The 140,403-nt window shown below is 36.6% G+C and overlaps 7 protein-coding genes and 2 pseudogenes across 13 annotated transcripts in view; 2 read left to right on the top strand and 7 right to left on the bottom strand.

Moving 5' to 3' along the window:
- Nucleotides 1-16,352: 16,352 nt before the first annotated feature.
- On the bottom strand, nucleotides 16,353-17,785 carry LOC149000072 (glycerophosphodiester phosphodiesterase GDPD2-like; annotated as a pseudogene). Its single transcript, XR_016170826.1, has 2 exons — nucleotides 17,330-17,785; nucleotides 16,353-17,222 (listed from the first exon to the last, which is right to left on the bottom strand). The product of XR_016170826.1 is annotated as a glycerophosphodiester phosphodiesterase GDPD2-like (transcript).
- A 14,429-nt stretch (nucleotides 17,786-32,214) lies between these two features.
- On the bottom strand, nucleotides 32,215-33,527 carry LOC149000071 (glycerophosphodiester phosphodiesterase GDPD2-like; annotated as a pseudogene).
- Nucleotides 33,528-37,905: 4,378 nt separating this feature from the next.
- On the bottom strand, nucleotides 37,906-50,292 carry LOC149000070 (Acyl-CoA N-acyltransferases (NAT) superfamily protein). Of its 2 annotated transcripts, none has more exons than XM_089139796.1 (4): nucleotides 50,213-50,292; nucleotides 49,946-50,115; nucleotides 44,464-44,586; nucleotides 37,906-38,294 (listed from the first exon to the last, which is right to left on the bottom strand). In XM_089139796.1, the coding sequence occupies exons 2-4, from the start codon at nucleotides 50,097-50,099 to the stop codon at nucleotides 38,077-38,079; spliced, it is 495 nt and encodes a 164-aa protein (XP_088995922.1). In that variant the 5' UTR covers nucleotides 50,100-50,115; nucleotides 50,213-50,292; the 3' UTR covers nucleotides 37,906-38,076. The 2 variants fall into 2 exon arrangements, with proteins under 2 accessions (XP_088995922.1, XP_088995923.1); XM_089139797.1 differs by having other exon boundaries at nucleotides 49,946-50,139; nucleotides 50,213-50,260.
- Nucleotides 50,293-54,598: 4,306 nt separating this feature from the next.
- On the top strand, nucleotides 54,599-66,569 carry LOC149000069 (mediator of RNA polymerase II transcription subunit 9-like). 3 transcript variants are annotated; one of them, XM_089139706.1, is made up of 7 exons: nucleotides 54,599-54,982; nucleotides 57,390-57,663; nucleotides 58,054-58,113; nucleotides 58,224-58,304; nucleotides 58,541-58,599; nucleotides 58,742-58,822; nucleotides 64,372-66,569. In XM_089139706.1, the coding sequence occupies exons 2-6, from the start codon at nucleotides 57,445-57,447 to the stop codon at nucleotides 58,797-58,799; spliced, it is 477 nt and encodes a 158-aa protein (XP_088995832.1). In that variant the 5' UTR covers nucleotides 54,599-54,982; nucleotides 57,390-57,444; the 3' UTR covers nucleotides 58,800-58,822; nucleotides 64,372-66,569. The 3 variants fall into 3 exon arrangements, with proteins under 3 accessions (XP_088995832.1, XP_088995834.1, XP_088995831.1); XM_089139708.1 differs by lacking the exon at nucleotides 64,372-66,569 and having other exon boundaries at nucleotides 57,394-57,663; nucleotides 58,742-61,660; XM_089139705.1 differs by lacking the exon at nucleotides 64,372-66,569 and having other exon boundaries at nucleotides 54,600-54,982; nucleotides 58,742-61,660.
- Nucleotides 66,570-67,340: 771 nt separating this feature from the next.
- On the bottom strand, nucleotides 67,341-70,283 carry LOC149000068 (F-box protein CPR1-like). Its single transcript, XM_089139118.1, has 2 exons — nucleotides 68,690-70,283; nucleotides 67,341-67,859 (listed from the first exon to the last, which is right to left on the bottom strand). The coding sequence occupies exons 1-2, from the start codon at nucleotides 69,917-69,919 to the stop codon at nucleotides 67,341-67,343; spliced, it is 1,749 nt and encodes a 582-aa protein (XP_088995244.1). The 5' UTR covers nucleotides 69,920-70,283.
- A 1,290-nt stretch (nucleotides 70,284-71,573) lies between these two features.
- LOC149000067 (potassium transporter 5-like) lies at nucleotides 71,574-74,966 on the bottom strand. The gene is made up of 7 exons (XM_089140844.1): nucleotides 74,529-74,966; nucleotides 74,110-74,335; nucleotides 73,737-73,988; nucleotides 73,296-73,607; nucleotides 73,034-73,201; nucleotides 72,683-72,937; nucleotides 71,574-72,587 (listed from the first exon to the last, which is right to left on the bottom strand). The coding sequence occupies exons 1-7, from the start codon at nucleotides 74,673-74,675 to the stop codon at nucleotides 71,689-71,691; spliced, it is 2,259 nt and encodes a 752-aa protein (XP_088996970.1). The 5' UTR covers nucleotides 74,676-74,966; the 3' UTR covers nucleotides 71,574-71,688.
- A 5,798-nt stretch (nucleotides 74,967-80,764) lies between these two features.
- On the top strand, nucleotides 80,765-82,721 carry LOC149000066 (pseudo histidine-containing phosphotransfer protein 5-like). Its single transcript, XM_089139117.1, has 5 exons — nucleotides 80,765-80,824; nucleotides 80,901-81,031; nucleotides 81,115-81,183; nucleotides 82,486-82,558; nucleotides 82,674-82,721. Exons 1-5 carry the CDS (start codon nucleotides 80,765-80,767, stop codon nucleotides 82,719-82,721), a joined length of 381 nt encoding a protein of 126 aa, XP_088995243.1.
- Nucleotides 82,722-87,509: 4,788 nt separating this feature from the next.
- On the bottom strand, nucleotides 87,510-137,093 carry MET18 (ARM repeat superfamily protein). 3 transcript variants are annotated; one of them, XM_089139432.1, is made up of 21 exons: nucleotides 136,815-137,093; nucleotides 136,565-136,627; nucleotides 136,428-136,482; nucleotides 133,301-133,398; nucleotides 131,818-131,976; nucleotides 131,665-131,724; nucleotides 130,588-130,776; nucleotides 127,382-127,435; nucleotides 126,392-126,478; nucleotides 125,261-125,951; nucleotides 118,152-118,528; nucleotides 117,361-117,434; nucleotides 109,100-109,205; nucleotides 108,045-108,925; nucleotides 101,149-101,224; nucleotides 100,920-101,031; nucleotides 97,034-97,110; nucleotides 91,220-91,300; nucleotides 90,874-90,953; nucleotides 90,665-90,778; nucleotides 87,511-87,946 (listed from the first exon to the last, which is right to left on the bottom strand). In XM_089139432.1, exons 1-20 carry the CDS (start codon nucleotides 136,884-136,886, stop codon nucleotides 90,745-90,747), a joined length of 3,426 nt encoding a protein of 1,141 aa, XP_088995558.1. In that variant the 5' UTR covers nucleotides 136,887-137,093; the 3' UTR covers nucleotides 87,511-87,946; nucleotides 90,665-90,744. The 3 variants fall into 3 exon arrangements, with proteins under 3 accessions (XP_088995560.1, XP_088995558.1, XP_088995559.1); XM_089139433.1 differs by having other exon boundaries at nucleotides 118,158-118,528; XM_089139434.1 differs by lacking the exons at nucleotides 136,428-136,482; nucleotides 136,565-136,627; nucleotides 136,815-137,093 and having other exon boundaries at nucleotides 87,510-87,946; nucleotides 131,818-131,972; nucleotides 133,301-133,379.
- A 2,108-nt stretch (nucleotides 137,094-139,201) lies between these two features.
- Nucleotides 139,202-140,403, bottom strand: part of LOC149000064 (ABC transporter B family member 15-like) — a 6,594-nt gene continuing 5,392 nt past the window's right edge. The window contains 1 exon segment of the mRNA XM_089140754.1: nucleotides 139,202-140,403. This exon segment is cut by the window's right edge and continues 386 nt beyond it. Coding sequence (XP_088996880.1) covers nucleotides 139,413-140,403 — 991 coding nt within the window. The 3' untranslated portion in view covers nucleotides 139,202-139,412.

Below are 140,403 nucleotides of genomic sequence, written 5' to 3'. Positions count from 1 at the left end.
TGTACGCTTGAATGTTTTGAGGAGGGACATATTACAGGTCTTAAATGCCATATAGTGCGTGAAAATGGAAGTAGCAAGTGTTGTTGCACTTAATAAGAAGTATCAATCAAGGACCCAAATAAATGTTACCCTATATTACATGAAGAAAAAAAAAAGATAAAACAATAAAAAACTCTTCTAATTGCTTGCTTATACCTCTCTTAAACCTTTAGTTATGCCAGTCTATGCTTCATTATAGAGCAGGTCTTTTGTACTTGTTTTCAAACTAAATCTTCCAGCACTCAGAAACAGGTGAATGGTTTGATCCACGGGAAAATTACGTGATTAGTTGCTTTTAGGTTTCCCCTTATAAAAATAGCCACTCAATGTTTCACTTTATAAAATTAGCCAAAACTGAGTTTCAATTTACAAAACTAGCCAAAATAATGATTTTTCACCTTTTTGGACATTTTTTATCCCTAAAACTGATCACATCAAGGAGGAAAATCACTATTTTGTCCAAAAGGGTGAAGTCATTATTTTTTCATACCCTTTGGACATTTTCACCCCTATGCCGGTATGGTAAATTTTAGGGGTAAAAATGTCCAAAGAGGTAAAAAAGCACTATTTCGGCTAGTTTAGTAAATGCAAACTCAATTTTATCTAATTTTGTAACGTGAAATATTGGGTGGCTATTTTTGTAAGGGGAAACCTAAAAGCAACTAATCACGTAATTTTCCTGTGGATCAAACCATTCACCTATTTTGAGTGCTGGAAGATTTAGTTTGAAAACAAGTACAAAAGACCTACTCTATAATGAAGCATAGACTGACATTAACTAAATGTTTAAGAGAGGTATAAGCAAGCAATTAGAAGAGTTCTTTATTGTTTTATCTTTTTTTTTTCTTCATGTAATATAGGGTAACATTTATTTGGGTCCTTGATTGATACTTCTTAATAAGTGCAACAACACTTGCTACTTCCATTTTCACGCACTATATGGCATTTAAGACCTGTAATACGTCCCTCCTCAAAACATTCAAGCGTACATCCTTCTAAGTCCGATCGACAGCTCCAGCAATTTGGTCCCAGTTTCTCACCAATTTCACTTACTTCCTTCACTTCAGTAGCTGCACAGAAAAAATTAAAAGGGATTAGTCTTGTTTCTTCTCTTCACTAATGTATGGATTTGTGTGTGTGTAAGAAACTCACCAATAGATTCAACAAATAAGATAAAAGAGAGGAAGAAACTCACCAATAGATTCAGCAAGAAGATAAAAGAGAGGACAAAGAGAAAGGCAAAGTGAGGCCTAAGTGAAGCCATTTCTGTCAAAAACTTTTGCTAATAATAGTTTCTGTATTTCAGATTTAATAAGAAACTATTAAATAAAGACTATCCATCTACTTTTGCTTGTGCAAGATGTCTGTTCTTGCACCTTTTCTAGCATAATTGATGTGTTGCCTGATTATGGATTAGAAAACCTTGTGGTTAGAAGATTTTAGGTTTGATAAAATTCCATACATGGAACCCATATGCTTCCCATGGTAATCCAAGATTCTAGTGGGTAAGCTTAACTTATTTACAAAAGTAGCTCGAATTCAGGTTAACCCAAATGTGCCTTATGAAGGGCTTGATGGCACTATATTATTGATGTGTAAAGCTTTTCATTTGTTACATAAGCATTTTTTGGTTTTCTCACTGGTTATGATCAAAACCCCTCTGTTGTCTATGTATGCTGTTTTGGTGTATTGGCCAAAGAGCTATATTTCAGTTGTTCTATAGAACCAAAAGCAAACTCATACCTACCTCTTTCAAGGTATGGTATTATTTATACATACTTCTTTCAAGATCTTCTAAGGTATATTTTGTTGAAAGCAATGATTTAATAAAATCACATTCCACTACTCAGGAAACCAACCATGTCTAATGTCTTGCACCTCCACTATTTGCTATGTTGTATGGAAATCTTGTACCAGCTGTTAGAACCAGAAGACCAGAGGCACAGTATAGACAGACCAATTACAGAATCAAGGAGAGATAAATATATAATGTACTCTTTATGTCAAAATCACTTACCCAAATGTAGTATTATGAGCGAAAGGAAAACAGCACGAACTTTCACAGGGTGAGTTGAGGTGTACAAACCGTACTTTTCCTTAAGGTATTTGAACGCCCCCCCCCCTTTATGCTGCTGGGTTTGACCTTGACGTTTTTACCTCCAAGATACAACAACTCCTAGATCCGAAGGCAGCACTCCAACAGAATCTACTTGCAAAGGAGATCCGAAGGTAATACACAGCACCGAATGAAGAAAACAAAAAATGGAATTTTCTAACACTAGATTTTCGAATTTCTGTTTTTCACCAAAAACAAAATGGATTCTTGTTCAGAGCTTAACATCTATTTACTGACTCGTATGGACACCTTCAGAGGGCTGCATATGTACGTAAGGTCACCTGCAGAGAGTTGTGACTGTATGATCAGTCACCTCCCTACTGCAAAACCCATCATAGACAACTTAATATTATTTATATAATATTATAGTGCCCCATGGCTTGGTTAGACTAGGGTCTACGGACCACTACCGCAACCACGCCCGACTTGGTCCAGCTCGTTGCATGCGCGTGATCCACACATAGCTCTCTACCAGCATACACCCCACTTGGAGCTATATATGATTATATAATCATATAATCATTAGCTCCATCCGATGTGGGACTAAACACATATGGTAATCTAAATCACCTAATATACATCCAAAAGAGTCCTATAGAAACAAGAGTCCTAAAACAAAACTAGGGAGATAGAGTTTTAATGATTTTGAAACTTATCTAAATAGTATATTATATTATATTATATTTTTTTTAAAACAAAATCCAACACCAGCTCCAAAGATTGATGACCTTCTTTGATATAATGTTGTGGCAATCTAAATGCACTATTTTCTAAGACTTGTTATAGTAGGAGAGGGCTGGGCCCTAACTTGTTAGGGATTGCAGAAATGAAGCCCCCGCTATATGGTACGACCCTAATTGATGGATCGACCTATTCACCCATTTCTGAGTGCTAAAAGATTTGGCTCGAAAACAAGTATAAAAATATTGGACCATAGTGTAGCATAGACTAACACAGCTAGAAGTTCAAAAAAGGTAAATAAGCAAGTCATTATAAGAGTCTTTTCTATATATATATATATATATATATATATCTTCTTTTTCTTTTTCTTTTTGTAGCCGGCAAGTTTATATTAGTTGGGGGATGGGTGCAAACCCAAGACCTCCTGATGAGAGTTTGGGCTTCTAACCACTCAACTAACCCTTTTTTTCGCTAAAAGGATCATTATATTAAGCGAAGAAGAAATATTAAAAATACATCAATTAATACTGTATAAAGAACCAACCTCCCTTACCCGCAACAACTGTTGCCCCCAATACACCCTTCCTCATTGGTTTCTGCTCAAATTAGAAAACCACTAACTTATAAAACGAAATCTAGGACGTCTAGAGGCATCCACATCAAGTTCATTAAGGATTGAAGCTGACCAAGGAATGTTAATATCAGAAGTTCCTGTCCTAGCTACCAAATTTGCCAAAAAATCTGCCACTGTATTAGTTTCACGATAGCAATGTGAAATCTTCCAATCTATAGTCAACAAATATTCTTATAACTCTCTCCACATATGAAAGATATACCAAGGTTTTTTTTTTCTGTTGTATTAAAGTCACCATAACTTTTGAATCACTTTCTACCCAAAGCTTTTTAATTTGTAAATGCCTTGCCCAACATAATCCGTGAATGAAAGTTTCCAATTCAGCCTCAAAGTTGGTTTTAACATCTAAAAAAATATTGAAATTGAAAACCACCGCAGCAACTTCATTTCGAAATACTCCTCCACCGCCAGACCTTCCTGGATTGCCTAAAGAAGACCCATCAATATTTAGTTTAACCCAACCTATAGCAGGAGGACACCAAAAAATTTCTTGTGGAGGAGCAACACTAAAAACAGAGAAGTGAAGGCCCAGTCTTCTTGCATCCGAAAAAATGGTAGGAGTTACTTTTCTTCCATCCATTTTAAAGCCAAACTGTACTAAGTCTAAAAAAATTAAACTCACCACCTCATCAGTCCTGAAATTTAAATTTTCAAACCGGATTTGATTGCGGACCATCCAAAGTATAAAAGCAAACAACATCCATTAATCCAAGCAGTCTGTAAAGGAGACTGTGAAGCCTAGTGTTTCCAAGCCTTGAACGACTCTACAATCGAATCTTTTACTGTCCAACTATAACCAAACTTTGCTGCAAAAGCTTCTCCACATCCACGTGAAAATTTGCAGTGAAGAAAGAGATGTCCTATGTCCGCTGAAGCTTTACCACATAGATTACAACGAGAGGCCAGCATAATCCCTTTCCGAGTCAACAAGGCATCAACAGGTAGCCTATCATGAAAAAGTCTCCAACAGAAAACTTGTTGTCTAAGCTGCAAAGAAATCTTCCAAATACTTTTAGCCCATTCCGACGATAGAGATCCCATACCGATCGAAAACTAAACTCTCCCCCCACCGAACCTTGCCAATGACAAACATCAACAAAACCAGCATAAGGAACATGATATAACATAATAAGAGAGATTACCTCTTGAAATTTGGCATTGTCCACTGACGGAAATCTCCACTCCCCTTGCTGTAAACAATCTGCAACAGTCAATTTCAAATGACCCTCTAAATCTAGAGGAACACCAACATAGTCTGCAATGGTAAAATTCCCCAACCATCTGTCAAACCAGAAATTTATATTCTGACCATCTCCAACTGACCACCGTTCATTAGCTTGAACAAAACCCCAAACCTTCCTTAATCCCAACATCAAAGATGACTGCTACCCATAAATCTTTAAATTTCCCCTTTTGTCCACCATCTTCCCCTTTTAAAAAGAGCAAAACTAGAGTGTTTATGTTTAATTATCCAAGCCAACTTGCATAAGGAAGCAAAATTGACATCTCTTAATCTCCGAATACCCAAACCACCCTCACATTTTGGAGTACATACTTTTGCCCAAGACACTATAACCTTCTTCACAGCCTCTATACTCCCTGTCCAAATTGTCACATCCTCCCAGCCGGTACCCTATCTGACATACCCAAGAGTGTGATCCACAGCCCGAAGATCAGGTATCGAGTAATCAACCTCCCACATAAACAATAACATAATCATGAACAAGAATAATAAAAGTGCCGAAGATAAACCATAGATCCAAATAAGGAAAGAATGAATCATATATAAATCAGAGTACTAGATATAATCAGAGTGTCTAAATCAGATAGGTAAAGTGATGCGAAATCCCACTCTACAACCAGCGAAAAAGTAGTTCTAAAAGAGAATAAACAAGATAGAATCTAATCCCAATAGCAGGTACAATAGGTAACTAAATTGTTCTCAACTTTATAGACAACATCCCTATAAGTATAAATCTCATAAACAGCACAAGGACGCTTCCACTCTATGGTCGGACTAAGCATCGTACGGAGCATAACCACTCGTGGGATCTTCAGTGTAATTGTTGTAACCGCAATCACCTTCCTGGAGATATGCCTCTTCTCCTTGCGCTTCTTCATATGGGCCGTCATGATATTCAGAACCTGTAGAATAGTCTAACAAACATTGTACAATAAAGGAATGAGTTTCAAAGAAACTCAGTAAGGCAATTAAATCCATAATAACATAAATGGCAGGATTACAAAACAAACATAGATGCAATATGGTATGAGACAAACTATGAATGTATGAATCTAACTCTATATATGCTGGTCTCTATTGGCAGACATGCTTTAAGTCATAGCACCGTACTTCTTTAGGAAAGTCTCAATCACTCATCATCAGTTGGTAATGGGTCCGGCATCCCTTGGGACATTCCATGGCTGGGGGTATAGGTCACCACTCTCTCACATAACCATTGGTCTAAGTACCGGCGCATGTCAAGGTAAAGCCTAGCCAAATGCAAGTCTTCTACTTAGTTACATCAAGTCAGATCCAGATACGTTCATTCCTCGTCCCTGACGATCCTTTCCGGTATCCTTCACACTAGAGTCCCCATAGTCCCTGACTACGGACTCATCAACCCTACTGGTCATCCACATATGGTAAACGGGAAGCTCTCACGTCCTCTCACGGGTTGGTTACCGGTCTTGAGCGCCCGTGAGCCCAAGTCTATCCATATGCAACCCTCCAATAAATGGCCCCCACAATGTGATTCCTATCCTCTCACGGGTTGGTTACCGATCTTGAGCGCCCATGAATCCCCATTGCTACCACGGGTCGTTCGGTCTCAATACCCCTCCGATTAGGGTCTGACATAACGGGACATCCTAGCCAAACACTACTAGACAGTCCTAGATATGTCATCCAACAGTTTAGGAAGGTGTCCAGAGGGCATCTCCGGAAACATCCCATAATATTCCCGTAGTTGTCCAAGGACAGAAGTGTCAAAAGGACACCTCTCCTTTCCAAACCATACTTAAACATACACAAGCATCAATTCATAACATCACATATATGGTAACTTCATATATGGAAAGAAATCAATAATTACAATCACTTTGTATATAACTGGTAAGTAAATCATACATGAGTCAATTCAATATAAATAAGTAATGCTACTGATATCAAGACAGTACCACAGTAGTATAACATTATAAGAATCTAATTAAAGAAATAACTTAACAAGATTCAAATATAGAAACTAGGATATGCAATTTATGTTGTTAAAGAAGTAACCATCCTTACCTTTTATAACTTGCAAAGGAATCCTAAGAAATCAAGTAAGATCTTGACAAACTTGAGAAGAAGGTCCTAAACAAGTGTATACAACATATTAGGAAAGATCCCTAACAGAAAAGATACCAAAACATCCAAAACAGACCAATTATGGAGTTGCTGTACTCATTGGTCGAGTGGATTGGTCGACTGGTCCAGTCGACCAATCAGTCCACCATTGCAGACAGTAGCCTATAAAATCAGAGTTTTGAGATATAAAATCCGAATTTGGTGGTTCAAAAGGGTATTAATCAAGGGGTAAACTACATTAGTAGTATCCTAACATATAGGGGATCTCAAAACACTAATCAAATCAAGTCATCAAGATACAAATTAGGAAACAAAAAGTTACCATAATTAGATCAATCATGGTTCTTGAAGAATTCAAGATAGAAATCAAAGGCAAGAACAATAGGAGAATGAATCATTGATTCAGGTAAAGGTATCATGAAAAGCATACTTAGATCTTCAAGAAAATAGACCTAAGAGCATAAATCTAAATAAGGAAACAAAACCTACCATATATGTAATTATCATGATTCATGAAGAAAACATGGTATGGTAGAAGAGAAACAACTAGAGATTGATAGATCATGGATCATGAAAAGAAAACACAGCAATTGACTACTAACATGATCAATATAGTAGATCTAAGGAGATCAGAATTCAAATCAAAAGATAAACAAAAACTAGATCATGGTTTGATCATGATTCCTTCAAAAGCTTGCAATGATCATGGTTAAGATCATTGCATTAGCCATTAATCCTTAGGAAAATCATGAGAGACAAGTCCAGAGATGTTTGCAACAGAGAATGCAGCATCTCCTCTATTGTCTCAACTCAAAAAGGAAAGAAAAACGGAGATGGAGGAGAAGAAGAGAGTGTAGACATACCTTTGATGCAAAAGGAAGAGTTTTGACGAAGATCCGTCAAGAAAAACACCAAGGATGCAAGGGAGATGACTTGCAGAGGTCTTTGGTTCGTTCCAAAGAGTTTGGAGGCAGAAAATACGAAGTAGACTCGAGATTGGACTTAAATAGAGCAAGCAAGACCTAATTGCCAAAGACAGCACCCATTGGTCGAGTGGATTGGTCGACTGGTCCAGTCGACCAATCAGTCGACCAATGCAGAAAGCAATTCCAAAACAGGGAATTGAAGACCCAGATCAAATCCAATCCTAAAGGGGTTTTGCACACATATCAAGTGACTTACCTAATAGGTAGAAATGCCTTCAAACCATGATAGAGAGCACTCCAAGTCCATCAACTAATCCGATCTTCATCAAGATTCAGTTTCCATAAATAGAACTTCATCATCAACTCTCATGGATTCAAAGCCAGACACCAAGTCCTCCACTGGGATGGCCCAAAGCTGACTTCTTACTTTACTTCGGGTCACTGGACCTACAAATAACAAGGTTTCCGGGTCAAGGTTAAGGCTGGGTTTTACAGAAGTTACGCATCCAAGCCTCTGCTTGAGAAATAATAGAGCTAGGCCACCAGTACACTGAAAAATTATGAATTGGCATGCTAGAAATAACTGAACGTACTAACTCCACTCTACCTGCCAAAGATAACAGCTTTCCACACCACCCTTGTAGCGATTCTTAATCTGTCTAAAACTGACAGCAATCTGACACGAGTAACTCTTCCTTTAAAAATATCTATCCCCAGATATCGAGTAGGAAAGAGAGCAATTGGGATATTTAATATGTCCACAATTTTCTATTTTCAACTAGGAGGGACACGTCTAAGAAAAAGCTTGCTCTTCTCCAAACTAATATGTTGACTCGAAAATTCTTGATACTTCGATAAGAAATCTTTCAAAGCTTTAACATAACATAAAGAAGCATTTGAAAAAATAAAAATATCATCAGCATACATCAGAACGGAAGGAACTTCTACTCCCCAGTGACCTGGCAAAGCTCTCAATCTACCAGCAGCTATCAAAGAATGAATGCCCCTGCATAGTACCTCTTCTACAAGAAGAAAAAGAAGAGGAGGTAAAGGGTCCCCTTGCCAAAGCCCTTTCTCAACTCCAAAGAATCCAACTGGTCCCCCATTCAATAAAACTGAGATTCTAGTAGACTGAAGCATCTCATGAATCCAACCAACCCATCTATTTGAAAATCCGAAAGCCTTCAAGACCAAGAATAAAAACTCCCATGATAGAGTATCATAAGCCTTCATTGGCATATATATAGGCATTATTGATTATCAATTTGTGACAGAAACCCACTAGTTTCAAAAGAAGAGTATGAATCATCTCTCCCAACGGCTTCACAGACACAAATTATGTGGGGGCCCACAAGTAAAAATTAATAAAAATTAAAAAAATAATCCCATCGCCCTAATCCTGTGGGCCCCCTATAATTCGTGGTCAACAGCTGTCGGTAAAACACATAGTGCCCCCCGTCGGGGGAGACGATCCAAAACATCTCCAGAATACAAAAAAAAAAAAAAAAATTCAATTCAATTTCTTCTTAATGAGACTAAAAAATGAATCCTCTTTATCATTCAAATTCGTATAAAGATCTCCAATTTGTTTACCCAAAATTGAAAGAACAAAATGTCCAATTGAAGAATGTAAATAAAACTATTGTGATTTTGAATTATCAATCGTATTAATAAATTTGGCATGATATCTTATTTGGGTGGAATTATTGGTATGATATTTTTTTTGGTTGAATTTTTTGCATGATATCACTACAATATACCTGTAATAAAGTTGGTAATAAGTATATTTTAGGAAGCCAACCACGACCCTTATCAGATATATGAAACCTCATCCTTTTATCTTAGTAGAAATGATTTTTGAGCTCTCTTTGCCAAGAAACTGAATTATTATTGTACCTTTTTCAATCAAAATGTAACCCTTCAGTTGTTTGTGTATGAAGGGCTTGATGGCACTTTTTTTTTTTTTTTTTTTTGTAGCCAGCAAGTTTATATTAGTTGGGGGATGGGTGCAAAACCAAGACCTCCCGATGAGAGTTTGGGCTTTTACGCTCAACTAACCTACCATTGATATATATATATATATATAGGCATTATTGATTATCATTTGTGACAAAAACCCACTAGTTTCAAAGAAGAGTATGAATCATCTCTCCCAATGGCTTCACAGAGACAAATTATGTGGGGTTCACAAGTAAAAAATAATTAAAAAAAAAAAATTTTTAAATCCCATCACCCTGATCCTTGGACCCCCTATAATTCATGGTCAACAGCCGTCAGTTAAACACATAGTGTTCCCCGTCGGGGGAGACAATCCAAAACATCTCCAGTAGTACAGAAAAAAAAGAAAAAAAATTAAATTAAATTTCTTCTTAATGAGACTAAAAATGGATCCTCTTTATCATTCAAATTCGTATAAAGATCTCCAATTTTTTTCACCAAAAATTAAAAGCAAACAAATCTCCAATTGAAGAATGTAAATAAAACTATTGTGATTTTGAATTATCAATCGTACTAATAAATTTGGCATGATATCTTATTTGGGTGGAATTATTGGTATAATAATTTTTTGGGTTGAATTTTTTGCATGATATCACTACAATATACCTGTATAAAATTGGTAATAAATATATTTTAGGAAGCCAACCACGACCTTTATCAAATATATGAAACCTCATCCTTTTATCATAGTAAAAATGATTTTTTATCTCTCTTTGTCAAGAAACTGAATTCTTATTGTATATTTTTCATAGTTGTAAGAATGTATTATTGGCAGTTTTAACATATTTGAACTCTAATAGTAGGCAGTTGTTATATGTTTCTCTTATTTCTCTTGTAAGCAAATGGCAGTTGATCCTAATAATAGTTTTTGTATTTCAGATTTAATAAGAAACTATTAAATAAAGAATATCCATCTACTTTTGCTTGTGCAAGATGTCTGTTCTTGCAAGATGTCTGTTCTTGCACATTATGGATTAGAAAACCTTGTGGTTAGAAGATTTTAGGTTTGAAAAAATTCCATACATGGAACCCATATGCCTCCCATTGTAATCCAAGATTCTATTGGGTATGCTTAACTTATTTACAAAAGTAGCTCGAATTCAGGTTAACCCAAATGTGCCTCATGAAGGGCTTGATGGCACTATATTAATGATGTGTAAAGCTTTTCATTTGTTACATAAGCATTTTTTGGTTTTCTCACCTGGTTATTATCAAAACCCTTCAATTGTTTGTGTATGTTGTTTTGGTATATTGGCCAAAGAACTATATTTCAGTTGTTCTATAGAACCAAAAGCAAACTTATACCAACCTCTTTCAAGGTATGGTATTATTTATACATACTTCTTTCAAAATCTCCTCAGGTATATTTTGTTCAAAGCAATGATTTAATAAATCCACATTCCACTGCTCAGGAAACCAACCATATCTAGTGTCCTGCATCTCCACTATTTGCTATGTTGTGTGGAAATCTTGTACCAGCTCCAAAGTTATCTCCAGCTATCATTGGCATATATATAGGCATTATTGATTATCAATTTGTGACAGAAACCCACTAGTTTCAAAAGAAAAGTATGAATCATCTCTCCCAACGGTTTCACAGACACAAATTATGTGGGGCCCACAAGTAAAAAATAATAAAAATTTTATAAAAAAAAACTCCATCACCCTAATCCTGTGGGCCCCCTATAATTCGTGGTCAACAGCCGTCGGTAAAACACATAGTGCTCCCTGTCAGGGGAGACGATCCAAAACATCTCCAGTAGTACCAAAAAAAAATTCAATTCAATTTCTTCTTAATGAGACTAAAAAATGGGTCCTCTTTATCATTCAAATTTGTATAAAGATCTCCAATTTTGTACAAAAAATTGAAAGAAAAAAATCTCCAATTGAAGAATGTAAATAAAACTATTGTGCTTTTGAATTATCAATCGTATTAATAAATTTGGCATGATATCTTATTTGGGTGGAATTATTGGTATGATATTTTTTTGGTTGAATTTTTAGCATGATATCACTACAATATACCTGTATAAAGTTGGTAATAAGTATATTTTAGGAAGCCAACCACGACCCTTACTAAAAATGAATTTTGAGCTCTCTTTGTCATGAAACTAAATTATTATTGTACATTTTTCAATCAAAATGTTCTTATTCAGATGTTTCTAGCATATTATTGCAAATATTTTTCTTTTTCTAAACCTATTTATTAGAAAGCTGAATTAATTTTTTCCCCTTTTCCAATTAAATTTTCTTATTTAAAATCTTTTTAGATCTCTCAAACGAGAAACTGAATTTTCAACAAAAAGTTCATATTTAGATATTTCTTTTGATGGTAGAGAGAATTATAAGCCTCCATTACAAACCAATAACCTTAACAATGCCTATATATACACAAAGATATGATAGTTCTTTACGAATACAAGAATTTGACAAACAACTTTGCTAGCAAAAGCTTTTGGCAAAAATGGCTTCACTTAGGCCTCACTTTGCCTTTCTCTTTGTCCTCTCTTTTATCTTCTTTGCTGAATCTATTGGTGAGTTTCTTACACACAAACAAATCCATACATTAGTGAAGAGAAGAAACGAGACTAATCCCTTTTAATTTTTTCTGTGCAGCTACTGAAGTGAAGGAAGTAAGTGAAATTGGTGAGAAACTGGGACCAAATTGCTGGAGCTGTAGATCGGACTTAGAAGGATGTACGCTTGAATGTTTTGAAGAGGGACGTATTACAGGTCTTAAATGCCATATAATGCGTGAAAATATAAGTAGCAAGTGTTGTTGCATTTAATAAGAAGTATCAATCAAGGACCCAAATAAATGTTACCCTATATTACATGAAGAAAAAAAAAAGATAAAACAATAAAGAACTCTTCTAATTGCTTGCTTATACCTCTCTTAAACATTTAGTTATGCCAGTCTATGCTTCATTATAGAGCAGGTCTTTTGTACTTGTTTTTAAACTAAATCTTCCAGCACTCAAAACAGGTGAATGGTTTGATCCATGGGAAAATTACGTGATTAGTTGCTTTTAGGATTCCCCTTACAAAAATAGCCACTCAATGTTTCACTTTATAAAATTAGCCAAAACTGAGTTTGCATTTACAAAACTAGCCAAAATATTGATTTTTTACCTTTTTGGACATTTTTTATCCCTAAAACTGATCACCTTGAGGAGGAAAATCACTATTTTGTCCAAAAGGGTAAAGTCATTATTTTTTCATACCCTTTGGACATTTTCACCCCTATGTTGGTATGGTCAATTTTAGGGGTAAAAATGTCCAAAGAGGTGAAAAAGCACTATTTTGGCTAGTTTTGTAAATGCATACTCAATTTTATATAATTTTGTAACATGAAACATTGAGTGGCTATTTTTGTAAGGGGAAACCTAAAAGCAGCTAATCACGTAATTTTCTCTTGATCCGTCAAGTGGAGTTATGACATTTAATGGGGGCTTCATTCCAACACCCCCAACAAGCTAGCCCTAGGTTGCCCTCTAGGATTTTATTTTAATAGGCTATATTAATTCTGCCACATGCATAAACAACTAAAATGAAAATTAACTTTTAGACACTCTGAATCATAGAAAAAAGTTCGAGGGAAACACAAGTTTCGATTAGGTGAAAATGGGAAACTAGGAAATTTCGCGGAAACTTATGACTTTTTTGTGCAAATTTTGACAGATTTTATAGGGTATTTGGGGGGGGGGTCTGCATTTAAACTAATTAGAGTATAAATAACACATTGACTGTATTTTGCTAAAAAAATCAATGTAGGTATGTCATTTAATGTACATAACATCAATGTAAAGTTGTCTGAAAAGTACACTAAAAACTTAACTACTTAAGCACATAACATTTAATATATAATTTCTAACTTCAAAATATCAAACACAAAGTAACTGACAATTAAAGGGAAGTACAACTCATTGCCAAGAGGAGTGCCTCTGTTGATCCATCCTGTGAGTTGAGTAGTACTATGCCTGTAACACCCTCTTCTCCAATCAACGAACATAGACATCCCATGACATTTTATGCCTATGATTGTCAAGGTAATCGACAACTATAACTTTATAAGTCTGGTCATCAATATGATTAAGATAACCAGTCTGAGGGAATACACAATTTAGATAAGGAAGTCTTAATGGAGGGGATATTTGATAAACATGAAAGAAACAAAAAAAATTGAAAATCTGGGAAAACTATGAAACTTGCAAGAAAAAGTCCCGAGTTTCCACAAAATTTTCCAAGTTTCTGTGAAATCTCTCAGGTTTTCACGAAATTTTCCATGTTTCCCACGAAATTTGGGATTTTTTTTTTCTTATGAACCAGCTAGTCTAGCTTGGTTAAACCAGGTTTCGACAAGTTTCAATGAAATTTCAACGGTTTCGATAGAAACTTGGGATTTTTTTCGGTCCCCTAGTTTTTCTTTTCGAGTTCCCAAGATGAAAATTTTCGGTGAACATTTTGCAAATTTCGATGGAATTTTGTTCCATGCTCTAAATGACTTCTTTCAATATCTTCTAAGGTATATTTTGTTGAAAGCAATGATTTAATAAATCCACATTCCATTGCCCAGGAAACCAACCATGTCTAGTGTCCTGCACCTCCACTATTTGCTATGTTGTGTGGAAATCTTGTACCAGCTCCAAAGATTGACCTTCTTTGGTATAATGTTGTGGCAATCTAAATGGACTGTTTTCTGAGACCTATTATAGTAGGAGAGGGCTTGGCCCTTGTGACAAAAATTCACTAGTTTCAAAAGAAGATATGGATCATCTCTCTAGACGGGGAGCACAAGCATTGCAGCCACAAATTATGTGGGCCCACAAGTAAAAAAAATAAATCCCGTCACCCTAATCTTGTGGGCCACCTGTAATTTGTGGTCAACAGCCGTCAGTCTGTGCTCCTCGTCAGAAGAGATGATCTAGACTCTCAAAAGAATGCATGAATATGAACACTTCCAATAGTACACTAATAAGGGGGGGGGGGGGAATTCAATTTCTTCTTAATGAAACTTGAAAATGGATCTCTTTATCTTTCAATTCGTGAAAAGGTCTACAATTTTTTACTAAAAAAAGAAAGAAATCTCTAATTGAAGCATGTAAATAAAACTATTGTGATTTTGAATTATCAATCATATTAATAAATTTGGCATGAAATCTTATTTGGATGGAATTTTTGGCCTGATATCACTACAAAATACCTGTTTAAAGTTGGTAATAAGTATGTTTTAGGAAGCCAAACCACGACCCTTATTAGATATATGAAACCTCATCCTTTTATCATAGTACAAGAGATTATCTTTTAGGACTCTTTATCAAGAAATTGAATTATTATCTTACCTTTTTCAATCAAAATGTTCTTATTTAGGTGTTTCTAGCCTAGTATTGCAAATATTTTTCTTTTTTTAAATCTATTTTTAGAAAAGTGAAATAATTTTTTTCCCTTTTTCAATTAAATGTTCTTATTTATGTGTTTCTACCAATCTACTGCAAATCTTTTTTAATCTCTCAAACAAAGAAACTGAATTTTCAACAAAAAGTTTATATTTAGATATTTCTTTTGATGGTAGAGAGAATTATAAGCCTCCATTACAAACCAATAACCTTAACAATGCCTATATATACACAAAGATATGATATTTCTTTACCAATACAAGAATTTGACAAACAACTTTGCTAGCAAAAGCTTTTGACAGAAATGGCTTCACTTAGGCCTCACTTGGCTTTTCTCTTTGTCCTCTCTTTTATTTTCTTTGCTGAATCTATTGGTGAGTTTCTTACACACACACAAATCCATATATTAGTGAAGAGAAGAAGCAAGACTAATCCCTTTTAATTTTTTCTGTGCAGCTACTGAAGTGAAGGAAGTAAGTGAAATTGGTGGGAAACTGGGACCAAATTGCTGGGGCTGTGCAGGGGACTTAGAAGGATGTACCCTTACATGTTTTGAGGAGGGCCGTAAAACAGGTCTTGAATGCCATATAGTGCGTGAAAATGGAAGTAGCAAGTGTTGTTGCACTTAATAAGAAGTATCAATCAAGGACCCAAATAAATGTTATCCTATATTACATGAAGGAAAAAAAAAGATAAAACAATAAAGAACTCTTCTAATTGCTTGCTTATACCTCTCTTAAACATTTAGTTATGCCAGTCTATGCTTCATTATAGAGCAGGTCTTTTGTACTTGTTTTTAAACTAAATCTTCCAGCAATCAAACCAGGTGAATGGTTTGATCTGGGGGCTTCATTCCAACACCCCCAGTAAGCTAGCCCTAGGTTGCCCTTCAGGATTTTATTTTTGCGAGGGCTTCGTTCAGCCTCATTTGTTCACCTATTGTTTTTGGACATTCTTGATGTGTTGGGTTTTTTTTTTTTTTTTTTTTTTTCTTATATTCTTGGTATGAGTAATCTGGATCCTAAGGTTTCAGCAAAATCATTTTTAATCAAAAATTTGACATTTTGTATTTGCCTTCCCTATAGTATCCAAAAAAAAATACGCCATGCTTTATAATTTCTTTTTTTCAACTTACCCAAATTTGGAGTAGGCATGAGATACATATAATCAATAACTTTAATAAGCAGATCAATTGTCATGCATTTCTTGTATATATGCATTTTAACACATACATAACAGATAGCCCCATACAAGGCACTATACATTGGTCCTTGGAGTGAGAAAGATCAAATAATTATACAAAGATTCTCATTGGGAAGTGTTTTCCTCCTTGAGAAATCCCACTGAGGAGAGGATTTCATGGTCTTAAAGTCAGCTATCTAACTTCAGCAGCAATGAGAGTTCATCAGGCAAGAATTTCTGCATTTGTAGTGTTTTCCTCTGCACATCCCCTTTAGGAAGGTTATCTTCTTTGCTCTTCTTAAGCTGTTCCATGTAAGCAGACACTGAAGCTGAAATCTCAGGAACCATATCTACAATCACCCCATTCACGCCTGCTAGATGTTGCAAGTAAACTGCTTTTGGCACATTGTTCAACTCACCATAAGTTAGGAGTGAAAGATTTGCTTCTCTGATATTGTTTATAGCACTTAGATTCCTTAAGATTGCTTTGACATCTGAAACAATCCCTTGCAACCCACAAGCCAAGCAGAGCTTTAAAGCCTCCTCCAATGAATTCATTCTCATATTAGTATAAATTTCAGACTCTCCATCAGTCAAGAAGAAAACAGGGTAGATGCTCTGCAACGCTCTAATCAACCTTGCTGCATCAGGTTGGAATGTTGAGAAGATAACAGGTCTTTCTTTGACATATTCATAAACCACTTTTAAGATTCTTGAATAGCATGAATGAGTTCTTCATCTTGATAAACAATCTCATCATCAAATTTCAACTCAATGTTGAAACCAGTGAAGGATTCACATTCTGAAATGCCTCTTGCAATGTACATAATGCATCATCTTGTCCAACCTTCCAGCTCAAAATCCTCTGATCTTCAGCCCTTCTTAATAATCTTCTTCCAACCTGAATTTTCAATAATGTCAGTAAGAATCAGATATCAATATCAGTTTCTTAGATGGTTCTTAAGAAAACCAGAAAGCATAATCGAATTAAAAGGTAAGATGAATTACATTTGACGACTCTGGTTGAGGTCCACAGCAGACGAATTCAGCTAAAGTTAGCTCCGTAAGTCTTCTCTCTGAAATCTCACCATTTTCTTGTTCTATAATGATGAAGTTGTCATGGAAGATGACTGGGTAATCATCTTTGGTCACCTGAACATCGAATTCAATGAAATCAACTGCAAATTTTCCAGCATTGTTGAAAGATAGAATTGAATTCTCTTTGATTTGATTCAGCCTTGAATCTGATGACTCTAACACGTTCATTCCGCTCCCTCTCTGGCCAATGACAAGAAACTTTGGCCATTTCAAGGATGCTTTTTTGACATTACAAAACATGCTAGAAGTTTTACCTCCATCAATGATTTTACAAAACATGCGGTGATAAACTGCTACCATAGTGGCTTTCTCTCGCACTCGATTGAGGTAAAGTAGGTGGGAGACATAAACTGCTTTGAGAGCCATTACAGGAAGCAACAAAGTCAAGAAACAGAGAGAGACCAGAGAGAGATTATATTAAATGAAGAATATTCGAATTTTTTTTTTGGATATTCTGATTAATTAATTTTCCGATTTTGCGCAGCACTAAGCTGCCTACGGTCCGATGAATCCTGGTGGTCGAATCTCTACCACCCGTGCTGGTTTTGTTTTTCTTTTTTTACTTTTTGAACCACAAACCAAAAAAAACACTTGAGATTTGACGTCAACCACCCCTCTAGATTTGATATCGACCAACACTAAAGCAAAATCCTTTATTTTTCTCTTTCTAGTATCTAATAAATAAATAAAATGAAAAGCCTTTTTTTTTTTTTCAATTTATATACAAGTAATATAAATATTAGAATAATATATATTTGTAAAACAACATTCAAGGCTATAAAAACATAATAATAATCACACGTCCACCTATCAAAAACACAAGAGCAAATTGCACTAGCACACTGAAATGGAGGCCTTAAACTGCTAGAACCCCATTTTATGTTTAAAAAGCACAGACACCTCAAAATTGAATTTTCATTGGATACGTTAATTCAATTTGTCACTGAAAATCGTTAAATCATTGTTTCTTTATTTATTTTGATATGGATATTTTTTAATTGAAAGTTAATAAATAATGATTTAACAGTTTTCAATGACAAATTTGACTAATCTATTCAATGAAAATTCAATTTTCGGGTGCTTTAAGGCCTCCATTTTAGGGTAAAGGTGCAATTTGCTCAAAATACAATGTAATAGTACAAAATCTTTAAATGTAGAATATTTATATTTCACTCCATGCCTTCATTGTCTCAAAAGCCTTCAGTCTTTGTCTCCCTACTCAAATATTCCTCTTTCATATAGAGCCTCTTTGTCAATCTCAATGTATTATTTGTCGAAATAGCCTAAAGATGTCAACCACCTCCACCTCTTTTTCTCTTTGTCCGAAAAAAAAATTTTGCCTCCATTTGAACCAGCTCTAAACCATCCTTTAGATTCTTCAAGGTTTACTGATGGTTCTTGGGATCATTTTCCAGTGCGTCTATGTGTGACTTGGTGGGAAGTTGGTGTTTGTTGCTAGTAACTCTATTTTTTCCACTTGAAATAGCATGGTTTAAGAATAATTTTATCTTAATTCCTAGTGAATGCTCTTACTTAATTATTGTATGTAGAGTCCAAGTATCTTAATGTTATCTTAATTCAGGTTTTTTGTTTTGTTTTTTGCAGGGAGTTCAAGGTAATCTTTGAATCTTAGTTTTATTGGTCTTCTAAGAAGTGAAGCACAATGTTTAAAAAAGAAATGACAAGAGATATGGGAAGTAAACATAGATCAAAACTTTCAAGTTTTCTGCAATGAAGCTACAGTAATGTTCCAGCATAGTTTCCTAGATTTAGCTCGCTCAAGTAGACAAATCAAGTTTTTTTTTTTTTTTTTTTTTAATAAAAGAAGAAAAAAGATTCATTAAGTTACTTGAAGCACTTACAACTGTTAACTAAAGTTCCATTACAGTCTTCCGTTGGAGTTGATGCTGTTGTAGCTAATTTTTCAAACCAAAATTGAAGCATTGGGGATGGGCAATTATCATACTTAACTGTATGTGTTGTGTTAGCAACATTCATTAACCACCGGCGATGGTAGTCTAATTGTCACAAGCTCACTCCCAAGTGGTTTGGCAAACCTCATGTCCGAGGTTCTAATCTCCTCTGCTCCTCTGTTTCTTGCATTGGACAGTTGTGCTCTTTGGCCTGCGCATGAGTGCTACCAATTTCTGCGGACTATACTAGGCTTTCGGTGGGGCTCTACTGACAAGGCCAATGCTTGAGCTGGTAGTGCACAGGGCTAATGCTTGCATAGGTCGCACTTGATAAAAAGTTTGATCATTGCATAGCTGGGGTGCGCTAGGTCACCGCTACTGCATCTCCTCTTTTAGTTACCAAAAAAAAAAAGCAACATTCATTAACATAGATATTTCACTTAGAGGCCATATCCCTAGTATTGGCTTTGGTAAGAGAGTTGGTAATCCCTGTTGGTTGTTCCTTATCTCTCTTATTTCAAGTCCTTGTTTTGTTGCTTTTTCTATCCCAGCTTGTTATCCAAAAAGTGTTGCCTCCAAGACCTCCACCGTACGCATTATGGATTGTAAATGTCCACCTTCATAGACCAGCCTACCATCCCTAACCATTGGTTAAGTATCCCTACACACATCATCACATTATTATTAGTTCATGGTATATTGGTGCACCAATTGTCTTCAAAATTTGGTGGCAATTCATAACTATTTTGTGTTGGTAGATTAAGGTTTGTGTCATCAACCTTTTGTAGCGTTAAGGCTACAATCCATTGATTTAAACTAGATAAACCTTCATAGGATTAAGTGTTTTTTGTGTGAAAACCCTCCAATTTCTTTCTTGCCAAAAATTGCAGACACATCAAGTTATATCAACAAATTTTGCTAGATGATTGTACGACACTTTCTTTTATTGCCAAAAGAATCTCATCCATTAATCTCAAGGGGAAAGTGTCCAAATCCTACAATTGGTTATTACCCTAACACATAAAGAATAAAGAGAGGAGAGCTAAGAAAAGGAAATGATAATAATAAAGAAGAAAAGAGGCAAAAAAAACCTGATTTTGCTTGGAAGCAGCGCTACTCCCAGCAGTTAAAGGCCCAGATGCATTTTGGAGTCCAGATTGCTCTGGACTACAAAATGCATCTGGACCGTGCGCTGCTCCCAAGAAAAATCCGTCCACATTTGGTTCTATTTTCCTATTTTATTCTTGCTAGTTGTATTCCAATGATGCCTATAATAACGTCTTTGTTTTTGGGCTTCAATATGATTTAATAGAGTACCTAATCCCATAATTGAGCGTGAATATTCAATTTGTTGTAGCAAAGTTCGATCAGTGTGTTCAATCTTTTTCTCTAGTTTATTTGATATGTTTATTGGCCATCTTTAAATGAATGTTGTGGTTTTAACTTGCTAGAACTAATATTAAATAATGTGTGTTAGCAAAATTCTTGTGTAGAATAAGTTAATTAGCAAGTATGATAGAAATATTCGCGTATCTCACATAGCCCTCAATGGAACCAGATATAACGTGACATCCTTAATTTAATTCTCTATAAAATATAGTGGAACTAAAGTAATGTGATGAATGTATAAACAAATCGGAAGAGTCTTGTGCACAACTTTGATATAGGTTCTCTCATTTGTTTTGTTATATAGTTTTGCTAAAGCATTCATAGCCCAAATTCAAGAACGGAGAATTTAAACCCCCATCATATTTACCATTGATTGAGTTTCTACCTATTGTGTGCCTACCATTTTAGAATCTCTTGTGTACTTCTTTGGTCTGTCCTTAATTAGTATATTGATCTTCTGTTAATTTTGTTATAATTAGTACCCCTTTTACATTGAAAATCAAAAATATTTCTTCGTGGTTACAACACCCTCACTCAAATTTTACCACTTAATTGCAATGTGCACTTGTGTAACATTCTAAACACTAGAAAACAAATGTCATCGTCTTACCTATGGTGGGAGCGGAACCTTAGAAGATGTAGTTTGAACTCCAAATCTTTGTACTTGATTTAGAAAATCATCTGGTTTGATGTCTGTGCTAGGTTCAAATGCTTCACCACCCCCCTAGTTTTGGACACCCCAAGGAACAAGTTAATTGTCGTTGCATGGAGTTTAGGCTCTCCGCCATTGCCGTGAAGTCAGCTGACACCCCCCCCCCTACCAACAAGCTGTTTTCATACATTCCTTGCTTTCTTTCAATTTGGGGTTTTCATCCAGAAAAAATGCTTGGCCTTAATGACCAAAACCTACATCAACCCACTCTGAGCTCCTTCAAGCTCAAAACTCTAACCCTAACTAGGAAAAGGGTCGAGTTACAGTTGAGTATTTTACCAAATGCAACATAGCCTAGCTCAATCCCACCCTACTACCTTGAGGGTTATTTTTGGTCAAAAAAAAGAGCAACAATATGATCAAAGTTAGGGTTAAGACAGGGATCAAGTTAAAGCGTGTACCATGGACTGGCCCAGCCAGTGCCATAAAGACAAGATCAAAGTTGGAACCCAACTAGGGCATTTAGGCATAAGCCAAGGTTTTAAGAAACCTAGACCAACCAAACCCTATTGCATCCCTAGTTGAATCTATCTATATGATCAAGACTGACCATATCACCAATTTATGCAGGCAAAACAATGTGCCAATCTAGATATACTTTCTAGGCGTAGCAGTTTAGACTTCTAATAGCTTGTTGAGTTAAAGACAGTCCACAAAGAACCATTTCTCACGCCAATTCCAAGCTACTAAACTTCCAACAGTTTGGACACATGAGAACCCATTTTCAGATCAGAACAACTTTTTGAGCAAGAACAAAATATACAGGAAATATGGCAAGTTATCCAATCCAACACTTGAACCAAAATTTCCATCTCTACAACTTTGTAAGGCATCCCAAATTTCAAACCAATTCTAAGATAAGATTTCGTCTAAGCGAAGGTTTAAACACATGTCATTTCTTTGTTTGAGGTCGATCAATGACCTTAGTAACTACATAACAGTCAGGTGGTGTAATGTTTGTATAGTAGTTTTTGATGGTGTCTGTGATTTCAAACCCAAATTTCTTATAGAAGTTGATGGCATCCTCATTGTTTGTCTGCACATGCAAGTAAATCTCCATAATGTTTTGCTTGGAGCAGAGATCTATAACGTTTTTCAACAGCTTTGTGCCTGCATCAAACCCAAAACCAAAAAATTTAGCTCAACATGCTAGGAAAATAGAGATTCTCCAAGTTATGTTCTACATCTTTCCAGGAACTGATAAGCTCCTATTTTAAGTTAAATTCTTGGTAAGATTTATCTTCTATGAAAAGAAATTATTCAGCAATTCAGAAAGTAGTTGATGTTTTTAATTTAATTTTCTAACGTGGTGAAATTGATCAACATAAACCTGAAAACTGGCTCATAATCATATCAATTGGAAAACTAGTCCATGAAATATAAACAGAAACAGATAGACTGAGATTCAATTATTTGAATGATCATTTGTACGGTCATTGTCCCCAAGTCATGATCATCTCCCCCACCGGTCCAAGTGATCATATAAAGTAAATTAATAATTTTTTAAAATACATCAAGTGGCCTCCCCCTTGTACCCCCCCCCCGCCACTGATCATATCAATCAGATAAAAAAAATTGGGGGGTAACTTTCAATCAGAAAATACCAGTACTGCAATAATCTGAAATATTCACAATGAAGGTCAAGATGCTGCAGATCCAGCCCCTAATTAGAGCCATCGGATTTGCTGCCCAGCACTTAGAACCCAGGTGAAGCCCCTAGGCAGCACTGAAAGTATTTGCACTTCTTTTTTTCAAAGAACAAAAATGCACGTCTGTGTGTGTGCGTGTAATTTCAGGGGCAGTATAGTAATTTGGCCAAACTTTTAATTCAGGCACAGCAAAGTAATTTAGGGTTTTCAATTAAGCATTTTTAATTTCAGTCTTTCCTTACATGTAAAACAGCCACTGTTCAGCTTGCTAAATCATTAGTCTGCTGTTCTATAGTTCAAAGTCAGGATTTCAAGTTCTAATTTCATAGAACTTTTCAGTTGTAAGATAGTAAATACCCCCTCGCCTAACTAGATGGCAGGAGGTACGGTCTAATAGATTCGATATTTCAGCTTTGCTGCGACTCTTGGTTCTTGGTGAAGACAAGTCAGATCATGTCTTGATTGAAGATTCAGCCTACATTTATCCATCCCAGCTGCTCCACAACTTATTACAGTCCCCCCCCCCCCCCCCCCCCCCCCCAAAAAAATCACTGCTTGAGATCAGAACTCAATATGACCCACTTTATTTTTTTTAATTTTAACCCCAGAAACAAGAAACTGCATCTCTGCCAATTTACAGTCAAACTTGGAAATCATATCCCTATATTATTACCTATATTTCCTCCAAGTTTCAAGCTTTCAGCCCATTCTAACATCTCTAACCTGGAAACCGGCAAGGTTTTCATACTCCCAAAAGCCTTACTGACAAGAGCTTAGATCTAGAGCAATTTACCTATCAGAAAACATCACCACACTTTAGGAATCACCTCCCACACCATCACTTACACTCCCTCCAGGTTTCATACCCATCACCACAGAATTTCTAGATCCAAGACTCCCACCCCACATCACTGTGAAACATTTTTGTGACAACGTTTTCTACAGAGATTTCTTGTTCCGTAACTTGCCACACGACCTCTCTAGCCTTCACTATCACAGCAGCCAAATCCTATAGCACACACTCATCGACCTTTTCTGAGAGGCCCCCTATTTCTATTCTAAAGACACCCTAGCCCAAATTCAAATTTTCCATGAATCCCTTTCTTGGAGCCATTTAAGTTGGTTCTCTGAAAAGATCTTGATCAACTGGCTCTCATTCATTTGAGACCACATCACAAGATCATTGAAGAAAAAAACATTCAGTGCAACCCTAAACCTTCCCCCTTTTTTTCTTTTTTTGGGGTGTGTGTATGTGTGTTTGGGGGGGGAGGTGGTTTGGTAAGAGTGCAACCTCACCAGCCCAACGCTACCCACCTCTCCCCCTCCCTCCTCCACTTCCGAAGCAAGCAATTAGAAGAGTTCTTTTATCTTCTTTGCTGAATCTATTGGTGGGTTTCTTACACACACACAAATCCATACATTAGTGAAGAGAAGAAACAAGACTAATCCCTTTTAATTTTTTCTGTGCAGCTACTGAAGTGAAGGAAGTAAGTGAAATTGGTGAGAAACTGGGACCAAATTGCTGGAGCTGTAGATCGGACTTAGAAGGATGTACGCTTGAATGTTTTGAAGAGGGACGTATTACAGGTGTTAAATGCCATATAGTGCGTGAAAATGGAAGTAGCAAGTGTTGTTGCACTTAATAAGAAGTATCAATCAAGGACCCAAATAAATGTTACCCATATTACATGAAGAAAAAAAAAAAAAGATAAAACAATAAAGAACTCTTCTAATTGCTTGCTTATACCTCTCTTAAACATTTAGTTATGCCAGTCTATGCTTCATTATAGAGCAGGTCTTTTGTACTTGTTTTCAAACTAAATCTTCCAGCATTCAAAACAGGTGAATGGTTTGATCCACGGGAAAATTACTTGATTAGTTGCTTTTAGGTTTCCCCTTATAAAAATAGCCACTCAATGTTTCACTTTATAAAATTAGCCAAAACTGAGTTTGCATTTACAAAACTAGCCAAAATATTGATTTTTCACCTTTTTGGACATTTTTTATTCCTAAAACTGATCACATCGAGGAGGAAAATCACTATATTGTCCAAAAGGGTAAAGTCATTATTCTTTCATACCCTTTGGACATTTTCACCCCTATGCCGGTATGATAAATTTTAGGAGTAAAAATGTCCAAAGAGGTGAAAAAGCACTATTTTGGCTAGTTTAGTAAATGCAAACTCAATTTTATCTAATTTTGTAACGTAAAACATTGGGTGGCTATTTTTGTAAGGGGAAACCTAAAAGCAACTAATCACGTAATTTTCCCGTGGATCAAACCATTCACCTGTTTTGAGTGCTAGAAGATTTAGTTTGAAAACAAGTACAAAAGACCTGCTCTATAATGAAGCATAGACTGGCATAACTAAATGTTTAAGAGAGGTATAAGCAAGCAATTAGAAGAGTTCTTTATTGTTTTATCTTTGTTTTTTTCTTCATGTAATATAGGGTAACATTTATTTGGGTCCTTGATTGATACTTCTTATTAAGTGCAACAACACTTGCTACTTCCATTTTCACGCACTATATGGCATTTAAGACCTGTAATACGTCCCTCCTCAAAACATTCAAGCGTACATCCTTCTAAGTCCGATCTACAGCTCCAGCAATTTGGTCCCAGTTTCTCACCAATTTCACTTACTTCCTTCACTTCAGTAGCTGCACAGAAAAAATTAAAAGGGATTAGTCTTGTTTCTTCTCTTCACTAATGTATGGATTTGTGTGTGTGTGTAAGAAACTCACCAATAGATTCAGCAAAGAAGATAAAAGAGAGGACAAAGAGAAAGGCAAAGTGAGGCCTAAGTGAAGCCATTTCTGTCAAAAGCTTTTGCTAATAATAGTTTCTTTATTTCAGATTTAATAAGAAACTATTAAATAAAGAATATCCATCTACTTTTGCTTGTGCAAGATGTCTGTTCTTGCACATTTTCTAGCATAATTGATGTGTTGCCTGATTATGGATTAGAAAACCTTGTGGTTAGAAGATTTTAGGTTTGATAAAATTCCATACATGGAACCCATATGCCTCCCATGGTAATCCAAGATTCTAGTGGGTAAGCTTAACTTATTTACAAAAGTAGCTCGAATTCAGGTTAACCCAAATGTGCTTTATGAAGGGCTTGATGGCACTATATTATTGATGTGTAAAGCTTTTCATTTGTTACATAAGCATTTTTTGGTTTTCTCACTGATTATGATCAAAACCCCTCTGTTGTCTATGTATGTTGTTTTGGTGTATTGGCCAAAGAGCTATATTTCAGTTGTTCTATAAAACCAAAAGCAAACTCATACCTACCTCTTTCAAGGTATGGTATTATTTATACATACTTCTTTCAAGATCTTCTAAGGTATATTTTGTTGAAAGCAATGATTTAATAAAATCAGATTCCACTACTCAAGAAACCAACCATGTCTAGTGTCCTGCACCTCCACTATTTGCTATATTGTGTGGAAATCTTGTACCAGCTCCAAAGATTGATGACCTTCTTTGATATAATGTTGTGGCAATCTAAATGCACTGTTTTCTAAGACTTGTTATAGTAGGAGAGGGTTGGGCCCTCACTTGTTAGGGATTGCAGAAATGAAGCCCCCGCTATATGGTACGACCCTAATCGATGGATCGACCTATTGACCCATTTCTGAGTGCTAAAAGATTTGGTTCCAAAACAAGTATAAAAATATTGGACCATAGTGTAGCATAGACTAACATAGCTAAAAGTTCAAAAAAGGTAAATAAGCAAGCCATTATTAGAGTCTTTTCTATATATATTTAGGCATTACTTTTTTTCTTTTTCTTTTTTGTAGCCTGCAAGTTTATATTAGTTGGAAGATGGATGCAAACCCAAGACCTCCCGATGAGAGTTTGGGCTTTTAACCGCTCAACTAACCTATCATTGGCATATATATAGGCATTATTGATTATCAATTTGTGACAGAAACCCACTAGTTTCAAAAGAAAAGTATGAATCATCTCTCCCAACGGTTTCACAGACACAAATTATGTGGGGCCCACAAGTAAAAAATAATAAAAATTTTATAAAACAAAACTCCATCACCCTAATCCTGTGGGCCCCCTATAATTCGTGGTCAACAGCCGTCGGTAAAACACATAGTGCTCCCTTGTCGGGGAGACGATCCAAAACATCTCCAGGAGTACCAAAAAAAATTCAATTCAATTTCTTCTTAATGAGACTAAAAAATGGGTCCTCTTTATCATTCAAATTCGTATAAAGATCTCCAATTTTGTACAAAAAATTGAAAGAAAAAAAATCTCCAATTGAAGAATGTAAATAAAACTATTGTGATTTTGAATTATCAATCGTATTAATAAATTTGGCATGATATCTTATTTGGGTGGAATTATTGGTATGATATTTTTTTGGTTGAATTTTTTGCATGATATCACTACAATATACCTGTATAAAGTTGGTAATAAGTATATTTTAGGAAGCCAACCACGACCCTTACTAAAAATGATTTTTGAGCTCTCTTTGTCAAGAAACTTAATTATTATTGTACATTTTTCAATCAAAATGTTCTTATTCAGATGTTTCTAGCATATTATTGCAAATATTTTTCTTTTTCTAAACCTATTTATTAGAAAGCTGAATTAATTTTTTCCCCTTTTCCAATTAAATTTTCTTATTTAAAATCTTATTAGATCTCTCAAACGAGAAACTGAATTTTCAACAAAAAGTTCATATTTAGATGTTTCTTTTGATGGTAGAGAGAATTATAAGCCTCCATTACAAACCAATAACCTTAACAATGCCTATATATACACAAAGATATGATAGTTCTTTACGAATACAAGAATTTGACAAACAACTTTGCTAGCAAAAGCTTTTGGCAAAAATGGCTTCACTTAGGCCTCACTTTGCCTTTCTCTTTGTCCTCTCTTTTATCTTCTTTGCTGAATCTATTGGTGAGTTTCTTACACACAAACAAATCCATACATTAGTGAAGAGAAGAAACGAGACTAATCCCTTTTAATTTTTTTCTGTGCAGCTACTAAAGTGAAGGAAGTAAGTGAAATTGGTGAGAAATTGGGACCAAATTGCTGGAGCTGTAGATCGGACTTAGAAGGATGTACGCTTGAATGTTTTGAAGAGGGACGTATTACAGGTCTTAAATGCCATATAGTGCGTGAAAATATAAGTAGCAAGTGTTGTTGCACTTAATAAGAAGTATCAATCAAGGACCCAAATAAATGTTACCCTATATTACATGAAGAAAAAAAAAGATAAAACAATAAAGAACTCTTCTAATTGCTTGCTTATACCTCTCTTAAACATTTAGTTATGCCAGTCTATGCTTCATTATAGAGCAGGTCTTTTGTACTTGTTTTCAAACTAAATCTTCCAAAGACTCAAAACAGGTGAATGGTTTGATCCATGGGAAAATTACGTGATTAGTTGCTTTTAGGATTCCCCTTACAAAAATAGCCACTCAATGTTTCACTTTATAAAATTAGCCAAAACTGAGTTTGCATTTACAAAACTAGCCAAAATATTGATTTTTTACCTTTTTGGACATTTTTTATCCCTAAAACTGATCACATTGAGGAGGAAAATCACTATTTTGTCCAAAAGGGTAAAGTCATTATTTTTTCATACCCTTTGGACATTTTCACCCCTATGCTGGTATGGTCAATTTTAGGGGTAAAAATGTCCAAAGAGGTGAAAAAGCACTATTTTGGCTAGTTTTGTAAATGCATACTCAATTTTATATAATTTTGTAACATGAAACATTGAGTGGCTATTTTTGTAAGGGGAAACCTAAAAGCAGCTAATCACGTAATTTTCTCTTGATCCGTCAAGTGGAGTTATGACATTTAATGGGGGCTTCATTCCAACACCCCCAACAAGCTAGCCCTAGGTTGCCCTCTAGGATTTTATTTTAATAGGCTATATTAATTCTGCCACATGCATAAACAACTAAAATGAAAATTAACTTTTAGACACTCTGAATCATAGAAAAAAGTTCGAGGGAAACTCAAGTTTCGATTAGGTGAAAATGGGAAACTAGGAAATTTCGCGGAAACTTATGACTTTTTTGTGCAAATTTAGACAGATTTTATAGGGTATTTTGGGGGGGGGGGTCTGCATTTAAACTAATTAGAGTATAAAGAACACATTGACTGTATTTTGCTAAAAAAATCAATGTAGGTATGTCATTTAATGTACATAACATCAATGTAAAGTTGTCTGAAAAGTACACTAAAAACTTAACTACTTAAGCACATAACATTTAATGTATAATTTCTAACTTCAAAATATCAAACACAAAGTAACTGACAATTAAAGGGAAGTACAACTCATTGCCAAGAGGAGTGCCTCTGTTGATCCATCCTGTGAGTTGAGTAGTACTATGCCTGTAACACCCTCTTCTCCAATCAACGAACATAGACATCCCATGACATTTTATGCCTATGATTGTCAAGGTAATCGACAACTATAACTTTATAAGTCTGGTCATCAATATGATTAAGATAACCAGTCTGAGGGAATACACAATTTAGATAAGTAAGTCTTAATGGAGGGGATATTTGATAAACATGAAAGAAACAAAAAAATTTGAAAATCTGGGAAAGCTATGAAACTTGCAAGAAAAAGTCCCGAGTTTCCACAAAATTTTCCAAATTTCTGTGAAATCTCTCAGGTTTTCACGAAATTTTCCATGTTTCCCACGAAATTTGGGATTTTTTTTTTTCTTATGAACCAGCTAGTCTAGCTTGGTTAAACCAGGTTTCGACAAGTTTCGATGAAATTTCAACGGTTTCGATAGAAACTTGGGATTTTTTTCGGTCCCCTAGTTTTTCGTTTCGAGTTCCCAAGATGAAAATTTTCGGTGAACATTTTGCAAATTTCGATGGAATTTTGTTCCATGCTCTAAATGACTTCTTTCAATATCTTCTAAGGTATATTTTGTTGAAAGCAATGATTTAATAAATCCACATTCCATTGCCCAGGAAACCAACCATGTCTAGTGTCCTGCACCTCCACTATTTGCTATGTTGTGTGGAAATCTTGTACCAGCTCCAAAGATTGATCTTCTTTGGTATAATGTTGTGGCAATCTAAATGGACTGTTTTCTGAGACCTATTATAGTAGGAGAGGGCTTGGCCCTTGTGACAAAAATTCACTAGTTTCAAAAGAAGATATGGATCATCTCTCTAGATGGGGAGCACAAGCATTGCAGCCACAAATTATGTGGGCCCACAAGTAAAAAAAATAAATCCCGTCACCCTAATCTTGTGGGCCCCCTGTAATTTGTGGTCAACAGCCGTCGGTCTGTGCTCCCCGTCAGAAGAGATGATCTAGACTCTCAAAAGAATGCATGAATATGAACACTTCCAATAGTACACTAATAAGGGGGGGGGAGGGAAATTCAATTTCTTCTTAATGAAACTTGAAAATGGATCTCTTTATCTTTCAATTCGTGAAAAGGTCTACAATTTTTTACTAAAAAAAGAAAAAAATCTCTAATTGAAGCATGTAAATAAAACTATTGTGATTTTGAATTATCAATCATATTAATAAATTTGGCATGAAATCTTATTTGGATGGAATTTTTGGCCTGATATCACTACAAAATACCTGTTTAAAGTTGGTAATAAGTATGTTTTAGGAAGCCAAACCACGACCCTTATTAGATATATGAAACCTCATCCCTTTATCATAGTACAAGAGATTATCTTTTAGGACTCTTTATCAAGAAATTGAATTATTATCTTACCTTTTTCAATCAAAATGTTCTTATTTAGGTGTTTCTAGCATAGTATTGCAAATATTTTTCTTTTTTTAAATATATTTTTAGAAAAGTGAAATAATTTTTTTCCCTTTTTCAATTAAATGTTCTTATTTATGTGTTTCTACCAATCTACTGCAAATCTTTTTTAATCTCTCAAACAAAGAAACTGAATTTTCAACAAAAAGTTTATATTTAGATATTTCTTTTGATGGTAGAGAGAATTATAAGCCTCCATTACAAACCAATAACCTTAACAATGCCTATATATACACAAAGATATGATAGTTCTTTACCAATACAAGAATTTGACAAACAACTTTGCTAGCAAAAGCTTTTGACAGAAATGGCTTCACTTAGGCCTCACTTGGCTTTTCTCTTTGTCCTTTCTTTTATTTTCTTTGCTGAATCTATTGGTGAGTTTCTTACACACACACAAATCCATATATTAGTGAAGAGAAGAAGCAAGACTAATCCCTTTTAATTTTTTCTGTGCAGCTACTGAAGTGAAGGAAGTAAGTGAAATTGGTGGGAAACTGGGACCAAATTGTTGGGGCTGTGCAGGGGACTTAGAAGGATGTACCCTTACATGTTTTGAGGAGGGCCGTAAAACAGGTCTTGAATGCCATATTGTGCGTGAAAATGGAAGTAGCAAGTGTTGTTGCACTTAATAAGAAGTATCAATCAAGGACCCAAATAAATGTTATCCTATATTACATGAAGAAAAAACAAAGATAAAACAATAAAGAACTCTTCTAATTGCTTGCTTATACCTCTCTTAAACATTTAGTTATGCCAGTCTATGCTTCATTATAGAGCAGGTCTTTTGTACTTGTTTTCAAACTAAATCTTCCAGCAATCAAAACAGGTGAATGGTTTGATCTGGGGGCTTCATTCCAACACCCCCAGTAAGCTAGCCCTAGGTTGCCCTTCAAGATTTTATTTTTGCGAGGGCTTCGTTCAGCCTCATTTGTTCACCTATTGTTTTTGGACATTCTTGATGTCTTTGGTTTTTTTTTTTTTTTTTTTTTTTTTCCTTATATTCTTGGTATGAGTAATCTGGATCCTGAGGTTTCAGCAAAATCATTTTTAATCAAAAATTTGACATTTTGTATTTGCCTTCCCTATAGTATCCAAAAAAAAATATGCCATGCTTTATAATTTCTTTTTTTTCAACTTACCCAAATTTGGAGTAGGCATGAGATACATATAATCAATTACTTTAATAAGCAGATCAATTGTCATGCATTTCTTGTATATATGCATTTTAACACATACAGAACAGATAGCCCCATACAAGGCACTATACATTGGTCCTTGAAGTGAGAAAGATCAAATAATTATACAAAGATTATCATTGGGAAGTGTTTTCCTCCTTGAGAAATCCCACTGAGGAGAGGATTTCATGGTCTTAAAGTCAGCTATCTAACTTCAGCAGCAATGAGAGTTCATCAGGCAAGAATTTCTGCATTTGTAGTGTTTTCCTCTGCACATCCCCTTTAGGAAGGTTATCTTCTTTGCTCTTCTTAAGCTGTTCCATGTAAGCAGACACTGAAGCTGAAATCTCAGGAACCATATCTACAATCACCCCATTCACGCCTGCTAGATGTTGCAAGTAAACTGCTTTTGGCACATTGTTCAACTCACCATAAGTTAGGAGTGAAAGATTTGCTTCTCTGATATTGTTTATAGCACTTAGATTCCTTAAGATTGCTTTGACATCTGAAACAATCCCTTGCAACCCACAAGCCAAGCAGAGCTTTAAAGCCTCCTCCAATGAATTCATTCTCATATTAGTATAAATTTCAGACCCTCCATCAGTCAAGAAGAAAACAGGGTAGATGCTCTGCAACGCTCTAATCAACCTTGCTGCATCAGGTTGGAATGTTGAGAAGATAACAGGTCTTTCTTTGACATATTCAAAAACCACTTTTAAGATTACTTGAATAGCATGAATGAGTTCTTCATCTTGATAAACAATCTCATCATCAAATTTCAACTCAATGTTGAAACCAGTGAAGGATTCACATTCTGAAATGCCTCTTGCAATGTACATAATGCATCATCTTGTCCAACCTTCCAGCTCAAAATCCTCTGATCTTCAGCCCTTCTTAATAATCTTCTTCCAACCTGAATTTTCAATAATGTCAGTAAGAATCAGATATCAATATCAGTTTCTTAGATGGTTCTTAAGAAAACCAGAAAGCATAATCGAATTAAAAGGCAAGATGAATTACATTTGACGACTCTGGTTGAGGTCCACAGCAGACGAATTCAGCTAAAGTTAGCTCCGTAAGTCTTCTCTCTGAAATCTCACCATTTTCTTGTTCTGTAATGATGAAGTTGTCTATGGAAGATGACTGGGTAATCATCTTTGGTCACCTGAACATCGAATTCAATGAAATCAACTGCAAATTTTCCCGCATTGTTGAAAGATAGAATTGAATTCTCTTTAATTTGATTCAGCCTTGAATCTGATGACTCTAACACGTTCATTCCGCTCCCTCTGTGGCCAATGACAAGAAACTTTGGCCATTTCAAGGATGCTTTTTTGACATTACAAAACATGCTAGAAGTTTTACCTCCATCAATGATTTTACAAAACATGCGGTGATAAACTGCTACCATAGTGGCTTTCTCTCGCACTCGATTGAGGTAAAGTAGGTGGGAGACATAAACTGCTTTGAGAGCCATTACAGGAAGCAACAAAGTCAAGAAACAGAGAGAGAGCAGAGAGAGATTATATTAAATGAAGAATATTCGATTTTTTTTTTTTTTGGATATTCTAATTAATTAATTTTCGGATTTTGCGCAGCACTAAGCTGCCTACGGTCCGATGAATCCTGGTGGTCGAATCTCTACCACCCGTTCTGGTTTCGTTTTTCTTTTTTTACTTTTTGAACCACAAACCAAAAAAAACACTTGAGATTTGACATCAACTACCCCTCTAGATTTGATATCGACCAACACTAAAGCAAAATCCTTTATTTTTCTCTTTCTAGTATCTAATAAATAAATAAAATGAAAAGCTTTTTTTTTTTTTTCAATTTATATACAAGTACTATAAATATTAGAATAATATATATTTGTAAAACAACCTTCAAGGCTATAAAAACATAATAATAATCACACGTCCACCTATCAAAAACACGAGCAAATTGCACTAGCACACCAAAATGGAGGCCTTAAAGTGCTAGCACACCATTTTATGTTTAAAAAGCACAGACACCTCAAAATTAAATTTTCATTGGATATGTTAATTCAATTTGTCACTGAAAATCGTTAAATCATTGTTTCTTTATTTATTTTGATATGGATATTTTTTAATTGAAAGTTAATAAATAATGATTTAACAGTTTTCAATGACAAATTTGACTAATCTATCCAATGAAAATTCAATTTTGGGGTGCTTTAAGGCCTCCATTTTAGGGTAAAGGTGCAATTTGCTCAAAATACAATGTAATAGTACAAAATCTTTAAATGTAGAATATTTATATTTCACTCCATGCCTTCATTGTCTCAAAAGCCTTCAGTCTTTGTCTCCCTACTCAAATATTCCTCTTTCATATAGAGCCTCTTTGTCAATCTCAATGTATTATTTGTTGAAATAGCCTAAAGATGTCAACCACCTCCACCTCTTTTTCTCTTTGTCCGAAAAAAAAATTTTGCCTCCATTTGAACCAGCTCTAAACCATCCTTTAGATTCTTCAAGGTTTACTGATGGTTCTTGGGATCATTTTCCAGTGCGTCTATGTGTGACTTGGTGGGAAGTTGGTGTTTGTTGCTAGTAACTCTATTTTTTCCACTTGAAATAGCATGGTTTAAGAATAATTTTATCTTAATTCCTAGTGAATGCTCTTACTTAATTATTGTATGTAGAGTCCAAGTATCTTAATGTTATCTTAATTCAGGTTTTTTGTTTTGTTTTTTGCAGGGAGTTCAAGGTAATCTTTGAATCTTAGTTTTATTGGTCTTCTAAGAAGTGAAGCACAATGTTTAAAAAAGAAATGACAAGAGATATGGGAAGTAAACATAGATCAAAACTTTCAAGTTTTCTGCAATGAAGCTACAGTAATGTTCCAGCATAGTTTCCTAGATTTAGCTCGCTCAAGTAGACAAATCAAGTTTTTTTTTTTTTTTTTTTTAATAAAAGAAGAAAAAAGATTCATTAAGTTACTTGAAGCACTTACAACTGTTAACTAAAGTTCCATTACAGTCTTCCGTTGGAGTTGATGCTGTTGTAGCTAATTTTTCAAACCAAAATTGAAGCATTGGGGATGGGCAATTATCATACTTAACTGTTTGTGTTGTCTTAGCAACATTCATTAACCACCGGCGATGGTGGTCTAATCGTCACAAGCTCACTCCCAAGTGGTTTGGCAAACCTCATGTCCGAGGTTCTAATCTCCTCTACTCCTATGTTTCTTGCATTGGACAGTTGTGCTCTTTGGCCTGCGCATGAGTGCTACCAATTTCTGCGGACTATACTAGGCTTTCGGTGGGGCTCTACTGACAAGGCCAATGCTTGAGCTGGTAGTGCACAGGGCTAATGCTTGCATAGGTCGCACTTGATAAAAAGTTTGATCATTGCATAGCTGGGGGGCGCTAGGTCACCGCTACTGCATCCCCTCTTTTAGTTACCAAAAAAAAAAAAGAAAAAAGCAACATTCATTAACATAGATATTTCACTTAGAGGCCATATCCCTAGTATTGGCTTTGGTAAGAGAGTTGGTAATCCCTGTTGGTTGTTCCTTATCTCTCTTATTTCAAGTCCTTGTTTTGTTGCTTTTTCTATCCCAGCTTGTTATCCAAAAAGTGTTGCCTCCAAGACCTCCACCGTACGCATTATGGATTGTAAATGTCCACCTTCATAGACCAGCCTACCATCCCTAACCATTGGTTAAGTATCCCTACACACATCATCACATTATTATTAGTTCATGGTATATTGGTGCACCAATTGTCTTCAAAATTTGGTGGCAATTCATAACTATTTTGTGTTGGTAGATTAAGGTTTGTGTCATCAACCTTTTGTAGCGTTAAGGCTACAATCCATTGATTTAAACTAGATAAACCTTCATAGGATTAAGTGTTTTTTGTGTGAAAACCCTCCAATTTCTTTCTTGCCAAAAATTGCAGACACATCAAGTTATATCAACAAATTTTGCTAGATGATTGTACGACACTTTCTTTTATTGCCAAAAGAATCTCATCCATTAATCTCAAGGGGAAAGTGTCCAAATCCTACAATTGGTTATTACCCTAACACATAAAGAATAAAGAGAGGAGAGCTAAGAAAAGGAAATGATAATAATAAAGAAGAAAAGAGGCAAAAAAAACCTGATTTTGCTTGGAAGCAGCGCTACTCCCAGCAGTTAAAGGCCCAGATGCATTTTGGAGTCCAGATTGCTCTGGACTACAAAATGCATCTGGACCGTGCGCTGCTCCCAAGAAAAATCCGTCCACATTTGGTTCTATTTTCCTATTTTATTCTTGCTAGTTGTATTCCAATGATGCCTATAATAACGTCTTTGTTCTTGGGCTTCAATATGAGTTAATAGAGTACCTAATCCCATAATTGAGCGTGAATATTCAATTTGTTGTAGCAAAGTTCGATCAGTGTGTTCAATCTTTTGCTCTAGTTTATTTGATATGTTTATTGGCCATCTTTAAATGAATGTTGTGGTTTTAACTTGCTAGAACTAATATTAAATAATGTGTGTTAGCAAAATTCTTGTGTAGAATAAGTTAATTAGCAAGTATGATAGAAATATTTGCGTATCTCACATAGCCCTCAATGGAACCAGATATAACGTGACATCCTTAATTTAATTCTCTATAAAATATAGTGGAACTAAAGTAATGTGATGAATGTATAAACAAATCGGAAGAGTCTTGTGCACAACTTTGATATAGGTTCTCTCATTTGTTTTGTTATATAGTTTTGCTAAAGCATTCATAGCCCAAATTCAAGAACGGAGAATTTAAACCCCCATCATATTTACCATTGATTGAGTTTCTACCTATTGTGTGCCTACCATTTTAGAATCTCTTGTGTACTTCTTTGGTCCGTCCTTAATTAGTATATTGATCTTCTGTTAATTTTGTTATAATTAGTACCCCTTTTACATTGAAAATCAAAAATAATTCTTCGTGGTTACAACACCCTCACTCAAATTTTACTACTTAATTGCAATGTGCACTTGTGTAACATTCTAAACACTAGAAAACAAATGTCATCGTCTTACCTATGGTGGGAGCGGAACCTTAGAAGATGTAGTTTGAACTCCAAATCTTTGTACTTGATTTAGAAAATCATCTGGTTTGATGTCTGTGCTAGGTTCAAATGCTTCACCACCCCCTAGTTTTGGACACCCCAAGGAACAAGTTAATTGTCGTTGCATGGAGTTTAGGCTCTCCGCCATTGCCGTGAAGTCAGCTGACACACCCCCCCCCCTACCAACAAGCTGTTCTCATACATTCCTTGCTTTCTTTCAATTTGGGGTTTTCATCCAGAAAAAATGTTTGGCCTTAATGACCAAAACCTACATCAGCCCACTCTGAGCTCCTTCAAGCTCAAAACTCTAACCCTAACTAGGAAAAGGGTCGAGTTACAGTTGAGTATTTTACCAAACGCAACATAGCCTAGCTCAATCCCACCCTACTACCTTGAGGGTTATTTTTGGTCAAAAAAAAGAGCAACAATATGATCAAAGTTAGGGTTAAGACAGGGATCAAGTTAAAGCGTGTACCATGGACTGGCCCAGCCAGTGCCATAAAGACAAGATCAAAGTTAGAACACAACTAGGGCATTTAGGCATAAGCCAAGGTTTTAAGAAACCTAGACCAACCAAACCCTATTGCATCCCTAGTTGAATCTATCTATATGATCAAGACTGACCATATCACCAATTTATGCAGGCAAAACAATGTGCCAATCTAGATATACTTTCTAGGCGTAGCAGTTTAGACTTCTAATAGCTTGTTGAGTTAAAGACAGTCCACAAAGAACCATTTCTCACGCCAATTCCAAGCTACTAAACTTCCAACAGTTTGGACACATGAGAACCCATTTTCAGATCAGAACAACTTTTTGAGCAAGAACAAAATATACAGGAAATATGGCAAGTTATCCAATCCAACACTTGAACCAAAATTTCCATCTCTACAACTTTGTAAGGCATCCCAAATTTCAAACCAATTCTAAGATAAGATTTCGTCTAAGCGAAGGTTTAAACACATGTCATTTCTTTGTTTGAGGTCGATCAATGACCTTAGTAACTACATAACAGTCAGGTGGTGTAATGTTTGTATAGTAGTTTTTGATGGTGTCTGTGATTTCAAACCCAAATTTCTTATAGAAGTTGATGGCATCCTCATTGTTTGTCTGCACATGCAAGTAAATCTCCATAATGTTTTGCTTGGAGCAGAGATCTATAACGTTTTTCAACAGCTTTGTGCCTGCATCAAACCCAAAACCAAATAATTTAGCTCAACATGCTAGGAAAATAGAGATTCTCCAAGTTATGTTCTACATCTTTCCAGGAACTGATAAGCTCCTATTTTAAGTTAAATTCTTGGTAAGATTTATCTTCTATGAAAAGAAATTATTCAGCAATTCAGAAAGTAGTTGATGTTTTTAATTTAATTTTCTAACGTGGTGAAATTGATCAACATAAACCTGAAAACTGGCTCATAATCATATCAATTGGAAAACTAGTCCATGAAATATAAACAGAAACAGATAGACTGAGATTCAATTATTTGAATGATCATTTGTACGGTCATTGTCCCCAAGTCATGATCATCTCCCCCACCGGTCCAAGTGATCATATAAAGTAAATTAATAATTTTTTAAAATACATCTAGTGGCCTCCCCCTTGTAGCCCCCCGGCCACTGATCATATCAATCAGAAAAAAATTTGGGGGGGTAACTTTCAATCAGAAAATACCAGTACTGCAATAATCTGAAATATTCACAACGAAGGTCAAGATGATGCAGATCCAGCCCCTAATTAGAACCATCGGATTTGCTGCCCAGCAATTAGAACCCAGGTGAAGCCCCTAGGCAGCACTGAAAGTATTTGCACTTCTTTTTTTCAAAGAACAAAAATGCACGTCTGTGTGTGTGCGTGTAATTTCAGTGGCAGTATAGTAATTTGGCCAAACTTTTAATTCAGGGACAGCAAAGTAATTTAGGGTTTTCAATTAAGCATTTTTAATTTCAGTCTTTCCTTACATGTAAAACAGCCACTGTTCAGCTTGCTAAATCATTAGTCTGCTGTTCTATAGTTCAAAGTCAGGATTTCAAGTTCTAATTTCATAGAACTTTTCAGTTGTAAGATAGTAAATACCCCCTCACCTAACTAGATCGGAGGAGGTACGGTCTAATAGATTCGATATTTCAGCTTTGCTGCGACTCTTGGTTCTTGGTGAAGACAAGTCAGATCATGTCTTGATTGAAGATTCAGCCTACATTTATCCATCCCAGCTGCTCCACAACTTATTACAGTCCCCCCCCCCCCCCCCCCCCAAAAAATCACTGCTTGAGATCAGAACTCAATATGGCCCACTTTATTTTTTTTTTTAATTTTAACCCCAGAAACAAGAAACTGCATCTCTGCCAATTTACAGTCAAACTTGGAAATCATATCCCTATATTATTACCTATATTTCCTCCAAGTTTCAAGCTTTCAGCCCATTCTAACATCTCTAACCTGGAAACCGGCAAGGTTTTCATACTCCCAAAAGCCTTACTGACAAGAGCTTAGATCTAGAGCAATTTACCTATCAGAAAACATCACCACACTTTAGGAATCACCTCCCACACCATCACTTACACTCCCTCCAGGTTTCATACCCATCACCACAGAATTTCTAGATCCAAGACTCCCACCCCACATCACTGTGAAACATTTTTGTGACAACGTTTTCTACAGAGATTTCTTGTTCCGTAACTTGCCACACGACCTCTCTAGCCTTCACTATCACAGCAGCCAAATCCTATAGCACACACTTATCGACCTTTTCTGAGAGACCCCCTATTTCTATTCTAAAGACATCCTAGCCCAAATTCCAATTTTCCATGAATCCCTTTCTTGGAGCCATTTAAGTTGGTTCTCTGAAAACATCTTGATCAACTGGCTCTCATTCATTTGAGACCACATCACAAGGTCATTGAAGAAAAAAACATTCAGTGCAACCCTAAACCTTCCCCCTTTTTTTCTTTTTTTGGTGTGTGTGTGTATGTGTGTTGGGGGGGGAGGTGGTTTGGTAAGAGTGCAACCTCACCAGCCCAACGCTACCCACCTCTCCCCCTCCCTCCTCCACTTCCCACCCCCCCCCCCAAAAAAAAAAAAAAAAAAAGAGGGCAGGACCCACTGAATTAGCTCTCTTTCTCTCAGATGCCATGCCTAAAACCCTCAATCAGCTTAGGTGGAAAATTTTGTAAATTATCTCCGTGATCTGCAGTTAACCGTGGCAGTCATCTTACCAAAATTAAAAAGCTAAGAAATACCAGTAGCAACCTCAAAATCTCCATGTATAATGAAAAAAGCAGAAGAACCCATCCAATTTTCTCCAGTAACATCTTGATGTCTGCCAAGTCAGCTATGAGCAAGTGTAAGGCACAGCCCATTCATGGAATGCACCCTCTGGACGTTATAGTCCTCGGAGACAAGCTCAATCCATCAAGGATGTACCTCTAGTAGTGTAATCCGAAGATTCCAGATAACTTTTCTGCCAATTTAATAGTCTATTATGCAGTATAAACGGCAGACAGCATTTTAATCTTGGGTTTTGTTTCTCAGCCACGTTTTGTTTTCTATCTGGTAGTTTGTTGGAACAAAAATAAGACTGGCAGATATTATAAAGCAAAAAGTATATATAATAAGCAGTAAGCATGAGATTTATTTAGATAACATAGGACTAAAATATCCTTGTAAAAATAAGTACATCAATATACATACTCAACACCCAGATGGTAAACAGTAAAAGTTGAGTCGCATCAAACAATGCTCTCCTTAAGATTTATTATGCTCCAATTTTACAATCCAGATTGAGCATTCTCATACCTCCAAGATAAAACAACACAACTCTCAAATCACACAGGTTGCAGTTCCAATGTGATTAGAAAGGGAGTCAGATGGATACATTCAATAATTCAGTGGCATAAACTAAGAATATTCCAAAGGACGTTTACAAAACGAAATTGGAGAATGAACAAGAAATCCTCTATGCATATAGGAGAGAAAGACACCACTAAGGCTGTCTCTGAAAATAATGCTCTCAAATATGTCTTTTCCCACAAGGCTTGTCTGTTAGCCAAGCAAACAAGTCTTCGAATAGGCACACCCATTGGCTATTTAGGTGTCTATTAGGAAAAGACTCAAATCTTCAAAACAATCAAGAAAAGGTGACACAGGAAGAAGAAAGAAGAAGAGCAAAATGAATTTTTAAAATACCCACCATTTTTTCTGAGCCTGTATACAACAGTTTTTATCTTTTTCCGATCCCATTTTATGTACAAGAACACACAAATAATACCCTAGGAGTGCGGCATACACTTTTTTTTTTTTATTAACTCCATTTAGGTTACAGAAACAGGACACAAAATCTGAAATGAAACTATGAAGAGTATTTCCTATTCTGAAGTCCAAGGGACAAGCACTCCATAAGTTAGGGAAGATTCACCAATGAGAAATAGATGTTCTTACAGACTCCTCTTCATGAAAACGAGAGTATATTGTGTGCATGAAGAAAATTCCCCCAAGGACAGCTTGGATTTTGTGTTTTCCTACATGGCTGCCCGGAAACATTTTTATAGAAACTGTTGGTACTGTAGATGTATCCAGCCCTACCCAGCCCCCCAATTAGGGCCCATGAGCAAGGGCCCAACTAAGAAGAGCCGAATCCATCCTAGAGGTAGAGTGGACATTCCTACTCCTAGATAGAGTATTAATGGTGACCAAGTCCAATTTAATTCGTTAATTCAGTTTTATTTCTTAATTTAGAGTTTTGGAGGTTGAGTTCTTATTGGTAATTGATTACTAATTCGAGTTACTAGTCGATTAGGATAGAACTCCTAATTTACAGGAAATTTTATCTTAAGGAGTTTGAGTTGGTTTTAGGGTCCAATTATGGTAAGTGTCAATTTGCTTTAAGAGTCAAGATATTTCCTATTAAGAAGTCCTATTTTGGGGTGCCTTAAATTAGGAAAGAGATTTCTTTTTTGGAAGTCTTATTGTGAGTTTGTTTTAAATTAGGAAAGAGTCTTTGAGTTTAGTTGGGTTTGAGTGGCTATAAATAGCCTAAGTCTGTCTTGAAAAGTTACTCTTGATTAATGAATTGATTTGAGTTTGAGGATTTGGCTTTGAGAAAGTCGTGGGATTCCCCTTGAAACCTTGCGGCTGAGATAGAGTGCTCTTATTTCCAATTTTGAGATTCCTTCATCATCTTCAAGTTCCTCTGCAGATTTTCCAGCAAGCTCACCACCCTTCAAGTAAGTCAAGACCACCACCCCAAACCCTAATCCCCTAGCACTCTGTCCGCAGCCTTCATAGGCCCATCCCCTCAACCCCTGACTTCCAAAACCAGCCCAACCTCCATCACAAATCACCCCTCCCACTTTCCCTTCTGCCCTAACAGCCCCAATCCCCTCCCCTTGCAGACAAAGCCCTCCCCCTTTTGCTCTGTCTTGCGGCAGCAGCAGGCTACTCCCTCTCAAAACCCTACCTCCTCAGCCCCTCTTAAACCTATTTCACCCCTCCCTAGGATCGCACCTAACCCCTGAGCATAAGCCCTCATTCAATTGGCCAAGCCAACCCCTACTACCCTAATTTGAAAATTTTTGCACTTCTTCAACCTTAGGAATTGCAGAATTTTTGCAGATTTCAGAATTCAATATTTATTTGAGTTCCAGCAAATAGAGTCCATTCTAGTTGAAGGTTTTATTAGAATTCAGTTTTGAAGAGCTGAACCAGCAACCCTAACCTTCAATCCCTCCAAAGCCAAAACCCTAGTTGAAACTTGAAACTTGAAACACTAGAAACCCCAATTGAGTGCTGGAACTACTTTAGAAGATCCTAAAAATCTAATCTTAAGTTTTGACATTATATCACACTGATTTAGCTTCCAGAATAGCTTAAATACTTATGACTCGTCCCTTTACTGTCCTCTATTGATTATCAGAAATGTTGTTGGTTGTTTTCTCTTAGCAGCATCTAGCAACAGAATGACACAGTAAAAGGTATGAAACGTGAATCAAATTAGGGCAAAAACGGACTGAGATATGTACAGATTCTAAAATGATGGTCAAGCTGCCCCATGATGAAACTTAAGGATCATCATCTTTGTTGAGTTCCAAAACTAAAGATAAAATCCTTGAACCAGAACTTTCAATAATCTGATGTAATATTTATATCCCACAAAATAAATGGGAAGGCCATTTGTCAGCTGCAGGGAATGGCAGACCAGCAATATGTCAACTACTCAATAGGTGAAACACCCTCACATAATGGATTTCTATCTTGCCTGGTTTTATGCTTGAATAAATTTTGACATCTTACTAAGCCCCAAAAAAACCAATCAGCTCTTAAAAAGAATAAATCAAAATTCAAAAAAGTACCAACAAACAAGATCTTTCAGAAAACAAATTCATGTTAGGGAGGACCACACAATAAATTCAGATGGATAGATGGGGCTAATAATGAATATTGAATTCAGTAAAAAATAGAGTAGAAGAATAGATGAAATCCCAGATAAGTCTAATGGACAGATTTAAAACTATTGTCCAAATGCATGTACTAGGATACAGCCACCAGTGCAATCCTCTCCAAAATAGAAATCAGAGTAAAAATAACAGGAACAGTTGGTTCTGAACAAAGCATAAAAGTCAGCAAGAGCAGTTTTCTAAAACTAGTTAATCAATTCAATATTCAGATGCACAGTAAGAACAACTATTAAAAATTTCAGAATGTTTGAACTTATTATGGGTGAATTTTTTTTAATTCTAATCCACATCAAAAGCTCCTACATACAGACTTCCAGATTCGGAATAAAAATGACTTGCAGAGCATGACTTGAATAATGGAAAGGAAGATAGAGGAAAAACAAAGATTTTTTTTTTTAAATTAAAGAATAAAAACAATAAAATCCAGAGCTTGTAGTTTGATTGGATAAAAAATCAATCAATTCCTTGATAGCAGACAAAGGGTTCTTCATGCCTGGAAGCAGATGGAGAGAAAGGATCCATGCAGCCAACCCCAGTTAGTTTGTATAATATGATTTGTCGTTATGGTTGTTTTTGTGTTCCTTTTATTTTCTTCTTTATCTTTATTATTTTGTCTTTGCTAGGACCCATGTAGCCAACCCTATTTAGTTGAGAAAAGGCTGAGGGTTCACAGCTTAAGCCTGTGGGTTAATGTACAACCTAGATGGGGCAAATCCCATATCCATAACCCTCCATGATATCATCTAAAGGAAACACCAAAAAACAAAAGCAACAACTAACATTCATGAACATAAAAACCAAAAAAAAAAAGACACCAAAACATAAAATTTTCCAGCAGATGCTCAAAAGGAAACAGAATTCCCCAAATACAACACAATAGAAGTAAAACTGCATGCTTACCTATCCCCAAACCACGATATGGGGCCAAGACTCCGAGGGTCATTATATAAACACAGACAGCACCAGATTCCTTCTTCTCGAGGCGACATGCTATTGCACCAACACAAATGTCACTGTAGTATGCTGCACAAAAGAGAAACATCTTTGAAGAACTTCAATATTCCATACTGCTTGCACAAAAAAAATATGCAACAGTTTTAAACACTTAATCATAGTTTTCAAGGCAGTAGGAATTCCAAAGCAGTTAAGCTCCTGCAAAAGTGTTGCCTAAGCAGTGTTTAAGCTATATAAATCACATTTAAATATTAATTTTTTTAATATATCAATCATATTTATTAGTAATTGCCTCATAGGTAACAAATTGCAATATAATGGCATACAAAATTGTTGTTGAAGACTTAAACAACAAATTTACAATTCACAACATGCTGACATATAAAACATAATTATAAATACTAGGGGGAAAACGCTGTTAAAGACTAATATCAAAATATGTAACCAGTATATTGTTGTCAATTCCTTGGCTTAAATTGAGTGACTTGAAGTAAAAAATCAATTTAAAAAACAAGGGAAAAAAAAGTGTATTGATTTGGTAAAGGCATATAAAGGTGTTACATAGGAGGCCAAAGTGACACTTTACCAACCAAAGTAGACACTTTTTGGCTTAAAAAAAGGTGTACGCTCGCTTTGCCCTCAATAGAATGCTTTATCACCTAGCCGACACTTTGACAACTATGCATTTAGTCAAGTTATTGTAATCTTCTTTTGTTCCCATGAAAAGAAAAATGTCATTTGAGGTTCTGGGGCAGACTGAAGAAGACAGAAAGGAAGAACTGCCTACAGCTATTCAAGGACTAGCTTTGCCTAAATCCAACTCAAGCCAGATCATACATGTCTTTTTGTTACAGCTAAACAATCCAGGGAACGGAAGGTTAGTCTATTTCCTAATTTCAGGTCCCAATCTTTGGTCTACAGCTGCCTGCTTATGGAGATAATGCATTCCTTGGAATCAGCACAGGCTTCAGTTGTGAAGATCATAAAGCTTACAGTTGCTATATCTTCTAGATTCTTGAAACTAGGAATCTTACCATATCAATGAAGGGGTTTCATCAAGTTAGATTTTTCCTTTTATTTTACTTGATTATAAAAGGTCCAACAGGTGTTCTTCAAATTCCAGCTTCTTAGTTAAGTTATAGTTAATTTATAGTTTAAAGACTTGCTTAAGTTGTCAGAAACTCATTCCTATGCAAGGAAAGCTTTCATTATATTATTCCTCAAGTCACAGATAAGAAACCCAGATTTCTTCCGTAACAATTTGAACACCATATGAAGCTTTGCTTTGCTGTGATGTTCTGTGAGAAGCAGCAAACTACCAGTAAGAATCTGTGCTGACCGGTGGGAAGCTTTGTGAGGCTCGGGTGAGAAACAAGTCGTCTTATCACAGTTCAAAATAGCATAACATAACAGGCTAGAGAATGTTCTCCTGAAGATCCTGAAGACCGAACAGTGCCTGGCCACCTGCAATGCCGTTTCTCCCTAAGTTTTCTATTCCACTTGGCCTGCCATCATCTTCAGCTGATCTTTTGGTATGCTACTTTCAATTCTAAGGTGATGATTTGAACAGGATTGGGTGCTGATCATAGTACAAAATCCCAGCAAGATTTCTCTACTTTTTGCAGGTTTTGATGCTAATGAAATGGAATGTGAGGTGAAATAAGAATCTGCTAACATTCCAGCACCTTTTATATTGTTTTGTGTAAAGGATACCTTTCAGTCCTGATAAATACCACATCTCCCAAGTCAACATTTACAACGAAAAATTCGCTTGTTTCAACCGGTAGGAGGAGAAATTACCTCCTTTGCTTGGATTTTGCCACATCATAGTTTCAAAATGCTGAAATATACTGTTGGTGGGGTTTCCAAATCACTCCTAAGAGATTCATTGCTTCTTTCTAGGAAAGATTTCACCAAATAGAACAGATACAGGAACAACTTTTTCCCGCCCAGTGGATCCTGCACCTAGATAGAGAACCATGCAAAATTACCACCAGCCTCCCATGAACTTAGAAATCCCCCATTCACTAAATTCTCCTGCACACATTTTCAGTGTTCCCTGCACTGCTGCAGGCATTACACAACCGATTAACATTACCGTGTCCAACAACAACAACAACAACAATAAGCCTTTTCCCAACTAAATGGGGTCAGCTACATGGATTCTTGCCCTCCAATCGGTTCTGTTCAAGGCCATGCTAGATACAAGGCCTAAGCTATACATATCCTTTCTCACCACTTCTCCTAAGGTTATCTTAGGTCTACCCCTAGCTCTTCTAGTTCCTTCAATATGGATTATATCACTTCTCCGAACAGGAGCATTTATAGGTCTCCGTTGAACGTGGCCGTGCCACCTCAAACGACTTTCTCTAAGCTTATCACTTATGGGAGCAACTCCCAGACCAACTCTAATATGATCGTTTCTTATCTTATCCATCCTAGTTTTGCCACTCATCCATCTTAGCATCCTCATTTCTGCTACACTGAGTTTATCTATATGATTCTTTTTAACAGCCAACACTCTGCACCGTACATCATAGCTGGTCGGACAACGGTCCTATAAAATTTTCCTTTAAGCTTTAATGGAACACGCCGATCACATAAGACCCCGGATGCACCTCTCCACTTCATCCACCCTATTTTAATTCTTTGGGAAACCTCATCTTCTAAATCACCTCTTTTACTTATGATTGAACCTAGGTACCTAAAACAATCACTCTGAGGAATCTCTTTATCGTCAAGTATCACCACTTCATCATTTGCCCGATCATGACTAAAGTTACAAACTAGATATTATGTCTTCGATCTACTAAGTTTAAAGCCTTTTGATTCCAAAGCTACTCTCCATGATTCTAATTTGGTATTAATCCCCACTTGGGTCTCATCAATCAACACAATATCATCCGCAAAAAGCATACTCCAGGGGACCTCATCTTGAATGTCTTTGGTTAACATTATCGTGTCCATACAATAAAAATGTTAGCTGGTGATATTTTTACTTTCCGGATGTTGGAGGCTGATCTACAACCTCGTGGTGTTCAATTTTCTGTTTATACATTATTTTGTCTTTCTGGTTTATAACAATATATTTTTGTGCAACATCAATGTGAAATACCTAGCATCAATATAAACTGGACAGAATATGTTGGTTAATCACCATGTTCAATCTACAGCCTCACAGCGCCAGAAATTATACTCTGAAGGTAAATGATTTTTACTTTCAAAGTGATATAAAACATTTTAAAAAGTTTGTTTTGGTTTGAAAAATAAAGAAAAATTGAGAAAGTGATTCCAGCATGTTTGCGCACATACAAGGTTCAAGATCCTGTCGAGATCGAAGTTACAAATATAACATAAAAATAAATAAATAAAAACCTCAATTTTTCTTGTACCAAGACAAGACATGCCATGGCCTCACTAGTGCGCTGAGGTGCAAAATGTGGTTACAGTTTTACAATGGCAAATGTCGACCTGACATTCAAACCCTCCTTTTATCTACACTTTAGACCCAGAACATAAAAAAGTGGAGAAGTTATTTGAGATGTCCATTGGAAACAAACTATAAAACTAGAATGCTCTCGAAGGGTTGCAGTAGATATCTGATGGGTTAGAGTAAAAAAATTTAGTAAATTTCCCAATAAAGGATAAATTCTCTTAATCTAAGACAAGTACCAATATACAAATAGTCTCAGCCTATCCTGGTCCAATCCATGAAGGAAGATCCATAGACAAGATCGGGTTCATTGGAGACAAGTTGAGTTAGCTAATGGATTATAGAAGACCGAGAGTCAAAATATCAACATCTGCCTATGCAGTAAAGAAAATTCGATAAGGTAACTCAATTGTCACCAACCCAGAGAATAAGGGAGAACCAAGTAATGGTATTTTTTTGCACCTTCATCCCCTACCACTTCTACTCACATCAACTCCAGCGTTTACACCGCGATCATGAAAACAACACAGTTTAAGGAAGCCAGAATTAGATGCTTTCTCTGATAGCTTTTTCTAAAACCCCAGAATCAACAATCAAACATTAAAAGGGCATCAAATGGAAGTGTTTCAAGATGTCTGTGATAATAGCCCCCTGAATTTAAGTTATAACACTCTTGCTTCAAGAAGAAAAGTGACTGGCTAAGACCCACCCACTTCCTACGTGCAGCAGTTATAAGTTACCACCGCATTCATCCCCAAAAAAAAAAAGTTACCACCACAAACTTGGCAAATTCAATAGGCTGAAAACTTCTCTTGGTCACATTCTAGAATTAGATCAGCAACAATGGTCAGTCAGAATCTTCTCTACATTGTATTTTCTTTTTAAACAGAAACCTACCAAAAATTATCCTTTTTGCATTTAGAATGCTAAATGCTGAGATTTTTTCTTCTTAATGCCCGTAAGCTTGGAAGGTCTTGTCGCATGTACTAAGTCTTTCAGAATACCTTCGTCAATGTTTACGTTAAAAGGTTTGATTCAGCATCTATATACAAGTCAATTTCATCGGAAAGTGACCATGTAACTTTTTTTAAGGATATCTCATATCAACATAACTAAGACAAGCTTCAGAAGCGAGAGATTTCACTTCTTTCTTGGCATAATCCGTGGATCACAATCAGTGAATATTTGGAGGTCCACAATTATCAAGCAAGGTAGCACACCCACACTTTTGTAAGTTTGCATTTAATATTGTAGAGCTTCATAGCCAACGTCTTCCTCTACGGCAGACAGAGAAATTTTGAATCTCCTATGGAATCTGAATCCCTCTGTTCCTTATACAGTATATTGTTAAGGCAACTACTGAGCCCTTCAAGACAACACTTTTTGCATATTACTGTGATAAAGAAAATTCTAATCATTAATTTAAATATGTATGTCTTGCAAAGTTATCCAAACATTCATCCAGAGTATATATGATGAAAAGGCTGATAGGGAAAAACCGCATTGCCATACTAACAGCCACAGAAGAAGAAACAAAACGAAGAGAGTAGGGATTAGTCAATTGGCAATACAAAAACATTTCATACTTATTATAAGCCACAGAGGAAATCATAAAAAATCATAAAAATGTCGTTTCATACAAAGTGTAAAACTAAAATTCACCTGACGAACGATAATGGCTCAAAAACGCACTGAATCTCCCAAACCAAACCCCAAATTTAGAAGTTACAAACATAACCTAAAAATCCCACCAGTCTTTCACCCAAAACAGGACATATTCATCAGAAGAGAAAAAAAATCCAAAAAGGAAAAACCCTCAAGCCTCAAACTATATAATCCAATGCCAATAATCCAACCCATAGACCTACATCATCATCCAGGAATAAAATTATTAACCCCAACATCTAAGTAAAATGGAAACTAATGGAAGGTAAGCAACAACGAAAAGGGAGTAAGAAAGATAAACAATAAAAAAAAAACCCAGAAGAAGCAGACCTAGCTTTGTAAATTCGCCAGAAGCGAGGGCATCAGCGTAATATTTATCGTTATAACGAACAGGGAATAGAGCAACGTTGAGCTTCTTCAGCTGCATCAAGTTCTTGTCTCTGACTGCATCCAATGAGATTTGAACTTCACGACCAGCTCCCATATTACCCCACTCTGATCTGCGTTAAAATGGAAAGAAGATACTGCAGCCGTGAAAACAAAGCAATCAAAATCAAGAACTTCAATTTGATTGGATTTTCTTGCTCAAAGTCTTACATAGAAGTATAGAACTCTTCTTCTTCGGAGAAAGGAACTCAGGCCGGGAAGGCAAAAGGAGAGAGAGAGGGATTGTTAAATTGTTTTATGCCTTTCGTTATTTGGACGGATTAGTCCGCCGCATGACCCACGAGAGGATGGAATTTTAACCTCCTAAGCTTAATGCAACCATTTTTTTATTTTTATTTTTTTTGTCAAAACAAAAAAACAACAATTATATTAAACGAGAGATAATTCCAACCATCTTTGGGAGGGGTAAGTTTGGATTCTTGGATTTGGGATAAAGCAAAAGATGCTAACTTCACTATGAAGTCTGCATATCATCAATGTCTAGCCATGGTTGATACTCAAGGTAATTATGTAGCTTCTTCTTCCTCATCATCAAATATTGGAAACAAATTTGGCAAATTCCTACTCTCTTTAAAATTAAACATTTTATGTGGCGATCCTCATATGAAACTATTGCAATTGGGAGCTCTTTTTTTTGTTTATGGATGTTTCACTTACCTCACATTGTCTTATTTGTGGTCATGGTTTGCAGAATGTATGTCATGCTTTGTTTTTTGTCATCATGCATGCAAAAGAGTGTTGGAGATACCCCCTCTATATTAATACATCTGACTTCCTACAATCTAATTTATATGATTGGATGAAACTTATCAAAGTAGTCTTTCAATAGTTGTGGCAATCTTACTTTGGTGAATCAGATATGAAGTGTCTTAGTTTGGTGTATATGGAATACTAAGAATGTAGCTTTTTTTCGAGGGGTGGATGTTTTTCTAATACATACAATGACTACTTTTACCTATCTATGTGCAGATATATAACTTCACAACATGGAGACCATTGAGTCTCAAAAAGCTTGTGGAGATCTTTATCCAAAACCTAACCATATCATCTCTGAAGAACTTGCTTTCTTTCAAAACTTTGTAAATGATTCTAGAAAAACATTACACAAAAAGGAGGTAGAGGTTGCATCACTTGGGATTATAATGGTGGTTTTGTGGCAACTCAAATCAAGTTTGAACATAGTTTTTAAACATATTTAGTTGAATTTGAAACCATTAGAGATGCATTATTCTAGGCTCTTCTCTAAGAGTTATTGATTTACATATCTGTTTGGATTGTTTACCTATTATCAATGCTCTCCATAGTCTCCAATCATCATTAGATTGGATAAGCCATGGTTTTGTTGTTGTTTTTTTTTTTTTTTTTTTTTTTTTGTGGGGGGGTGGGGGGCGGGGGGTTGGGTGTGAGGGCAGCACAATGATCTAGACTTGACCTCGTGTAGAATCTAAGTCAAGGTTTTCAACTCTGAGAGTGGGATAGGGTTGCAAAATAAGGCCCAAATTTTAGTTGGACTAATGTTAAGACTTCAAGTTAGCCAAATCCTCAAGCGCAACCATGATTTAACTTAATATTTCATTTGGTTGCAAGAGAAATTTAATTAAAGAAATTGACAAATTTTATAATCATTTGTATTTGTATTTATTAATCTATGTGATTGTATAATTAATTCTAAATTGTTTTATATTTGGTCACCAAATTTCACTTTACTTTCCATCGATTTCCAAGTATCAACATTATATGGTTCATTTAACTAGAGAGTGGAGATCGACCATTGGGTCTTACATGTGTGAATGAATTGTAGTCAAAATGAGAAGCTAAAGACCAAAAGTGAGGACTAAACATTCCTAAATCTATAGCTTAATCCCTCATGAGAGGAGAAACCTCACCAACAGGATAGCTCATTAACCCATGAGAGGAAGAAACCGTGATCAAAATTGACCAAAAAGGGGTAAAATGCAATCGAGCAAATACTTGGGAGTGGCGGCGGAAAATTTGTTTTGAAACAAGAGAGTTTTATATATACGAGATGCGGGTATTACATAATGTCGTTTACCCTACATTGGCAAGTGGGATCTTTTGAACTTTAGATCTCTAATAAGTAAGCCTTTCCAACATAACAAAATCAAAGCTTTACTATGCTCTAACCGCCTTTATTTAATAATTTTTTTGACAAAATGGATGCTAATCATCATGATTGGGGCCCATAGGCCCTCTGGGGAGGGGATGGGATGGGATGGGATGGGATGGGGGGGGGGATGTGGAGGGAATGGAGGATCTAACCACAGACCTCCTAGGACTTTAGGCCTCTAACAAGAGGCTGCCTTCCAATGTGCTAGAAGCGCATGCGCCCACACCTTTATTTAATAAGAACACTATAAAACATATTATAAAAATTACCTATTTATTAGGGATACAAGTTCATACCTAAGAACACAGATGAACACAGATGAACACAATCAAAACATATAAAGAGGAATTTAACATTGTTCAGCAAAACCTTATCTATCTCCATTAAAAATAATAAAAATAAAAAAAAAGATTCCACTATTTATAGAAAACCTCACACCACTCTTACACCTATAAAATGATACCATTTGCTTGCCTCTAATCCTTGTTCTTGAGATGGGCAAATCCCTATAGGGATTGATTCGCATAAATTATCCCACAAATACTTTTTATTGGGAAATCTAAAACCTTAATCTCAATATAATTACAATTTTAACCTAACACTATTAATTAATAAAATCTTTATTTCAATTACAAATACAACTCAATTATAATTATATGGACTCATAGAATACAAAACATCCAAACCCAACACTATTTTCAAAAAAATTGCCATCAAATACAAGGTTAAAGTATCAGCTAATATTATTTTTTTTTTTCAAAATTTGTAGCTTTATACTAGGTATCAAATACAAGGTTAAAGTATCAGCTAATAATATTTATTTTTCTCGAAATTTGTAGCTTTATACTAGGTGGGGAGGACTACTACATATACCATCGAGAGTGGCAACCCATGAACTCCTCACTATAGCCTAATAAGTGCTGATCTTTTTTTTTTGAGCAAATTGCATGCCCCAAACATTGCCCCCTGTTTCCAACCCCCATCCTTCCTTGTCTCTGTCCTTTTTTTTTTTTCCTCTCTTCCCTCTTTTTTTTTTTTTCCCTCTTTTCTTTTCCCCTTTTCTTCTTTTTCTCCTTTGTTTCTTTCTTTTCCTCCTTTTTCTTGTTTCTTGTTTCCTTTTTCTCCCTCCCCTCTTCTCTTGCTTTTGGGCCCTCCTTCTCCCTCCGCTCTTCTCTTGCCTTTTTCTTCGTCCTCCTCGTCCTTTCCCCTCCTTTCTCCCGTTTCTCCTTGGGGTTTGCTTCTGGTTCTTTCCGTGGCTCTCTTCTTTTTTGGGTTTTTCTCTTTCTTGTTTGTTTATCCCCCTGGTTGTGTTTGCCTCCCCTTTCCCTTTGGTGTCCCTTGTTGTCTTTGTGGGCTCCCCTCGGTTGTCCTTTGCTTCTCTGTTCTGTTCCCGTCCGGCGTTCGTTCTTCGTGCGCTTCGGTGGTTTCTGCTGCGCCGTTTCTTCGCTTCTGTTCCTCCGTTCGTTGGCCTCCGTGGCTTCTTGGGGTCGGGCTCCTTGGCTTGCGCGTCCCGCTCTTGTCTGCTTTCTTTTCCCCTTGTGGCCGTGTTGGGTCTCCTTTTCTCCTCTTCGTGGTTCTCCCGGTCCTTTTTTTGTTTTCATTTTTGTTGTGTGGTTTCTTGGGGGTTGTCTTTGTTTTACCACCTTCTACTGGCTTTGTGTTTTTCTGTGGGGTGTCGGTGTTTGCCTCCTTTTGGGGTCTTCTTTTTTTGTTTGGCCAAAACGAAAAAGCAACAATTATATTAAATGAAAGAGGGTGCATCATGTGGGAATATAATGGTGGTTTTGTAGCGGCTCAAAGCAGATGTGGTCATAGTACTTTAGCAACTTTAGTTGAACTTGAAGCAATTAGAGATGGCATTATTTTGGGTTCCTCTTTAGGAGCGGTAGATTTGTATATTCATTCAGACTGTTTACCTGTTATTAGTGCTCTCCAGGGTCTCCACTCATCTTTAGATTGGATGTGTCTCAGTTTAGTAGTAGATATTTTGAAGCGTTGTTCTTTCTTTCCTAGGGTTTCTTTTAGTTATATTCCTAGAATTGGAAATGGCTTTGCTGATTTTCTTGTTAAGGATGCTTGCAGGTTATCTTTAGATAGATCTTGGTGAGGTATACCACCTTTGTTTATTGTGGATTCCTCTCGTTGGTGTAGGTTATCGGTTAAGCAATCCTGGGACCAATATTGTTTTGTATAAGCCGATATGTATTGGACTTGTGGATATCCGATGCGATAAAGGCAGATACGTCATTAGATTTTCATGTATCGGCAAGTATTCACGGAGATGATCTGCAATATCGGTATGTCTCTCTCTTTTTTCTTCTTTTCTTTTCCCTTGAAGTTAATTTATTATAGATTCCAATAAAACAATAAGCGCTACGTATCGAACGACAGAACGACCTTCGCCATTTTGTTCTTCTTTAAGAAACATTTATTTATTGATTGATGATGATGCGTCGATACATGTCGATACGTGAAGACCCAGGTTAAAACTTAAAACTTAAAAAACAAGGGTTTCTTTACGGAGGCGGAACTCGATCTCTCTCTTGCTACGAGTTGCAGAGCAGAAGCCTTCTCTTCTTCAGCTGCTGCTTCGGATCCTTCTCTTACAGTAGTAAATGGTAGCCTCCTCCTCCTCTTCTCCCTGTTATTCTTCTTCTTCGCTCCCACTCCCTCGTGCTCTTTCTTCTTCATCCTTCTGCAACGCCAACCACTCGCCCTGCTAGGCTGCCACAGCTATCTCCAGCGTTCAAGGACAAAAGCCTTTTCGGGGTTTTTGTCCCAGAGATCTTCAGGTAAAACTTGAAACAGCAGTCATATATATGTATGCATTATTATTCACTTGGTAAGTAATTTGGATATTGGTCCCTTTTTTTTATTCAGGAAGGAATTCTCGTCTGTAAGAACTTGTTCAGGCTGTAACATTATTTACAGAAATCTGTGGGATCAACCCGAACTCCTGCTTTTAGTGTTTTAATGTGATTCGTTTTTCCTGTTTCAGTCTATCAATTGGTATAGTCGATTTACTGGTTTTTACAAAACCAATGGCATGGGGATGTTTGATTGTAATTAACCAGTAAAGAAACCAACTATGGGCTAAATCAGTGGGACCAATAATTGATGGGTTTATCATGTAGAGGGTGGTGGAGAATACAAATGAGTATATTTGCAGTGACTAGTGACTGTTCTTGATTATCTGGGAAGTGTTTCCACGCATCTTGAATTTAGGCTTCCAAAGAGTAATGTGGTTGCAGAGGCAGAACTTGGGATTGATTATTTAAAACATGGTCTTTTTGCCATCTATCTACTAAAAAATTATCATTTACTCACTACATGTTACAGAAGGGGAAAAAATCTAAAAGATGGCTTATTACTTCTAAAGCTCCTTTGCTGTTATTGAATAAAAAAACACAGCTGAAGTGCTCAGTATTACTTGTCATTGAACTTGAATAAATGTTAGTTCAAAATAAGATCTTTCACGAGTATAATGAATGAATGAAATCTAATCTAAAGAGGTGTCATGTCTTCTTGGTGGTGATGAATTACACATATTTAAGTAATAGGTGCATGATAACTATTTATTAGCTATGTCTGTTTTTTTTGTTTTGTTTTGGTGGGGGGGGGGTTATATTGGGTCATTTCCTTACCTATTTGATCGTTTCCATTCAATTCCACACCCATCAATGCATATCTACATACGATATAACACGAAATGTCTCTTAAAACCACCCAACCCATACATTACCAATATGCAATACTTTAAATCTTGACCAAACGCATACTAAGCAATTCTTTTGTGTACCCAGATGTTCTATTGTCGCACTATGGTATGAAAAGTTTAAAACACATATTATGGTACCTCCAATGGAGCATTTACTTAAAAAGGCATTTTTTCTTTTCTTTTGTTGATAGGGGGGAATTGAGGAAATAGCGGAAAAACAATTGCAACCCTAGCCACTGTCCTTGCAAAAGGAATCCCTGTTTGTTGACTAGTCCATCTCTGGGGATCCAAAAATTGACTTAGCAATTCATATCTTCTCAACATTTTTGATCTATGCGTCTCCTGGTGCTGTGATTGCAAAAAGCAGAGCCGTCAGATCAGTGAAATAGGAATAGGTGTTTCTCCTTTTGATTCTTGTAGGTTGATAGCATTCGTATTGTTTTCACCAATAACCAACAGAGTCACTGTCAATTGGCTCAAACCAGGAATACTGGTGGGTAACTCCAAGATAAGGGCATCTTTGGAAAGTTCTCTTTCTTGCGTTAGGCAACATTCATTACCCAAGAAATGTTGAATATTGTAATTGTAGGAATGTTGCTTTCTAGTCATACTTAATTAAAAAAAGCATCCTTTAACTGAAACCCAGACAAAGTCCAGGTGAATTCCACCAGTTCTGGCCATGAGCCTAGTATTATTGCTGTTTAACTTCTTGAGTTTAGTCCTGGTAATTTACGATTTCCTCCAATACTGATCAATTTGATAGTCATTTTCAGTTAAGTTTCCCCCTTATTTACTCTTATCTTCCACTGGATGCAAATATTTATCAAGCTGTTCTTGTGACTGCAATTTCTGTGGTGTTATTGCCGTTTATATATAGGCTTGTATGATTCCATGTGTGTATATATATATGGGTGGGGGATAGATTATGAGTATCCATTATGCCATTGTGTATTTTTTCTGAGAGTTTGAATTCTCAAAGAATGCAAATTCATTTTGTTTTGTGGTCTTCCCTATTCTTTTGAAATCTTCCCTGTTTTGATAAAATGGTGGTGGCGTTTAGTTTCTCACATCTGTTACATGCTTTTTTTCCTCTTGATTGTTAACGAGAACTGCAAAAAGGGGCAGGTCCTTTAATCCTCCAACATATTTTACATGTTATGACATGAACTTTATTTTGTGGATTTCATGAGTTATATGATGGATGCTATGTAGGTCTCTCTTTGATTACCCGAAAAAAAGGGGCCAGAGAATGCTATTATTTTGTCTATTAGGTTGTGAATATCTGTTCTACAGGTCCCCATTATTGCTTGCAGAGCAGCCATATTAAATTTGTATTAAATACATACATATAGTTGCCGTACACATTTTATTCTACTGGTAATAGTATTATTGCAGTCTAGCTGTTTAGTTCTTGTATGTGTCTGTGCCCATATTATTGCCATTCCTGAACTTGCTAACTAAGACTTCAACCATTGCTGAAGTTAGAGGAAGATCTATTTCTTGATCTTAAGTTTCGGGGACCAAACCAGGGAACTAATGGAACACCCATACTCAGGAGGGAGTTGGATGATGATTCCTAATTCCTCGACTCCAAACCATATAGGAACACCATCAAGTCAGGATCTCTCTCATCTCCACCAACATCATCTTCTTCATCAACAACAACAGCAGCAGCAGCAGCAGCAGCAACAACAACAACAGCAGCAGCAGCGTCATCAACATCAGTCGCTGGCTTCTCATTTCCATCTTTTACATGTATGTTCTTTTCAATTCAACTATACATTCTGATTTCCTATAAAAATTATTAGTACTACTGGATTTATTTTCATGGCTACCCCAACAAGTGACACGACATCATGTTATAGAATCAATCCCGGTCTTATAAAGGTATAGTTCCATTGTGTGTCACTCTAATACCTAGATGTTGTAGTCTATACTAGTATGTCCAATTGTGAAAGTTTCCCTTTCATATGTTTGTTTTACATATTTTTTTTGGGGTCTTATACTCTTATTTATGTTGTGATAGTGTGATACTGATTCCTTGTGGCTTTAGTATATGCAAGTGGTTATTAGTGTGGTTCTACTATACTGAAATTATTTTTATATTACTCAAAACTTTTGGATTTCATTTGTCTCTTCAATAAGTTGGTGGAGAATTTATCAGAAGGAATCGAAAGTGGTACACGTGAACAGCATGCGGATGCGGTTAGCTTCTTCCAGCTCAACACTGTAAATTTGTCTTTAATGTTTATTTTTGTTGTAAACATAGATGTTGGCGCTGTCTACTTATTTTTACTTCTTATTGCCACTAATAGGTGACCGAATTGAGTAGCCAGTTTGAAAAGTGTCAACAGATATTGAACTCTATATCAGGATCAATAAATGCAAAAGCCATGGTATGTAAACAACCATGCTATGTTGCTATTTCTAGTTTTTCATTTGTAAATCTGTAATATCCTGTACAAAATATTAACTGGGCTGTAAATCCCTTCCTGCAGCCGGGGACACCCACAAAAAGAAAAGAAAGAAAACTGGGTGACTCCGGATTTCGCAAAATATGTTACCTTTCATGTTTTTCACATATCTTAGATTCAATTGGAAGTTTATTAATTGTCACTGAGTGGGTCTGTAGACAGTTGAAGGGCAGAAGCGAAAACTGGAGGAAACTGAGCAACTGCTAAACCAAAGAAGGTTTGTAGATACATAGATGTTAAAGCTATGACAGCTGTTACAATTATGATAACTATCAACATGTACAGATATTATGGTTCTGCTATTATAATCATAATAACTGTTATTCAAGTATCTAATAATAGATTATTTTTAATCCCAGGGATCTGATTGCCAAGTACAGAAGCTCTGTTGAACAGCTGATTAAGTTAGATAGATGACTCATACCATTCTGCTGATACTTGTAAGAAGTTTCCTTTTGTACTTAATTATATTATAAGAAAGAAATGCTGGACGGATTTTCTATTGGGGAAGTATGATCTTCTTCAATGATCAATGGTAGTGAATTCGAGTTTCTCAAAGCAATAAATGTATTAATAATGGAACTTGTGGAGACAAAGAAATGTCGGTTTTAGGGAAAATTTATTAAATTTTAAAAGGGAACATCATAGATGGGTTTTTGTTGAATGCCAGTGAAGATGGAAACTATGATAAAGTCTTAAGAAACTCATTGTCTTTGGACCTGTAATTATTGCCATGTGGATTCTTATACCTTTATTTTGAGCAAGAAATGGTGTGTTTGAACTTGTGTTATGTCTCTTAGATTGGAAGATCTTACTCGCAGAATTATGGCTTATAAACTTGATGCAGATAGGATGTTAGTTGTTTATTTATATCTATTCTTTTGTCTTCAGTCTAGTAGGATATTAGTAGTTTATGTCTTAAGTTCTTTATATCTGTCTTTTAATCTTTTGATTAGGGTTATTAGGCTACGTTTGATTCCATGTTAGGTTGGCTTTGAGAGTTAAATTTTTAATTTTAGACCAAATTTAGGAAATGTTACAGTAGGATTGTTTAATATTTAAGTCCTCTTAATTATATAACATAGTTATGATAGTAATTATACTATGTAATTATTGCTATTATTACTGTCAATATTAAGTAGTTGTTACCCATTAATCAGTTGTTAGTTGTGTGTAGGAGTTATTATTGGTCACCACAACTTAATATACAAATGGATATGTGGGTTATAGGGTCGGTTCATTTGTAATTCTTATTTAGGGTAGAAAACTAAGCAATATAATATATGGCAATTAAAATTACTCTATCAAGTGAAAGGTATGTTTATTCCCTAAGCTGGACATCAAGCTTCTTCCGTAATGTCAAAAATCCTGTTTTATCTCCAATTTTGTCTCTCTTCACTTACGAATTATGATTTCTCTTTACCTATTTTTAAGTTGGAATATGTGCACATTTAGCAAGGAAAATTTTCAATGTGCTTGTAACCTAATTCATTGGGAAGATTGAAATGAATTGAAGACAGAGTTAGTTGTGCTCTGTGCATGTGTGTGTGTGTGTGTGGTTGTGTGTTTGTGTGGGCTCTCCCCATGTCTTTTCTTTTCTTTGTTAAGATCGTGTTCTCTTATTTCTTCCCTGTTGTGATTGAGCCAGAAGATCTTGGGGAGATTTTATTCGATCTCTGTCACTCCTATTTCCTTCATATTGTCAGTGTTGTTTACTTACCCATTGGCAACTTGACGGTCTAGTTCTCTGTTCCAAAGCCTTAATGCCCTTGATGACCAACTTGCGAACCAATCCTTCAACTCTGTCACTCCTATTGTCAGAAATTCTATATTGATCTGTTGGTTAATAGTTTGGTTAGGTAGTGGGCATTCTTAAGAGGCCTAGCAATTAGCAAATTAATCTTATTGGTGTTCCTAAGGAGTTTAGTAGCGTAAGATCTTACTGGTATAGCACCCCTACTATGTTGATGGAAGGATGAAGCCATCAACATGTAATAAGCCTCTTTTTTGTTGATCTTTCTATTATTTCACTGAACTCTTCCCCCCTTAGTTTTATTTAATTCTCAAGTCATAATTAGTTTTTTTCTTACCTTTGCCTAAGGTAGGGTGCAACTCTCCCTCCTTCGTGGTTCTCTACCGCTTTATTCACTCACATTCTGTAATCACCTTTCCCATCTTCCTTTATCCTAGTTTGGCATCTGGGGTAATTGATGTGTTGCATGGCTTCTGCATCAAAAGGAGTGATGTGGATTTCTGGTGATATGCAATAGAGATATAAGTGAACCTAAAATCAGGTTACTGGATTTCAGTCTCTCTTGGGTCATAGATATCGATGCATATAGCATAGGAATTGCTCAACAGTGTGAGGGAAAAGAAAAAAAGTAGAAAGTAAATTATCAGCCTCAATGGCCAATGTTATCCGTCATCATTTTATATGGTAGACTAGGAATTGCTCAACAGTGTGAGGGAAAAGAAAAAAAAGTAGAAAGTAAATTATCAGCCTCAATGGCCAATGTTATCCATCATCATTTTATATGGTAGACTATTTAGACTTCGTCTGAATCTATCAACTTCTGATGGTTGATGATACTCGTTGGTACAATGGACATCTCAAACATTACCTGGATGCTTGTTTCTAATAATTAGTTTTGAAAAGAGAATCTGATATGGGTGTGAAATTTGTTTTTGTTCAGACTCCTATAATTCTTGTCACAACTCAATGTCACCTTCTCTTTCTGATATCTACATTTATTTTTAGTTTCATTTGGGATTGAATGGGAGATGGATTCTAGGGGATTTGCTCACCAATCACTTCATTAGATGGAAAATGTGTAGTTCTAATCCAAGGACCCTTGCCACACAAGATATTAGACAAATCATCTAACTGACATCAGCTTCTGTGGTTTTGCAGTGGATACTCTGATACCAGCTATGATGCAGTAAGCAAAGTTGTGAGACAAATGCATAATTATTTATGGAAACGATTTGCCTGCTTTATATGTGAATCACTCTCACCAAATTCTTTAGCTTGAAGTCACTTTTCTTTTGGAACCTGGTTTAAAACTTTAAATTAATAGAACCATGGGGTTTGCACAACCCAGCTTACAAACTAGAATCTTAAAGATCTAAGAATTATGAAATCAGTCCAATATTTTCAGTTTCTACTCCCGTAGAGCTAAGCCTACTGAGAATATTCACAGCATTGATTCTTCAATAAATGTGTAAAAAGTTAAAAATGGAAGGAAATTTCAAAAGGGATTGGAGGTCATGAAGTTTTAGGGTGAAGTTGTAAGCAGGAAGATTTGATGCAAAAATTTCTTGCTGCTACTCTTGACTAAAATTTCCTCTCTTGCATGTGTAAAATTGGATCTGAAAAAGCATTTTAGGGTCTTGTCAAACTTATTCAAATCTGGATTCTGGTTCGGTTTTGTTCCAGTTACCTGTGTTTGAAACTTTGAATACAACAATAACAAACTCAGCCATTCTCTTACTTAAGGGGTTGGCTCCATGGTTTCAAACAGGACAAAATAGGGAATACTGAGGTATATAAGTAAGAAAGGTAGAAGAAGGTAAGGGAAATTTGGTAAAAGAAAAATGGAAATGAAAAATGGAAAAATGAAAGGTGAGCCACAACCCAGCAAGTTAGGAGAATCTCAGCTATTTGGGGTATGCATGGGTCTTTGCCTTCCAATAAACTCTATCGAAGGTCATATTTGGAACATGACCTAGACTATGTATGTCTTTTCTCTCAGCTTCACCAATGGGTCGTTTGAATGGCTGGGCAAAAGGCTTCTGGATGTATATCTCTTCCCAAGAATTCTGTTGATGAGACAGTATCTTGGGGCAAGACTTATCTGGTATAACTTGCCATTATAATCTACAGGGTTGTTCTTTTGATTTTGAATGGAGAATTCCATAATCTTCCCTATTTTTCTTAAACAATTGAATGCACCCTTTATCTTGCTGGGGGTAATTTGTGGCTTCAAGGTGCCATTTTCGGGAAAAGGGGATAAAAAATAAGAAAATGAAAACGATCGTTTCAATTAATTTTTGTTGCATTTAGCATCATATGCTGGGCTTCATTGACCAAAATCATGGAGTATGGAGTATGACACATTGACATTAATTAGGTGATTTTTTTTACTGTATTGAATGGTGAGAATCCTTGGATTAGGACTACAAATGTTCCATTTATTGGAGTTGTTTGGTGAACATAATTTTTATAGAATCTTTGTCCCATTCAGTTTAAAATGAAGCTACAAAAATGGTTAGATTATGTAAGAGAATGGAAGAGTTCTTGACAGAACATTAGGAACCGGGATCAAACAAATTTAAGGATGCCCATGTAGGATCTTTTCATTGAAAGCTAATTACAACAAATGAGCTAGCTTTGGTTATGTTTCTGGTGAATGTGCCATGCACAAAAGTTTACAAATGCTTATTTCCCACTGAGAGGGCATCACTTGATGATTTATGCAGGACATGTCATTACATGTCAATTCATAATGGCTAAATGAGGATTATGTGCAGTACTCTTTTTTACCTTTTTTTTTTGGCTTTTCCCCTTCTTGTTTATATATATCTTTAGGGCCAGAAGTAAGATGTACTAATGTTATCTGGGAGTTATTTCTGCATTCCTCCACCACCCAACCCCCCCAAATTTTTTTTTTTTTGGGGGCTTAGGAAGAGTATATATTGAGATGGAAATAAGCAAAGAATGAAGGCCTGAAAGAACGAGTTCTTCTATGCAATTCCTGGATTATTGTCAAGCTCATCTTCCTTCTTGTTACCTTCTCTCTCGCTCTCTCTCGCTCTTTTCCCTTGGCTTCTTGATATAAGCCAAATTCTAGGGTTTATTTGCTGGAATAATTTCCTAGAATCAAACCACTCCAGGATCATCTTCTTTAAGAATCAGCAGTCTTATGTGGCTGAAAATACCTTCAGTTGATGGCCTTTGGATGGATTTAGGGTTTCTAAGGGTTAGGGTAGATTCTGCCACGCTTAGGGGTTTCGGGTTTAGGTTTTAGGGCCTGTAACCTTTACTGTAATTATAGTTTCAGATCTGAATTTTATAGTTTAGGGTTTTGAAATCTAGGGTTATATAGGAATTAGTGTTTCTAGGGTTTAGGTCAAGATAGGGTTAAGGTTGAGTGCTACTTAGGGTTGATTTAATCTAAGCCTAGAAGTGTTTGTGGTTTGGATGAAGGGTTTAAAAGTTTTAGGAATTTGAAAGTTGGGTTTATTAGCTTACCATCTTATCTCACCTTCCCATTCATTCATCCATCGTTCATTCATCCATGCCACCATCAAACATTTAAAAACTGAAGTTTCTATTTTCAGTCACACTCTATTATCTTAGAGTCCAATCATCACATTGGTCCTAGATTTGCAGCTTGGTATACCCTCATATGGGGTTTCATTTAATCCAAGTAATAGGATCATCAATTGGTTAGTTTGTGCTACAGTCTAGAAGTTTTTATCTTTGAACCAAGTTTCTATTTTAGTAACTAGGTCATACCTCTTAATCCAACCAATGGAATAGTGTTTTACCAGCATCATAGCCTTAATTTAACCAAGGCTGATCATACTTTTGACAGCTGATTTGGCTAGACCTTAAATTGATTAATTCTATTCATATTGCTACTTCATTGTTTGACAGCTGGTCCTTGCTTTAGCTTTTCATTTATCCTTTCCATGACACATTCGCTGATGATTTTGGCATTTTGCTGCCAAAGCTTAATTATGTAATCTTGGTTTGTCTTGAATTATTACACAAACCTGGTTTTCTTCTCTCAACCCAAACTCTTGATGAAACTTGATGTTCTTGAAGAATCCTTTGAAGGTAATATTCTAGGATTTTTTGGGGAGGTTCTCTCTCCTTTCTTTTGTTTTCCTTTACAAATCTCAAAATGACCCCTGTTGACACCAACATTTTCTCTTGCCATTATCTCATTGTTGACAACTTTCTTTTAATTGTTGATGCCTGCAGACATATCTTTACCATTTGAAGCTCTTCATACGGCATCGGAAATGGTCAATTCACTGTTGAGTATGGTCTATTCCTTGTTGAAACTGACAGTGGTGCAAAAAACAGCCATAACTCTCTCGTCTGATTTCCAATTGACTTTATTATTCTTACACATGAAAGATGACTCAAAGAGCTGTGACTTTCATGTTTACTCTTCAACTAAGGTTCAGTGCTGATGAATATGCAGAAACAGTTTCTGAATCACAAGACTCCACGACTCATGATCAAGCCATAACTTCCAAATCTAACATTGGATTGATATGATTCATAAAATGTTAGAAAGCTGACTCAAGAGTACATATTTCATGTTTTGAGCTTCCACAAGTTCTCAATTAAGGACATATCAGAGCTGGGAAGTTGTTGCCATTACACTAAACTTGTAGTCTTCAGCTTTCACCCTTGCAAGTTGTCTTCTTCACTTTTGCCTCTCTTGCTCTTTTACATCTGCACTGTCTTCGTTCTCATGTGGGCTGACCTATGGCCTGTTTTTGCAACACCAATGGCTCTACACTCAATGGCCACAACTGTTTTAGGTATGCCAAACATTCTCAGTCAAGCATCTTGGCAGAGAAAAAAGCTTCCTCTTAACAAGGAAGCTCCCAGAAATTAAGCTCAAGAAGGTGCTGAGATTGTATCTCCTCACCCAACTAGTTGACTCACTCTGTATTTTGGTCCTGATTCAAACTCAATGTGGTCGAGTTGTACTCAGAGGAGAGGTGTGATGTAACAGAGCGATTTTGGCTGGGCCAATGCAACCGGCTCAAAGACCGGATAAAGGCATAACCAACCCAACCTGAATTTTTGGACTGACTAGGATCTGTTTGTGGTTATTTTAGTTATATCTGGATATTCATGGAGATTACCATTTATTTTAGTAGGAATTAGCTAGTATGATGGCAAATAGTAGATTGGGTTGAATTTACATTCTAATTCTGATTACTTGCGATTATATGGTTTGTTTTCCTTTAAAAACAACCATTATGCAGGATTATTTGGACAAGATAATTTGAGTTTGTTTCCTGTGTGTATAGTGCGTGACTGCTGGCTGTGAGTTGCAACAACCCCCCCCCCCCACGTCTTCAGTTCAGTCCTTTATTGAATCGTCTTCTGAGTCTCTTCTTCTGTTTTTCTTTGTTTTACTGCTACTACCTCTTCCCTGCAATTGGCTACATATTTGGGATGGGAAGAAATCACTAGAACTCAACTAAAAATAGACACCTGCTTTCCCTACTTAATTTCTACATTTGCAGTGTTTGTTACTTTTGAGTGACTTGGAAGTTTAAGTGACCTGTTTTCTATTTATTCTCTTCTGTTGCTTACCATGATAACATAATTGAACTTTTAGCCATTTTATTTTTGACTAATAAAAATGGAGTAGGTGCAGGAGCCTCCTCAAAGGATTGGAGTTCACCTTTTTATTTGTGCAGGAGGAGACTAAGAGAACCCAGTTGTAAAAGTGGAGGATCTCACATTCAGAGAACCGCACACGAGTGACTGGGTTTTGCTTCTACTGTCCAGAACATTGAACTCTTTTGTGCTTTGAAAGTATATTATACTTACAGCTAAACAGTGAACATGATACCCCAAATGTAACATCTTATTATTGCTGTTTTTTTTTTTTGAAGACCCAATAATCCTTTGTGGAAGACTGTTATTGCTTCTTAATTAAATCCTAGACCATATTACCTCTTCTTGGTTTCCCACAGTAATTTCCTTGAAAAAATTTCATTTTCCTTTCCCATCCCCACCTGAAAAAAGAAGGGGAAGAATAAAACAGAGGTGTTCCACCCATTATGTCATATCATATCCATGCTTTCTTAGTGATTTATGCAACTATTTGGTTGTTCCTCCATTTATGTGTCTGTTCAAGTGACTGGATTTGGCTAATCCAGTTCTTTACATGTTCATGAACCTGGCACATTTCTGCTTCAACAAATTGATTATGAAGTTTTACATGTACTGGGTGGCTTCGGTGTGCTTTAACTTGACTTGTATTTTCATTGTTGTGGAAGGGTCATTTTTGCATGTGAAAGAGAATTGTACCTCTGCTATCTCATGATCTATGAACTGCTCTGGGCAGTTTTATACTCCCTGCAGGAATTCAAATAAATTTCTTGAGTGCATGCTCAAGACCAACTCCGACATAAACACTGAATCATCTTTAGGACATTCACGAGAAGAGCTTAGGGCCGGTTTGGTTACATGAGTCCGGGCAAACTATAGATTCAAATCTTGGAGTTAAATTATAAAATTAGATGTTTGGTTGTGGAAGAAACTGGATTCATCCTAAAAACTATTGACGCGTTTTGTGAATGTGCATGTAGCTTTTTGAAATCTCTGTTTCCCCCTCCTCTCGTTCCGTTTGTGGGTGAATCTCGATTCTGATCAGATTTTACACCACTGTTTTCTCGTTCTGTCTGGTTGTCTCTGTTCTGTCCCGGCCCTTAATGAATGGTGATTGAATGTTGATCCAAAGGTCAGTCATTTAGATAACTTGAGAACAAAAGACATCCCCATAGCGAAAGAAAAGCGTACCATGTCTCGTGTGGTTCACGGATTGCAACATGTGGTATTTGGTATCTATCGAGCTGTTCTCCGATTGCAAGATGTGGTAGTTTGAATCTCATCATTGCTTGCAATTATCTTTTGTTTTGCTATGTTCTATGTTCTTTAATCACATTAAAGGGTATGTTGTCTTATGAATCATAATTACATAGAATCATGAATAGGTTTAGCAAGAGGAATAATTTGATCAGTTTGAAAAGTTAGGGAGTTTGAAAAATAGAAATCCTGAAATTATCTTTCTCTTCTTCTTCTTTTAAGTATATCTAACTTCGAATTTTCTGGATTTCCATCCAGATAATAACTTTTTAGTAAATAAAATGTAATTACAGGAGAACCCTAAATTATATAAAGAAAAGTAATCGATTTCACCCATGTACAAACCACTTAGGTGGTTTTCTCAAACATAATTCAGTCCGACTCTTCAAAACCTTGGAAACGATTTGGCAGTTCACATGAGTTGACATTCTTCGATCATGTAATACTTCAACCCAACTAAATTCAGAAAGAAGATCGATTATCTTTAAAAGAATCTCTTCAAGTCTAGGAAAAGTTTGCTTTTGCCTAGCATTAATGGCATCAACTAGTTCCTTTGCATTAGAAACTAAAGCAATACAGTGTATGCCTTGCCCATGAGCTAATTGCAATCCACAAAGAATGGCTTTTGCTTCTGCTTCATCAATGCTATCGCTTGCATCTAAAATTTTCCCTTCAATGGCTACAAACTGGCCCTGAAGATTTGTTATATATCCTCCATAAGCATTTGTATCTTGATCGCGAAAATGTGCGAAAACACGGACTATATAGATTGGTGGATTCTTGTTTGCCAGTTGCTGTGGTAATTGGGAGTGAGTACCTCCAATAATTTGTTCAAATCTAAAACGTCTCTGCATCAATTTATAATAAAGCATTAGTAATGATCAACATAGAATCCATATGCAGTACAATATGAGATCCGAAATGGAGGCAAATGCTCTTGGTGCAATGGTAAAGGTTTTTTGTTAACAAGCGGTCACATTTTCTGAGTCTAAAAACAGTTTGTTTATTATGAGAATGGTCAGACTCTGTACATTATAATCCTCCCAAGCTATCATAGTTGCAGGAGCCTTATGCACCAAGTACTCTGTTTATATCCAAGTGTTGCTATCCAAGCATACAAAAGAAGATTTTAGAGGAGGGCGATCTGCCGAAACTGTGGGATGTACAAATGTATCAGTAGGGGAAGGTTCTGCCTTGGAGGAAAGCATCCCATGAGTAGGTGTGGATGAGGCAGAAGGGAGAACGTTGACTTGAGTATCACAAACATGAGTGAGAATCCAACACCCCAGGAACCTAAGAGTTCCTCTGCAATGTTCGTCTTCGGAGGGAGAGTCAGGGCCTAATGAAAGGCGTGGTTGATGGATAACAGGTGAATATTTCTGTGCTACCCCTTGTTGGTCTCGTGGGACGAAGGAGATTAGGTTAGCCAAAAGATAGAAGGCAAGGTAGTGGAAGAAGAGACTGGAGAATCACTTAAAAAAGTTTACTGATTTAAATCTAAAACTATTGTTGTAAAAAATGGCTTTAGAGAATTTTTCTTAGGGTTCAAGTTTGAGATCTTCAAGCTACGATGTAGCGTGATTTAACATTGTTCATTCTTTCCTAAAATATTTCTACTAAGAATGAGTGAAGGAGTCTCTGGGCAACATGTTAAAATAAGTAGTGACAAAGAACATACCTGTAGTACATATCTCAGCGAGCGCGAGCTTGTCATATAAAAGCTGAACATTGCACATCTCTTTTTCTCACACTGAAGTCGTTCAAAACTTTCTGTTTGCTGATGGTAATAGAATATCTTACCAATTGGAGTCTGGATAAGCACCTTACTAATACTCTCTTCATGATTAACTTGTATGTCCCTAGGAATAAGATCACCATATTTCTTTTTACTGGAAGAAACATCCAAGGTGGTAAGATCAATACTATACTCTTTCACCCATTCATAGTTAACTGGAGTCCCATAGTGGTAGCCTTTAAGCATCCATATGTCCATTTTGTTATCATGAACATAAGATATGGAGAGAAACCCTCTAAGTTCCATCAACAGTAGACCCTTGTGGAGACCAATTTTTGATTTTACATTAGGACAATTGCAGGGATATGGAACTAGTTTGAATTTTTCATTCTCCAAGTCTAAAGCCAAGATTGATTGTTTGATATCAGGGTGACGATTGAGATTGATCAACCAATGAAGAGCTCCATCTACATACACTGCTGAGGGATACTGAGCCATCAAATAGACATGAAATGGAGATTTTTCTATATTCCTCCAAGCCCAAGGAGAAGCATAAGAAGAAGGAGAGTCTTCTCTCATCCCTAAGGTGAAAACCCTACATTCTCTAAAAGTTTTACATAGGTAAACTATCTTATACTCGTTGGTAGATTTGACATACCCAAAACCATAAGAACCAGAACCACGATCCATGGAAGAATGATAAAGTGTTATGAATTCGCGTGTACTTGGATTGCAAACATGAACTCCTCTATTGGATTTGAAACATACCAGATCAAAGCGAGTAGGCAACAAAAAACGGCAGGAATTCGCTGGGGTTTTCCTTGATTTTAGAGGGAATTCACTTAGTACATTGCCTTGAATGTCCATGGTGGATTGCAGAAGTCTTGGATGACGAACTTGTAGACTTGGTGATACACCAAAGAGGAGAGGTGTTTTGTGATTGGAATTCCGCGATTGAAGATCAAAGAAATAAGGATCACTGGATATGATATAAAACCATCTTCTGCTAAGGCACCTGTACCTGAGAAGAGACTTCATGGGAAGCCTTGTGAACACCTTCATCAATAATTCTTCCAGCAACACTACAGATAGAAGATCACGATCATCATCAGCACCACCACTACTATTCTTGATCCGACGCCGTATACGGCCGCCGCCGCCAGTATTGTTCATCTTCTCGAACCAATCTAATAATGTTATTTCACAAACCCTAGGTTAATGCAATGAAGAAAAAGCACTCGATCACGGGCTCTTAGAGAGAGATCTTAGAGAATCATGGTTGGTTTCGTATTCCATTCGAAACCCATTAAGCATTATTATGTGTGCTTTGTTCTATCTTTCCCCTGTACTCCTTTCTGAACATGGAATACGGAAAGAGTTCTCCAACTTCTAGGATTCTTCTGGTATTTATGTTCGGGGACTTCCACAGGTGTGAAAAGGGGTCAAAATTTGGGTAGAGAGGTCTTTTTAGGAAAATTTTAAAAAAGAAATGTGGGGGGAAGGGAGTTGCGGTGGAATCGGGATCATCTCCCCGTGGGAAGCACTTTCTTCCCAACCACAAAAATACAGTGGGGCCCACAGGTGTAATTTTGAATTTTATTTTTTTTATTTTTTTCCAAAAAGTGTTTTTCACCTAGAGGCCCACTGTTTTTGTGGTTGGAAGCCGGGGAACACTTTGTGCTCCCCGTTGGGATTGCTGATCCCGACTCGTTGTTGTGTGGTCCACCTTCACTGTGGGCTCCTCCACCTTTGATCTTAGGGGATCTCCAAGTTCTTTGATTGGGTTTGAACAATGTTCAACCTCTTTGAAGTGTCTTAGAGTTCGAATTTCCTCGGGATTAGGGGTGAAGTGTATCAGAGTTGAAATTTCTTGGGACTAGGGTGAAGCCCTGTGTTATAGTTAAATTATATGTATTAGCTATACCTCTAAAGAGTAGTCAAATTACACCTAATCTGGCTCAAGTGAACCTTAGTTCTACACACACACACACAAACACACAAACCCTTTTTGATAGCTACGGCGAGTAGTCAAGTTGCGCCTAAGCTGGCTCGGGTGAACCTCAATTCTAAAAAAAACTACCCTTTGAAAGGTTTTTATCTCAAATTGGTGGAGCATTTGAAACATAATCTTGTTTCAAATGTTGTGGTTTGACTCCAGCAAGGCCCTTTTCTATTTATTTCTTCATAGAAAATGTGAAACATTATGCTCGGAGCAAAGGTGGTGGTTTCCGGCAAGGTGTAGGATTGTAGGAAGAAGATGGGTGAAGGGGAATAAGGTATCCCTTCACTGACCTACGAGTTGAGTATACTTCTTCCACTTGTGCAATTCATAAGCGTGCATTATGTTTTGTTTTATGAGCGAAATTTAACATAGATATGAATGATTTATTGAATGATGACTGCAATATTGATAATATTCTTAAACTATTAAACTAGAAATGAGAAACAATACTTAATGCGAATACTTGGTAACTTTAGAATTGCATGTTTCTTTATTTAAATGATGGGATTACATTGATGATTGCATGAATTTGTGTCAAGCCCTGTTAAGTAATAATTGAAATGAAATAGGTATAGTAATGCAAGGTTGAAACTGAACTTAAAAAGGCAAAAGTAAATGGAGTGAGATGAGATACAAGGATAGTTTAAATTAACATTAGGAGGGAATTTTGGGACAAGTGGGCATTAACTAGACTGTTAATTGTTTGGGCTAAATGTAATTTTGTTTTAGGTTACATATAATTTAAACCACTTAAGGGAACCAACAAGAATTTTTTGTATAGAACTCCATAAATTATCTTCTAAAATTAAAAAATTATAAAAATTATTATCAAACCACTTTTGGTGGATTGTTTGGCCGGAAATTTATCATCATTAGAAATTTATGTTGTACAGTCTTATTTTGAGTGTATATATGGGTAAAACACCAAAACACTAAACCACTAGAGCTCGTAAATCATTCCAACCTTCAAGAGACGCTTGCGAGGAATAGCAAAGGCTACATCTTGTTGCAGTAAGCACCTTTTCAATCCATTGTAAGCATAATCTATAATCAGTTTGGTTGCCAAACTAGATCCCTTGGAAGCCACCACCTCACTCTCAGCAACAATATATGTTATCCCTCCTTTATTGCATTCATTTTCAACTAACTCTACCTCCATATCTGCTTCTTCGGCATCGATCTCATCAATTTCATTAGTATTCCCCATAAATTTCCTCCCACTCAACAAGTTATCTTCTCTAATGAAGTCCTTCAAACCACTCAGCAATTTAATTTCGAATAGTCCTCGTTCCTGCACCACATCTGTGTACCCATATCTCACAGTGCATCGAAAGATATGTAATGAATGAGGATCAACTCGTCGAAACAAGAAACATTCCTCCTTTGGGACCTTACTTATGGGTAATGACTTGATTGAAACAAACACAAGCACACTGTGCAGTGCTCCCACATTTTCACTGTAATGAGTGAAAATTGGGGAAATGCCTTGGACAAGCTCTGAGTAGAATAGGGCAAGACCTGGTGCTCTTTGAATTTGTGGGTTGCTCGCAATCTCCTTGAGCTTCTGCACTGAAACCTTGTTTTCTAACTCGAACATGTACTTCTTGCGGTGCACAGTGTTCCAAACAAACATCACAGACGTGAGGAATGCAGCAAAGGCTAATGGAAGGTACCCCCCTTGATCAAATTTATATAGCACTGAGCTCAAGAATACTAATTCCACAAGGCCAATGGTTGCAGTGTAGAGGATGATCAATGCAAGATTTGTCTTCCATATCAATATCATCACCAGGATAAGAAACATAGATGTGATTGTCATGACGAACAACACCGCGATCCCTGCATTTCGAAGATAAGTAGATATATATTAGATTAACATAAACAAATCTGATGAACAGAATCCACACATTATTAGTTAGATGAAGAATATGTACCAAAAGCATTCCCAATTTGTTGTGTGGTCTTAAACCCTAGTGTTACAGCAACACATGCTATCATGAGTAAGTTGTTGATCTCTGGAACATATACTTGGCCTTCATATTTAGCAGAAGTGTGGACAACAGTCACTCGTGGGAAACACCCAAGTGCAAGAGATTGTTGGGTTATGGAGTAGGAAGCTGAGATCAAGGACTGGCTAGCAATAATGGCTGCCAATATTGCCACCACCAACATTGGCCAGTAAACAGGTTCTGCAACATAGCCATAATGGAAGTAGAATCACTTGAATTACTCTCAGTTAATGATGATTTGAATCTTAAAGAAAAAGAAGAAGCATGAAGAGTTACTTGGAACTGATTTGTAGAAAGCATCATATACATCAAGAGGATTTTTCCTGAGATAAGCAGCTTGGCCTACATAAGCTACCACAATGGAGGGGAAAACAACAGCACAAGTGCTAATTTGGATCGAGCGAATGTTGAAGTGCCCTAGATCCGCGAACAATGCTTCTGATCCTGTTTTGGATTCATCGAAGACAAAGCAAGCAATCATTAAAATTCGGAAACAAAAGGTTAATTTGTTTACAGATTGATCTAGCCATTTGCATACCTGTTAAGCACAGGACGACACCTCCAAGTGAAATCCATGCATCTTTCTTGTTTGTTTGGAAATACTTGACAATATATGCAGGGTTAAGTGCCTTGATTACACTTGGGTCATATACTATGACGTTATAGAAACCAATAACTCCAATAAAGATGAACCAGATTGTTAGAACTGGTGCAAAGGTGAACCCTACTTTGTCTGTTCCAAATCTCTGAAATAGGAACAAGAGGATTAAGATCAACACAGATATCCACATGATGGTGTCATTAGTCATGGAACTCTTAACTTCCCTAATTCCTGCAACTGCTGATAACACTGCTCAAGAGAAACAAGAGAAGAAGAAGAAAAAAAAAAAATGTTGTTATGACAGCAAAGTCTTCCAATTAATATCACATGGTACAAGTAAATTTCCCTTTTTTTTGAATGATGGATGAGTTTTGTTACCTGAAATGCTTGGAGTAAGTATCCCATCCCCAAGAACCATGGATGTTCCAAGCATGGTCATGAACAAGAGAAAGAACTTTGCAGATTTGCTACCTTCAAGAAAGTGCTTAACAGCTGAAGCAAGACGCAACCGCGTACTCTTCGGTAATTCAAGCTGGTAACTGGATATATCCTTATCTTCATCTTGTTGCTTTTGTGTGAAGCCCACATTAGCATAACGACATAAAAGTGAATACAAAGCAAATGTTCCTCCTGGAAATAGAAGGTGCTTGATTCAGTACTTCATGCTTAATTCTTAGTGTATTTATGTATAATGAAGACATTGAAATAAGAACTAATTAAGTGATTGAAGAGAAGGTTTATAATTAATTACCATCACCATTGTCGTTAGCTGATAAAACAATGAAGACATACTTGATCAAAGTGATCAAAGTAAGGGAGTAAATGATCAGAGACAAAACCCCCAAGATGTCATCACTATGAGAAATTCCATTGGGAAAAATACCAGAAAACACATATAATGGTGAGGTACCAATATCACCATAAACGATTCCAATACTCTGAAATGCAAGCTTCAAGGTGGTTCCCCAATCCAAAGCCTGAAATCAGCCAAGGACTTGATCAAATAATGGAACTTTGATAGGAATTGTTTCAGAAGAAGGTAATTTTTTTTCTTCTTTTTTTCTTGATAACAAGCCATCACGCATTCACATAGCTTAAAAAAAAAAAGCCACATCATAAAAGAAATCTGGTAAACATGTCAGAAGAAGGTAATAAACAAAGAACACAAACCTGAAATGATCTATGGTGAAGATACTTTGCTGTGTCCGTTCCATTCTCCTTATCAAAAGAATCGATTCGCATAAGCTTTGTCACTTGTGGTTGCTCCTGGTTTTCATTTGGATATTCAGCTATCTCCACCACTCCTTCCTTTTCCATTGTGTGTTACTTCTATTTGTGAAACAGAAGCGAAAAAAGTAACTTCAGGAGCTGGGTTTGACAAATCTGTTTAGTTTCATTCAGAAGCTGATCTTTAAAGAAGGTAATACTGCAAGAATAATGGCCACTTGATCTCACTGCAACTCTCACAAAAATTTGTTCTTGTCACGAAACTGGAAGTTCCAGGGGCGACTATTCTGACTTTCACACCTCAAACTACGCAACTCTCACCAACTGTTTGGAATTCCCGGTCTCAGTGCATTGTATCTGCGTGTGAAATCTGAATTTGAGTCTGGAATAAATGCACTTGTGATAGTAAACCATGCCACTTGGTATATAATAAGGTGGTGGCTTTTTATTTTTAATTAAACATGGGAATAAGGTGTGTCTCGGGTCAGAATTCACAAGTCAAAGGGATGAAAATCCCTCACCTTGGAGATTGTGGAGCCAAACAAAATCTAACAAGTGCTATCACGTACGATCAAACGAGTCTAGATCACCTTCTCATTAGGGGAGGTGAGAACAATTAATATGTTTGCTTGATTTTTTTTACAGTACAATAGTGGTGAGACTACCCATCTCACCAATGAATGTTAATAAAATAAATCATATATAAGACTCTAGTGGATCCATGTAAACCTATCACTACTATATGGTGAAGAAATGTCAAAAGAACACATTATTCTCACTTGACGGCGAAAAATGTGATCTGAATTCGAAACGAGTCAGCTTAATTTCCATTCATTCAAACAACGTGTACATGCCTCTTTTTGGGTCAACAAAATAGAATAAATCCAACCATTCATATGATCGATGAAATGGGCTGGGTCTTACTATTTTTTTTTCCGTCCAAAGTGGGTCCCACTATCCTACGCTTTTTTTTTTTTTTTTTTTTTGAAATGTGATAAGAAGCATGCATGTATCATACTAATCATACTATACTAATACTAACACTATTATAAAAGTATAAACTCAAGGGATACAGCTACATTTCATTTCCTTCCTGTATTCAATCAATTTGACTTTTGTTATTAGTATTAAATGATGTCTATAATAGTTAATTAAAATTCTTGAAATTATTCGAATCAATTTAATTCTTAAGTTCTCCCCCTCTCATTTTTTCAAAAAAACTATTAATGGCCAAAGGAATATGAAGAGATTTTCTCGAAAACCAATAAATATCAATTGAGGAAAAAGAAACTGCATTAAAAATGTTTGATCAAAATCATGCATCTAACAGTTCCAACCTTAATTATTATTAACAGGTTCACTTATGTTAGGCCATTCAATTTCAGTGGCTAATATATGATGATTGATAAATACTTCAGACATTTGCGTGTGAAACTTTTACTAGTCATAAAAATGTGACAAAACATGATGCATGAACCACACACCAAACTCATGGACCACACAGGAATTAAAAATAGGCCGACCAATCAGAAAGTCACTCAAAAAGTTTTGACTTTGATTGAATTATTTTAAAATAGTTAATAATTGTATCTCAATTCTCGAAATGGTTTTAAATTATGGATCTTGACCTTAGCTAGTGGATATAATCACATACATGCGGAATATCCCCACTAAATTTCAAACCCTAAGATAATTTATCATTTTTATTATTTTCAATTCTTTATTTCAGTTTAATTTTTTATTTTCTTTTTTTATTCCGTTCTTCTCTCTTGTGTGGACAATGTAGAGTAAATTCAATGAATGTAGGTGGAAGGGAATACTTCGCAATTCCAACGCCCGAGTGGTATTGTCATTCCATTGTTTCTTTAGAATCAGGACAAACACCGAAGAGAAGAACTAGGATGGAATGGGCAAACGAGAATTGGATGGCCCCCCTCTACCATATCTTTAGAATAGTCTATTTATACAGAATGGGTATCATGATAATTTTTTTTTTGATAAGTTAGATTTATATTGAAAGAGCAAACCCATATGCAAAGAAGGCATCTCCTAGAACCCTTTTGAGAGGGGTTAGGAGAATGCAGACAAGGACATTCTCTCCAAGTAGGAAAATAAGCCAAATGATTCCCTCCTCTGCCTCCAATGATTCCTCACCTAGAAGTAGGGGTGTCAACGAATCGAATAGTGGTAATACCATATCCGCATCCCATTATATTCGACAGATTCGGATAATATCCTATCGGTTTTTCAGACGAATTGAATCGGATTCTGATGATAATTAGATAATTATTTTCTTAAGTAAATTCTTCTAAATGGCCATGTATACATATTGAATATAGGTTTTCGACTACCTATTGATATCTTTATCATTTTATTTGGGAGGTTAAGTTTGAAATTTAAGAATTTAGCAACTTTGGTAATTATTTTAGTAGAAAGTCTATTAAAATATTCACATCTCAAGTAAAAAAATTATAAAATCAAGAAAAATAAATCAAAATAAGTAACTTAATCGGATAATTTTATAAGACGGATAATAATCGGTAAGAAAGGGGTATACCATATCCACATCCTATTAGTAATCAGACGGATTCGGATACTGCTAAACGGATGCGGATGTGAATTTGGGAGCGGATTTTGATTATCCATTTACACCCCTACCCAAAAGCATCATAAAGCCTTGAAACTGCTCTTCTTTTAGTCATTTACATTCTTAGCCTGGTGTTCATTTCATTTTTAGAGCAATCCCCCAAAGTTGTCTCTGGCATACCTGCCATATTAAAATCTTTTATGCAACGAATCCCTTAGCCTCCCTCCTTTGGTTTTGCACACTTCATCCCATATTAATTTTTTCTTGTACATTCAAGAATCAACAACCCTGACATGAATCAAGATTTCCAGATTATTTGGAAACAATTTTTTACCCCACCAGAAAAAGTTTTATTGAGCCAATATTAGTACTGACATTTTCAAAGCTATAAATTATAATGCTATTAAAATGGAATATAATGCAAGGGGGAGAAGGGTTGCCTACTTATAAAATATGGGAGATGCCTGTACCAAGAAAGATTTTTTAACTCTTGACTTCTAAGCATTAAAAGGGAAATCAAAGAAAACACGAATTGAAACAGTAACAAAAACAAAAACATACACAGATTCAATGTGGTTTTCATTCCCAAACTCATGTAGTTTCTTTACGTATATTAAAAGCTTAATCCATTAAACCTCTCTTTTAATTTCTTTTATCACCATCAATCTATGTATCAAAAGCATAATTTAGTGTTTTAAAAGGACAAATAAAAAAAAAAAAAAAAAAAAAAAACCAACCTTTGCCTGCCCCTATAGATTTTCGAGCAACAACTTGAATCATCCAAACCGAAACCTTGGTTGTTGGAGAGCATCCCAACACAACTTCTGTTAAACATGTTCAAGACATGCCTTAAGAGTAGAAGAAGCCCAATCCTTTGCTGCAGACTAGCTAAGAAGTTCGCCAACAAGTTTACTTCACGATACAATGTGTTATCCTCCAATCTATGCCGATCTAAATAACGCAACAAGCCATGCCACTGGTGAAACTCAAACTAGGGGAGTTTCCGTAAAGAAATTGCTAACACCACAATCATTGAATCCGACTCGAACCTTTAACTTTGAATTACCAATGTCACGAGCCATCCTCACACAAAACCTACAAATTCAGCTTCCTAGCTTAACACCTAAGTAGCATGGGAAAGAGATGATTATCACCCTTCAACTGCTATCTCTAATTAATCCTGCCGCTCCACCATACCCTGTGTTCCTCAAAGAAGATCCATCAAAGTTTAGTTTATACCATACTTCCTGTGGTCTTTTCGATCTAATCTTTACTGCTAATTTAGGTGCCTGATCGCCCTTACATTAAGATCCATACGATAAGCAATTTGCAAGTCAAGTTGCCCAAAACACCATCTGTAACTCTCAAAGCAGCCTTGGAAACACCCAATTAGCTCCACACACCTCGCCTTCGTGCCTTCTAGCATTGCACTCCAACCAAGTTTAAGTAAGGAACCAAAATGAATCCCCTCAGCCATACCCTTGAAAGGGTAGTTGTCCTTGCTTTTCACTGCCTCCACACCCATACCTCTTCAATTGACAGAATGTTCTCCCATGTCATGTTAAAGAGCACATAACTTCCTCCAAACCCCTTTCACAATGTCATACTCTAGAAAAACATGATAGAGAACTTCTTGCACTTTCTCACATAAGTTACACTATGATGCAACACTGGTTCCTTGTCGCTACACTCCAGCGAGCATCCATTGGCAACCTATGTAGCAGCATCCTCTAACCAAACACACTGCCGTAGCAACAATCTCACCCCCAAGCTGCCCTATACCTATAGCAGCTAGCCACCATGTACTTTCTTCGGACCAAATCCCAAGCTGATTTTACAGAGAAGTACTCCCCTCTTGCATCCAACTGCCAATGACACATGTCCTTTGTTGGAAAATTCTGAATTCCAACCATCTTCACCTCTTCAATGACATATTGAAGAGCCTCTCAATCTACCTTAGAACATCCAAGGCTGATCATAAATAAAATCCGCAACCTTAAGCAAGCTTCCCGTAAGAACTCTATTATATAGAATGGTCATTATTATGAATAAACATTAAATTGCTTAACATTGTTATCTGTATAGATAAATGTAGCATGATTGAAAATGGCATTTCTTATTGGGTGTTAGCTCATTCTTCTTTTAATACTTTTTTGTCAGATAGGAGTAGAAAGAACAAAGGCCATGGTATTTTCAATATCGAGGAGGCAAAGAAGTGAAACTTTAGTTCATCTTTTTGATGTCATCTTTTAGTTTAACGATGAAACTTAAATGTTTATATTATTAAGAGGAGGGTTTGGAGGATGGTTTTGTACCCAAATGATGTATGATCTTTTAAGTTCAGTGTCCTTGAAGTGTTAATTTCTTTCAGTCATGCCATCAAAAATTTTTTTTGGTAGAGTCATTCCATCAATTACTTACATTAACTTTAGCTGCTTTCATCATCTCTTGATGTTAAAGTATAGAATGATTGTTTAATTTTGATATGTTTCACATATTGTGTGATGGATAGAGTGTTTTCTTTGTATGGTTCCGAAATGACTCTAATGATGTGGCCTTCACTAGATTCCTAGATTGGGATGTTACATTATATGTCATGCTTTAAATTATCTTCTAGTGTGCTCAAGGACCTTGATTCGATATATAGACAATTGTTTGGTTACAGGGTAAAGGGTCTTTTTCCCCATAATTGCCACCGTTTTCCCATTGATTGGCAAGTCCAGTGAAGCTGTGAAGGAAGCCTTCTGAAAATCTTAACACAAAACAAATGAGTGGTTAAAGAATTTTTTTTTCTTTGTTTTTTTTTTGGGTAGGTGAGTGTTTATAGATTTGCTATTTAAGCCGGCACACTTCCACCTCCATTTTACTTCCAATGAACTTTGATGTTTTTTCCACTTAGGATGAGATCCATCATATTATCTCTGAAGAACTAGCAAAGCCCACAGATTGGTTAAATTGGGTTTAGGCAGATTATTTGGCCAGCTTGCCTCAATATCTGCACCAAACAACGTATTGATCCTAGCTGCCTCTGAAATATTTTGTGACTTGGTTCATGAAGAGAGGTTAGGGGGACTTTTCTTATTCGAATATATTTCTATTCTTTTATTACATATTCTTTGATCTCGGAGAACGAAAAAAATTAAGTATCGCGTATGCTTTATATTCATAAATACATGGTTCTAATGCATAATATTGAAGTCAACAGAAAAATGGACACGATAGAAGATTGAGATGGAGATAATCTTAAGCTAATACCGATTCTTAGAACCATTGTAGAGATTTTCTTCACTAAGTTCTACCCTACCCTACTTGGTGCATAGATTTGAATATTCAAAACTCTTCTAATGACGGTTTTTTTGCATGCATTTATTATTAGCCTTAAAATCTGAAGAACTGCTTTACTTTTTCTTTCCTTCCAAAGCTGGATCAATGCAAGTCAAGCGCCTATAAACAAACCAGCTCTATTTCCACTGGAATTCAAGCTTTTCAGGCCTAAAATAGCTAAGTGGTAAGTGGGTTTTCTTCTGTATTTCCATTGCAATTTTCCTTTTTTCTTCAGTATAAAATCAGTTCTTACGTTTGACCTTCGAGAATGGAGAATAAGCATCTGAGACAACAGGCTACACAAATAAAACGAGATCTCTTCAATCAGGTTCTTCACTGTTCTTTTTTCTCCTTATCTTCAATTGATTGCTTTCTGACACTAAAATAAAATGCCATTGTTGTAGGGTTATGTTGATCTGCGCTTTGTTCATTTGGAGGGATACCATGAGATTGACAAAAAATTTAATTCTGAGGAAGTTATCTCAATGTTTTTCAGAGAATCTCCACGATGGATCGCTTACATGGAACGAGAATTGTAAGTCAGATTATGTTGAGAAAAATAAATTTCACCATTTGGTGGTTTTCTTTGCATTCTATTTACTGTTATCTTCTTTGCAGAGATCGTAATTTCATCGATTTCACAAAGCTGGATTCAACCATGCAACGGATCAAGGGTAGCAGTGAAAGGTAAAAGAATAGATATGGAAAAAAACAATTAATCTGGTAAGGGAAAGATTTTTCTTTTTTCTTTTTCTGGTGTGGCTCCTCTCCTTTGAGGGCAAGAACATCAAAAAGGCATTTCAACGCTGCTTTGCATGCATGGGAGTTATGGAGTTGAGATTTCTGCCTTTCATTAGGGTGGTGCAAAAATAGAAAAAAGTTAAGCCAACAAGTGAAAGATTTTTCGGGGTCCGATCTCTGTAAGTACAGAAACTCAAGGAGTCATTTAGTGGCTACGTGAGGTTGCGAATTCTACTTTCATAAAGAGGGGGTTGGCGTACTCCGCCCCTATGGAAAATTTTTATTCAACTCAAACTAGTTTAGAAGGAAAAGAAATCTGTTCTACCTACAATGATAGAAAAGTACACCGTTATAGGGTCCTAATTCTCTTCCACCTGTTACTTGAATAATGAAGTTGATAATTTTCATTACCCTTCGCCATTTGAACCGCTCAGTCAAGAGAATCGTCGAGTGAAGATAGAATCATATCCATTAATTTTTCATTTTTAGATATCATTATCTTAGCTAGCTCTAAGATTGAATCCTTGATTCAGTTCAGGAATAGATGGATTCCAATTCAGCTCACTTTACTTGGAATAGGTACCCAATGTTCACCTCAATTTCTTGCCTGACTGTTTGAAATAACTTTATGGAAAAATTCACAAAAAATAAAAATAAAAAATAAAAAAAGAAAATCATAATTTGAAGAAAGGTTATAGAGTATGGATCAGTTTATTCTCAAATCTTTAATCTATAGACGTCTGATTCTTTGCATTAGCACCATGAAAGACAGTTTTTTTACCTGTATTGAAGATGTGACTCTTTTTGTTTTAGTTCTCCAAATGGGTAGAAATTAGTTAAGCCAAATTCCAAACATTTATTTCAACAGATTATTTTGTTTTTATGTAGTCTTGCTGCCTTTTACTGGATGCATTACTTAAATAGATATAAAAATGAATTCTTACAGCGTTGGGGCTAAAAGGGTGGAGGACAAAACCATAGCGTTCATGGAGTGCTGCAAAGAAGGAAATAAAGAAGGGTAAAAATTTTGCTCCCCACTCTACTTTTACTATTTTCTTTAGGTAAGGAACAAAAATTGAGATTTACAATTTGTCACACTCCTCAAAAACTCTTTTTGTGCCTTTGTCATTCTTTCAACCAAAAGATTTCTTTTCTTGAGGTGAAGGGTTGGGGTTGGGGTTGGGGTTTGGGGGGGGGGGGGGGGTTCTCTTGCTTTTCTTGATATAATTGTAATCTTGTTTTTTGCAGATGCAAGGAAACTTTGGAACAAGTGAAACAAGAATATGCAATTCTGAAAGAGAAGCTACAGCCTTATTATCATGTATCTAGTTCTTCTCTTTGAAGTTTATAAGTCCTTCATTTCTACTTGTTATAATTCCTTCCTTATAATATAGTGATTAGTCTTCTTATTATATTTTTTCTCTTCTGAATTTCAGCTTTTAAGACAAGCTGGGCCTGTTGAGACAGCTTCTCTCCCCAATTGAGAGGAGAACATCAACTTGAGTTGATAATAAAGAAGAGATCATACAAAATTGGATAAAAGCTCCTAAGCATGGATTGTTTCAGAGAATATCAATTTGTCTGTTAGGTGCTAATCATGAGATTAATACATATTGGTATTGCTAGGATTATGGTTGTGTTGATAAAACCTTTATTTAGATCTTATTTTGATTAATTATCATAGTTAACTTCTTTAGAAGTGTAAGCTTAGGTTTCTACATTTTCATGATAAGGAAGCTTGAGACTGGAATCAAGAATCTTCAACTATAGTTATTACATAAATGTTCAGGTTTTGGTTATTCAAAGCAGTGTCATGCTCTCTAATCATTTGGATAGATGGGTGTGACTGCTTCTGATGATCAATATGTTTTTTAGTGTATTTATTTGGAATGAGATACCAAATTTGCCTTTGGTGGTTCCTTAAGCTAAATAGATTTGGAATAGATCTATTCCCTCCTAACTAAGGTTTCTCTTAGCAATTGCTGAATAATATTTATTCATTTAGGCTCTTGCACTATTGTGAACTTTATTTCTAAAATAGATCTTTCAAACTTAGCTGCTGAGGTAGCTCTGGTATTCTCTTGGTTAGGTTACAGTCATTAATCATTATGGCCACTGATGATAGAGAACCAGTTGCACAAACTAAGTATATATGTACCAAGAGAGGAGAAGACACTCCGCATTGTGAGCCTTCATGGCCTTGGATTAGTTTGTTTCATGATAGTCAGTTGACAAATAGGATTGATAGTATTCCTTGGATTCTTTAGCTAACTTTGCTCATGTTCAAGCTTATAATTCGATTTTCTCTCAGATGATGATTTTTCGGATGAGTTGCAGTTAATTGGTATAATGTCAATCATAAGATCCTATGTGACTTTTAGATAACAAGTTTTCCATGCCATTATATAATAAATGTGAATATGTGAGTTTTCTTAGACATTTCACGACCAATGAAAGCCTAGTATGATAGGTTTGGCGGCTTTTTCGTATAAATGTCGTTAGTTGACATATTTACAACATTTTGGTCAACTATCGTCGAATGTGCGTCAATAACGATATTTCTTAGGAAACACCTTAGCATATTAATATAAGATGACATTTATTACAAACGACACTATGCTAGCATTAAAGTTGCTGTCGTTACCCTATTTTGTTGTAGTGAAAAAAGAAGAAGAACCCTACATAAATTAATGTACAATTTTGTTATAGCCGATCGTGACACGTCACACTTCATCATGGACTATCTAAATGACACCTTTATTAACATATTTAGAACTTGTTCATTTTTGCATCATTACAGGTAATGTTTCAATAAGGGTAAATCTACATTACACGACCAATTTTTTTTATGTACATTAAATGAATATGGGTGGGAGCAACCAAAAGTGCACATTTTCGACATGATAAATCAAATTTAACTTTGCTATTAGTTAACCATAAGAAAATCTTCCTTTTGTGATCAAGTCTATAACCTCAAATTGCACAATTCATTCCTTTTCATTAACATAAAAATGACGTGGGTGTCAAATCTTTCCAGAAATATTATATTAAATAAATTTTGAGTATAAGGTATAGAAGATAGAATTATAAATCTTAACAAGAAATTTATTAGTCAATGTTCCATATGGAGGAACTTAATAATGAGAGGGCTTGCACTTAGCATTATAGGATGATGTATGGAATCTAACTTTCATGGTATGGTAAGGTGGTTATTTTTTATTTCTTGTGTATCTTAAAGTGGATTAATAATGTTAGTTTGCTTTTTAACAAAATATTGTTATTGCATATATATATATATATATATATATATATATATGTTACTAATTTATTAAATCATTTTCAAATGATAAATATTGAGACACATAATCTCTTTTTTTAGGGAACCATGGTATAAATATACCCCCGTGTTCACTTATCCAAAAAATTCCGTATTGATATTACTCTCCGTTCTATCTTCTACCTTCTCTTAGCATAAGTTTCTCTTTAACAATGATGATTATTCAATTATTTTTTATGATTCATTTCATTTTATCAAGTTCTTTAATCTGAACGTTTATTCTTTTTTTTTTTTTGGTAGAAATCAAGTTCTTTACTTTCTTACCTTCTGTTCATAGTTTTAAAATATTTAACAAGCCTAGTATTATTTGGGTCTAAAGCCAATTTTGATCCCAATGCACATCAATTCTTGTTGGTCATATGAACATTTTTATCTTCAATAACACTAGCATCAAGCCATATTTTTACTATTTTAATCTTTGTCACAGCGGTTTTAGTTGATTCGTTACCAATTTATAAATTATGCCTCAGTAATAGACCATAATCTCAAGCTTTCTTAAATCACTTATATTTTATGAAGTCAAAAATATTAGAAATTTTCCAACGTTATTTCCTTTTCTCCAAAGCTAATTGCCTTGTCATCCTCATACAGATGATAATTAACATTTTTCTTCATATAACAATTGATACATAAATTAATTGTTTGAGTAAATACTGAGGCATACAAGGAAATGATAATAGGTATCCCTTACGTGAATGTAACTTAATAATTTAGCTTTCTAGTTTACATTCATTTTAATTTTGATATGTTCATATACTTGAATAGTTTGGAAGAAAACAAACGATCAGCATACATTAGCGTTCAATTTATTCACTTAGAGTTGCAACATGATGGTTACCTAATTTTCTTGTGCAAAATATCTGTATAATAATCTTCTACCTAGTTGATTACTAATAGTCTAATATCAGTAAGAATGAAAAGTTATCAAAATTTGATATTTATATGTTATATTTTTGTTGCAAAGTTGGTAGCCTAATGGAAGGAAGTCCATGCCCCATTACTAAGGTTTGAAGTATGCATTTATTTTTTTTTTTTTTAACGTTTATAAGAAAGAAAGGGTGCTCCTTGATGGTAATCATAACTTTTAGGCCAAACTCTCTTTATGACCAACAACAATTCTACAAGATCCATGAACAATTGACTCGAATGATGATTGGGCGACGACTTATGCTCCCATTAGACTTACCATGCCTCTTGGTTGAAATGTGACAAATGTAAAAACTATGTTTTTATTATTATTTTGATAGACAATAACTAATGATTTTCACCCACTTTATAATTGTGGATAATGAGAGACTAAGGGTCCATCACGGAACACAAAAAGGTACAATCTAGCTCCCATATTTATCTATTCTATTTAATTTGATCAAAATTTTTAATAGGAAATCATCCAATTCACTTCAATTTTTTGTTTTTATCAGAGATTGAAGATTAGATAGGTAGTCACTGTCAAAGTCTGCTTATATGCTACCCAAAAGAAAAAGAAAAAAGAAAGTTCAAGTTAGAAGCGAGGTTACAAAGCTCCCAAATTTAGAAGATAAATGATTTGCATATATCTAACCCTGCTAAACGTGGAAGTTAAATGCACTAGATACAACTTTTTGTTCATCGATAAACAATTAACTTAGTTTGCAATTGCCAAAATGTCTTAGTAAAGAACTTAGGGTTCAATTTCATTAAACAGATTCACTGTTACTTCTTTCCAAATGACTTAAACAAATACAATGCCCGAATCTATTCAGCATCTACAAGAAAACCTTTCAAAATTTTCACTAATATATATTCAATGTCTTTCTATATGTTATATTTCATTTATCTTTTTTCGTTTGTAATAAAATATCACTTTTCAATTATTGGTATTAATATTTTATTTTCAGACTATAAATTTATGAGAATAATGTACCCTTTTTTCCGAGTTATCAACTTATATTTTTGCATCTAAGTTTTTCGTGGGAAAATTTATGTATAACAATCTCAACAAAGGTCTCTCACAGCCACTCCAACCAACAATGGTGTCTATAAAAAGTTGAAATCAATTGTGCTCACCTTGCACCCCTTCACAATACATTTGGGAGGCTTCAGCACGTATAAGGAAAACCTAAGCATGTGTAACGAGCACCTGTGAGGGTAAGGATCTGAGTCCTCTGTGAATATAAATTCCATTGGGACCCTCAAAAGATTACTCAGTTGGCAATTACCAACAACTCTTTAATGAAGAAGTCATGAGTTCTAACTCTATAGTTAAATTATATATAAAAGCTATGTTGAACAAGGTCTAAATCTCACGATTCGACACGATGGTAGTCAGTACATTTTCATATTTGATATGATCAATGTGATACATAGAGATATGTCACTCCATTCGATTGCACTAAAAAACAGTGACCAGTACAATACAATACTTGGTATGAAACAATACAACAACAACAACAACAACAATAAGCCTTTTCCCAACTAAATGGGGTCGGCTACATGGATTCTTGCCCTCCAATCGGTTCTGTTCAAGGCCATGCTAGATACAAGGCCTAAGCTATACATATCCTTTCTCACCACTTCTCCTAAGGTTATCTTAGGTCTACCCCTAGCTCTTCTAGTTCCTTCAATATGGTATGAAACAATACATATCCTAAAATCACCTGACAAATAGATACTCAATATCGATAGTTTAAACCTTGACCTTGAAGATGTACTTGAAATACTAAACTAGCCCAGTTGACCTTCAGATCCAAAAAACAAACCCAAACTTCAACCACTGCATGGTACATGAGGTTGCATCTACTAAAATGTTTCACGTTTGATGCTAAAGCAGGCCTCATGAGCTTTATACGTGCACATGATGCAATGCCATCCTTGGAATTAAATGTTAACACAAGGTTTTCCTGAACATTGAATCCAAAACTTAATTTTTAAGAGTGGTTTTTCCGAAATAATATCACCAGATTCCACTCAAACCTTGCAGTCAGCAAGCATGACTCTGACCCATAATGTTGTCCTAGTTGAATACTAGATCAATGGATCATGCTCCTCTAGAGTTCATCATCAAGTATCACATACATGAAATGACAAATAAGTACTTCAAATTTTCTATTATTCGTATTTCCACTTATACCAAAAGAATTCAGATAAACACTCAACCTGTAATAGGTCAAGCCATCAAAACATAACCATGGAAGAACTGTAAGATGGTAATAAGGGATTTTTTTTTTTTTTACATAAATTTAAATGGACACAGATAAGAAAGAAGATTGCAAATAAAATAAAGTAGATATCTCTACATAGAAAGAATGCAAATTGAAACACCCCCCCTCCTTTTCTTCTGTTAATATCGACATATCTACAGGTCAAAGAAATAGTCTTCGCTTGGATCAGACTCTGCAAAAGAAAGGAAATTCTCTTAAAAGGCTTTTCCTGAATAAAGAAGAAAAACAGAAATGTTAAGACATACAGCCAATGAATGCCCAACTTTTGCTAAACAGAAGGTAGGCCCAGAATTAATATGAAATTCTGAACCATAAATACCAACATGTTAGAGATCTAAGCATTTGGATCATCGAGTCATCATCATTCTCTAAAATGGTCAAGACCCAACTCTTCTAAATTTGCATCAAATCCATTGATAACTCAAGAATAGCTGATCAAACTAAGATCCACCTACCACAAGTTAATGCCCTATATCAGATCATTTTCAACGACATCTTTGTGGCATAAACACTACCTAGAATATGACAATTCATTAGTATCTGAAAGGTCCAGAGCTTACCCAGGGATCTGCCATCTGGCCTTAGTAATTGGTGCCTGGGCAGGTCAAGTTATGCAGATTCATCACCAAATTGGGCTTGTTTGCCTAGGAGAAAGAAAGTTCTATACATAATGGGTGTTTAATCCCAAAGGTGCATGTTCAATACTGAATTAGCTAGTTTGTTTATCTAATTAGTTTATTTTTAGGTTAGGGTTAGTATTAATTGAATGGCTTCTACATGGTTAAATTTTAGTCGCAATCACCAGTGTCCTAGTGCTGCAGGATTAGGATTTTACAAGTCCAGCCATTTTAACTCTGTTTTCTTTGGTATTTCAGTTTGCTAGAGAGTCTAGGTCCTAATTGGTTAAGAGTTGGATTATGCCTAGCCTTTCCAGCATTTGAGTATATGTTGGAGATCTCTGCATACAGGTTGCAATGGTGGGAAGCATTGTGACGAATTTGATTAATCAAAAAAGAACGTATAGAGGTTTAAATTTCATGCTTGATCTAATCGAACCACCTTGCAGTGTAAAGCCCTGATGTTATTTTCTGTATCTCTTTTTATTCCATCATCTCTTCTTAAGCCATAAAATAATTTATTCTCGTATTTCTGCAACCAGAACATTCAATTCTAGACTCTCACATGCAAGGGATTTTTTCAGATCAAGCAAACCAGACAACTATTTCACTAAACTCTAGCCAAATCTTAAGGATCAAGTTTCAGTCAATTCTAACAGCCAACTGGCTGCAGAGTGAAATCTTGGTCTTACCCTTTGCCTTGTTTACAGATTTTATTGCAATTTAGGTTTGCTGATCCTATTAAGCTTGCAGTAAAGGTTACTTTCATGTCTGGACCATATATCTTATATTTGACTTCTGAACAAATTAATCTAGTTTCATGTCTGAAACCTACAACCTACCTGTAAAAGTTTCAGTCAATTCTGACAGCCAACTGGCTGCAGGAGTGAAATCTCTGTCTTACCCTATGCCTAGTACTCTGTTTTAAGATTTTGTTGCAATTTTGGTCTGCTGATCTTATTAAGCTATGGTGTGAAGGATACTTTCATGTCTGAAACCCTACATCCTCTCTTCAATCTCTGAACAAATTAATCTTGTTTTCTGTCTGAACCCCTACAATCTATATGTGACAAAGATGTTTGCAGTTTCAGTTTGCCGATCATGTTGCACTCTAGTTTTAAGTTTTAACCATCTGATTGATTGTAATTCTCAGCATAAATTCTTACTAGCTTACCACACTTGACCACTGTTTTAGGCCCATTCAACCACCTGATTCCCTAATACCAAGATTTCTCCAAATTTGAACTATCCTTTGAATAAAAGATTCCATTCTGATATCTGGTCTCAGTAATTCAAATCCAGGACCACATTACCAACTTACAGAACATTTATCCACTGCACCATCTCATCATAAATTTTTATTGATGTCGGAAAAGAGCTAGCAGGTTCATTTTTACACCTAGTTCTTGATCTTATTTAATAAAAATAGGGGCTGAAATATGTTAAAAATTGAAAACTGATGATTTTACTTTTCAGGAAGAGAAAATAAAATGTAGTAGCTAGCTAATCCATTCATGGAACCATACTTTCTACTAGATCACATGAAAGGAAGATAAGGTGTAATCACTTCAAATCCACATGGATAAGTTCATTCCATCGAATTTTTGACCATTGATCAACAATAACAAGCCTTATCCCAACACGGGGTCAGTTACATGGATTATTGCCTTCCAATCAGCTCTGTTTGAGGTCATACTAGATATAGGCCTAAGCAATGTATATCCTTTCTCACCACTTCTCATAAGGTCATCTTAGGTCTACCTCTAGCTCTTCTAATTCCCTCAATCTGGATTAATCACTTCTCCGTATAGCGGCATTTACAAGCCTCCATTGAAGGTGGTAATGCCAACAACTTCATCTACCATATTTTAATTCTTTGGGAAAAATCACTCTCTATATTATCTTTTTTATTTATGATTGAGCCAAGGTATCTAAAACAATCACCTTGAAAAATCTCCTTCTCATCATCCGCCCGGTCATGACCAAAGTTACAAATTAGATCTTCCGTTTCCATTCTACTTAGTTTAAAGCCTTTTGATTCTAAAGTTGTGCTCCATGATTTTAACTTGGTATTAATCCCTACTTGTGCCTCATCATCAACACAATATCATTAGCAAAAAACATAAACCAATGAACCTCATCTTGAACGTCTTTGGTTAATTTATGCATTATAAGTGCAAAGAAATATGGGCTAAAAGTTGATATAGTCCGACTATAATTGGGAATTTTCAAACGTTCATACAAATATAAAAATACAAAAAAATGAGATTCACCTGAAAAAACTCGGGAAAGAAAACTAGTTATATGTTGGAAAATGAGCAATTCTCAGCAACTTTTAACCCTTGCATGTCTCTTAGAAATGAAGGCTCCTAGATGCAATTGATGCCCTGTCATTAAGGTCAACAGAAAATGAAAACCAACTTAGTGGAGAAAGATAATTCATTTGATCCATAGAAAACATATGTAAGAATACAAAATTTACCAAGCTTGACGACATCGAACAGCTTCTTCACGAACTATCCTCTTCGGATCATCAAGAGCCTTTAAAATTGCCTGTAACACCTGAGAACAACAAAAAAATATTACATGGCCGTTTGTGAAGTGAAACACTAAAATAAAGAACAGTGATGTCATAGACCCAGTGGTAAGTGCCGCCTATTGTAAATGAGAAAAGTAGCCCTATAGACCTAGTTTTACAGCTGCCAACATGATTGGGATTATGTAATTTTTATAAACTACAGTAATAGCTGTCTGAACTCAATATAATGGGGAAAACACAGAATAGTGGAAAACAAAATGCAAGTCCCGTGTACTAAAGCAAAGCTAACCTGTGTTCTCATAGGATAAATCCTCACATAGGGTAGCCCAGATAAAGCAACCAGACATTGAATTGCTGTCTCTCGTACTAGCTGAATCATGCCAAGAAAGGTTAGTCTGAAAACATAGATTAACCTATAAAGGTCCTCAAGAGTTCAGAATAAGGATTATAAAAGGTATATAGAGAACATCTGTTAACAAGAAAATCAAGAACATAAAATATTGAAAGGCAAAATACGAAAGACATCGGTATTAACTATCCAGATTCCACAAGCAAAGTAAAAAACACAAATTAGTTCACTCTTAATGTTCCAAAACCCAAACTGAGGATTAAATTGTTTTTTAATTAGCATATTTGGATAATTTTATCCCATTGGTTAATTAAATGCATTTTATTCCTGCAATAAATTACACTAAACTCTTATCGTCATTATCCTAAAAGGTAAAGGTTGGGCACACCACCTGTTGTGTATCTCCCTGCCAAACCGCCCTCCCCAAACCCCCAATAAGAAAAAATCCCAAAAGACCTTTTGAAAGAACCCTCTTGCCATTTCTGTATGATGCCTCATCCCACACTCCCTTGCTGCGCCCCCCCCCCCAAAAAAAAAAAAAAAAAAATGCTTACTGGACACTAGCAGCATTCCAATACGGTACCCTTACTGAAAGAAGCTTAACCCTTCAATGTAGGGCACCAATACAAATTAAGAAACTCCACCTAACAATGTGCCAAGACTCAGCTTATTTCTCTCCCAATAACTGAGTACCCAAAGATGCAGCTCAAGGAAAACCTAGTACTAGGGGTGTCAATTTTCAACCCGAACCGTTGAAACCGGACCGAACCGGTCCGTTATAGCCCGAACCGGCCCGAACCGAACCTTAATGGGCTGTGTTTGGGCTGAAGACCCTCAGCCCGACGGTTTCGGGGCTGGGCCGGGCCAGCCCATGTGCGGCCCGCTAGCCCGCCGGTGGCCCGACCCCGCCCCGTTAACCCGTTTGAATAAATAAAAAATTAAAAAAAAAAACCCTTATTCCTTTGGTTATGGCGCATTAACTCATTGTTCAACTTCAACCCACCCCCGTTTCATATTCTTGAGATTTAAATTTTAAATTTCAAAATTTTCATTATTTTAATTTTTAAATTTTACCAAACGGTAGCAAATCCTATTTGGCTATTTCATTTAATTTTAGAAACCTACCACCTTAGTTTTCATTTAATTTTAGGCGCCCGTTTCATATTCTTGAGAATTTAAATTTTAAATTTCAAAATTTTCATTATTTTAATTTTAAATTTTACCAAACGGTAGCAAACCCTATTTGGCTATTTCATTTAATTTTAGAAACCTACCGCCTTAGTTTTCTACCAAAAACAAAAAGAACCTAATGCCTTAATTCCTTATCGGTTAATCCTTACCGTTGCTTTCGGTTTCACTTTTAGTTGCGTTTCTTTCACTGCTTCGTAGGTTTTCACTTTTACAATTTTACTTTCTCTGTTCGCTACTTTCACATTTTACCACTCTCTGCAATCTATTTCTTATCACAGTAATTTTAGTTGAGCCTTCATATAAATCTAATTTCATTGGGTGAAGATTGTAAGGTTGACCTACACATGATAGAGAATCTAAATTTTTTATTTTTTGGGGTTGGGGGTGTTTGGATCAAGGCATCAAGCTAATGCCATCACTAGATTTACTTGGAGTCTTCTTCCTCTCTCTATCGTAGTTTTTTGTGTGAAGAGTTGAGGAAAAATAAAAATAAAAATAAATTTCAATATTGATTTTTAATTTAGTCCAAACCGTTAGCCCAAACCGAATCCAAACCGTTAGCCCAAACCGCTAACCAACCCGAACCCAAACCGCACCAAACCGAAACCGCACCGAAACCGTTTTTAAATGGGCTGTGTTTGGGCTGGGGGGTTTTCGCCCGACCGTTGCCCAGCCCGAAACCGCTCCAAACCGCACCGTTGACACCCCTACCTAGTACTATCCCCACCCCCACCAAAAAAAAAAAAAAAAAAAAGGAAGAAAAAGAAGAAGAAAAGTAGAGAGGAACCAATCCTATCCTCTGGTCTTCTTAATCCTCCCCCACTTCCAATTTCTTTTTATCCTCCATCGCTCTCCTCCTATACATGAAAGTTGTCACCAAGGAAAGAAGATGTGGGGTACCTTATTATCATTCCAACCACCACATGATTACCCCACCAGAAAGTCTAAACTTTTAGCAATTTAAAGTCTTCAGCACATCCCTCTGCCATTTCACTTAGTAATTTGGTTCTGGCTTTGAGTACCCCCGAGAAAAGATTTGCTAAATATTTCTACAAGAATTGGTGCTCCAATTAGAATCTTTTTTCCTCCACAATTGATCTGTTGTAGAAATGAGCATCATACTTGTTATTCAATAACAGCGTAGCCTTATCCCAACCTGATGGGTCAGCCACATGGATCCTAGAAGAGATAGAAACAAAATAATAATCATATAAGTGGGTCAGGGCATAGAACATCGACAAAAACTCTAGGCCATTTACTGTAGCTAGAAACTGCTTCTTAACAACCCGACATTGCTTGGTTTGAAAATGGAGGGCAACATAGAAGACAGCATCACATCATCGAAGGGCAGCTAAAAGGGGTCAACTGCATACATCTTTCATCTCCAATCAACTCTGTTAGAGGCCATAGTAGGAAAAGGCCAAAGCAAAGCATGTCTTTCTTCACCACTTCCCCTGTGGTTCTTTTGGCACCCTTAATTAAGAACAGATCATTTTTCTAAACTGAGGCATCCAGAGGACTCATTTAAACACTGCCTCAAATGACTTTCTCTAAGTTAATCATCGTGAAGGAGTGACTCCTAACTCAGTGAGTGACTGCTATCTAGTGATGTCAGCAGGTTTTTTAATTTAAAGACAATTTTGCCCTTTTTAATTATATGTACCACCTAAACTTAAGATTCTTGACCGTAGTTTTTTTATTTTTTATTATTAAGGAGTCTTAGTCATTCATTCTTTCTCATCATAGAGCAGCACTGTCTGCAACTTCCCCTTGCAGCTGCAACACCGCCATCCTGCAACTCAACCTACGGTACCATCCCCGTTTCTTTTCCCCTCAAGATCCATACTGACGACAAGGAAGTCAATGTTGTGGGTTTGACAAAATCAAATTAGAAGCTTGGCAGTAGCCAGGTCTAACCCCAATCCTTGGTACAGCAGGCTATTCTCATCAAAGCATTTTTGGGGAAAATTTGGCTGACTTTAGCTGATCTGGAACAAAATCAGGTGAATTTTTTTTTCTTGCTTCAAGAGAAGACCTATTGCCACGGAAATCAATAGAGAGCACAAGCAACTTTAAAAGAGTTTGTACTATTTCACATTCACTCTTCTATATGAACTCAATACTCAAATTTCATCACCAACTCTTGCGATTGGGTGAACTTCCCCCTCCATTTCTTTTCTTTTTTTCCTTACAGTTTCACCGCATTCTTCGATTCTTCTACTTCCCTTCTGCAATTTCTTTTACTCTTCTCTCTGTTTCTGGTAGTAGCAGCAGGCACTTTACCTTGGCATCACCCATCAATTTCCACGTTGTTTGGCCACTTTGTCAATAAATGACTTCAGGAAGTCTTCTTTCAAGTGCCACCACCACCATACCATAGGCAGATTAGGCTCAATTATCTTACGACTGTGGTGACACACATCCATGACCACCAATTGATGTTGAGTAGCTAAGTGCTACAAACAACAAGAATTGCACCTAATCCCAACGACTCAGCTTTAAAAGAGTTTGTGCTCCTTCACATTCACTCTTCTATATGACACTCAATACCCAAATTTCATCACCAACTCTTATGATTGTTTGAACTTCACCCTCCTTATTTTCTTACAGTTTCTCCCCATTTCTTCGATTCTTCTACTTCCCTTCCGCAATTTCTTTTACTGTTCTCTCTCCATTACTGGTAGTAATAGAAGGCCCTCACATTGGCATTACCAATAATTTCCTAATTTGTTGGGCCACTTTGTGAAAAATAACTTCAGGAAGTCTTCTTTCAAGTACTGCCACCACCAGATCACAGGCGGAGTAGGCTCCATCATCTTACAGTGGTGAGACACATCCATGACCAGATATTGATATTGAGTAGTTAAGCTCTACAAACAACAATAATACCACCTTATCCCAACTAAAGGGTTTGCTACATGGATACTTGCCCTCCAACCAACTCTATTCAAGCCCTCAAGGTCACACTTATAATTAGGCCAAATCTATGCATGTTTTTTCCCACTACTCTTAAGCTATTCGTTGGTGTAACTTTACAGTCCTCACAGAGCAATGTCTCAGACCTTCTACTTGGGAAGGAATCTAGTTGGCTATTATGATTCCATTTCTGTACAGTTGTACAGAACTAAATGCTTCCCTTTCTTTTCAGAAAGGGCATTTACATGGATTGACAATAATGAACCACATAATTGGATAATCCAGAACTGAGATATGCTCCATATTCTCGCACCAAACTCAGGCATATACTCTTTCACTGCCTCTACATTCTCCCCAAGTCCCCATACATGTTCATTCAGATCACCCCCTGAAATAATCTTCTCTCCCTCGCTGATATATCATACTAATTTATCTTAGGGTCCCCAAAATTGTAACTAACTGGTTTTGCCCAATCCTACGGGGAAGGCAACCATTACCTCTTTTCTCCAATACCAGTTTGTTGTAAATAATCCAATCTACAAATTCTACACATGCTTCAATTGTTTTAATCCACTGCGAGTTCTAATAGTCTGTCGAATCAAGATCTGATACTTGGATTTCAACCAAGTTTCAACTAGTTAGAAATGAGATATGGTGGAAATGGGTTCAAACTCGAAACTAGATATTCTTTCTCTCAGCCAACTTAAGGAAGTGGCTTTGAGGAGAATAATGGTTTTCAGTCTGAACTGTTGTATACGGTATTTTCTTTTACCTACCAGGCTACCATACACAAAGCATGAACCATTTTCACGCAAAAATACAAACTGCAAATGCTACTAGGGGTTTTAGACCCAAGTTGAGCATTTACTGCTCTTGGACATTCACTGGAAAGAAGGAAAGCACTTATTAGTGTCATTTATCACTTACTAAATAATTTCAGTTGCTTGAGTACCCAAAATCAAATCTAACAAAAATAAATAAAATACTAAATTCCAAGGATAAAAAATCAAACCCCAGTCTAAGGGGAAAAAACACTAGACTTTCAGTGGTAGATCCAATTTTCAACTTGATAATGCTAGGGTTCTCCTCAAATCTAAAAATTTGACAAATCATTATACAGTAAAACACTGTGTAAAATGAGAAGCATGGTGAAATAATCTGTTATTACATGTTTAAGGATACCATCATTCACAGTGATTTTAGAGAGGATTTACCCACAGCAAATTAATTTGTTAAAATATTGCTAAAAATGGTAAGGACAATAAATAGAAAAAAATGTCTAAAAATTTAGTTTCATCCTAAGCTAATTTTAAACAGCAATAGCACAAATTAACTTCAGCTGGAACAAAACTACATAAAAAACCCAGTTGTTGTTCTTGAACTGGATGGTTGTCTTTTTAGCTTTTTTGAATTTTATTTTATAACTATTCCTATTGGATGCAAATAGGTGGCCTTCACTTATTAATAAATAAGATCTCACGTGAAATAACAAATACAAAACCAATAACTTAAATTTAAATATGATTGAAACCGAAATTTTAAAATTAGCGGAGGGAAGGAAGGGGGCAAGAGAGACTTTGTAATATAACAAAAATAGCAAAAAGGAAAGCCATTACGAATTAGATTATATCACTGGAGATAAATTACCAGCTTGTGGGAGTAGGAGACCAGTCCAACAAGGCGATCTATGATTAGATGAGCATTATCTGAAACGACATCTCGTTCTGCATGTAAAAAATTGTTAATAATTATCACTGTGTCTGAGAACTAAAATGTAGTTATTCTGCCTATTTAAAAAATATAACCATGAAGGAGAATTCACAAATCTCACCATAGAAGTTATGAACTATACCATATGTTAGACAACCTCAATATAAGATCAAAACAAATTTTGAAGAAAAACTGCAAATATAAAAATCCTTTTGCTGTTCCAGCTACCATTTTTGAATCTTGATTAAAGGAAAAATGATAACAATAAAACAAGCCCACACCTTGGTCATGCAATTGTCAACTCCTATCAGGTTCCAAAAATCAGAGGCTTGATGGAAAGGAAACAATAAATTTCCCAATGCTGCAAGCCAACTAGAAGGTCTTGGAACCTAAACAAGGATTTCAGGAAAATGGCAGAAAACAATAACACCGCCACTTCACTGAATCCATCAATTACAGGAAAGATTCCTAAGGAATTAAAAAGCGTTCTGCAACTAGAATGAAAACTGACCATGTATACAACCTTAGTACAACTACTGTAGGTAATAAAAAAATGGAGAAAAGATGAGGAAGAAGAAAAATAATGAGAACCAATCTGTTAGTGCAACCCTGGTAGTATTCCATTTACTCTTGAAGCTCCCACTTCATTCAATATATAAAATGAGTTAAGTGATACAAAAGGGAAATAAGAAACAAGCAAATAAAATGTAATATGAAAACTAACCTTGACTAGCAGTCAACTGTCTATTCTAAGTTTAACGCACCCATCAACCTAGACCACAGATATTGATCATGTACATGTTTTTGCAAATATAATCCATTCTAGCACTCCCCCAAAAACTTTGCAACTAGATCAGAAAGTCATTAGTCCATATGGAGATCCTTCTTGCATTCTCTATATCTTTCCAAAAGTCTTCTCAGTGAGTTAACTGCTTACAGTTCTATTGATGATATCCACGTTGGTTTCCCAAAATAGTGGTCTCCTTTTTAACCCTCTCCTGTAACTTCATCTTATGACTCATTTACTGTATACCTCTATAGTTATTACAGTTCAAATATCTCCTTTCTTATAAATCATGATTACTAATAAATTGGGACCACAAGGCTTTTCCTCCGATCACCTAGGATTTCCTCATGGTCATAATCTTGCTAAGAAGCTTGATTAGCCAAATACACCATAAAGTAATAGGATCTTCCCCACCTCAAATTCGTACAGGTTGGGTTCTTTACTAACCGTTTCTTTAGGGTATCTTTTGTATATGGGTGGCATATTTAAATGTCTGGGTTACAAAGGTAATTCTGTACATGCACATCTTTGAATTAAATTTAGAAAGTAGATAGTTACATTGGTGATCAGGATCTGCAATTAGATCAATTATTCTAATTGTGAGACATGTTCATGTTTCTCTCTTATCTTCTTCATTGTTCTCCCACTCTTCTTTTTCATTTCTTCTTGTCCCTTAGATATTGAAGTTTGGTTATAAGGTCCTACAATTTTAACATGGTATAGGAGCACTAGTAATCATACTACTTCCCTTTTTCTTCTGGTTATCCTTCTCGGTTTCTATTCCATGGGTGTGCAGCCACCTAGTGCTGCACATAGCTAATGAAATGTAGAGACTCCCTTATCATTGATGGAGTGCTTAATGTCTGATTACACCCCTGCAGCTGATATGAAGACAATACTGTTTCCACTATCTGCTACAGATATTGAGTTCTTCCAACAAGAAGAAGATTCTGGAAAATTAACCTCAATATCTTGAGGTTTTTCTGAGATTCCCGCATGACTCATGATTTCAACTTGCTGTTTGTTGCCAGACGATGTTTTCTGGTGATAGTTCCCTTAGGTTTATGATTTTTCCTGGGCAGCTTGTTTATCCTATTGGACTTCTTTTAGCACTCCTATCTCCTTTCCTTCTTTGATTTCCCTTTTGTTGATTTTTTGGATTTTCTACTTGGCCACTTGTCATGGCTGAGACCAAGACCGCAATAGATGTGGTGAATGTCCAGATTACATCAATAAAAGTTAAAAGGCAGTTCCAGTTATCACGGCTCAAGCTGTTTGGGTTCACATTACCAACAAGCATAAGTTACTGTTTCTTAATTCCAACTCCCCTGCCTTTGATTTGAAGAATATAATGAAAGGGTCAAAGTCAATGCTATAATTCTGATTTGGTTATGGAAAAGTACTGAACCAGACATCACTGCTAATGTAATGTTTCATACTACTCCAAAGGGGCTATGGGAGGATCTGGAAGAGACATACTGTCTTAAAAAGAGTATGACTTAAATATGATTTGCATGAGAAATTGTCCCAGTTTCAGCAATCCGACAGGCCTCTACAAGCATGGAACTAATTTTTGTTGAAACCGACCAAAATTTCAGCCTAGTGCAAAACCGAGACGAAACTTGACATGAAAAAAATGTACCAAGTTTCAGTCCATCACGGTCGAAATCTCGATCCATCTTAGTCCATCTCGACTGTTTCAACTGGGATGGACCGAAGGTCCATCTTCTTTCTTTAAATTACCTAGTTTCAATTAGATATGCATATTTCGCAGATCTTGTCTCAGTACTGCGCCTCCAGTTTCTCAAATCTGAACCTAAGATCCATCAAATCCCTATTTCTCTCTCAAATTCCAACACTCCACTGTTTACAAACATTTAATTTGTTGAATTGTTGGGGATTAAATACACCTTGAAGTTCTGTATGTATATTCATCCCAAAGTTTTGATTTCTTGATAATTGATGCATCAAAACATGTTTGTTTCATTTTAAATCAATAGATGTTTAGTTTAGAAGCATAATCTATGAACGTATGTTGTTTACTTTTTCTTTTTCTTTTTCTTTTTGGGGGGGGGGGGGGGGAGAAGTGCTAATATTTCTTAAATTTCATGGTTTTAGAAACTCATTTCTGCATAATGTATTTTTGAAAAGAAAAGAAAAAGTATTTATACATGATAGATGACATTGAATTTATTATATGTGAGACAATATCACTTGAACTATGTTGTGATGGTGTCGAATTTATTTTTCTGTTGTTAATTATGTATTTAATTTATTTGAAAATTATTGCATATTTTGCTGTAATTATTTAAGAATTGATTAAAAAATAGCAATTTTTGCTCATTTAGTTTGTGGCTATCATTTTATTGAACATTCCATTTGATTTTATGAAACATTTAAAGTACTTCTATTAGAATTTACAACTCTTTGTATTTGTCGGAAGACTCGGAACAGACATGTCTCTCAATTAGTAGGATATGAATGAGTACTTTTCATTGAGTTTTTAAAATGCAAAATACCTCTTTCCATTGTGTAAATTATGTTTCAAATACAGGATTTCTTTATCTTCTAAGTTTAACTATTTTTTCTAGAAAACTTCACTCTCAAATTACCTCAGAATTTCTTTTTCATTAGTTTTGCAAACAAGAGTTTATTTTACTTTCATTGTTTCCAATTACTTCTTTTCTCTTCTTTTCATATCCTCATATATATATATATTTTTTCTATTTCTATATGTTTTACTCTCATTTTATCTTTCTGTTTTCCATAACTCTTCGACGAGTATTACATGCATTTTGTCCCAACCAAGAAAACAAGAACAATGAGTTACTCCAAACTGTTGAGAGATAAAAGGAAAGGAAGGATGCCAGTAAAATGGGGGGGGGGGGGAATCAATAAACACCAACGTTTATATATAATGAGTCACACTACAAGTCTACAAAAAAAGCAGGAAAGCTTATGTTGAACTAAGCAATATAAATGAACTCAACATCATCTATATATCATAATAATTCAGCGTAAAATAACAATCCCCACCATGTTCATCTGTCAAGATTGCAGATAGGGTCAGTAGGAGGCTGTAGACTTGATCCTTATCCAGAACATCTAAGCTCAAAATGGACAAGGCATCCAATATGACAGCAATAAGCTGCAAAAGAAAATAATACTTTACTGACTACATAACAAGATGAAAGTGATTCTTTAACCTTAGTATCCTTTCCAGAAATGCTTTCAAAAATAGGAGGAGCTAACTTTCATTACTCACCTTCTTTGCTTCAGCTACAACGGCAATGACTGGAGTACCAGAAACGAGATGCGCAAAAGCTCGATACACCATATGTCTGAATAATGTTCCAGTGTCAATAAAGGAACCAAATATTGCCATTGGAATGGGTGATAATACATAGTCAACCACCAAAAATAGCAGGTTCATAGTGGGTCACATTAATTTAATGACGGCACATTTTTCACTACCATCCAAAATTCAGAAGAAATCAGAAAACAACTAAAACAAGTTTACATTTATCCCCAAAAAGGGCAAGTTCCATAAAGGAATTCAGGAGATGAGGTGAATTTGAAGATTTCCAATGGTTTATAGGAAAAACAGAAGTGAGACCAATTATCTGAAATTTTGATGTTTCTAGAGTGCATAGTTTAAGAATATTCCTATAAAAACAGAAGTGAGACCAATTATCTGAAATTTTGATGTTTCTAGAGTGCATAGTTTAAGAATATTGGTAATGCAGTCCTTGATTCAATATATAATCAACTAGGAGCAAGGTATTCTAAGAGCCAACAACAACTAAGCTCAAATTTAAAAAATTAGGGTTAGGGTTTACTGAAATTCGAAATTAGGATTTCTAGGGTGTGTAGATCGAATTCGTGGCTGGGTTTTGGGTTGTACCCTGATTGGGAGTGATGTGAACAGGGTTGACTCCCCTTGGCCGGAACCCAAGAGTGGGCCCCACGTCCACTCCTAAGGGTGCACCTAGGGCTGGCCGAACCCTATTGGGATATTTTGGTCACTTTAGCCCAAATTTAGCTGCTGGTTTATTTTTCAGAATTTTATTTTTAATTTTGTTGAGAACTTTCTGTTAGTTTAGAAGTCCAGTTTCAGTTAAGAGTTCTAGAGAGTCTTGGGACTCTTTAAAGATAAGATTCCCAACCATCTTTATTTACAAGAAGAGTTCCTTGGTGTTTTAAGTCTTAGGGGAAATCTGTTTTCAAGGAGATTCCATTAAATCTTCTATTATTTATTTCAATGGTTGTGATTAATGTGGTTGGGTCCTAATCTGTAAAGGAATCCACTTAGAGTCAGGGTCTTTTAGTAGGCTATAAATAGTCTATTCTTTCCATGTATTTCTTACGTCTAGATGAATAAAATTTAGTGATAATCACAGCCAAGAAAGGTGCAGCAGTGTCCTCTCTGGGTAGGATCTTGCGGTTGTCTAATTCTCTCAAATTCTCTCTCTTTCCTGCGATCCAGCAAAGCAGTCCAGCAATGCTACAGCAGCCAATCAACAATCCCAGCGAGCATCCATCCAGAAATTCTGCAAACCAGCGAGTGATTCCCCTTCCCCAATCCCTGCGCTACTTCCTCTTTTTCCCTTCTTCCCCTACCCTGCACAACCCTAGTTTTTCCCCTCCCCTTGCTGCCACACTACTGGCAGCACCTTCCCAGGCCCCACAATCCCTAACCCCACCCCCCAAAAGGCAAGAGAGAGAGAGAGAGAAAGAGAGAAAAGAAAGAAAGAAAACCTACCACTACCACACTGCTGTGCACCTCCCCTTGTTTCCCCACGATCCCCTAAACCCCTCCCCCTACTCCCATGACATTGCCCCCTCCCTTCCCCCTCCTAACCCTTTCGGCCCTGTCTTCCACCCCCTACTGATTTGATGCAAATCTGAAAAACAGAAAAGAAAGAAAGAAAGAAAGAGGAAAAAAGAAAAAGAAAAGAAAAGATTCAAAAGAATGCCCAAGCCATCCAAGAATCTCCCAAGTGATAATCCAAACCTTTTCCCATATCCCCTTACACATTTCCTTTGAGCTCTATGGTAATTTTGGGAATCTCAAACCAGCCCATACAGATTTTGTTAAAACCCTAACAACCCCTAAGATCCCAATTTTGTTTCCTTATCTTTCCCTCCAATTCGCATCTAAATCACAACAACCCACATCATTCATAAGAGCTTCCCACAACTTTCCAGTAACCCTCAGACATCCCAATATTTTCTATTTTATTTGCTAGAAGATTCTGGGCAAACCCTATATTTTAGGGTAGAAACCCTAACCCTATAATTGGGTTCACATCAGGGAGAGAGTCGCCCAATCTAAAAATAGGCTAGAACTGAGTCAACTGACAGTTTGATGGATCCAAAAATTGGTTCTTCCCAAAAGAAACTACTAGCGCAAAATTCTAGGGTTCAGCTTAGCTAAGACAGCAACAAGATTCGAACAGTTTCAACAGAAAAGTATATATATATATATATATGAAGTTATGATTTTATGAACCAAGGAGAATGAAAATCCAGTGGTTGGATTGGCAGGCAGTATCTCTGTGACAAATACCTAGTATGTTCTAGAAGAGACTTGCAAGTTTTTGACAGCAGCTTACTTGAACGGAAAATTTTGGAATTATGATAGTTAGATGCTTAGATGGTGAATGTAGATTGTTATATAGGGTGCTGTAGGTACAAATTGAATGAATTCTAACGGTGAATTTGGGCTGTTGGTGGATAGATATAAACAAGGTTTCCATAAACGAAACAGAAGTTAACAGGGGTGAAAGGGGTCGGGAATTAACAAACTAGATTCTTCTTACCAATGGAGCAAGCTTCCCAAGCAGCAGTCTTGTAATGACAGAACTAGCAGAAGACTGATTCCACAGTCAGGAAGAGGAACTAGGGTTCCAAGCAGCTAGCACCAATGGCTGCATCTTGGACTTGGACCCATATGGGAACTGGACTTTAAACACCAGCAGCTTCTCCAAGCAAGAAGATAATCGCACTAGAGTTTGCTCAAGAAGTTTAACATAAACAGATTGTCACTACTTAGTACATACTACACAAGCAAGCCAGTGTTTGGGCAGCTATTTCACACATTTGGTGGGTACGCAATCTCAAGAGATGAAATAACAATTCCAGAACCATGGACTTGATTTGGAAAGCCAATTGTCTTCATGTTTGTTCTAGACTTCAGTCTTTGCCCCACCCCCACTATTTTGTATACCCCAGTGAACAGGCACATTGTTATCACCTGGGGTATAGGTTGTTAGTGTTGTCGCCCTGTCTGGTTGTCTCCCCCCACCCCCACCCCCCTTCTTTCAGACTTTCCTTCTCTTCCTTGGATAATGGTTATTTATCACTAAAAAAGAAAATGACAAACTGAACTAATTTGATCCATCCCATCAAGTTGGACAATTATAGGGGCTAATCAGCCTTACAGAACTAATACTAATAGAACCCGACTCAAAACTCAAACTGACCTTAAAACAGATTTAAAATAGACTTAGAACTGCCCTAATCGAATTAAAACAAGCTAAAGTCTAACTGAAAGAGTAAAACACCTATTTGACCTTCACTTAAAGTGGACCAGCTAATTCTAATTAAGTCACAACCTCTTAAAATAGAAAGTACCAACTGAATAAACTTAAATATGAGCAACACCTTGACCACCAAATTTAGGCCCCCAGAGGAGCCCCATTACCCTACCTTGAACAAGGGGCTCTACCCCTACATGACCAATTCTAGCCTTATTCCACTGACGTGAAGCCCAAATAGGTGCCGAATCCACATCAAATGTTGGCGTATACTAAGGTCTATTATTTCTACCATTAAGACTTTCTGATTTGAAAAATAGATCTAAATTGACAATCGCATCCATAAGATCTACCAGGAATTTATCCTGTAAATGCATTTTAGTATCAACTGTATGCTAGTGCACCTGGACAATGCATGTTTATTATATTAATCCGTAATTACAGTAAAGAAAAATGAACCAAGAATGAAATACCTAGGAACAACAGTACAACTATAGAACAATGTGAGCTCACAGAATGTTAGTATAAGTACCAAAAGAAGACAGAAAAATATCTAGAAGCTATTTCTCATGCCCTAATATGTTGCTGAGATTGTTTATTTATGGCAAGAAGTCTTTTTGATAGCCGAAGGTTCACACTTCACCATAGCTCTAAGCAACCATTGATAGATGATTCCGGAGGAAATAAGGGAAACTTAGGCCAATCTTCAGTATGACTGGTCATAGTTATTGGGGAATGAAAGGTTTAAATTAAACAATTGAAATGTATTCATCCGCATGGCAATTGAGTGATCCACGCCTGACGCTACATATAGTCGTAGATTAGTAGATGATCAACCAGTAGCCAGCTCTTTCATGATCTTGATCAGAATCAACTTCTGGGACAAAATAATTATGTTTAGGGTTGGGAGTTGTGATTTGGGCTAGAATGGGATGCTTTCTGCAACCATTGATGGAGATAGTTAATGTATAATGGCTTGGAGGTCTCAAATGGATGGTTAGGTTATGACTTCATAGAGATTTGTTTAGGATTCAAGGAAAAAGGGTGGTTTTCTTAAAATGGAGTGGAACAGCAATACCTCTAAATGATATTAGATGGGAGACTTTCTAGGTGTCAAAATGGGCTCAAACTTGGAGGAAATGTAGGTAACGATATAGGGATATGATCCTCCACATTCAGTTGGGTTTGGATGGCTAGAATGGAAGATGAGGGAACTTAAAATTGGGGGGTTTTGGGTACCACATTAATTAAAGAAATTTATATATTCAGATTCAGCTAGTTACAATGGGGTTACACCAGGATCTAAGGTCACTAGAATTGGGTCAATAATGTGCCAAAAGTTTGGGACAGACCTGATGGTTACGTTGGAGTAGATCTGACCACGAATTTCAGGTGTCTTTTGAAATCCAAAAATTAAAGAACATAAAATATTAGAAAGAATAAAAATATGCAATTGGAGAAGGGTGATGAGGTATAGTAGACTGCAAGATACCTAGATGGGGGAACCTTGTGAGCTTTGTTCAAATGGTAATAGAACTTTGAAAGCTGTTAATTCAGTCACATCTAGGAACTTTCCTTGACTTCACATGGAACCTTAGGGAATACGCAATTCTTTGAGCTTCTCCACCCAAAGTTGACATAAACCAGAAATTACAGCAACTAACACATAAAAAATAAATAAACAAAACTCAATGCTTGAGAGAAATATCAAATTATCTGAAGTTCTGAACCATGTTTATTCTTCCCTCTAGAGGCTATAGATAAACTTCTAATCAGCCTTACCTCATGACAGAAATAAGAATTGAACTCCTAAAAGAAATAGAACTTAAAAACATGTTAGACCTAGAACTCCTAGTAGACCTATGGCTTGGATGCATAAACCTGAAGTAGAACATAACAAATGATTTTTCTTCCGTTATAACTTAAGCTAGGAAGAATTCACATAAATAAACTATTTTCCGTACTTAGCCTAGACACTTGACTTTTAGGCCCATAATAGGCCCCTGATCTCATATAGGCCCAACAACCATAAATATCAGTTGATTTCAGAAGTATAGTTCAATTCGGTGTTGCATCTACATCACTACATGCATCCAATATTACAGATAATTTAATGGTATAATCGTGGACAATTAGCCTCCTCTGCTGAACATTTGAAACTTAGTCCTACTGCTGTGCTTGTGAAAATCCCAGTCCCTCAGGATTAGCTGTTCACCCTCAGGGAAAGCTACATGCTTCTGTAATCTAGTGAAAGCATCATAAAACTTGTAGATTACCACACACCATAGAGATAAAAAAAAACCACCCATCAACAAAACACATCATTCTCTTATGTGGAAATTCCCTCTTTATTATTTCTTGGGATAGGGCAAACTAACCACAAGCCAATTCAACAAAGGATCTACCAGATGTACAAAATGAAGGAGATTTAAGTGAAGAATAATGGAATCCAAAGAACCCAAATCCTTATATTTGTTCATTGCACCTCCATAAGATTTAGCCAAGGGAGGGTGGATCTTTCCGTGGAGAACTATTTATGCTAGGGAGCATTTAACATACTCCCCAAATAAAGAAGAAAGCAAACAGACCTCAATAATATAAACAACCAGGTGTATTTTAAGTATCCAGCCCTTTGTAGGCAAAAAGGGGATGAGAAAAACAGAGTTTAATCCATAGGCCATCTATATCACTGTACAAGTTGTATCAAAGGCTGTAACCCACAGAAGATGAAGTACACGACCTCCATGTTACTGGATGAGACTGACCAGTGGTGGTGGCAGAGAGAGAAAGACCACTTGGGAAGTCTTCAAGGAAGAATTTGACAAGTAATTTCCTCCCTGTGTGATGAGACAAAAGATCTATGTGTTCATGCAGCTCAAGCAAAGGTTCATGTCTGCAATGGACTAGGGGGAAGTTTAACGATATATTGAAGTATTTACCCTATGGTGAGCACTAGAGAAAAGAAAGCCAGAGTTCCTACAAAGAATCAGCACAACACTCATCACTCAATGGAAGATCTATTTGTGAATGGGCAGTCAAATTTAAGTATATAGAAATGGCTTGGGGTGTGTTTTAACTTTTAAGATCCCAAATCAATATTAATCAAACCAAGACTGATCATAGTTTTGGTTGCTGATTGTTTCAAACCCTAGATTTTATTTTTTGTTGGTTAAATTGGGGCTAAGGTACTCTAAGCCTTAGCTCTACAATAGGGGGAGTAAGGGTGGTCAGTTTCAAGGGAGGCTGTTTTGATGCAGGGGACCACGCAACCAGGCAGCATTTTTTTTCCCAAAATTAAAAATAAAAATAAAAATGAAAGCGCTAGCTTCCTTCTTTTGGGGGGAGAGGTTTGGGGTGGGGTGGGTGTCTGGTCCGTGTCTAGTACGATGTCTGAGAGACTGAGACCCATGATATTAATAAATTATTTAGGCAGAATAGATCATAGTTCTAAACTATGTTACATGGAATTAGTGATAATCATGGTTCAAGGAGTATCTGTGAAACACAGATCTTAGATAAAAATTAATTTAAATATGCTTAATAGCATGAGAATTCTACAGACAGACAAGTTTACAAAGACCACTTTTTTCTTATGTGTAGGAAACAGCATGAAGACACGCACCTGGAAGTTGAAGAATCAGATTCAGCTATTGACGAAAGCAGAATGGGCATCATGATAGAATAGAAATGTTGCTTATAGAGAGGTCGTATGCTTGCATGACACCTTTTATTTAGACAAACTTCAGAATCACCCAGAAGGATATGGAATGCATCAGCTGCCGATCTCATCACAACAGGATCAATATCCTGGCCACTAGGCAAGATACCAAATTTACTACTTGACAGTAAGCATCCTATGAAAAACATTGTGATCTCTTTCACTTTTTCATGCCCTCGCATTAGTAAACCTTTCCCCATCCATGCCAGTCCAGTAATAATTTTTGCTTGAACATTTACATTCTGCTGAGTGTTGAGAAATAAAGTAGCAATGCCTGTCTTGTTTCTATCCGTAGTACTAAATTTTCTTAAAGACTTATTGGCAGACAAGCTCCATAAATTTGTGTCGAAGATCATATCCATTGCTTCCACCAAAGTGCAGGTACTTGAGCTTTCTGTTGAGTTTAATTTTACAGGTGATTTATTAATCATAGAACCCAATGCCTGAGCTGCTGGAACATGACCTCTCAAAAGAGCGAACACAAACAATTTCAATATCAATCTTACATTTGGAATTTGTGTTTGAGGGCGAACTGCCATAATTACTGATGCAAATAATGAAAGAACCCACTCTTCTGTACTTGAAAAGTCACCTAAATCTTGGTAAGATTGCAACGCTTCTAGTTTTACAGGATCTGAGAGTGAGAGAGGGAATGATTCATTCAGTGGAAGAGAAGTCACCAGTAAAAATACATCAAATGCCTTTTGAACTATCATGGCCTGATTTTCCTCCGAACAAATTCCAACAGCCAGGCTCATTGCAGACATTGTCATATCAAGCAACTCCTGAAATTATTGAAAACAGGGAATTAAAGAATATAACAATTATGCTCACTGAATATGTTGCAGTAGCAGACTTGAGACAGAAAATAGTACACAAGTCAACTAAAGATGGCTCTCTGCAACAATCCAATCATCACCTCTAAACTAGCACATACAATAAAGGCAGACTCTACTTACTTTTTCTTGAAAGTAAATATTGGAGGTCATTATGTTTTCTATCTGAATCCAAATAAGGATAGCAAAGTTCAATACAACTTTCTGAAAATCCCCACTTTTATGGAACCTGAAACCAAGAAACAAAGAATAACGTCACCTATTCCATTTAGTTACAACCAATGCTAAGACTTAAATTGTTCAACTGCCTATTACACTGGAAAGCAAGAAAGTAGGCAAGCTAAACTGTCTCTCCTAATTCAAAAAGAGTATCGCATGAGTAAAGTAACATCTGGACCTTTATCAAGTAGGCCATTAAAAAAAACTGAACACTCCAACTTCAATTAGAATGGGAAGCAGAACCCTGTCTCTACATTGGATGAGGTAGTCTAGATAAATAACAAATAGATTCATGCATTTGCACACCTAAGACATCCCATGTATTCATCCAAAAAAAAGGCATCCCATGTAACCACGTGAGCCTAACACTTTTACAGATGCTAAATCATAGCATTAAATGTTATAGACAAAATTGCATACCTGATTAGAAGATAATGCATTCAGATTGGAAGACAACATGAATCAACATGGAGAAAGGCATTGAAGATGATCCACAATGCCAAATACTCCCTTATGTAGTTAATATGCTACATTTAATATGCTACATTTATAAATAGCCACATGTATGATGCCACCTGTGACCTGTGGATCAATTTTCAGCATGGCCACCTAACCTCATTTGCTTGCAATCCAGAAATGTTATTGCAAAATCTCCTCAATAACGTTTTATTACGTTGCAGCACATGTCATTTAAAATTTGGCATCCTTAATTCTATCATCAATCCATAGAAAAACGTATATTCAATCCAGATGAAATCATGCTCATGCCAGAAATCACGGATACTACTTAAGCATGGAAATATTCTTGGAAACATTTCAATGCAACCAAGTGACACCCTCAGAATTCTATGTTAATGATCAATGTCATTGCCTTGTCTCAACTTCTGATAACAGTTTTTTGAAAGTTTAAATGCTAAACTATACAAGTACACACATGATATATGAATCTATTGATGTTGTTACTCATAAAGCCCAAGCCAGCTTACTGTGCATAAAGAACTAAGTTCAGTCATGTTTCAAAAAGACAAAAACAGGTGAATCTTGACCCAGTCCCTAACCAGTTGCCAGACCAATGATTCCAGCAAAAACCCACTGTTGCAACAGCCCAGTATTCAAAATATGGCCTGACAATGAAAATGGAGAGGTTTAAAGACCGTTGGGTTTCTGTTAAAATTTCAGAGACCTACTTTTGCACTTCAAAAAAATTGAAATCAAGTATTCAACTTGAGTAGAAACGTTCAAATAGCCAGGAAGCTATTTCTGTTGCACAATGGTTAACCCTGAAAAAAGGGGAGAATTAGTGTTTGACAACTTCCCCTTTATAGCTTGGCTTACATGGTGACACTGCTCATCCTACATCAACCACACATACACAGTTGTGTGACAAATCTTGTCTCTCAACCACAGGTACAAACATACCTATGTGCGCACCCATACTGCAATAGAGACTCTCCATATAACAACATAAGCAAAACACTCACAGTCAAAGCACAAGATTTTATGCAGTTCAACACATGCCTACATCCATTGAGCAAATGCCCATATTAGACATTGCATATACTAGATACATTGCTATTTTAGCCAGCTACAACTAACAAAGAGCCACTGCACCTAGTTTAACCAGCACAACAAAATGCCAAGTTTCAGGCAGTTACAACCCCTAGTCCAACGGCCACTGAACACCACACTACAACCCCACCCCACCCCCCCAAAAAAGGTATATAAATGATTACCCAACAATTTTAGCAAAAACTAGCCAATCAAGATAGTCAACCTAGATCTAGCACAAATAGGGTACAGTAAAAGAAACAAAACAAACCAAAGGTAGAAACACTTACAACCCTTGTTCAGTTTAAGTTCCTAGTACTCTGAGAAATCATGGATCACCAATGACAGCTTCACTGACCACTGAAAATTTTCAACTAACTCCTAAAAGTGAGCAACCCAAGACTTGAAGTACACTTATTCTTGTGAAACCCATTTCTCCTCTTCCTTGCTTCTTTTGCAACAACTCACTTGGTTTACAATAAAACTCTAACTAAAAGATCTCCGAGTCTCCAATGATGCAATAGAATGGTAGGTGAAATGGATTTAAGCAAGGAACCCTAGTATCACTCTTATTCTCTTCCCCCCCTTTCTTCCGTCTTCTTTGGTACTTCTTCCTCTGATGTTAACACGGTTGACACCCCCCTGCCACCCAAAAAAATAATAATAATTGGGTCCCAAAACACAGATCCAATGGCGAAACCAAGCTGGCCGAATAGCCCTAAGGGTATGTTGGTCATTTTTCAAACCCTTTTTCGAGCTCAATATAGGTCTAGATAGATTCCCCTCGATCCAAGGGTCATGGATCTACTTTTTTTTCTATTTGGGTTAGTCAATTTTGAATTATGAGGAGTCCAAGTCCTTTAGAAGTTACTTAGTTGTGGATGAGATATCATTCCTTATCCAAAGGGATTCTTATCTTCAAAGTTTGTTTTCTTTTTTGGAAGTGTTAGCTTGACTCCCAAGTCTAAAGTTAGAATTTTGAAAAAAATATGGATAGACTAATGCAATGAATTATCATAGGAGGTGCTCTAAATGAACATATTAGAAAAGATCAAAGAAGCGATGAGAGTGTACATGGAGGATATGGTTTTGGAGAGAGGAATGAGGAAGGGATCTCAATTTTAGATTTTGTCGTTGCTTTTGATCTATCTATTGTAAACACTTACTTAAAAAAAGAGAGGAGCATTTAATTACCTTCAAAAGTGGACATCATAGAAGCCAAATAGATTTCTTCCTCACTAGAAGGTCTAATAGATTGTTGTGCAAGGATTGCAAGGTGATGCCAGGGAAAAGCTTAATTATACAATATAGACTTGTGGTCTTGGATATGTGCCTAGCCCCAAAAACTCATAGAAGATGTAAAGTTAACTATCCCAAGATAAGATGGTGGATCTTGAAGGGAGAGTGTTTGAAATTCTTTGCTAATGAAGTAGTCAAACAAGGAAGGGGATTTTGAGGGGGACACTAATGCGATGTGGAATGAGATGGCTATGTGTATCAAGAAGGTGGCTAAAGATATCCTATGTGAATCAAAAGTTTTATAGAGAGACTTGGTGGTGGGATAGTGAGGTTCAAGCTATCATTAGGAATAAGAAAGCTAGTTTTAAGACATGGCAAATAACTAAGGATGTTGAAGATCTTCAAAGGAATAGGTTGGCTAGAAATGAAGCTTAGAAAATCGTGGGAAAAGCAAGGGAGAAGAAGTATGAAGTGTTATACAATAAGTTGGGCATGAAGGAAGGGGGAAAATCTATTTATAGGATAGACAAAATAAGGGATAGGAAGAGTAGAGGCCTTGACCATGTTAAATGTATTAAAAATGGAGATGGTAAAGTACTAGTATGTGATGAGGATATTAAGAAAAGATGAAAAATCTATTTCTCTAGTCTACTAAACAAACATACTTCAAGTGATTCGGACGATTACATTGTTCACCAAGGCACTAATTTTCGAACATATATACGGAGAATTTCGATGGCCAAAGTAAAAGAAGCACTAAGGAGGATGAAACTAGGCAAGACACAAGGTCCTGATGAAATCCCAATAGAAGTATGGAAGAGCTTAGGAACTCACGTGCTAGTTTGGTTCACTAAGTTATTTAATAAGATTATGAGCACAGGAAAAATGACAAATGAATATAGGAGAAGCATCGTGGTTCCAATTTACAAAAATAAAGGAAATATTCAAAGTTGTAATAACTAAAGGGGCATTAAACTGATGAGACATACTATGAAATTATGGGAGAGATTAATTGAAACCCTGAGACACTTAATCACAATTTCGGATAACCGATTTGGGTTTATGCCAAGAAGATCTACAACGGAGGCTATTTACCTAATTAGTAGACTAATGGAAAAGTATAGAAAGTGTAGGAGACCTTCATATAGTATTTATTAACCTAGAAAAAGCTTATGATAGAGTTCCTAGAAGCTTTAATTTGGCAAGTACTAGAGAAAATAAGTGTTGCAAGTAAATATGTGGACATGGTTAAGGATATGTACGATGGTTCAGTGACAAGTGTAAGAACAGTGGCAGGGGGGAAGTAACGAATTTCCAATTACACTTGGGCTACACCAAGGATCAGGTTTAAGCCAATATTTATTTGCATTTGTAATGGATGAATTAACCAAAGACATTCAAGACAAGGTCCCTTGGTGTATGCTTTTTGCTGATGATATTGTTTTGATAGATGAGACTCAAGTAAGGATTAACACCAGTTAGAATCATGAAGAGCAGCTTTGGAATCAACAGGCTTTAAACTAAGTAGAACGAAGACAAAATATCTAGTTTGCAACTTCAATCATGATCGGGCAGACAATGAAGTGGTGAAACTTGATAATAATGAGATTCCTCAGAGTGATTGTTTTAGGTATCTGAGTTCAATCATAAATAAAAGAGGTGATATAAAGGATGATGTTTCCTAAAGAATTAAAATAGGGTGGATGAAGAGGAGAGATGCATACGAGGTCTTGTGTAATCGACGTATTCCATTAAAGCTTAAAGAAAATTTCTATAGGACTGTCATTCGACCAGCTATAATGTACGGTGTAGAGTGTTGAGTTGTTAAAAAGAATCACATAGATAAACACAGTATAGCAGAAATGAAGATGCTAAGATGGATGAGTAGCAAAACTAGGAACGATAAGATAAGAAATGATCATATTAGAGTTTGTCTAGGAGTTGCTCCCATAAGTGATAAGCTTCTAGAAAGTCGTTTGAGGTGGCACGGTTACATTCAACGAAGACCTATAAATGCCCCTGTACAGAGAAGTGACATAATCCAGATTGAAGGAACTAGAAAAGCTAGGGGCAGACCTAAGATAACCTTAAGAGAAGTGGTGAGAAAGGATACGCATAACTTAGGCCTTGTATCTAGCATGGCCTCAAACAGAACTGATTGGGAGGCAATAATCCATGTAGCCGACTGGCCCGACTCCATTTAGTTAGGACAAGGCTTATTGTTGTTGTTGTTGTTGTTGAACTTGACTCCCAAGTCAAGTGTGTTTAAAAGATTTCAATCCTAGGGTTGTAAACTTGTAGTAATTTGGTTCCATTTTAAGTGTGGTAGTCTAGAGTTGGGATCCTTATCTATTAGGGATTCCCAACCCCAGTCAATTGTTTTATTTAGGCTATAAATAGCCCCTTCTTGCATTGTAATTTTCAGGCTGGATTGAATAAAATTTGAGTGTTCACTGCCAAGGTGTGGAAAGTTTCCTTTGAGAGGGACCCTACGGTTGTTTAATATTTGTCTTCTTCAAGCTTTAGCATTCAAGTTCTGCAACTCCAGCAAGCTTCCTATGGAATTCAATGGCCAAACAGTAGAAATTAACAAGAATAAAGTTGGTTTTAATGGTGCCAGTCACCCCCACACCTCATGGTGCCCCTCAGCCTACGGCTGCCCAACATAACTCTAAAATTATCCCCCCTCCCCTAGTCCTAACATCTTTCCCTTATTTATAACCCCTAATTAACCCTAATTTTGTATTTCTCTCCTCAATGTAGCTTAATACCGTGATCCCAGGGCCCTATCACACCACTTCAAGACAAGCTAAGAGTAACAGTTGGGGTGGTATGGGCATGTCCAAGGAAGGCCGTTAGAGGCACTTGCACAGAGGAGTGATCAGATATGTTTGGATGGAGCTAAGAGAGGTAGGGGTAGGCTTAGATTGACTATTAAAGAAATAGTAAGAAAGGATATGGATGTGGTAGAACTAGATGCCCATTAAGTGCTGATAGAGTTGTCTGGAAGACTAGGACCCGTGCGGCTGATCCCATAAAATGTGATGTTCCTAGAATGCTATCTTGATTATCTCCTAATTATCTTCATGTACGAAATTTACTACTGTTACTTCTCTTGTCTATATTACTTAACCTGGTTTAGATCCTTGTAGCTGTAGCCTACCCCCATTGAGTTGGGAACTTGGGAATTGGGATAAGGTTATGGTTGTTGTTCTTGTTGTTGCTGCTGCTGTTGTTGTTGTTGTTGTTGAACTTTGTTGAATGCTGAAGGTTAGCATTGAGTGTCGGCCTTTGAAAGAACTTGAGAACTACACAGCATTCAATATTAACTGCCACCTGCCCCCTCAAACCTCCATATCCCTCTCATATTTTCCTCCAATTGACCTGATCCTTTTTCCACATGAAAGCAAACTCAAGGATTACAGCCTTCATGTTTTCACCATTGAACCAGATCACTGTATGGATTTCTTAACTATATCAGTTCCAGCATCTCGATTTTGGCTGGGTGGTAATAGAGGGATATGTATGTCTTCCTTTTTATTTTCTTACCCTGTTTTGCTGTCTTGGTGTTTTGCCTACATTTATGAATAAATTGGGGATTTGGTTGCTTAAACATTACAGTTCTTTTGGTTTTTTTCTCTGGTTCAGTCCACCTTGAACCGGCGCCAATCTTTTGGATGGACCAGAGTTTATAATGTATAGTCCATTGGCTCATTTCATTATTGGTTGACATGTAATTTGGCGATTTTAGAGGCTCGGGATTTGCAATCATAGGTTCCTCTCTTCCTCTGTTTTCCCTCTCAGTTGTGCATCGGTTCGAATGGCTGTTTTAGATCGTTCTTCGTGGATTCGAGGTCTCCATTCTAGAATCTAGGTTCGATCATTGCTTGGACAGGTATCTTGTATTGTTAGAAAATTTTTTCAAGTTGATTTAGCTCCATCTGAGCTCCGGAGACGTTAGTTCAGTTGAACTGAACTCCATTATCAAATCTCTCATCTCTCCTCTCTCGTGTTATTAGTTTCAATCTTGCACTGGAATCCTTTGCCCGGTCACAACAGTGGTATCAGAGCCACAGTTAGGGTTCTTTGGGCAAAATCAAATTGGGGCTTTTGTGCTCTTGGCCTCTGTAATGGTGATTCAGGGCTTCTAATATTGATTTGGTGTGATTATTGTTAATGTTGCTAATTTTTCATGTGTATTGTTAACTGTATGTACTCTCTGTTAACCGCATGCATGGTTTGTTAACAATAATCAGTACTTTGTTAATACTTCGTGCCCATTTGTATACTGTGATTACTGTCATGGCCATTTCTGAATTATAAATTGTCATTTGTTAACAAAATGTTACTTGTATTGTGTTTTTGATACATTACACGGTGTTTTGAATTCAGTATTGCTGTATTTGATAATTGATTTCCATTATCAAATTTCTTGTCTTTCCTCTCTGTTATTGGTTTCAATCTTGCAGTGGAATCACTTGCGCAGTCACAACAGGTTGAACTCCTATAGTTGCAACCTACTTCTCTTCTTCTTCCTCTTCTCTTTTCTATTTCTTATCATTTACCAGATTAAACCCAACCTGATGTGGCAGATGTTGCTACCTTCAGCTTATGCAGCATGTCCAAAGATCAAGCATGATACCAGAAAAGGTTGGAAAGGTAAATCCAGGGTCCTGATTTCTCATGTTTCGACCTCCTACAAATCCAACTGATTTGACAGCTCAAAAATGCCATGAAGCTACTATTTCTAGTCATGACTCCGTAGTTGCACTGTGCTACACTACATTAGACAATGTTGACAAGAATGACCGCAGTTCAACAATTCAAAATTTCAATTCAGTTAATTAGCCTAGGCTAAACTACCACAGAACATGTGCTCGCAGAAGACGACGGTGAACTGCTACCCCCTTGTCATGAATCATTGACCCCATCCAATCCAACAGTTCAAGAACTCAAATTTGGTAAGCTTTTTAACCCCATTTGGGTCTGAAACTAGCTACATGGCCTATTTGGGGCCTTTGAATACAATGGCAGCATCAAATTTTCAAACTACTGAGTCCAAATACAAGTTTGGTTTTGTACCATAGGTTGCAAGCATTACAAAGTACTACGAGTCCAAATATCATATTCTACATAATTTAGTAACAGAAAGCAATTGAATCATACAAATGAGGTAAAACGAGTTAATTCATAGATCAGGAAAATTTATTCAGCATTATATTATATTCACACGGAACCAACATATTTTGAACAATTCCAACTTAGATATAATTATAACAGATTATTACTGATCTTATGATAAAGAGGAAATGTAGATAACAGGTTATATTATACCAAAAGACATCTATTGACAGATACACTCAAGGTACACTGCATACCAGGGAAGCACCTTGGTGGAGTAGCATTCCAAAAGAGGTACTAAATTCTCAATTGACTTCAAATTTCCTTTGACCTGTAAAAGCAATACAATGAGAACCCAAATTATAAGATGAGTTGAGAAATTGAATGGAAAAAGCCACAAGCACAGGCTGCTATAAAATGAAAGGATGAGCATTTAGTTTCTTTACAGCGAAGGAACAAAGTATCCAACACAATCCACTACTGCTATGGGTCAAACATGACAGATCCATAATAAAACAAGTCTATAAATAACGGGGAGAGTCTTTCTTAACATGCATGTCCACAAAAAAGAAAAAAGAAGGCAGACAGGTACAACTAAAAATACCCAATTGTGCCACATAGAATGGTGATTCACCAATTTCATCGATATGTAGGGAACAGTCTGATTGACCCATATGCAAAATTCCATCAACAAGATTTGATCATTTATCTCCCATGCATGTCCAAGCATTTCTGTACCCACTTTTGCAGCCTAAATTTCAATAATTTAGTTTGCCAGCAGCTTCATATGCCATTATAGCAGAAAATAGATGACATCCACCCATTTATGTCCACTCCCATTGAGAGAAAACCAACCCTTAATAGATTAATTATAAGATTTTTACAGATTGGTAAACATCATCACTGGATGGCATGAGAGGCTTGACTACAGTTGATCCCGCCCAAAAAGGACTGTTGGATTCCAAGAGAAAGGGAGGGGCCGGGGGGGGGGGGGGGGGGAAGAAAAACCAAAGATGTCGGGAAATGTATAACTCGTAAAGAAACATACACAAACCTCACTGAAACCAGTAGATATAGCTTCTCCCATCCCCTGAGCTATTCTGAGCATGCAATCCTTCCCTGTACTACCAATGTCAGTTGCTGCGTCCAGTTTCAGTCGAAAAGACATAACAGAATCAGCACCACAAATCAACTTAACCAACTTTTCAACCACAATGTTCATGTACCCCAATGCCTTCTCAGAATCATTATTTTTCTCAATAAATATCCCTATTTGCACTAATGCATTCAAACTCAGCTTCCATAGCAAAGTTACTTCACGACCAGAAGTTATGATTGACATAAAGATTGCCAAGATATTCTCATACACTGGTTTTAATATTGGCAAGAATCCTGGAAATGTTGCCATATACTGCAAGCCCTTCACTGCAAATAAAGAGAATGGAAAGAGATTAATACCTCAAGAATATAGAGAATTTTTAAGAATAAAATACTGATAATTTTGTAAACCCAGAATAATGATGAATACTATTCCCTGAATTGGCACACCCAAAGCTGGGAGGTTAGGTGAGCTCAGGCAACTTAAAAATTCAAAGATGGTGTTGAAGTTTAACAACTAATAAAGAACACGAGACACAATCACAAGATCAAGAAAAATAATCACCAATTGTGTGAGGAAAAGAAGAACAGGCCAGCAATGATGGCCTCTGGTTCAACCAGATCACATAAAGTCCTAAATAGAATGTAATAGTGAAACTGTGAGAGACTAGAAATTCAGTAAAATCTGACATGGATGTGCTAGAGACTCAAAACCAAAACACCCCTAGTCGAAGTGAAGAAATACAATCAAAATAAACTTACTGACGCGTCAACATGCATCATTAACACTATAAAGAAAGACAGCTTGTTTCCAAGAAGGGGGAAAAAAAAAAAAAAGAAAGAAATACAATCAAAATAAACTTACTGATGTGTCAACATGCATCATTAACAATATACAAAAAGACAGCTTGTTTCCAAGAAAAACAAATTTTAACAAAAAATAAATCGATACAAAGACCAAAGAGTAAGTCAATGAAATGAATCAAAGATGTCAATTTTAGAACATGTATAGTGCATATATATTAAGCAGTAACCTAAATCAGGAAGACAGGAACTATGATATTATCAGGTACTTAAGAACTAGCTTCAATCAAAGGTGTACTAAAAATCACGTGTATGCTAAGTACTAGTTGAATCAGTAATTAAAAGTACTTTTAAGGCATATTAGATTATTAAAATTATTTTTTCAGGAAATATGATACAAAGGACAACCCCGATGCCAAAGGCTTCCACGCTAGCAGAGTCCTGGGGGCAATTTTTCTACACAGCCTTGCCCCAAATTTTTTTTGCTGAGAGGCTATTTCAATGCCTTGATCTTAGGCTACAATTGTGGTCCACCGATCATTGCACCAAGGCCCACCCCTTCTTTCGGGAAATGTGTATCTAGGATATACAATCACAAAAGAAATTATAAATATTTTTCAGGTTTATACCTTCCTCTTATAGTAATTTGCTTCACTTGCCTTTGGTGCAAAAGTGTATGTTTTCTTTTACCACCACCCCCCCCCCCCCCCCCCAAAAAAAAAAAAAGTGTATGTTTTTACTCTACTGTTACTTGGTCAAAACAAATATCCCTGTTGCGCAAGAAACCAAGATGAAACCTAAGGAAAGTCTAAAATATTTTGACTTTTCAACCAGCTTCAAGTTTCAATAAATTTTCAGAAACTTGATAGTTTCAACTAACTTTTGACCAGCCGATTACATTTTGAGTTTCACCTCTAAAAACCCAGGTTTAGACCAGTTTTGACCAATTTCAGAATTCTGGCTGGCAGAAACCCTGGTTGGCACCAAATCTCTGTCCTAAACTGATTAACTCTGAAAGACAAAACCATATGGATCTGATGGTGGAAATAGGAGAAGTTGCCTGAAAAATTAAACAAACAAAACAAATACAGAACGAGCAAAAGAGACATGCACTCACAATTAGAGGTGTTATGAGTCTCGTAGTTTGTTCATGTAATAGGAGCATTTTTGTCCTAGTTTATATGTAATTCAATTTAAGTTTATTTTATGTTTTCTTCCTAATTACCTTTGACCTCCCAAGGGAGGTTACTTGTAAGGATTTCCAGTATTCCATATTAAGTTGTCTTTCTCATCCTATTCTCTTTTTCCTTCTTCATCTCCTCAATACTTGATCCACATTTATTGTTGGCTCTCCTAGTGTTCTCTCAACGAAGGCACTTTATGGCCTCAAAAATCTCGTATCTTCTTTTGGATGAATAAATTAAAACTATCAAGACCCAAAAAGAGGAAAAGAGAGAATATACAAGAGCGGGAGAGAGGGCAGGAGCACTAGCATTCAAGGAGGAGATAAGATGGAGGAGTTTAAACGCCAGATAACAACAATATAATTGTTCCTTAGGCTATCCGCAACAGGGGTGGGGAGCTAACTAAAGTCCAGAGGAGACATCAAAGTAGATGGCTCTAACTAAAGTCTAAAGGAGACATCAAAGTAGATGGCTTTCCAAATCATGTCCAAAGTCCTATTATTGGGAGTCCACCTCGTAAGATTACGCTCCCACCACAAGTGATGAATGGTAGTGCTAGAAACCAACTTGCCAACGCAATCACAAATAGAGAGCCAAAAAAGGATCTAAAATCCCAGTGCCAATCTCGAGCAAAACCAAAGGAGCATCCAGAGTTGGCCCAAATGGAGGAAAGGGCTTTCCTCCAAAGGGAGCAAGAGAAGGGGCAATAGAAAAATAGGTGGTTAATGTCTTCTGAACCAACCAGCAAAGGATGCAGACATGCAGTTAGAATTGACAGCAATATGGCAGCTTATGAGAAAAGCTTGTGTGGTAGGCAAACATTAAGAGCTCTCCAGAGGGTGAGGGAATGGAGAAGGATGTTCATTTGAACCAACTCAACGGGGCCCAAGGGACATGTTGGTTGGGAGGGGGTGGGAGAGGTTCCAAGCAAAGGCAGTGGAGAAGATTTTGGAAGAGGAAGAGAGCCAAATGGTATGGTCATGAGGAATGGGGGGGAACCTGTGTGAGACTTAGATCGGGCCTGGGGGAGAACTAAGAGTTATCAAAGATGAAGGTGGGAGAGGGTGGTGGATTTAGGATGCGAGACTCATACACAATGCAATGGCCAAAATGGTTGTAGAGAATGCCCAGCAAATGCCACAGGTCAAGCCAGAAAGAGACAGAAGAGCCAGCACAGATTTGAGTTGAAATAGCAGAGAGGCAAGGGGCCTCAGGGGAAGGAGTTTCATCGAAACCCAAGATAGATTAGGCGGAAGGGAGACTGTCCAAACTGAGTCAAATTTGAGGAGGTAAGGGTAGACACAATTGACCCAAATGAAGTCAGGGTGAGAAGAAATTTTCCAGATGTGTTCCAAAAGGCTGGTCACATTTTAATCCTAGATCTGGCAGATCCCTAGGACACCTTCAAATTTTGGCTAACAGAGACGGTCAACTGACGGGGTGAAGGAAACGAGTGGTTCCTGGCCTTCGCAAAGGAAATGTAAAAGAGAGCCTCCATGGCACAGGTGGTGGCTTTTGGGATAGAAAAGACGCCACACCTAGTAAAAGGAGGAAGACTAGAGAACCGAGTGGATGAGGACAACTCTACCTTGGTTTGAGAGATTTAGATAAGCCATTCAAAGAGATGGATATTTGCTAGAATCAAGCTCATTATACATCATTTATCCATAAAGACAACAATACTATTATAGCTCTTACATACTATGTTGATGACATAATGGTTAATGGGAATGCAAGGGCCAAGATTATTAGGCTGAAGTCTACTGAGCCAAGAACCTTGGACTGCTAAAATAGTTTCTCAGACTGAAGTGCCAAAGTCAAAGGAGGAAACAAATGTTGTCAAGGATATTAGGGATAGTGGGCTGGTAAACCGACACACTGCCTAATTAATCAGAACCACAAACAAAGTAAGGATTGTGCTCCTCCTCAAAAGTATCAGAAGTTAGTTCAGAAGCTGATGATGAAAACCAAAAGTCTAGGATCTACCTTGTAATGATGTTGCCCTAGATTAAGGCTCACTCCAGGATCCTCTCTCAAGGAACCAGCAGTCTTCTAGGAGATTTCTTGGAATCAATACCCTACAAAGGTTTGGCCAGGCTGCAATTGAAAGAATGAGGGTTTTAAGGATCAATGCTTTGCTGTAATTAGGTTTCAGACCTAGGAATTGGTTTAGGATTGGTTTAAGAGGGTTCAGAGTAGGAAGAATATGGAATTAGGTTCGACTGCTGCTGTTTCCAGGTTAGGTTTTACAGGCTTTGGTCTTAGGTATGGAGTTTGAAGGCTTCAGTTGGCCTTGGGGAAGGGCTATTATCGTTGCTTTGTCATTTCAGGTTGATTTTAACAAGTCTAGGACAGTCCTAGTGGGTTCAGGATAGGTTTGAAAAGTCCTAAAGGGTATGAGATTCTTGGATTGGACTGGGATTGGGAGTGAGTGTAGAAGAGGGGATAGGGAAGCTAGTCCTAAGAAGGTAAGGCAATTAGAGTTGGGGTTTGAGAGATATGGGCATTCTAGGGTTTGGTAAAATTCTGCAACTTAGGTTTTCTCAGTTTCCTACATTGCCGCAGGTTAGAGAAGAAGAAAAGAGGGAGAAAGGGGAAGGGGGAATAGCTGTACTTAGGGCTTCGGGTTAGAGGAGGATAGGGATGAACTAAAGTGGATGAGGGAGGGGTCCTAAGGGTGCCACAATGTTTAGAAGGGGCTGACGATGTCTGCGATAGAAGGGAAGGTGGGGGAAGCCTGCAGATGGACTTGGAGAAGGGGGAGGGGGTTGTACATACTTGGGATTGGTAGTAGGCTGCTGTAGTTGTTGAATGGTTGCTGGAGCTTGAAGAAAATGCTGCAAATTGAAGGAGGTCTCATAATGCTGACATGGCCCTCCTAAGAAGACCACGACTTGGACTTCCTCCAAACTCAGATTTATTCAATTCAACTTGTTAATTACAGAGTAAGGAGGCTTTATTTTATAGCCTCAAAATAACAAATAAAACGGGACACTAAATAGGAAGCCAAATTGACTTCAAACTAAGTTGATCTAATTAGGACTCTGAGTTGACCAACCACTTCCAACATAAACAAGGACTCTATCATAATGGACTCTAGATGGACCCTATTAGGATTCTAAGAGTAGATATGGAGTCCTAGACAAAAGTAGAATAAAAGTGGACCCAAATTTGGGGATCCCAACACACATGGGCATCACATCTAGACAAGGACTCTTTAATAACTTGCAAAATCAGTACTCAATTAAGAAAACAAAAATTAATCTAAGGTCAAGACAGCAAACTGGACACAATAGAACCTAGACCTAGACTCCATAAAATTTTAAAAAAAAAATTACCAAAACCCTGGTTCGAATTACGGATCCATGGTTTTGGGAAAACAATCGTAGGCCTGTGGAACTCCTGGAAATAGTTTACATCAGATATACATATACCTTACCTAAAGACAGCCAGATATTACATAATGCAGTTGGAACAGTGAACCAGTTTATGCATGCTCCCAAAAGCAGCTGCTTGGATGTTGTTTACCATTTCATGAAGTCAATGAAGTCTTCTCCAGGAAAGGGACTCCTCCTCACTAAGCACATACATTTGAAGATTAGAAGACTTTACTAACATTGATTAGACTGGTTCAGTTTCTGACAGGCTATTTTACATTTGCAGGGAGCAACCCTGTTACATGAAGGACCAAATGACAACCTACAGCGTACTCCTGCTAATCCAAGGAAGGAGGGCACCCATCAAAGATATCATTAACCATTGATCCTTAAGCCAAAGTAAAAACGCATATATCTAATGCAACCAGGTCCAACAAAAAGGCAAAGTTTTAAGCCTAGGATCATGGGAATTGTGAACTCGTTGGTTTTCATCTGAGAATTGGGATTTGATTTTACAAAATTTATGTGGTAAAATCAAGGGTAAGCATCGCTCATAATCCCGCCAACATGATTCGACAAAACATATTGAAATTGACCTGCATATCAATGAAGAGAAGATTGAATCCAGGTGAACCTGTACTCCTTTTGTAAAGACAAGTGACCAATTGGCAGGCATCTGCACCAAAGGTCCTACCTCACCAGTTCAGCCCTTATGCAAGCTGTATGCTTGAAATTTATTTTCCAGCTCAAGGAGGAAAAATGTTAAAAATTTTCATATAATAGGGGTCCTGAATTATATGTAGCGTAACTCCGCTTAACTTGCATTTCTGTTTCTTCCTCGTTTTTACCTGCCTAGGGAGGTAACTGAAATTTGTAGAACACTGCAAGCAATGAACATAGGCAAGAGTGGACCACACCCATCTTTTCCTCTTCAGCTTCTTCCTTCTTCATCTTCTTCATCTTCTTCAACCTTCTCCACATTTGTTCTTCAGTTATTGTTGATTCTTCTAGTTTCCAACTATTAGGCTAATTCACAATCACATTCTGATACATCATCAGTGCTACTACCTCTAACTGGGATTTCACCTCATGGAAAAAGCAGAGATGGGTTCCAACCTAAAAAACCAGCAACACAGATGACTAAACCACCAGCACCAACAGAATGCAACAAAGTGACAACCTCATTCAATTTGACTGCCTGCCACAGCTAGATAGATGTAAGACTAATTCATCTACAAAGGCAAAGCTTGAGGAAAGGGAAACGACAATGTGCTTTTTACGTCATTACATGATCTTTGCAATGGCTTATATGTGTTCTGTCAGTTTGTTGGTGCATATATACATATATACTTCATATCAAAGCTGCTTTCTCAGTGATACAGATAGTTTAAGCATGGTTGTCAAAGCGTCCGCCTAGGCCCATTTTTGGGTCAAGGTAACCTTGTGCCGACTAGGCGGCACCTTATCGCCTTGGTTTTTTTTTTTTTTTTTTGCCCTCTATCACCTAGCCTCGCCTTGTTGCCTTGACAACCTACTTTAAAGTGGTGGTTTTTGTAGTTTATAATAATCCATGCACCCATGGTTCCTCTCTAGCCTATTCAGGAGCACTCCCAAAGAATCACACATACTACAAAGAAGAAACAAAGAGCAAGAAAAAATGCAACCCTTTTAAACAAAGGAAATGAAAATTTTACCTCCACAATAGATATCCTCAGAGACACCTTGATCCATACTTGATACCAAAATAGAACTGAAAGCATCAGTGAGTGGAGCAGAAAATGTTTGAAGCAACTTGCACCAAGTGTCCTCCAATGAAAAAGACTCTAGAGCAGGTTCTCCAGAATTTAAAATCAAATCTTTGCATGCAGCAAGAAGTTCAACACAAAGGTAAAGAGCCCCAGGATTCAGTTTTTCAGAAAGAACACAACTTCCATCAGTGGCAAATCCAAGGATGTCCATCAAACGAAGAAAGAAACTTTGGAAAATCCTACTACAGGAATAACTGGAGACTTTTGCTGTAACAGATATAATGCGTCCAAGCGCATACAACTTCATCCTGTTTTCAACAGTCATACCCTTAAAACTTCCACAACTAGTGACAGACCTAAAAATCACCTCAACATCTTCATCTTGAACAATCAAATTAATAAATGAACCAGAATTTTGCAAGACTAAATGATACAAACAAACTAGACCCTCTTTTAAAACTTCATTCTCCTTGAACCCCATAACATCAGGCAACTCTGATGCCATCGGTAATACATTTTCACTTGAAGACAAAAGAATTGTGTCCTTTAGAGACAGCCAAATAGCTCTGCTATGTTTTTCCATTCCATCCAGACCATACTTTGATGCAGAACAGCTGAGATACTTCAAAGAATCAACCTGCAATCAAAGAAATCATCTCTGTAGCTTATAGCAAAAGCTTTTGAACAAAACTAACAGAAGGAGAAAAAAAGAGCAGGCAAAAGGTTCAGTAAATTTATATATTTTATTTTAAAAAGACAAAAATCTGCAAGAGGAACCCTAGGGTCCATCTGCCTACATATCAAGTTTCAGCTCAAAGTGATATAGCCAAGTGGCAAAAAACTCTTTGAACATCCATGGAATAGTAGAGGGGTCCATGGGCATACATGGACCGCAGAAGAATACAATGTGCCAATATACAGGAAGATAATTGATTGAATAAGTTCTGTAATTAACACATTTTTATAAAAAACTAGACACAACTTTCCGAAGTTCGGAATTAATACATCGCTCTCACACTTGGCTCAAAATACTGAACTCAAGACCCTTAGTGGGAAATTAGATTTAATGCAACTGACCTTTGCAGATGGCAGAGTAGAAGACAACTTTTCAAGAAGCAACGGTATAACAAAAGGCTCATACAATGGAGTTGAAGAGAATGCAAGCTGCAAACAAAGTTACCAAAGCAATTAGATATTTTAGTGTCATATAAATACTGAATTATAGACTACAATAGCAAAAGGAACTTCTCATATAGAAGCATTCCACAATTTGTGAGAGCTTAATCACAACTTTCAGAACTAGGTACAAAATAGAATGTCAACAATAAACTTGATACGGAAAAATATAGCAAAAGCCTTTTCAATTTGCTTTGATTAACATCACACTTAAAATGCAGAAAACATGTTATCTGCTTCTGAAGGTTTAAATTTACATTTCGGCTTTGGATCGACTTTAAAGTTTAAATACTCTCTTGCACCCAGAAAACTACAACATAAATTTTTGAATGCACAAATTAAACCCTCAAAAGTAGTGATACAAAGAAATTAAACCAAAAAAATAATCTAAAATAATAATATATAATTCCCCAACCAGGGTTTTAAGTATCATTGTGTCTCGTACAGTACTGGATGGAATATTTGTGGGTATCATTTAAGTATCTTCTGATATGCTATTCATTAAAGTAGACATAAAATATTGTTTCACATCAGTATCCATCACAGTATGACTAAAAAACTAGACATCAAAACTCCGCCTTCAATCTGGTACTCCCAAAGCAACTCATTTCCAAAGTTTATCTCCATAGCTCTAATTTAGCATTGATCCCTGCTAACAGAGAATGAAAACATGTAACACATTTTTTTTATTTTTTTATTTTTTTATTTTTTTTTTTTTTTTTGGGGGGGGGATAAAAATGTCTAACAAGTTGTTCATAACAATTTGGACAAGAAGTATTCACTAGTGTGTGTGTATATATATATATATATAGCAAAAGTAAGTATGCATGTATGCAGTGATGTACACAAATACAAGGAGAGTCACTAGATGGGTCATATCATCATACGTACCATTAACGCCCTTGAAAGGTCATCCCTTTTAACATACAGATCTTCACTTTTTGGCTGCATTAAGTAAAGCAAAAAATCATACACCACAAAACAAATGCAGCAACACAGGAAAGGAAGAAGTAAGTAGATACATTGCAACCAAACAATCAAATATAAGGTACAGTATAACTACCATTACATACTTTCAGCATTAAGTTATAAAACAAAAACAAATTGAAATGTCCATCTTGGTGACGTAGGTTACCAAACCTACCCACAAGAAGAGTCCCAATGCCCGAAAGAAGTCCTGGGCATGCTGGCAAACAGCCTGGGTTGCTGCCCAGCAGCATAAGAAGCAGAATCAATACCAGGGGCAGTTTGGTCATTTGACAATCCTAATCAAGCACATCTGGGGCAATTGTAATTAGGAGTTCTTTGGAGTCCAACTCTGCTTTTAAGCTACTATTTGAGTCAGTATAGGATGAGATAAGTAGAAGTCCTATTTGAATTTTATCTTTTATATTATGTATTATTAGGAGTCATTTTTAAAGGTTATAAATAGACAGCCTATGCTACTAACAGAACACAGTTCTAAAATACAATTATTGAGAGTTTGTTGCCCGAGTAAGCTTCTAGGGTTTCAGATTTAAGGAATTGTCCTTTGATAGAGCTGCCGGTCTGCCTCCATCTGTCCATTCTCCACCCCAGGTTTGAGATCTTGCCCTTAAGAAAAATCGAGATATCGCTCAAATTGGCAAGATTTGGGGCAAGAAATTGTAAATCTTGGGGGTCCAACTCAAGTGAACTCTAGGGCCATCTCAGGTTGCGCTCAAATTTGGTATTCAGCCTATTTTAAGGCTTTTAAACCCACTAGTTGCCATAGATTTGTGACATAACAACCCTATGTATGAGTTCCAACTTGACCCCAAGTCTGAAACCGAAATGTTGCAGGATTAAACATGCCATGTGATAAAACATGAATTATAGATGTTGGGATTTGAAGAAATTATTGCTTAGAAGGTTATCTTTATTCATAGGCCCCAGTGGGGTATTTATAGTTACAATCTGAGTAAATCCTACTTTGAGTAAGATAAGGAAATACAAAGCAAATAGAATAGAAAAACCAATCATAGATATTAGGAAACCTAGTCTAACAAAAAATATGAAACCAATATAAAGAATATAAGAAAAAAAATGATATAACTAAAAGAGGAGTCTACTCCAATTAGGAAACCTCAATCATACTTCCAACACTCCCAATCAAGTTGATGCATGGATATCACACATGCCCAACTTGGCCAAAATAGTATAAAACATCTATCCAGGCAAACATTTGCAACTAATCTTCAAACTTCATTAATAGCTCATAGGTTACATCAACCTTATAGACTTCCATTTGTTTTGTCCTAATCTTTACCGCAACTTTAGGTCTCCAAAGAAGAACGCCCAAGAAAAAATGGAGAATCTTCAAATGTTGAGAAGACCAAATTTCTACAGAAATCTAAGGGAAAATATATTTTTGGGGTAACAACTGCTAGGGTACAATAGCAAAAGTGAAACTTCAGATTTGTAGCAATGTTAGATCTCTAAAGGGGAAATTTGTCAAGTAAGGGACAATCTCCAAAGGTAAGGGGAAAATGGTCAAAATAAGTGACAATCTCCAAAGGTAATAGAGATTAAGTTCTGCAAAGGTCAAACATCAAATCTTCTGCAAGGTTAGATTTCCAAAGGGAAGATGTCAAGTTAAGGGGCAAATCTCCATGGGTAACAGAGATCAGGTTCTGCACAAGTCAAAAAAGTCAAATCTATAGCAATGTTAGATCTCCAAAGTGGAAGATGGCCAAGGTAAGGGACAAACTTTCGAAAGTAACAGAGATCAAATTCTACACAAGGAAGTCTGAAAGAAAGGCATTCGAACAATGATCTGGAAAATATAGACAATGCTATTGAAGTAGACATTGAATTGTAAACATCTTCAATCTCCCCCTCACATGTAGCTTTACATGTGGCAAAAACAATAATAAAGGAAATCCCTAAATGACACGGTCCATGGTCCACCAAGATAATATAATGGCCCGAATGTAATTAGAAGAATTCTCAGAAGATAAAACTCAAGCCAATGGGGAAACTTGGAAAGGAAGAAATTGTAATGGTAAGATGAAAGTAGCAGGAAAAGGTATGGATAGAAATCAGGGTAAGAAAAAAATTGTTACAATGGAAGAAGAAAAAAAAACTATTCTAACCCAAACAAAAAGAAAGCATAGTGGAACAAATCCAGAGAAAAGGACAAATTCTAAAAGGTCCAACTAACACTCTCTCATCTTTTTTTTTTTCTTCTTCACTTACGGATTTTTTTTTAATTTACGAAAGAGACCCCTAGATGTATGAGCAACACAAATAGACCCCTGATATCTGAAAATTCACAAAAGGACCCCTAAAAATATAGAAAATCACAATTAGCCCCTTGAAAATTTGGGAATTCACAATTAGACCCATAGAAATATAAGAACTCACAATGAACTCCCTATAAATATTCATATTTTCGATAAAGCCCTCTAGAGATATTCAAATTTACAAAATGACTCCCTGAAAAGCAAAAAACAGAATTTGAGGGGCTAAGTCCAAGAAACCCTTGAAATCTCTAATCTCTAAGAAGAGAGTATGGGAAAAAAAAAGATTTAAGAAAGATTGCCCAAGATCAAGTCCAAGAAACCCTAGAAATCTCCAATCTCTTGACCCACCCCTTTTAATCATCCTCACAATCTCCCCTAACCACTCCAGACTACTTTCGTCTATTCTCTTTCAACCCTAGGGTAATTTTTAGTCTCTTAAGACCATCCCATGGGCATTTGTTGAAACCCTAACATCTCACAAACACTAACCATACCATTCCCTTAGGTTTCCACTTATCCTAAAATCACCCATTAGATTTTGTTAAACCTTAGAACATCCCAAAACCTATCCAGAGCAAATTATACATTCCTTTTTTATTTGAAAGTTATTTGCTGGTTCAATTAAGAAGATTCTGGGGTAACCCTAAATTCTTGGGAATTATTTTAAGAATCTTTAACCCTAGAATTGGGTTACATCAGAAAGTTTAAGGATTTACATTGACAAGTTTCCAAATTTTATAGGATACTGAAAATCATCTCAGAGATGCATGCTTAAAATTTTGGGAATGAAGGGACTGGCATGAAAAAATGGTATTCTTTGCATAGTATACTTACATGTGTGAAGTGGATGGGAAAGTACGAACTCAGAATCTCAAAAATATCTGAAGCATAACCTGCAAGCGGACCAGAGGGATCTGGAAAAACTTGTGCAAGAATTTCCACCAGATGAAAAGCAAGCATTAGACATCTAGGATCCTTTTCTTCATCAATTGCTTCGCATATACCATAAACAAGGTCGTCACCCTGTGCCATAGTCAAAGTTAAGGAGGGTAATTATAAAAGATTAAAATTATGAGACGTTAGGGTGAAATCTTCTAAATGGCATCAGTAACTCAGTTGGAAACTTTGAGATATTCTCTACAGCTAATAAAGCAATATCCGATGAAAAGAAGAGACGGTGAAAAAAGGAAAAGCATCGCATAGGAAGCCAAATAGAGATAAAACATGCCAGAAACAAATACGAGGCCCTCTTACAAAAGTATTAAGTAGTAGTGGATGGTCCACCTAAAAAAAGGGGGGGGGGGGGTAGCAGTGGATGCGATTGAACTCTAAATTCAAGTTACCAATTGACATAGTAAAGACCCATGATCGAAGGTCTCAACTTTCAGTATCTGCCTCTAAGCTTTAACCTTAAACTTTAAAAAAGGAAACCAATTTTAGATCAAAACATTCAAGTTTCCAGAATTTCATGAATAATTATCACCAACATTAAACACCAAGAGCATCAAAGATACGAGGATTAATGAGGAAAGAAAATTTGAGATCCTGTATATCATGATCACAGATGAAAGATGATACCTAAAGAGTTTTTTTTTTTTTTTTTTGGGGGGGGGTGCGGGGGTTGGCATCTTCTTTATAGATAGAAGACAAATCAAGGAAGAAGAAAGGAGGGGAGATGGAAGAAAACAATAGTGATATGTTTATGTAATATGTACAGGAGTCCTCAATTTCAAGGTTCTCTTCAAAGCCATCATGGTGGAATCAATTTAAGACCGACAACCTCTAAGTGTCTGCATACAAAAATCAAATCACATCCACAAACAAGGTGCACCTCATTGAGTTGCAACCTTTTCCAACAGAAAAAAGAATAAAGCAAAATGCATGGGAAAGAAGAAAGTATGAAAATGTTACCAAGGTTGCAACATCATTTGGATAGCCACTTAAAAGACAATCAAGAATCTCAAAGCACATCTGCAAGAATGTAAGATGTAAAATGTTAAATTGATGGATAGCTAACAGTAGGAGTGCAGTTTTAGTTATGACAGCAAGTAAACAAAATTCCACCTGGCGATCATGCTGTCCTAACGACTGCACTTGCAGATTCTGCAAGTAAGATTGAGCAACTGCTCTTGCATCACCACTAGTAACCATTCCAGCATTGCTTTTCCTTTTCAAAAGTGCCAAGCAACCAACAAGGACACCATGTAAAGCTTGCCAATCTGCCTGGTAAAAATAAAATCATCACACAGCTAATGATGGAAACCATGAGAAAATTTTAAGTTTATGACATAATAGCCATGATGAATATCGTGCATGCATAAAATCATCACACAGCTGTTGATGAAAACCATGAGAAAAATACAATTCTATGACATGACAGCCATTAAAAATATCATGCACACATAATCCTAATACTAGTAAAAAGATCAAATAAGAAATATGACTACATGAGTATATAAAAAACTCTATAATCATAACAATCATACATAATTCTAGTTCTAGTAAACAAGTAGTTAATTGTTAACAAATATAGCATAGAAATTCAGCCAGTATTATGGGCATGTACATTATCAAGCCCCAAATGAAGGTGCAAGCTAGAACAATGTTATCCAACTCTACTAAAATCACCTTCTGTGGGCTCTTCAGTTTATTAAAACTTCAAACCTCAAACTACCATGTTAAACACTACAGTACTAGTCTATAGGTGAGTGGGATATATGTTCCATTTCCTCATTTTGAACTTTATGAATGGTTATGTCCTGAAGGTGCAGATGTACAACAATAAAAGATGAACTAGTTTCTTTACAAGCCCAAGCTTGCTAAGACTTTAGATCTCCCAAAGTAATTTGGCAAGTTCATAACTAACATCTTTTTCCCAATATTCCATTACTCTGTAACTGCAATCTGCCTGCAAGCCAGCTAGCCATGCTTGAATTGTATTTCAACTTTCAATACATTTAGGGCTTCTTCTTTTTTCTTTTTTTTTTTTTCTGTTGTGCAAGGTGGGGGCGGTGGGAGGCAAAATCATTGTAACAGAAATTCTCAGCCCCCACTGCCACTATCTTCCCATCCCTGCCCGTATTTCCAACTTGTATGGTTTTCATCTAGATTTCTTTCTTCATACATCAAGGACAACTATGATCAACTTTAACAAGAAAGTAAACCAAATACTGGGTACTGAGACTAATATCTAGAAAAGAGGGGTGCTAAAAAAATAAAATTGGGAGTCCTGGTCCCCTAGGTGATTCCTTTGTTGCATGAGTGCTTAGGCACCCCCTCAATGCCTTAGGATGCCATGCCACCTAGATAACTATACTGCTAAAGCATTCAAAAGTTAGGAATCAAATTGTGAGTGTTCTTCAATAATCATACAAGTACTAATGGATTATAACATTCAAAAGTTAGGAATTAACTTGGTAAATAAAAAAGGAAACAACATAGATGAAACAGGCAAGGATGAGGGTGACAAAAAGATTATATAAAATAAAATAAAGAATCATTAAAGGAGAAAATACTACCACAATGCACAAAATGACAGCCAACTCACCAGCCTTTCCGTGAAGAACTTTATCAAGCTATGTACAGAAGCATTGTCAAGTGGATTTTCCCTAAGACATGTTAGAACTTCTCCTAGAAGGAGGATACCTGAAATTACATTCAAATGCTGAAGATGTTAAATGTCATATTTTGACAAAATTGGTAAGATAACATACAAACAAATGAACTGGAACCAATACAAATAAATTAAAGACAGAAAAATTATAGGAAATAAAAGAATTTGTGCAAATGAATTGTAGCTCATAAAAGAAAAACACATCAGCCATGCTTGTTAGCATCCATTACAATGAACATTTAAATAACTTTTGAGCTTGAAAACTTAAATATACTTCAAGTTGAACTTTGTTTTATCTTTTAATTGCTATGGATGTAAAATTTTTAGCCCAATAAAACCGTGCATAAAATTAAACGTATAATTGGATTTCTGGTCAACAATGTGGAGACTAGTAATTGCACAATCAATAGCTAACATTAGTACTTAGAAGGCCCAAAAACTACAGGTGTAATAACTTATTAGCAGCTCAATGCATTCACTCATAAAATGTTGATATATCATTTCATTTTGGTCAACTATCTGGAGCCTCGTAATGGCACAATCAAAGCTAACCTTAGTAACTAGAAGGCCAAAAACTTGGTCACCTCACATAGACACTCAAGACAACAGTTGATATTAATGCAGTTTTGGGAGTGCAGTCCAAGCAAGACAGCAAACTGCCAGAAGGTTAGAAACATATCCAGTTTACGGCAATTTCAAGTAAGGCTGTTGGTGATGTTTTAGGGTGCCATAGGGGTTTTCTGGGATTGTGACTTTTAGGGTGGGTTTGATAAAGGTGAACCTAGGACTGTATAAAGTTGAGAGTGGTTTGGGAAAGTTCGACTTCTTTAGGGTTCGTTAAATTATTCTAAAGATTCTCTATGTCAGCAGGGTGTTAAGGTTCAGACTGGGCTGAAATTTAGACCAAAGTGAGGGAAGATGGTGCTGCTGTGTTTGATGGAAGGATGGAAGGAGATGGGATTCTAAGGTTGAATCCAAAGTTATTAGTGTTTGAAGTTTGGGAAAGAAAGGTGGACCAAACCTGCTCAGATGGAGGTTTGATGGCTACCAAATCAGAAAACAAAAAGGAAAAACAGAAGGGGGAAGAAGTCCCTGACCTGACTTGTTTCCTACTGGAGAGATTCCCCTGTAGATCACTAGCTTGGCCAACAAAAGAGTTGCCCAGCAGTCTTCAAAGTCCCAGATCTGAGGTTTAATGGAGTCCAACTCCAGACTTGTTTGATTCTCTCAGAGAGGAAATGACCGCAGCTTTATGGATAGTAATGCAACTTAATTTTATAACCACCAGAACAAATTTTGTCTCTCCCACAATAGGGTTTAAGTACTAGGCAACAACCAAACAAAGATATTCCACAAGGGACTGGAAATTAAAAGAAAAAGACTTGCATGAAATCCCAAACAAACACTACCTAATCCCTAAAACCTAGTTGACTCAAAACAGAACTAAGCCCTTCAAAAGCCTCTTAAACAACAGCATGGAGGCTCACATAATCCTACCTATAACAACAACAACGCAACAAGCCTTGTCCTAACTAAATGGGGTCAGCTACATGGACTCTAGCCTTCCAATCAGCTCTGTTTGAGGCCACACTAGATACAACGCATAAGCTATGCATATCCTTTCTCACCACTTCCCTTAAGGTTATCTTAGATCTGCCCCTAGTTATTCTAATTCCTTCGATCTGAATTAAGCCGTTTCTCCATATAGGGGCATTTACATCCCTCCATTGAACATGATCATGCCACCTCAAATGACTTTCTTTTAGCTTATCATTTATCAAAACTACTCCTAGATCACCTTTGATATGATTATTCCTTATCTTATCCTTCCTAGTTTTGCCACTCATCCATCTTAGCATCCTTATTTCTACTACGCTGAGTTTTTCTATATGACGCTTCTAAGCAACCCAAGTACCCAACACTCCGCACCATACATCATTGGCAGTCATACAACTGTCCTATAAATAAATACTCTAACACAAATTGGACTGAGTAATTAAACTAAACTGATCCAAATTGAACCAGCAAGGAAACATGGACCTATTGAACTGACATAAAGAACACTTGAAAAGAAGAAGGGCAAAAAAACTATGAAACCTATTGAGTCCAAAATTTCTTGGCTTCTTGTGGATGTGTGCTTGCATCAGATACTGGGCTTACTTAAATCCAATGTTTAAGCCCCCAAAACAAGTTGGAGAGATTGTTAAGGTTGTCTACCAAAAAGCAGTGATATAAGGCTATAAGCTAGAGTGCGTAAAGGGTTCTCCTATAGGACACCATCCCAAACCAGGTAAACCAACAGTGGGTTCATGTCATTTGTCTGCGGATATCAGGGAATTAGGATTTCTTCAAGGATCTTCATAGATGCCTCTTCAAGGGTAAGGAAAGAAAGATGAATTGGTGACGATTTCTTGTATTCTTTATACAGACAATGAGAAATGTAGATAATCTGACAAGAGGATAAATAAGGATTGTATTTGGAAGGTACATTATCTCCTTTCATCCTTATATTTTAGCAGGTCTGCTGAACCTTTTAACTTCTCAGGTTCTTTTCACACTTCTACATAACTTATTCAGTTTAATTTTTAATTTGATTATATGGTAAGTATATTTGCAAGCACTACCCAAATCAGCTTCTAGTTCGAACTTCGAAACCCTGAGCAAAACAGAAACAACTCTTATCAACTGTATCAAAACAAAACCTTAAAACACAGCTGTTCAGCTGTCGCCCAGGCATCCATGTGCCTCGGTATCCTAGGCAATCTCCTAAGCCATGTTAGAGTTGACTTGTGTCCAGCTATGTTCTAACACCTAGGGTTCCCTAGACATCGTAACAACTACTCGTCAATGTACAATAAATAGTTCCCATATAGCAAATATATCGCATCCTTATTTCAACAATCAACTAACCTAGAATAGTGGAATATGTGACATAATAAGATATCCTAAAAGCGCTAAGTGTCTAAACAGTGACCCGTTAAAGAACAAAATAAGGGAAAACAATAAATATATAAATTTCCAACGCTTATGCAAATCTGAATGCATAATTGAGAAATAGTACCTCTTGCACGGATAACATTATCTGTGGTTGTCAAATACATTTCCATCTCCCTAACCTGTATTAAGAATTTGTAAGTGGGCACGCCTAACTGATATCAAAACCAAATTAAAAACATAGAAAATCTCAGAAAGACTTACTAGTGTTTCTATAGTTATGAGACCATTCTTCAAAAGTGTAGCTATAGTATCTACACTAACGATCTGCAAGGGGAAAAAAACATAGTGAGTGCCGTGTATAAGAAATTAAAGCAAAATAAGACCCCAAAAAAGGTAAAAATCCCATGTATCAAGTAAAAAAATTGCATCTTTAAATAACACGCAGTTCATACGAGTTAATTTTAGCTTCAACAGAGTCTTAAGCAGAGTTCATAAAGAATTGGAACTAAACCTGTTGATTCGAAGGGCGAGAGACATCAACGAAGGCCTCAATATGCTGAATCAAAGAGCTCGGTTTCGCCATCAATGATGTAGACTAGAATTTGCAGGAGGTTTGAGGGTTTTGGTTGGGTTTTGAACGATTGACTGAAGTGTGCGAGGGTTTTGGATTCTAACAGAGAGTTTCACAACGGATGCCGCGAAAAGTAGGTATTTAAAAGTGTTGATTCTCAAAGCTGCATTGCCACTATACTGTACTCGAACCTCTCCAGCGGCGTTGTCAACCATGAAGGTTTCGATCATTGCCACGTGTCTTTTTATATCAAATGGTGGATATTGATTTGATCGTTTTCGGATCAAGACCCCCTAGGCACTAGTAGAGGGCTAGGTGAAGGACCCGCCCGGCAGAGGAAGGATGTTGAAAGGGTAAATGTTGGAATTTTCCTTAGTAAGAGAATTTTTGTTAATGAAAGTTAACTGAATGGTTGAGAACCTCACTTCTGAGTGGAGAAGTCGTGGGGTCAATCCTTGCCAGCACCATATGTAGACTTAGGGGTGTAAACGGACCGGATTCGGATTGGATATTGGTATATCTATATTCGCATCCTATTATATTCAAACAGATTCGGATAATATCCTATCGATTTTCGGAAGGATTCTATCGGATTCGGATGATAATCGGATAGTTATTTTCTTAAGTAGATTCTTCTAAATGGGCATGAATATAGATTGAATACAACTTTTCAAGTACCTTTTTACAACTTTACCTCTTTATTTGTGAGGGCAAGGTTTGAAATTTAAGAATTTAACAACTTTGGTAGTTATTTTAGTAGAAAATCTATAAAAATAGTCACATATCATAAGTAAAATCTATAAAATAAGAATAACAAATCCAAATAAGTAACTTAATCGGATAATTTAATCAAACGGATAATAATCGGTAAGATAGGGATATACCATATTCGCATCCTATTAATAATCAGACGGATTCGGATACCCTTAAACGGATGCAAATGCGAATTTGGAAGCGGATTTTTGTTATCCATTTACACCCCTATATGTAGTATCCCATCTCCCATTTTTGAATTTAATAAATAAGTTAAAGGGCCAAAATGCCATCTTAAAAGCAAGGTGCGACATCTCACTGGCAAAAGGTGAAATCTCGACGCCAACATTTTCAGGAGATGCAGAGTCTGACACAGTTTCAGCCACTTTTAAGTGAAGTTCAGCAATTAGCGAAAGTGCAAGAGCGAAACGTGTAGTGGCCAAAATGAAGAAGCGGCTCCACAACGTGCAGTGCAGGATGTGATTTTAGGGAAAGGGTTTGTAAGGTTTAGGAAAAGGTTTGGAGGAACTCGAGCGAGAAGATCAAGAGGATGAGGCAGCAATGGCCATGGTTTTCGGTGAAGATTCCAACAATTTTTGCCTGCATTTCGTCAGTTCGCTAATTTTCTGGCGATATATGCAATAAATCGATTTCACCCCCCACTTTCGTTTCACTCCTCACCGAATCGAGTGAAATTAGGCGAATTTCGCCGATATGTTTTTCTATATTTAAAAGTTAAAAATATAACATTACAAAAGTACCCTCATTCTTAAAAATTGTATAGGTGAGTGAAGGTGGCTTCACCCGTCACTCATCTTCTTTCTTCACCTTTAAGATTCAAGATTGTTCACCAGTGGCTATTTGACAAAGTGAACTTCTAGTGTTTTGTGTTTTTTGTGTTTTTTTTGTGTTTTTTTTTTCTTTTTTTCTAATACTTAAGAGTCATATGTTACATGCTAATTGTAAATCAAGAGTTAGGATCCACAATCTGTGAGGGTGGAGGATTGTGCTCCCCTTGCACCTCTCCATTACATATTTAAGAGGATAATTCATTTTTTGCCCATCATGTAAGTGCTCAAAAGTAGGTTTCGTTCTAAATATGTGGTAGAGGCAAGGTTTAAAGTATCCCACGATACCATGCGATACTAGCCAATACGTATCCATATTTGACCAAACTGATGCATCTCGATACGTCTCTCCATTGATTATACTAAAATACATTAGTTAGAACGATACAATACTTGATACAGGATGATACGTCTCTTAAAATTGTCTAACCGATACGATACTCGATATCGACACTTTAAACCTTGGGTAGAGGAGTGTAAAGGAAATGTAATTCTCTATTCGTAAGGTTAAAGCATCTACACTCGTAAAAAGCCAATGGTTGATGGGGACTAACTGGACTGACTACACATTACTAGGCTTTTCCTTTTCTTTTTCCTTTTTTTTCTGTTTTTTTGGGTATAAACTAGACAGTACTAGCTACTCAATGCACACAACATGAATTTATGGCCATTGTGACTCATTGTTAGAATTGAGCTTTACACTTCCATATATAACAAGCAAGGAATTCTTACAACTCATTTGTATCTACTTTAATTGTTACATTTTGCAACCCTTTATGGATTTAAGCCAAAAAATGAAAAAATAAGACCTATAGACAAACGAACCAAATTGGTTTGACCCAACCCACTCAGCGGTTCAACCGTTTGAGTCAAATGTGAATTTCCAATTAACCCAAGAGTGATGGAGAGAATTGCAGCACCCTCATCAAGAGACAAATCATTCCATATGGGCTGCTCGTTGGATGTTAACAAGGGAGTAGTAAGCACCTGTGGACCCCTTAGCAAGAAGGGATGAGTGGGTCCCTTTCTCTACAACCCTTCCTTTATCCAACACAGCAATCAAATCACAGCTTTGTATGGTAGTCAATCGATGAGCCACAACCACACTAGTTCTTCCCACCATCAGCCTCTCCAAAGCTTCTTGCACCACTTTCTCTGATTGTGTATCAAGTGCACTTGTTGCTTCATCTAACAACAAGATTGCTGGGTTTTTCAGTATAGCACGGGCTATAGCAATACGCTGCTTCTGTCCTCCTGATAACTGTGCACCTTTGTCTCCACAGAATGTATCATACCCATCTTTAAGTCCTGTGATGAAATCATGAGCGTTTGCTGCCTTAGCTGCTTCAACAATCTCTGCCTCACCAACCGTTTGATCTGAAACCCCAAACAGAATATTCTCTCTGATTGACTTTGCAAACAGTGTTGGTTCTTGACTAACCAATGCAATATGTTTCCTCAGAGCCTTCAGATTATATGACCTGATATCCTTCCCATCAATCTCAACCGTTCCTTTGAGTGGGTCATAGAATCTATCTATCAAACCGATGATAGTCGACTTCCCGGATCCGCTATGGCCCACCAACGCCGATGATTTCCCGGGTCGGATATTTATCGAGAACCCGCTGAAGACAAGGACTTCCGGTCTAGCCGGGTACGCGAAATCAACATCTCGGAGCTCCACATGACCCGTTAATTTTTCGGGTTTGAGACCTTCCGGTTCATCGGTTTCGATCCGGGTTTTTCGATCCAGTACAGCAAACACTGATGTCACTGCTTCTGTGCCCTTAGACAAGTCACTAGTCATGCTACCAGCATCAGCTATGATACGGCCAAGACTCACTAAGATGAAGAAGGCTTCAAAGAAAGCTGTAGCTGTCACCTGACCCTTCAACAAGAGCTGCCCACCATACCAAAACTCAAAAGCT

Source organism: Hakea prostrata, chromosome 11 (assembly GCF_041222555.1).
Source record: "Hakea prostrata isolate BN-2017 chromosome 11, UWA_Hpros_2, whole genome shotgun sequence".
In the NCBI taxonomy this organism is placed as follows: Eukaryota; Viridiplantae; Streptophyta; class Magnoliopsida; order Proteales; family Proteaceae; genus Hakea; species Hakea prostrata.
The sequence above is the reverse complement of the archived record's forward strand: the minus strand, read 5'-3'. Positions and strand labels throughout refer to the sequence as shown.

Excerpts from the sequence above, each read along its gene's own strand:
- LOC149000070 (XM_089139796.1), bottom strand. The coding sequence starts at position 50,099 with ATGGGAGCTGGTCGTGAAGTTCAAATCTCATTGGATGCAGTCAGAGAC. Across the intron at positions 44,587-49,945 it reads TGGCGAATTTACAAAGCTAG|CATACTACAGTGACATTTGT; the intron begins GTCTGCTTCTTC and ends TCTTTTGTGCAG. Across the intron at positions 38,295-44,463 it reads ATATCGTGGTTTGGGGATAG|GCACAAAGCTGTTGAAAAAC; the intron begins GTAAGCATGCAG and ends GGTTTGATGCAG.
- LOC149000069 (XM_089139706.1), top strand. The coding sequence starts at position 57,445 with ATGGAACACCCATACTCAGGAGGGAGTTGGATGATGATTCCTAATTCC. Across the intron at positions 58,305-58,540 it reads CAATAAATGCAAAAGCCATG|ACAGTTGAAGGGCAGAAGCG; the intron begins GTATGTAAACAA and ends GTGGGTCTGTAG. Across the intron at positions 58,600-58,741 it reads CAACTGCTAAACCAAAGAAG|GGATCTGATTGCCAAGTACA; the intron begins GTTTGTAGATAC and ends TTTTAATCCCAG.
- LOC149000068 (XM_089139118.1), bottom strand. The coding sequence starts at position 69,919 with ATGAACAATACTGGCGGCGGCGGCCGTATACGGCGTCGGATCAAGAAT. Across the intron at positions 67,860-68,689 it reads CGCTGAGATATGTACTACAG|AGACGTTTTAGATTTGAACA; the intron begins GTATGTTCTTTG and ends AAATTGATGCAG.
- LOC149000067 (XM_089140844.1), bottom strand. The coding sequence starts at position 74,675 with ATGGAAAAGGAAGGAGTGGTGGAGATAGCTGAATATCCAAATGAAAAC. Across the intron at positions 74,336-74,528 it reads TTCACCATAGATCATTTCAG|GCTTTGGATTGGGGAACCAC; the intron begins GTTTGTGTTCTT and ends GGCTGATTTCAG. Across the intron at positions 73,608-73,736 it reads ACTTACTCCAAGCATTTCAG|TGTTATCAGCAGTTGCAGGA; the intron begins GTAACAAAACTC and ends TCTCTTGAGCAG.
- LOC149000066 (XM_089139117.1), top strand. The coding sequence starts at position 80,765 with ATGGAGAATAAGCATCTGAGACAACAGGCTACACAAATAAAACGAGAT. Across the intron at positions 81,184-82,485 it reads ATCAAGGGTAGCAGTGAAAG|ATGCAAGGAAACTTTGGAAC; the intron begins GTAAAAGAATAG and ends TGTTTTTTGCAG. Across the intron at positions 82,559-82,673 it reads AGCTACAGCCTTATTATCAT|CTTTTAAGACAAGCTGGGCC; the intron begins GTATCTAGTTCT and ends TCTGAATTTCAG.
- MET18 (XM_089139432.1), bottom strand. The coding sequence starts at position 136,886 with ATGGCGAAACCGAGCTCTTTGATTCAGCATATTGAGGCCTTCGTTGAT. Across the intron at positions 136,483-136,564 it reads TCATAACTATAGAAACACTA|GTTAGGGAGATGGAAATGTA; the intron begins GTAAGTCTTTCT and ends TTCTTAATACAG. Across the intron at positions 133,399-136,427 it reads TAATGTTATCCGTGCAAGAG|GTATCCTCCTTCTAGGAGAA; the intron begins GTACTATTTCTC and ends ATGTAATTTCAG.